The sequence below is a fragment of the Macrobrachium rosenbergii genome, chromosome 16 (genome assembly GCF_040412425.1).
Source record: "Macrobrachium rosenbergii isolate ZJJX-2024 chromosome 16, ASM4041242v1, whole genome shotgun sequence".
NCBI lineage: Eukaryota > Metazoa > Arthropoda > Malacostraca > Decapoda > Palaemonidae > Macrobrachium > Macrobrachium rosenbergii.
Genome location: NC_089756.1, coordinates 1,816,264 through 1,960,442, shown reverse-complemented (window position 1 = coordinate 1,960,442; position 144,179 = coordinate 1,816,264). Strand labels below are relative to the sequence as shown.

The 144,179-nt window shown below is 41.7% G+C and overlaps 1 long non-coding RNA gene across 1 annotated transcript; it reads left to right on the top strand.

Annotated features, from left to right (window-relative positions):
* Positions 1–52,435: 52,435 nt before the first annotated feature.
* LOC136847048 (uncharacterized) lies at positions 52,436–128,157 on the top strand. The gene is made up of 2 exons (XR_010855599.1): positions 52,436–52,761; positions 127,776–128,157. It is a non-coding gene; the product is annotated as an uncharacterized lncRNA (long non-coding RNA).
* Positions 128,158–144,179: the final 16,022 nt, after the last annotated feature.

The window sequence follows — 144,179 nt, the reverse complement described above, 5'->3', positions numbered from 1 at the left end:
TAATAAAATAGGCATAGGTTGAGCACAACACTACGAGAGGCTCGATCCCTTTGATCGCATCCATCCAGGCAAGGCTACTGCAAGTACATACCAGTACTGTACTGTACACTCACCTTATTCATTAATTGGGTATATAGTACATAGGCCTATGCAGCATAGTACAGTATAGGGCCTCCCGTAATCGTTCTGCTTTTAGTATTCTTTCAATAGGGCAGCAGAGTTCCAGCCTTTGTGACAGTACAGTACGTTAGGCTCTGTGTAGGATGCTGAGTGAGGGTTACAAATTCCTTTGGGGGCACCCCCTCCCCGACCAGGTTAGGACATGGCGTCTGAGGTTACGTTAGGTAAAAGTGAGTCTGGTTAGGTCATATTCCCTCTGAAATACCTACTGTAGCAAAATCCACCGAGCTTCCGGCTAAGCCCCGCCCACTGCACGTCAGTGATTGTCTAGGCTATCTCTCGAAGGGGGAATGACGTCACACTAGTTAACAGTCCAAATGGTTACCAGTACGGACATGACTCCGTTCGGTCACGTTGAGTTTCGTGCACAAATTGTGACGCCAGAGATTTGAGTTTCTGAAGTTGTGAAGTTTGCAATTGACATCTGCAGTAAAAGGTGCATCATGAAGGTCTTGGATCATTCTGTGTGTGCATCTTTTGGTATTTGTAAGTATTAGCTCCGCTCGGACTGTATGGAATGGTTCTGCGAATACGAGAGACATAGGGAGCCATATGTTCAAGAAGGGAATGGCTAAGGAAATATAAAAGGAGCCATACTAAACTAATGTTCGCAAAACTAACCTAACCTAACCTAGTAGGCCGTGTTACTTAGCCGGGGGTAGGACCCTGGTGAAGGAAACTCCACTTTTACCAAAAGTTCCCCTATAACACTGCGCTTGTGCAATGGCAAAAATATAATCAGCTCCAAGGTTAATTACAGGTTAATTACAGTTGTGCAATAGAAAATAACAGTAAATTCTTGATAAGCAACCAAAATACTATAGTAAAAGTAAATTTCCAAGGTAATACCCGACACTGAGCTAATACTTAGTTGTTTCGACACGATATACAAACCGTTGGTCCTTTACATTAGGAGTTACTTACAGTGAAGCTGGACGCGGCTGTTAAACTCTTGAACAAGATGTAAACATTCCAGTTTGCTTTCGGCCATCATGCGTTGCAGACGTGTTTTCAGATCTCTTTGCCTGACTGTCGTTAAGGTCTTTATTTATCCCAGTGGGATCTTCCTGTATTTTTTTGTATATATTGTGTGTGTTTGATATTTATTAATACAAACCCACAATTTGTGATAGCCTTACACAAGCTGTTGTTCCCCTGCATCTGGGTCTTGGGTTTGACAGCCAAAGGCGTATTTAGAGGGGTGTAACAGAGTGGTAATGCTGCTCTTCCAGTAGCCTTAAATTTAGATACTAAGGCGTTCCCGTGTACATTTGGAGATAGTAGTTGGGACGTAATATCTTCGCTCCTTGTCATTGATCAGGACGTTAAGAGTTCGCTTCCCTTCTTGGGCTCCTGCCCTCCTTGTACAAGGGCATGACTACTTCCTTCTTACTTGTGCTGAGTGTTGTTTTCGCTGTCTGCACTATAGAGAGTTGCCGGGGGGGGATGTTGCGGGCATCGTCAGTAAGCTCCGCTTCCACGGCGCCCTTGGTGACCTCCCCTCCTTCCATCTCTCTTCCTGTAGGTTCTTCCTTATCTCTCCTTTGGTAGAGATCTCTCTCCTTTGCTCTCTTTGCTCGCTTGTTGGGCGAAGATGGGGGGGGGGCCGCGGTCAGGCGACCTCCTCTAAGGGGCCTCCTCTTGCTACATAGGCAGTTCCCCTCGCAGCAAGAGGAGTCTCCCCTCTACTAATCATCTTTGCTTTTTCTTTCAGGTTGACAGTGAGCATTGCAGGCACAGCAGTATTTGGCTGGATATCTCAGGGGATATCTTGCATGGAGTCTGTACGTTCATTCAGTGTTGCTTCTGGATAGACCACAGTACTTGGTTGGAATGGCATAGTTCAGACTCTGTTCCCGCCGATGTGGATCGATTGCTGTCATTGCTGGCCTTCATGTACTGTATGCTGTGGCACTGCCTCTTGTGTATCTGTGATCCATCTGCTCCTGCTGTTTCCTGTGTTATGCTCCTGTTAACTGAACGACAGTCTCTGGGCTGCTCTTCCTGGTCTCCTGCTGCAGCCGTCCTGATCATTCCTGTTGCTGCTGGTGACTTTCATGTGACGTTCCTGGCCTTTGCTGTAGCTCCTGCCTTCCGAACCACGTCCATAGCTCCTGCATTGGCTGTCCTGATCGTGCCTGCTGCTTCTCCTGGTGGTCGTGTCATGGTCTGCTTTCGTTGTGTTCCTGCATAGCTGCCCTGGAGGTTACGATGTCTGCCATCCTGTAGAAGATGTGGGAGTGAAGATGAAGGAAGTTACCCTGTGGAAGTGACTTTCCTGGCTGTTGTGGCAGCTCCTGCCTTCCAAACCGCTTCTGTAGCTCCTGCATCGGCTGTCCTGATCATGCCTGTTGCTTCTCCTGGTGGTCGTGTCCTGGGCTGCTTCCGTGGTGTTCCTGCCTAGCTGCCCTGGAGGTTACGATGTTTCGTGTCCACTATCCTGTAGAAGATGTCGGAGTGAAAGTTAAGGAAGTCGTTCTGTAGAAGTAGCTACCGTTTTTTTCAACTTATCTTTGATTTCATCTTCTGCTGCCTCTTTCCTTCCTCTCGCGAGGTTCGAGGGGGTCCCGGGAACCGGACAGACCTCTGTCGGCCCAAGGAAAGGAAGGCTGCTTCTTTCCCCTTGATGCCCTTGGATGTCTAGGGACTGCCTCCTTCCGAGGAGGCAGTGGGTCTCTCGTTGGCTCTTCCTGACCTTCGGGTTAGGAAACCGATTCATATACCCCTGGGTTTTGTGTTTCGGGAGCTGCTGGTTTGCAATCCCGTTCCAGTCCTAGAGGTTCCACCTCTAAGATGGGGGCTGCTTCGGGCGCTCGTTCGCGAGCCGTTCTGAGTGCTCGAGATTCAGTGGAATATCGAGTATCCCGATCTGGTCTGGAGAGTGCTCTCCCCTCCCCAGTTTGGAAGCAGTGTGAGAGAAAGGGCTGAGGCACCCAGGTGTCTCGGCTCTTCCTGCCAGCACCACAAGCGCTCCCCGAGTGCTTACCAGTGCTCGGTTGGGTTCCCAGCCTGGTGTCTCGATCCTATCAGTCCGAACACCAGAAGCAGGGAAGAGATTCCCTTTGGGAGTCCTGCAGGACTTCTAAGGGACTGACTCTCCTCTGGGAGACAAGTTTCTCTCATTGGCTCTCCCCGCCCTTGGTCGGGAACCGATTTGCATTCTCCTATGGGGTCTGGCGTTTTGGGGGTTGTGAGAGTGTGGCCTCTTGAGGCTGCGCCCTCTTTGCCAGTCTTAGAAGTCTGTGTCCAAGACTGGTTCTGTGCCTGGCTCTTTTCAGTTTCTTAGGAAACTGAAAGCAGCCGCTCCCTATTTTTGGGAGTCTTGTAGGTCGCTCAAATTCTATGAATGACGAGCTCTCTCCTGATGAGAGAAAGTGCTGAGACACCCAGGTGTCTCGATGCCGGGATACCTAGGTGTCTTGGTGCCGAGATGCTGGTCTTGGTGCCGGGACGCCAGGTGTCTCGATACTGCCCACCAGCTGCTTCAGTTGCTTGGACGGGTTTCATCCTTGTGTCTTGAACCTTAGGGTTCGAGCATGCAGGATAACAGACAGAATTCCTCTTTGAGCCTTCTTCTCGAGGGGCCTCGGCCTCGAAGGAGTCTAGAGTTCGTGAAACTAGTGCTAGTTCATGGCAGACGAGTTCCACCCTGTCCAGTTCCGATTGTGTTTGCGCGATCGGCTTGGCTCAGCTTGCTAGCCCCGCCCAGCCCCTGGTCCTGTTTGCGAGACTGGCTCGGCTCACCTTGCCCCCTTGCCTCTCAGTCCACCGCATACCACTCAGCCTGGATTGCGTTTGTGTAATCGGCTCAGTTTCAGTGCGGCTCTACTCGGCCCAGTTTCGGTGCGGCTCTACTCGGCCCCACTCGGTTTTTCCGAATCGCGTTCTCGGCTCTGTTCGAGTGAACTTTCTGCTCTTCCCAGGAAAGTGCTTTGCACAGCACAAGCGCTCCTCTTCCCCCCATGTGGCAGTAATCTCCATTTGATTATTGCTCACAGTCCGCCTCTCCTGCTGGTCTTACTGGCAGGACAGGTAGGGGTACTCTTTCTCCTTACCTGTTCTCTTCTCCTCTCGGTTGTTCCAAGAGGCATGAGACGGACAGAGAGAGCTCCAACAAATTTGTCTTCAGAGTTCGGCTGCCTGGCGTGCTTTGGGTGTCGGTCCCCCTATTGTCTCATACTACAACCAGGTATCCAAGGAGGGTTTCTTGGGATCTGTCAAGGTCTCCCTCCAAGGAGAGAGGTACAGGAGTTTCATGTTTTGGAAGCAGCGAGGATCTTCCTCCTCAAGTTGCGATCCTCGTTTTTTGGAGAACTTTGCGCCAATTTGTCAGCGCGAAGATCCCTGGGACAGGACCACGGCTCCCCCAATGAATAATCTTCATCACTCACAACCCTTGTATTTCCCAAGGGGCTGAGAGTTTTGGGGTCTGCTGCGGTCCTTGCATGCAACAGCATTCTTGACCAGATGAATTCTTTTCTTCAGACAGAGAGTTCATTCAGGTCAAGACACCAAGCTCCTCCCCTGCCTTGACAGAGTACGAATTCTTCTTGCCTTGGAGGGTCTTGCTGACTGAAGTTCTGTGGGCAATTCTGCTGCTAAGAAGAAGGACTTTGTCCCAATTTGGATCTCTGGTTTCGTAAGTCCCAAGTTGGCTCGACCCTTAGGAACAAACCTTTACTTGGTTCTGCCTTTCTCTTTCAGAGATTTGCCAGATACCGCATTAATCAAGGTTCGTACCAGGGGCACTGCCTTGTCCTTTGGACCTTTGGGTCTTAGGCATCATGGCTCAACCTTGAGTTCAAGCCAGCCCCCCTCAACGACTAAAGTCCCAGGCTTTGGAAGAAGATCGTGGGACACATAGCCCTCTTCTTCCCTTCTAGGAAAGTGCACATAACTGTGTCTCTTTCCACCCTCTTTTCCATAAGGGAGGAGGGAAGAAGGGAAGAGAGAAAGCAGTATCGACCGGGAAGAAGTTCTCCTACTGCAGATGCCTGGATGAAATGGTACTTGTCGAGTCTCTGGAGCTGGCAGCGACATTGCCGAGACCTGGGAATGGATTCGTTCAGGAGAAGTATCTATTTCCCTTGGGTCTTGGCAATTCTTTTCAGCAAACTTCCATCCCGCTTCCTCTTCTGTGCTCCCGATTTGGGAAATGCCAGCCCTGCTAGAGCTAATCGTCTTGGTATCCCGTCATCTTGCAGAAGCTTCTCCATAATGGAGAATGGAGGTCTGCTTCCCTTCCACCGTCCTTCTTTCCTTTGCAAAGCATGAGTAGAATTAGGCTAATGCTTGATTGAAGGAACCTTCGAATATGCTTGCATATTCCCCTCACATCGTGTGTCTTACAGATTCACCGATCAAGGAATAGGTGCACACCTGTAAGACTTTGTCTTGAAGGTGTGTGACCGAGACGATTAGTACCTTCTCATCACCATCCTGGACTAAAGGCAGCCTTTTGGCCTTCAGAGAATTCAGGATGAGTTTTGCGACACTCAGTGGTTTCATTGAACAACAAAACCACAGTAGTGGAATACGATGACAAACAAGAGGAAATCGTTTTTTCCTCCTGTTTCATCTGTCGACATTTGCAGGTACTCGAGTGTTCTGTACCGCACTCGACAGCTCAATTAGCCAGATGCATTCCCAGTGGGGATGTATTGGTAGGTGAACTTGGCCTACGGTTTGAGTGATTGGAACGGAACGTGCTGCTCACTCTTTTCTTCATGAAGATTCACGAAGCGACTGCTTGACTGAGAGACCCCTTCCATCTTTCTGTTTCCTCCTTGCTCAACAAAGCCAACAATTTTTCTTGCTCCTCTGTACCAGACCCATGGGCCGCTACGGTGACGCATACTGTCTTTTTGGGAAAAAATCGATATCTAAGTTTTTCCCTCCGTATTTGTCTGTTTCGCTAGGGATTTACAAGCATTGCTCACCCCAAGTTACAGACAAATGCTGGAAGACTTTGCCTTTCGCCTGACCTGATAGCGGAGCACTTAGAAGAGTTCTGCTTGACCCAACCTCCTGTAGCAGCAACAGGAGAAGCACTTCTTCAGGTAGTACATCCGTGTGTGTTCAGGACTGAGAGACCTTCCAGCTTTCCTTGCAAGCATAGGCTTTCTTGCCGAGTGGCAACGGATATAGCTGGATACCTCTTGAAGTCCTCTGCAACACTGTCCCAGGGACTGGATCCATCTTCGGAATTTCTTCTCGGGTCAGAGTTGCTCTTCAAGTCTGGACTTTCTTGTCTTCTCCGTCGAGGGTTGCTTCTCTCCCTTTCATTTGTGAAGAATGTAGGCCCTTACTACCTAGTCTTCTATCTGAAGTAGCCTTCTCCTCAGTTGAGACTTAGCTATGGATGAGAAGCTTCTTTGGTCTTGCTGTCTCAGGGAACTGTTCCCTGGGTTGCATGTGACTCTCGTTTAGGGTTCCTGTCCCGTGCTCAGCATGCGCCCTTACAAGAGTCGTCGGATAGAGATGTGCCCTCTTAGGACCATCTCTCGTCGTACTCTGGCCTTGGCGTAGAAGATGGAAGAACAGGTGAAGGGGATCAATCCCTCGACTCCTCGGATATCATAGGTGGACTCTGAATCCATCGGCATCTATTGTTGGGTTCGAGTCCTTCTTGTTCCCCTCCTCCTTGGACTTTGTGTCGATGATCCACTCATTCGTTACTCTGTCTTATTAGGGAGCAGTGATACTCTCCAAAAAGGCTCAACATTCCTAACCTGGATGTTGTCGACGTTTTCGCTAGTACACTCTCTCCCAAGGAAGAAGTGTCCAAGGACACATCTTTCTCCTGACTTCCTGAAGTGATCGAAGGAGGTACTCGGCAGCTGGCAATGATGATACAGTACTGGTACTTTAAACCCGAGAGCTCACAAAGTCAATGGCCTGGTCCATCCCCCGCATTTCGGAAGTTGTCCATTGTAATTTGGTCTCTCTCACTGCCTGATTATGCTGCTGCCCGCGCCCGCACGAAATTTAAAAATGTTTTATAAATAATATTGTCGCATTGGTATTAACTGCTTACCCCATTGCAAAATCAAATTATCATAACTTGAGCATTATCTGAGTATATTAATAGTTTTATCACAAAAAGTCCATTTTGTCATGAAAATGAGATGAAAATACAGTATTTAATGAATATTTCTGTGAAAAAACTGTGAATGGGCGAATTTTCCGCAAGTTATGGGTAGACACATTCCAAAGACAAATCCATGAATACGTGAGTCTGCGAATCGTGAGAACGTGAATATGGGGGGTTTACTGTACAACATTATTTTTTTTTCATTATAGCTTTGAATGGCTTCTATTGCGCTTCTGGAGTTGCAATAAATCACAAAATTATTTACATGAGGCTTCTCTAATTATTTTTGTGGCTGATGCTATTGCATATACCTCAGCTGTAAATACTGAGGCATTATCTGGCAGAAAAAACTGATACATTTTGTCTAGGGATACTGCAGTTGACTTCTGAGTCGGCGAGACTCCTTTCGAGGTGAATGAACACCAGAGCTCCCTCTTCTTGAGGATGCCCATAGAAAATAGGGAGGCGAGTTCTATAGAGCCATCTCTAATTGCTCTGTCTGAGCATGAAAGAACTCCCAGCCAATCGGAGGCAAAATCTTCAGCTAGATCAAGACAGTCTTCAACCTTCCTCACTAGTGCCCCAATGGCCCAACTGAGGAAACTAAATATCTCAAATACCTTAAAAATATTCTTGATAAGGTGATCCAATTCAGCTGACAAAACATTATCTTGGCCAAAGAAAAGGCTGTTCTACGAGTTGAATCCACCAGACCAGAGAAGTCCCCTTGAGGGGGAGGCAGAAACTCCCAAGGAAGGAGCTTCCCCGGTGGCATAGTAAGAGTACCTCACCTTCAACAACTTGCTGGGTGGAAAAGCGAATGTCGCTTTGCCCTGTTCTCTCTTAGCGGCCAGCCAGATATGAACTTCTTTGAGAGCCTTCTTCAAGGAGGAGGAAGGAACTAGCTTGGATAACCTGGTACCTTTTGACGAATGCTTTTTCATGAAGGAGGTAGAAGCTGCAGAAGTAGGCGAAGCAGGCACAAAGAAATCGGAAATTATCCAGGAGGAAATGCAGAAGAGATAGGAGACAAAGATTTATCCTTGGACTCTGGAGCAGAAGAGGTTTTCTCCAAAAAAACCTAAAAGCTCAGTCAATTGGTGCTTGAGTGGGCTTGAGTCTGGCGCGAGGCGACGGGAAGACAGCCACCTCCTGGACATTCACAGCACTCTCACTTCTCGCTGCACTGTCAATACTCACATTTTTCTCCATTAGAGATTTAATAGCTGATCCCATTTCCATAATAGTATTGGATAATACACTGAATTTCTGATTGAACCTAGATTCAAGACTGGCAATGGTACTAAGAGCGGAATCATGGGAACCTGGAACAGGAGTAGATGGAAAAATAGGAGGACTTAGGATAAGAGCAGGAGGAGGAGGAATTGGAGGAGTGGTAGTTCTGTCATCCCCCTACATTATCCAAAGGAATGGAATCTGCATTGGCCCTATTTTCAGCCCTAATGGCTGCTTTCCCTCTTCCCATCTCTTTCTAATTTCTCTAGATGAGATTTCAAGGTTTTCCATTTCTTATCCTCCCAACCCTGACACTCTATGCAAATATTATCCTTACTACATTCTTGCCCTCTACATTTAGTGCATTTTGTATGAGAATCGTATGAAAGCTTAGTTAAGCCTAGTTCTACAACCCTTAGAACAAAAGCGAATACTGGATGAACTGGAATCTGACATCGTTAACTAAAGTAAACTCAAACAACAATTCAACAATGATAGCAAGCAACAAAGCAACAAATTCTGAATACTTCACCAAATAAGTGTGAAGAAAAAGCCGAAAAGAGAAGAAGCAGCTGCATGAAAACTTCCAATGTTGACCGGAAGCTGGTAGGAAACGAATTGAGCTCTCCGCTGGGTTGTTTTCTTGAGTCCCGGATGGTGGGAGGGACCTTGTCACCTACACACTAACAACAGTAGTGCCACCACACAAATTTTGAATTTTTAAGGGAAACCAATAGCTTTGTAATTATTTGGTAAGTTACTTATATAAAATTAACCTACACCACCATGAAATTTTAACCAAAACTGTAAAATACAGATTGGTGACACTCATGACTCCAGATTTCCCAAGAAGTGCAACTATCCTTATTCAAGGAGAGTGGATCGAGGAAAAAGAAGGCATTCCTCCTATCCTTCATCCCCCAATACCATGCCAGCTGCGAAAAACGGACCTCAAGTACAGCATTTTTCATACACTGTTTCAATATCCCGTAAGTAAAATATGGCAAACACTGACAGATTATGTCTGAAAGCCAAAGACGTCGCCACGGCTCTTATTTCATGAGCCTTTACTTTACATAAGGGCAGTAAATCATCCTGAACTCCCGAATGTGCTTCCGAAGTCATGGATCTTAAAAAGAATGATAATGCATTCTTGGACAAAGGACGGCTGGGTCTTTCACATAACACCAAAGATTCGAGGCCAAACCTCTAAGGTTTTTGGTTCTTTCAAGGTATATTCTCAAGGCTCTTACAGGACAGAAGACTTTATCTTGATTGGATGGACCGAGTACTTCGGACAGGCTCTTGATAGAAAAAGAGCAAGGCCAAGGGTTTGTTGGGTCCTCATTCTTGGCCAAAATTCCAAAATCAGTGAGTATACAGCATTTCCTTGTGAGAAGCCTACCCTTTAATCAGTGGCATGAAGCTCACTGGCTCTCTTGGCTGTAGCCAGTGCCATCAAGAATAAGGTCTTCTTCATCAGATTCTGAAGTGACAATGAATCCAAAGGTTCAAACGGCGGTCCTGACAGCCATTTAAGGACCACGTCCAAGTTCCAAGTGACTCCTGAGGGTTTTGCTTGCTTACTAGTATTCAAATGTTTTATTATATCACTGATGTCTTGGTTCAAAGACAGGTCTACTCCTCAATGTTTAAATATTGAACTCAACATCGCTCTGTAACCCTTGATGGTAGATGTTGTGAGTCCTCTTTCGAGGTTGTAAGATGTAATAGAAAATCTGCAATTTGGGCTACAGACGTTTGAGAAGAGGAGATATTTCGCTCCCGACACCATGTGAAAAACTGCCCACTTGGATTGGTAGACTGCAGTAGGAGATTGTCACCTACACTTAGCAATGGCCTCTGCAGCCTTCCTTGAAAATCCTTTTGCTGTGACAAGCCCCCTGACAGTCTGAAGCCTGTCAGAGCGAGAGTGGATTAACCTTGATGGAATCGGAGAAAGTGTGGCTGTTTGAGAAGATTTTTCTCTTAAGGAAGTAGCCTTAGGAAGTCCATCAAAAGGCCTAGCAGATCGGGGAACCACTCCATGTGTGGCCAAAAGGGTGCGACTAAGGCTATTGATATGGTGTTTGTACGCTGAATTTTTTCAACACTTCCCGCACCATGCTGAAGGGAGGGAAGGCGTAAAGGTCAAGGTTCGACCAGTCCTGCAGAATGGCATCCATCGCCCATGCTTGCGGATCCGGAGCCAGGGAACAATACAACGAAAGACGATGGTTCCTTGATGCTGCAAACAGGTCTATCAGCAGCTTTCCCCACAGCTTCCACAGGTCGGTGCACACCTGTAGACTGAGTGTCCACTCCACCGGCAGAACCTGTTTGCCACGACTCAATTCGTCCTCAAGGATGTTCATCCTCCCCTGAATAAAGCGGGTCACTAATTGGGTCTCATTGCTCCTTGCCCACTTAAGAAAATCCTTTGTCACTTCGTAGAGCATAAAAGAATGAGTCCCTCCTTGATTCTTGATACAAACCCAAGGCGGTCATGCTGTCCGAATGGACCGCTACTGCCTTGTTGAAGGTTTGCACTAAAAAATGTTGAAATGCAAGATGAATCGCTCTTAATTCCTTTACACTGATGTGGAGGTTTCTTTCGATTATAGACCATGTTCCTGAAACCTCCATATCATTGAGAAGGGCTCTCCAACCCAGATCCGAAGTGTCTGAGTATAACGTTAGGTCGGGGTTCGTTGGAGCCAGAGACCTTCCTGTTGCAAATCTGTCTTTTGCCAGCCACCACTGAAGGTCCTCTTTTATTTGGGGAGTGATGCTGAAAATGAAAGAATCTGGGAACAACTTCCTTTGCCAATTTGCCTTGAGGTGAAATTGCAGTACTCTTGTGTGTAGCCTGCCTAATGGACCAAACTTCTCTACGGAAGAGACGGTTCCCAGAAGACTCACCCATGCGTTGGCTGAGCAGGAGGGGCGAGTTACGAAGTCCTGGACTTTTCGGCAACAATTTAGGATCCTTTGTTGGGATGGAAAAGCGTGAAAACTCAGAGGGTCTATTACTAACCCCAAATATAGAATAGACTGAGTCGGGACTAGCTGCGACTTCTTGAAGTTTATTAAAAGGCCTAAATCTTCAGTGAAACGAAGTGTTTTCTGCAGGTCCTCCATGCAGTAAGATCTCAACGGGGAGTGTAGGAACCAATTGTCCACGTACAGAGAGATGTTTATCCCCATGAGAAGTAGCCATTTCGCTAGGGGAGCGAGTACCCGGGGTAAAAACTTGAGGGGCCGTGGAGAGTCCAAAGCAAAGTGCCTGAAACATGAATACTCTGTCCTGGTACACGAATCTCAGATACTTCCTGGAATCCGGGTGAAATGGAACGTGGAAGCAATCATCTTGCATTTCGATCGTAACCATCCAGTCTTCCTGATGCATGGCCGACAATACTGACTGACTCGTCTCCATTTTGAACTTTGTTGTCTGAATGAAGAGGTTCAGGGCACTGACATCCAGGACAGGTCTCCATCTTCCTGATGACTTCGACTACTTCCACAGCTTTCTTTTCTAGTAAGGCTGACACTTCCCGAGATAAGGCCGAAAACCTCTCTGAGTCTACCGAGTAGGCTGTAAAGCTGATGGGAGAGGTTACTAAGGGAGGTTTCTCCCTGAAAGGGATTGTATAGCCCTCTTTCAATACCTTCAGCACCCACGGCTCCACATTTTTCTTTTTCAATTCTGTCCAGAAATGGGAAAGTCTTGCTCCCACTGGAACATGGAGGATGGACGACTCACTTTCAAGGTGCTGGCTTGTTAACCCTTAAACGCCGACTGGACATATCGTAAGTCGACTAAAATTGTCTGTCGGGTGACGAGCGGACGTACTGTACGTCGACTACAAAAATTTAAACCTTCGGTCAACTTTGACTCGACCGAAATGGTCGAAAAATGCAATTGTAAGCTAAAAATACATTCTAGTAATATTCAATCATTTACCTTCATTTTGCAACAAATTGGAAGTCTTTTGCACAATATTTTGATTTATGGTGAATTTTTGATAAAACTTTTTCCTTACGTCCGCACGTGGTAACTCAGCCGAACATCTCAGAAATTCTTTTGTCACTTTGTTGTAATGTTTGCACCGTTTTATATTATTCGTTACATAAAGTTTAATATATGAAAATGTGTGCAATTTCATGTAGAATATAAAAAAAAATAACTCATGGTTGTAGCTTCTATCAGTTTGGAAATATTTTCATATAAATCACGATAAAAGCCAAAATTTCAATCTTTGGTCAACTTTGACTCGACCGAAATGGTTTAAAAACACAATTGTAAGCTAAAACTCTTACATTCTAGTAATACTCAATCATTTACCTTCATTTTGCAACAAATTGGAAGTCTCTAGCACCATATTTCGATTTATGGTGAATTTAAAAAAAAAAAATTTCCTTACGTCCGCATATGGTAACTCGGCCGAACATCTCAGAAATTCTTTCGTCACTTTGTCGTAATGTTTGCACCATTTTATATTAGTCGTTACATAAAGTTTTATATATGAAAATGTGCGCAATTTCGTGTAGAATACAACAAAAAATAACTCATGGTTGTAGCTTCTATCAGTTTTGAAATATTTTCATATAAATCACGATAAGTGCCAAAATTTCAACCTTCGGTCAACTTTGACTCGACCAAAATGGTCGAAAAACGCAATTGTAAGCTAAAACTCTTACATTCTAGTAATATTCAATCATTTACCTTCATTTTGCAACAAATTTGAAGTCTCTAGTACAATATTTCGATATATGGTGAATTTAAAAAAAAACTTTTTCCTTACGTCCGCGCACGGTAACTCAGCCGAACATCTCAGAAATTCTTTCATCACTTTGTCGTAATGTTTGCACCGTTTTATATTAGTCGTTACATAAAGTTTTATATATGAAAATGTGCGCAATTTCATGTAGAATACAACAAAAAATAACTCATGGTTGTATTTTCTATCAGTTTTGAAATATTTTCATATAAATCACGATAAATAGAAAAAATTCGACCTTCGGTCAACTTTAACTCGACTGAAATGGTCGAAAACTGCAATTGTAAGCTAAAACACTTACAGTCTAGTAATATTCAATCAATTACCTTCATTTTGCAAGAAACGGGAAGTCTAGCACAATATTGCGATTTATGATGAATTTTTGAAAAAAACTTTTTTTTATGTCCACAAGTTACGAATTCATGCATCATTTTGTGATTATATTTTCTCTGTGTTGCTTTGATCGTTTTACAATTTGTTATATACCAAAATCATCACAATTTAGTGTACAATACAAAGAAAAAATAACTCATTAGCTTTAACCGTTTTGCTCACAGCCCGATTTGTATACAATTATATATGAAATTTTTTTTTTGCGCTGTCATATATTTCAATATTTATATATGATAATGATATTTTTTTCCATTTCTGATGGTTGCATACTAAACTTCAGGCAATGTCAAAAAAAGCAGCCAAAAATGAACTCAATCTTAAAAACTAAGCGTGCTGTGATTTTTTGAAAAAAACTTATTTTCCACTTCGGCGCTAACTCCCAAACGTCACCGGCATAAGGCAGACACTTTCTTAAATAGAGGCTCGGCGTTTAAGGGTTAATGGGTTTCTTGGTTGGTCTGTAAGTTCGGAGGTTGGTTCTAGGTCGGGACTGGAAACGACCTCTAGAACTTCAAAAGGGCTGTTGCTGCAAGGGCGACAACGTTCTAGTAGCTGTGGTAGAAGCAGTGGCTCGTGTGGGGAACTTAGTCCTTTTGGTGGATTGAGTGAGGAGTTCCTGAGTTGATTTCTTTTGTAGCTCTGCTGAAACCCGTTCCAGGGTGTCCTGTGGGAACAGACTATTCTTGTCCAGGGGAGGGAAAAAGAAGGGAAGAACATTGCGACGGGGTGACTCCCTTTGCCGTGAATGAGCACCACAAATTTTAATTTTTTAAGGACTCCTGTTGTGAAGATGGTGGCCAGCTCTAATGCTCCATCTCTCACGGCTCTATCAGCGCAAGCCAGCATTCCCAGCCAGTCCGATGAGAAGTTCTCTTTAAGGGACTTACAGTCTTCTATTACAGTCTTCTATTTTCTTGGCTAGAGCTCCCACCATCCAATCCAGAAAACTGAAGACCTCAAAGACTTTAAAGATGTCTTTAAGCAAATGGTCTAATTCCAAGGCGGTGAAGAGAAGTGTGGCCGACGAGAAAGCAGAACGGCAAGAAGCATCTATAATACTGGAGAAGTCCCCTTGAGAGGAGGCAGAAACTCCCAAGGATGGAGCTTCTCCATTTGCATAAGACAGGTACTTCTGCCTTATCAATCGAGAGGGAGGTGAACAGAACACTGCTTTCCTGACATCTTTCCTTTCCGCTAGCCTGGCATCCATGCAAGCGAAAGCTTTCTTCAAAGGGGAAACGAAGGGACAGCTGGAGAGAAGAACGATGGGTAATAAATCAGGAAAAACCTGAACAGTGCCAAGTAATTAGATGTAGACTGCTCCTCTTCTACAGGTTCCCCGATGGAGGAAGCGGGTGATCCTGGGGGGTCCACAGTCTCTTGCATTACCAGAGTTGGCTTTTGAAGACGGCTCAGAACTTTATCAAGCTGGAGTTGAAGCGGCATCAATGAAGGATCTTGAACAACAGATGGAAATTCACCTGAAGAATCAGGTACTGGAATCTCTCCTTGCTGGGTTACGAAGATGCTAGAAGTAGGGTGGACTTCGAGAGAAGTGCCCACAGAAACTGGGTGCATGGACGCTGGGTGCCCACTCGCTGTCGGAACAGACACTGACTCCTTCGAAGCAGCTGCATTCTTCGCAGACACTTGGCGCCCCAAGGATGGGCACTCAGCACCCAGGCGCTCGGTGATTTGACATTCAAACTCTGAGCTGTCATACAAGGGCTCTTCCAACTTGGAATCGGGGCACCCACGAACTGGAAAGGCGGAAACTGCATGCTCATGCGATGGGCACTCGGATGAAATGCGCTCATACGATGGGCGCTCGGACGCGCGATGGGCGCTCAGACATCTATACATATAAGCTGGATTGGCATTTTTGTGGTCAAAACTCACTGAATGGCCATGAGAATCTGGTGACTCAGCTACAAAATGGGAGATTGATTGATTAATTGAGAGTTATCTGGCGTCACAACTACCAGGGTCACCGACGCCGAATACTAAGTGTGATCTTTTCATTTTTATAGTATGTTATAAAAATTAAAATTAAAATTAAAATTCTGCTAAAAAAGAACTACATATAAATTTTATTAAAAGGAAAACAAAAAGAAAACTAGCTAAAATTAAATAAATATATAAAATTCTGCTAAAAAGAACTATTAATAGATTTGATCAGATAAACAATATAACTTCAGAAAAAAAAAATATATATATATAGGGCAGCACAGCTGTCAAATATATTTGAGAAGACCAGCTTCTTTGATAAAAGAGATAACATTATTAATACACATACTTTCTCCCAACAGTTTTTGCCATGTTATAATTACCACCTGCTTCACTGCTATTTGATAAAAATGATTCCTAAGTTCCACCAGACTGGGACACTCAACCAGCAAATGCCTAACAGTCAGTGGAACCAAGCAATCGTCACAGAAGGGGCTCATTCTCCCCATTCATCATAAAGCCAGAGTTAAACGTGTATGGCAATGTATCTACACAATACAACTCATTTCCTTGGCATTAGGTCATATTTCCAAGGGTGTGTCTGACTAGTGATTTCTTTCATTTTATTGGGGCCTACTCTGTCCCACTTGAAGTGCCCATAATTGCTGGATGGATTTCCATAATATGGAATGCATCACGATATGGAACAGGACATTTTCTGGGTGTGGAATTTTGATGCTGATTTGGCTAGCTCGATGCCTTTTCATTTCATATGTTCACATGGGCAGGGACCCAACAAAAAGAAACAATGCTTCACAATGGTGCAAGAATCTCTGCAAGATCTTCAACACTAAGGGATGATCAGTACTTCCTCTAAGGCACTTTTAGAGTCACAAAATATTGTGTAGCCAGACACTGGGAGTATTGCAATATGCTGAAAAGTTTGAAGCAACTGAAGGAAGCGCACCTCTTCGGTTAAAAGATTCACTAAAAACTCCATAACCAACGCCAGCATTGGATTTGGAACCATCAATAAATATAAATCTTGTATTCATATGCTCTGAAGCATGCTCTAAAAATATTGCCCTCATTTCATCAGATTTATCCCTCTTTGCTCCACTGAAGTACCTGCAGAATTTCACAGCAGGTACCTTCCAGACAGGAGTAATGGGATACACACAAGGAAGTATAAATTTTTCCAATATTTGTATCCTCTAAAATCTTTTTAATTCTATAGCTAAAAGGAGTAGGATACCTTGGATGATTTTAAAAATTGTTAAAAATATTTCTGTTTGCCACAGCAAAAGCCAGAGATTTGGGAAGTCTTTGCACTCTAAACCAGTATCGAAGCAATGATGACTGACGAAGAGTTCAAGGGGCATTTCTCCTGCATCGACTAGCAAACTAGATATTGGTGATGAACGAAAAGCTCCTGTGGCTATACTGAATACCTGAATGATGAACAGAATCTAAAATTTTTAAGTTAGATGAAGAGGCTGAAGAATATACTTCACAACGCACACAGCTTTGATAAAATTAAGGTTTTATGAAGCTTTAGTATAAGATTTCTAATAGCTCCCAACTGGTGTGAGACAGCACCTTCAAGATGTGTAGAGCTTCTAGGCACTTTGCTTTGATATGTTTGATATGGGGACCCAAGTCATTCTGCTGTCAAAAACTAGGCCTAAGACTTTGTTCTACACAACCATACAAATAGAGGTCTGGATCAGGATGTACTCCCTAATCCGGCAGAAAGGGCTATGCTCTCTCTCCACAGCTCACTTATGAGACGGGGCAATCTTCTCCAAGGAAGTGCCCAGCCTTTTCAATGGCCTAGAAACTTTCACAAAATGGCCACTGCGCTTCTTGGATGCTGGAGAGTCCGAATCACTTGATGGTAGGGCATGTACGTCCATTCGAATGCCTTTCCAACGGCGTTCTTCCACAGCCTGGGACTGGCAGACAACATAAATAAAGTATCGAGATACATTTATGGTAACTAGAAGCAAGAAAAGCACTCTGAACTGAACTAAACACGGCAAAATAAACACAGCGTAAACATTTCCAAACCAAAATGTTGATTGCTATGATCACAATTTCTAATAAAAAAGCAATATAAGAATATATACAATATTATTGAAATACAGTGAATTAAGGCATAACATTTTAAAAGATCCATGGAAAAGATGCATATTCGTTATGTTGACGTTTGTATAATACGATATGTGAATATAGAGTAGAGTATAATGTAGGCTACGCTACCGTGTATGTAAACAATATACCATAGTGTAGGCTAAGCTAATTCTTGTTTGTTATTCAATTTCTCTTTGTATTGAATTATCATAAGTCACTTTGCATGAACCTCCAGAATTAGCTGATATTAATAATTACTATACCGTGTATGTAGAGTATATTTTATAGTGTAGGGTAGGCTACCATATATGTATACATGGTACTGAATACCCTAGTGTAGGCTAGGCTATATTCGAGATAGGTTTTGGTATTTCTTACGTTTTTCCAACAAGTGATGGTTTTTTTTTTAAACCTAACCCCATCAGAAGTAGGATAATACCTGTATAAGCATTTTTAGTTTGTTTTGTTTGTGTTTGAACTATCAAAATAGGCAGTTCTAAGTGTTTTTAGAAGGGTTCTAAGTATTCGCTGGTTTTAGCTATTCGTGGGGGGCATGTGGTATGCATCCCCCGCGAATACGAGGAGGGTTTACTGTACAACACATAAGTTTTCACTCTATAAATTGTATAATAAGGGAAAAAATATTGAAATATGTTGGATCCCTGCCCATGTGGGGATTAAGGGAAATGAAGAGGCTGATAAAGCAGCTAAAGAAGCAGTCCACATGACAAGAGCAAATGTAGACATCCCTATCTAAGATACTTAAAAACAATCATTGTAAGTAAATGGCAAAATATATGGAATGAAGAACCTGAAAATAATAAATTAAAACATAAAATCCAGAGTTGGAAAATGGAATTTGTCATATCAGAGAGAGAGAGACACACACAAGTAATTCTGATGCGTCTTCAAATAGGCCATACTCGTTTGACACATGGACACTTAATGAACAGTCCATGTAGCTCTCCTCCCAAATGCCCAGATTGCAAAGTGTTGATAACAGTCAAGCATGTACTGTGTGAATGTCCAAAATATAACCTGCAGCGATTATCAAATTTTGGAAATAGATCAATAAAAGAAATTTTATCTGAATCTTCAACATTTTCAGTAATACCCATTCTTATGTTCATGAGAAGCTGTGAGTTAATTGATAAAATATAAAAAATCCATCAGTCAGTCTAATGAATTTTAAAACAAGTAAATTTTAATATTTTACTTAATTTATTTTGAATTTTTAATATACCTTTTTAGTGAGTGTACATGGAAACATAAGTACAAATGTATTTATTGTGTGAATGTGTTCCAGTATGAAAGCTTATGCCTTTTTGTAGCTTTTAATTTCATTCTCATTCATTCATCACTAATGAGTGACCTATTTGGTCCCAGTGCTAGGCTTCTAGTCTAGACCTGTCATTTCATCCAAATCCTTCGAGCCAGCCATAGGGTCTTCTTCAAGTTGCGATCGTCTTGTTTCTCAGACAACTTTGTGCTGATTCGTCAGCACGAGGATCCCCGGGACAGGACCGTGGCTCCCCCAATGAATAATCTTCATCAATTGCAACCCTTGCAGTTCCCGAAGGGGCCAAGAGTTTTGGGGGCTGTCACTCTCCTTGCTTGTTAGAGCATTCTTGACCAGATGAATACTTTTCTTTTCAGACAAGTTCATTCAGGTCGAGACACCAAGCTCCTTCCCTGCCTCAACAGAGTATGAATTCTCTGCTTCATCCAGACTGGGTTCTCTCTCTGCTTCATTTGCCGTGAAGGGTATTCTCTTCTGCAACAAGAGGCGGCGATCTTGGAGGGACACCTCTCGGTTTCCTCCAGACAGTCTCCTGATGGATCCACAGTCCTTCACTTTTAGGCTTTCTCTCCTCGGATACGACCATTCTCGGAGAGAACCCTGCTTTCTAGAGGCTGGTCCTGTCCGGGAGTGGGTCTTCCTACACCAGGTGGCAATCTGTGGGCAATTTTGGTGCTAAGAAGGACTTATGTACTAATTCAGATCTCTGGTCTCGTAAGTCCCGAGTTGGCTTGACCCTTACGAATGAACCTTTACTCAGTTCTGCCTTTCTCTTTCAGAGATTTGCCAGATACCATGGTACCACTGCCTTGTCCTTTGGGCAGTGGCCAAGACCTTTGAGTCTTTGTCATCTCGGCTCGACCTTAAGTTCAAGCCAGCCCTCCTCAACTCCTAAGAAGTCCATGGCTTCGGAAGAAGATCGTGGAAACTCACAGCCCTCTTCTTCCCTGTGGGAAAGTGTGCATAACTGTGACTCTTTCCACCCTCTTTTCCATAAGGAAGGAGGACAGAAGGGAAGAGAGGAAGGAGTATCAATTGGGCAGAAGTCCTCCTACTGCAGATGCCTGGATGAAATGATAATTGTTGAGTCTCTGGAGCTGGCAGTGACTTTGCCGAGACCTGGGAAAGGATTTGTTCAGGAGAAAGTATCTATTTCCCTTGGGTCTTGGCAATTCTTTTCATCAAACTTCCATCCCGCTTCCTCTCCCATGCTCCCGATTCATGAAATGCCAGCCAGCCCGGCTAGAGCTAATCGTCTTGGTATCCTGTCATCTTGCAGAAGCTTCCCCATGGTGGAGAATGAAGGAGGTCTGCTTCCAGTCCCCCATCCTTCTTTCCTCTTCAGAGTATTAGGAAAGAGTTCGGCTAATGCTTGATTGAAGGAACCTTCAAATATGCTTGCATATTCTCCTCATGTCATGTGTCTACTCTTGGATTCCTTGATCGAGGAATAGGTGCACACCTGTAAGACTTTGTCTTGAAGGTGTGTGACCGAGACGATACCATCTCATCAACATCCTGAACTCAAGGCAGCTTTTTGGCCTTCTGAGAGATTCAGGATGAGTTTTGCAACACTCAGTGGTTTCATTGAACAACACCACCACAGTAGTGGCATACATCGACAAACAAGAGGGAATCGTTTTTTCCTCGTATTTCATCTGTTGACATTTGCGGGTACTCAAGTGTTCTATAGCGCACTCGATACCTCAGTTAGCCAGATTCATTCCCGGTGGGGATGTATTGATAGGCGAGCTCAGCCTTGGGTTTGAGTGTTTGGGATAGAGCAAGCTCTTCACTCTTTTCTTCATGAAGATTCACTAAGAGACTGCTGAACTCAGAGAAACCTACCGTCTTCCTGTTTGCCTTCCGGCGCAACAAAGTCGGTAGTTTTCTCGCTCCTTTGTACCCAACCCATGGGACGCTACAGTGAGGTATGCTGTCTTTATGGGAAACATTGATATCTACGTTTTTCCCTCAGTATTTGTTTGTTTCCCTAGGGGTTCAACTAGCATTGCTCATCCGAGTTACAGATAAATGCTGGAAGACTTCGCCTTTCGCCCAACCTGATAGCTCTGCTTTCAAGGCATTGAGAAGAGTTCTGCTTGACACAACCTCCTGTAGCAGCTACACAAGAAGTGGTTTTTGAGGCAGTACATCCGTGTGTTCAGGACTGAGAAACTTTCCAGCTTTCCTTGCAAGCATAGGCTTGCAATCCTCTGCAACACTGTTCCAAGGACTGGATCCGTCTTCACTGGTTGGTCTTCAAGTCTGGACTTCCTCGTGTTCTCCGCCAAGGGTTGCTTCTCTCCATTTCAGTTGTAAAGAACGTTGGCCCTTGCGACCTAGTCTTCTATCTGACGTAGCCTTTTTCTCCTCAGTCGAGATTTAGCTACTGATGAGAAGCTGCTTCTGTCTTGCTGTCCCAGGAAACTGATGCCTGGATGGCATGTGACTCTCATTTAGTGTTCCTGTCCCATGCTCTGCATGCACCCTTACGAGAATCGTTGGACAGAGATGTGTCCTTGTAGGACCATCTCTCATCTCACTCTGGCCTTGGCATAAAAGATGGAAGAACAGGTGAAGGGGATCAATACCTCGACTACTTCTCGCATGTCGTAGTGGACTCCAAATCCATTGGCATCTGTTGTTAGGTTCGAGTCCTTCTTGTTCACTTCCTCCTTGGGCTTTGTATTGATGATCCAGACCAACCATTGCTTTGTCCTATTAGGGAGCTGTAGTGCTTTCTGAAAAGGCTCGACACTCCTAACTTGGATGTCGTCAATGTTTTTGCTAGTCTAAGGACACATCTTTCTCCTGGCTTCTTGAAGTGATCGAAGGAGGTACTCGGCAGCTGGTGACGACGATACCGGTACTTTCCACCTGAGAGCTCATGAAGTCAATGGCTTGGTCCATCCCTCGCATTCTGGAAGTTTCTGTCGGTCTGGAAGCAAGATGTGGTCACACAGGCCACACTCTTGTCTTCTACCTTTGGTCTTGCCCACAGGCCCTTGGAACCTTTTTTCCTTGGTCCTGTAATGGCTGCTCAACAGGTTGTGTTTTCTTACCCGGCTCTTTCCATTGGACAGGTAGCATCTAGCCTAAGGTGCTGGTTTTCGAAGTGAAAAGGATCCCGATAGTGACTGGCCTCTCCTCCTCCTCCTCCTCCTTCCTTACCCTCCTACTTCGCCTCCTTTTGGGGTGAGAATAGGACTTGAACCGACACTTGCTGGATCTGGTGTCTTGATGCGGTAAGACTACACATTAAGTGCCCGTTCTATTTTTCTTCTAGAATCATAGAAGCAATTCCGCTCCTTACTCTAGCAAGGGGAGGAAGGAGACTGGCAATAAGGAAAACCTTATCTTGGGTTTTCCTTACTGCCTCCAGCTCTTAGATTCTTCCCAGCCTATTTCGTATGAGTTATGTTTCCTCACTCATGCAAAAAGGTCCAGTATCTGACATTTGATCTTGCAGTTTCTACACTACGATCAGTGTGTCAGCGGCATGGTACTCCTTGCTCTTTGACCAGGAGTAGCAGCCCAGGTATGCAGAATTCCAGTCAGTTCAAGAGACTCTCTCAGATTCCTCCCTTCAACCAGTGAGTCTTCCTAATGTAAAGGACCAGTGGTTTGTATATCGTGTAGGAACAAATCACAATTTTTAAAAGTAAATTGTATTTTTATTTAGGTAACTTACCCAGGAATTACATCACTGAGTTTTCTACTAGACGGCAGCTTGAATTTTCGAAATTTGCGGCAATACTCTTCTTCTTCCGTCCGAGACAGTGACTATGCCCCGCTCACTCTCTGGGAAGGATAGAAATAACCCTTGAAAGAAGGGTCAATTTGTTTTCTGCCATCCTAGAGCTCTCACAGTTGTAGGAACGCAGCTTGGTTTTTTGGAATTTGTCTTGTTAACTTCCCTTTTCGGTGAAGTATAAAAATTGATTGCCTTTGGCACTAGTTTTTTGTTGTTTATCAACTGATTTTGACTTTTTATCACTGATTTTGACGTCTTCTGTCCGATTTTTATTACTCTTTGTGATTTTTGTGTCGACCTGCTTTTTTCTCCTAGTGAAATTTGCCAATTGGCTCTTGCATAGTTCGGTAGTTGCTTATGAAGATCACAGTTAAGCTAATTGCCTTTCAGGAATGTTTTTTCTCATTGAGTGTTAACTTTTGTAACCTTGTTTAATTTTTTATTATGTCAGACTTTAGCTCATCCAGTTCTCGGTACTGCAGCAAAGGCTGCAATACCAGGTTAACAAAAGCTTCATATGACGCTCATGCCATTTGTTGTTCTTGCAGATCAATCTGACTTGTAACGAGTGTGTAGGTTGGCATGAGAAGACATGGAAAACTTAGCTTCTCATCTTTCTATGCTAGGAAGAGGTAGAAAGAGGAAAGCAGCCACTAGAGCCAATAGTAAAGGTTTAGGTATTAGCTCAGCTCCCAAACCAGTGAGTATGGATGTACCCTCTGTTACCTCTCCTGTTTCTAATGTCTTTTGCTCTGAGCCCTCCTGTTCCTCCCTCGCCTGGTTCCTTGCTCCTGAACTCGTCAAGTTCAACCAAAGTTTGGTCTGATGGTAAGTAAATTGACACAACTCAGTGAATCAGTGCGCTTTTTGATGAATAAATTGTGATAAAAGTGCCATTGAAGTGGTTGAGGAGGAGGTGGCAACCCGTCCCGCCGACGCTCCTAGGCAAAGGTCACTGCCAGACTCCCCTAAACCTGGGACGAAGTATACTGAAGACCCAAGGGAGGTTGGTGGGAGCTATACACGGGTAGTCGCCCCCACAGTCGAGCCTGTTGTTTCCCAGGCTGTGACAGAAGGCCGTTTGAGAGACGTCTCAGATGTCCACCATCTCTCCTTGAGCCCAGGAACTCCTAACCCTGATTTGAGGCACCAGTGGCGTTTCTCAAAGGAGTCTTACCCCTTAAAGAGGTATTCTTCTGCTCGGGAATAATCTCCTATCCCATGCAAAAGTCTGAAAGAACCTCCCCGAAACCCCCAAGCCGCTTGCAGCTTCTGGGATAGCCCCGAGTGGCGTACTCCTGCTCAACTGTCTCCTGACCGTCGGTATCTGGCACCCAGGCACCATTCTTTGTCATTAAAGCCAATGACGCCCAAGTGCCCCTTAGCACCAAGGCATTGTTTGGCTCCTGATTGTCTGCTATTCCACGAGCGCTCTTCAAGTCTTTGTAGGGGCGAAGTTTCCTTGCCTGGTCAGTTGGGGCATTAGCCAAGAAGATCCAGGATTTTTCTCCACTCTCTGAAGATTGTTCCCCAGATTGGCTCAGCGTGATATACTGCATGGACAGAGCTGTTAGAGATGCTTCCCAGGAATTGGCCTCCCTTTTCACTATGGAAGTTTAAAAAAAAAGAGAGTTCTGGTGTTCTTTCACTTCCAAGAGTGTTACTGCCCCTCAGAGGTCAGCCCTTCTTTCTTCCTCCCCCCCCCAACCCTTGATCGCCATCACCTTTTCCCGCAAGCAGTGGTAAATGAAGTTTCTCTTGAACTGCAGAAGAAATCTACTCATGGCCTTGACCCAATCCACTAGCACCCTTAGGATTGGTTCGCTTTTTCTGCTAGATCGTCCTCACCCCTTCAGAGACAACCCTTTCAAGGAGGAAGACAACACTTTCTGTCTAGGCCTAAGGCTAGAGTCTGTTTCTCCTCCTGAGCCATTAAGAAATCATCATCTAAGCTTGTATCGAAGAAGTGAAGATGCAGTCCTACATGCACCCGTGGGTGCCAGGCTCCAACTGTTTAGAGAGAGTTGGAGCACCAAAGGGGCGGAACCATGGTTTGTAGAAGTACTGAGGGAAAGATACTCAGTTCCTTTCAAGAAAAAGCCACCCCTAGTCAACACGCCGATCGCCTTGACCGTGTTAAGGGAGATCTCCTCTTTCTGTTTTGTATGAGTTTTAGTCTTTCTCACTTCTTACCTTGGTTTCTTTAGATGTGTCCCTCAGCATCGCTTCGCTGATGATGTGCTATCTTCTTGATATTAATTAAATTAAATATTGATATCTCTCAGAAAGGTGTATAGAGACGAAATCGGTAATTTCTTCACTTTAATTAGTACTTAGTATTATAAGGATCAGTACAAAATTAACAAGTTACAATGATAGAAACGAAATCACCTTGGAGCAACTAAACTTAGACTCAGTCTCTATGGGGAACACTGAAGCGAGGGGAGACGTACTCTCCCTTGAAGGACACAGTTCTGATCTATCCTCTCCTGGCGTTCTCCAGCCTGTTGAACCCCTAGAATTCTTGTTATCTGTAATCTCCACCTCCTTCTAGCCTTATTGGAAGGATTAATCAGCAAGGCCTCCCCTTCAAGTAGCTGATTGGAAGGACTGTAGTGGGTGTGATTCAAATCTCTCCTTAGAGGACTTGATTGGAGGTTGTAGAAGTACATCACTTTGTCCAGCCCCCAATTTCCTGGAATTTCCATGAAAACGCCTCCCTGAGAAGGTGGGGTTATAGAACCAGCTGCTGTAGGCATTTAGGCTGTGCTGACTCATGAATTGGTTAGCTTAATTGCGAGGCCATTATTTCTCACTTTTACGACTGTTTTTATGGCTTCAACACGATATACTGCGTATGGTTCATGCAAACATCCTGCCTCGATCAGCGTATTGGAATCACGATAACAACAACAGCTTTTGGGCGTTATCACTGTGTTCTTTGCCTCTCTTTATTATTTATTCTCTATTCTCTCTCTCTCTCTCTCTCTCTCTCTCTCTCTCTCTCTCTCTCTCTCTCTCTCTCTCTCTCTAATTTCCCTATATATTCTACACCACAACATCACTCGGTCACGCTACCTCACACTGCCCTCAGTGTGACAAAAAGAATACAGTTCAATGGATGGTTGCAAAATCACACAAATAAAATAAAGTTTTTATATGATTGCCCATCAAGTAAAAAACATTTAAATTGCAAAAAAAAAAAAATGTTTAAATTGCACAAACTGTGTCAATGTACTAATGCAAAAAAATCAATTAATTATGGTTAATTGAATAGAGACACAATTGGTGAAACATTTTCTTTGTAATAGAAAAATTCATATACTAAATTCAACTCATTTATTTGTTTTAACTCTGAGACAGTTTAAATTCTTTAACTTCACTAGAGTAGTTCATGTATGGGGCATTTTTATGGATTGTTATTTCTATGAAGACATGAGGTTCATAATGTAATTTATTAGGAATAACTAACTTGCATGTCTTATCAAAAGCAGGGACATTATTGAAATTAATTTCAGTACTTATATTATGGCAATTAATAGTTGCTGTTACTGAATTCAGTGAAAATACAAAAACTGACTGTTCTACTAGGATGGAAACAAAATCATGTCTGGATAATTGTGTACACAGTACTGTCTCTTGATTTTTGTTTTCAATTATTTCTTGAACACAAGGATAGGCATTAGTAGTTTCGTAAAGGTTGTCAAGGTTGCAAATATACGCCTTATCTTTCAAAAGTATACAATCTCTTAATTGAACATCAGTAATAAATGACATCATTAGCCCATGTTCTTCTAATGCAAAATTGATGTGGTTGACATTTGAGATAATTACGTTTCCTTTATCAACAGGGAAAAGGATGTATGGACATCAGTACATCTGCCTCTTTTGATTAAATGGTAATACTAGAAGAATCTTATTTTTAACTACCTTGGTGGTTATCAAATTATAATAGACCATTATATCCTTTACCACAGGGATATAATGTCCTTCTATCAAAAAATCACTAATTATGCCCTCTAACTCCCTTGGGTTAATTAATGTTGGACTTAATATTCCTTTATAGGCTAACAAAATGGCATTTAACAGATCTTTATGGTCTTGCAATACAGTTCTAACATTGTTCATAAAGGTATTTAAATGTTGTTCATTTGTTATTATCTAATCTCTTTGGTAATATTGCTGTTCACTGCATTAATGAATACTTTTATTTTTTCAATTCCTCACTGTTTAAGTTTTGAGAGCTTATAATCTTATTTAACACAATGCCCCTTGTTGCTGCCCATTTCTCTAGTTTGTCTACACGGACACTTTCTTTTTCTACATAGAGTCTGTAGCTACTCCAAATAATTGATTAAGTGCTGTCCCTATAAAAGGTAAGAGGGATCATTTGGATCTTGTATTTAACACATTTCCTATGTCATTATCTAGTTTTTCCAACAATGGTAAAACACTGTTATTTTCACTTTTCTTAATCAGTGATTTTAATTCCCTTTGAACATCTTTCAACGTCATTTCATTGATAAGCACTCATGTAATGTCAATACTCACAATACCCAAATCCTTTATTAATTTCACAGATCACTTTTCATTATAATGTCTTACCAAAACACTGTAAAAGCTTTAATCTCTTAAATTTCGACACGTCCGAGATATATTTTTTCAAACTTTGTTTGGAACGCTGATATAATTGGCGGGAGACCCAGCGCCACCGGATGCCGGTGGGGGGAAGTGGAAGGAGACTCGCCCAGTAAACAGCTTCAGTTTCAATCTCGGGTGTGTTATGAATGCATCTCACACTTCCGTTCGTTTCGAACTGTTTGGATAACTTCATCTCGATGCGCTTCTTTCTGGCGTCTCTTTTTGGCGAAGTACTCAGCATCTTGTTTCTTAATCTAGCTAACTTATCTCTGTGAAATAGGTAGCTATGCCAGATTCCAGCCTCTCTGGATCTAGAGTTTGCACGGGGAATTGGTGCTCTTCCAAACTTGTTAAACTTAAGTATGACTGTCACTCTTTGTGAACGGCATGTAGGGGTCAGGAGTGTTCCCAGGAGAACACATGCAGAGAGTGTATTGAATGGAGTCAGGAGTTTTGGCATACGTACAATGCCCATCATGTAAAGCTGGTTAAGGATAGGGATAGGAAGGCTTTTTAAGCGTAAGGAAGCTAGGCTGACTTTTTCGCGGGTGGCGTCAGCGTCATCCCCTTTACCGGCTGTTCCTTCCTCCTTCCCTCCTCCCTCCTCTACCACTGCTCTTACCCCTCCTCATGTTCCCCCCTCTTCTTCACCAGCTTCCCAGTATGTTTTTCCTAAAGCCAAGCCCCGCCTTGAAGCTGATAAATCAGAATTTGATCTTTTCAGAACTCAAATGGAAGCGCAAATGAGCGTTTTCATGGATTCTGTCTTAAGTTTAGTGCGTTCGCGCCATAGTCCGGGCGTTAGTGTTTGTGATGATGTAAATGTTGGTGATAACAATGTTGTTGTTCGTGATCGTGTTTCAGGCGAGTCTGCTCGTTTTTCTGACTCTTTTGAGCAAAGGCAGCTGTCCCGCTCGCCTTCTGAGGCTAGAAGACAGTCCGGCGCTGGCAAAAAGGTCAGAAATTCTTGCCCACGAGCAGGCTCATCCTCTAAAGCACCGAAAAGCCTTAGTCCTTATGTTGAAAGGCGTAAGCATGACTCCTCGTCGAAGCGTCGAAAAGCTTCGAAGAGTCGTAAACGCGCAAGTTCGCGTAGTGTTTCTCCATTGACTCGTCGCTCTTCTCACCATCGTCGACATCGCAGGATCGTGTCCCCAGAATCTTCGTCAAGTCGTTCGGCTTCGAAACATCACTCCCTAAGGGTAAATTCTTCAGTTGAGAGTAGCAGCAGTTCATCTTCAGTCTCTTCGTCTTCCAGCTCTTCAGATCCTCCCCCTCCTTGTCATCGCAAGTGGGATCATGCCTCTCGACCCTTAAAGAGGCAATCTTCTGATAATTCCTGCCCTAGGGACCCTAAACTCTGTAAGAAAAGAACAGCTAGCCCTACACCGGGTTACTCAGCATGGGATTTCGTTCAAGAAGATGCATTTCAGATGCTCCCTCCCAAGTCACCTAAGTCAGTCAAGGTGCCTAGCCCTCTCCAGAAGGATCTGCCTCAAGTTCCCGTGCCTCTTCCTCCTCCTCCTACACAGGAAGTGTCTGCTCCTTTGGCTTCATCCTCACCTTCCCAGGAATCTAGTCTGCTGGAAGAGAAGCTAGAAAAGATAGTCTGCAAAGTCCTTTGTATTCCTGGGAACCAAGAAGTTGTTCTTCCTCAACTCCTGGACGATCTTGGCACAGAACCGATTCTTTCTGGTGAAGAGGAAGGTCCCGTTGACTCAGTGCCTTCTTCTCATTACGCATCTCTGCTCAACTTTCTGCTGCAGTCGTACCCTCAACATTTTCAGCCGACAGCCCCCTCTTCCCCGACTTCCACGTTGCTACTGGGAAAGCAGTGTCCTGACACTTCCCTTCCCAAATTAGTACTCTCCACCGCCTCCAAGAAAGCCTTGAAGGAGGTAGAGGCTTGGTTGGAAGCTAAGAGATCCTCTGGTAAAAGCGTTTTTGCACCGTCCTTCAAAGCTGTCGAAAAGGAGGCAAAATTATTACAGCACAGGAACTTCTCCTTCACTAGGCTCTGCAATCTCAGTACAAGGGGACTTTGGCTCCCTGGTGGACCCTTCAAGACGCATTTCCTTTGAAGTTGCCAAGACTTTCTTTTCTGCCCTGGATGTAGAACACCTTTCCAAGAACCTCTACAAGCTCCTAGAGATTGTCAGTTTTCTCGATTGGTCGATGGGAGCTATTTTTAAACAAGTTGAGCAGGCTAATATCGCGGAAGACGTCTTGGAGAGAATCACGGGATTCCTTACCTGCACCGACATTGCTATCCATGATGCGGCAGGCGAACTTTCCTCCCTCTTCGCCATGGCGACACTGAAGAAAAGGGAGACTTGGTGCTCTTTCTTATCTAAGGCTGTGACTTCTTCGCAAAGACAGCCTTATGTTCGCACCTTTTGAAAAGGAAGGCCTTTTCCCAGAAGCGATAGTGAAAGACGTCCTTTCAGCCATGGATAAGAAGACGGCGTCGCACATCCTGTCTATGTCATCCGCCAAACCCAGGCCTGCTCCCTCTCCTTTGACCTAGATGGTATCTCCTCTTAACAGATTGGGAGGAATGGAGAGACAGAGGTGCAGATCAGTGGGTGATTCAAGTGATCCAGCTAGGCTACCGCCTTCCGTTCGTCCAACCTCTTCCTCTCTCCACTTCTCCCATTTCCTTGACAGCATACTCAAGAGGCTCAGTCAAGTTTTTGGCCCTAGAGACAGAAGTCCAGTCTCTCTTAAGGAAAACAGTCATCAAAGAAGTACAGGACGTGTCAACCCCAGGATTCTACAACCGCCTGTTTGTAGTCCCCAAGTCATCAGGGGGGTGGAGGCCATTTCTCAATGTAAGCGCTCTCAATCTGTACTTAGTGAAAACCAGGTTTTCCATGGAAACGAACCGCTCCATTCTTCAGGCTCTAACTCTAGGGGATTGGATGGTGACCCTCGACATGGAAGATGCCGACTTCCACATTCCAGTACATTAAGACTCCAGGAGGTATCTTCGGTTCGTTTTCAAGGACAAAGTTTACCAGTTCCGGGCTCTCTGCTTCAGCCTATCGACAGCCCCGCAGGTATTCACCAGGGTTCTTGCCCTGACAGGTCATTGGCTCCACCTGGAGGGAGTTCGGATCTCATTGTACCTCGACGACTGGCTACTCCGTTCATCATCATGGGACCGCTGCATGGAGGACCTTCACAGAACCCTAAGGTTAGTTCGAGCCTTAGGGATTCTGGTAAACACGGAAAAATCGAGCTTAATTCCTTCACAGAGGATTCTTTATTTGGGGATGACTCTGGACAGTCTAGTTTTTCGGGCTTTTCTGTCCCCTAAAAGGGTTTCCTCCTGCCTTCTTACGGTGGAGAAGTTTCTCCTCCTGGACAGTTGCTCCGCCCGTCAGTGGATGGCTCTCCTGGGAACTCTGTCGTCAGTGGAGCAATTTGTCAAGTTAGGTCGTCTACACATGAGACCCTTGCAGTTTTTCCTGAAGAGTGCTTGGGACAGAAGAATTCAACTGGACTCCACGGTCTTCAACATTCCCCCCGACGTCAAGAGACATCTTCTTTGGTGGAAATCACCGGAAAGACTTTTGGAGGGTCTAGATCTCCTCCCAAGGCAACCATCTCTGCAGATGTTCTCAGACGCGTCCAATCTTGGTTGGGGAGCATATCTAGGCAACTTCTGGACGTCAGGGGTTTGATCGACCGAACAGAAGCAGCTCCACATCAACGCCAAGGAACTGTTGGCCATTCACCTCGCTCTCCAGGATTTTTCGGCCTACGTCTCATGCCAAGCAGTTGCTGTTCACGCTGACAACTCTATTGCTCTAGCTTATGTTCGGAAACAGGGAGGTACCCGTTCCTTCTCCCTGTTCGAAACTGCGAGGGACCTTTTTCTGTGGGCGGACAACAGGGTGGCTCTGTTCCCTCGGTTTGTGCAAGGAAAACTGAACGTTCTTGGGGACCAACTCAGCCGTCGGAACCAGATTCTTCCAGTGGAGTGGACCCTGCACCCACAAGTGTGCCTAGATCTGTGGAAATTGTGAGACACTCCCATGATAGGCCTCTTCGCTACTTCCAAGAACCATCATCTCACTCACTTGGTGGACACCATGCTCCTAGACTGGATGAACCTGTTTGCTTATGCCTTTCCTCCTTTCGGGCTCATCAGGCAAGTGATAAACAAAATGAAATTCCATCAGAACGTCGAACTAATCCTGATTGCCCCGTTCTGGCCAAGGAAGGTGGTTCCCGGACCTGCTAGATCTCCTGATAGACTTCCCAAGGCTTCTTCCTCAAAGGAAGTCTCTTCCCAGACAACCCCACTTGATGAAGTTCACCAGGGATTGTCCACTCTTGCTCTGACAGGCTTCAGACTGTCAGGAAGCTCATCAGAGCGAGAGGTTTTTCAAGCAAGGCTGCAGAGGCTATTGCGAGGTGCAGAAGGGACTCCTCTAGCAAATTATACCAATCCAAGTGGACAGTCTTCAGGAATTGGTGTAGAAAAAATAGCATCTCCTCTTCTTCGACGTCTATAAATCAGCTTGCCGATTTTTTCATTTACTTAAGAGATTCAAGAAGGTTGATGCCATCAACCATCAAAGGTTACAGAGCCATGCTATCCTCCGTCTTCTCCCATAGAGGGTTAGACCTGTCGAATAACTGAGACTCGTCAGATCTCCTCAGGTCTTTAGACACAGCTAAGACCCCAAAACCTTCCCTTGCCTGGAATCTGGATGTAGTTTTGAGAGGGTTGATATCTCCAAGGTACGAACCTTTAGAAGAACTTTCTCTTAGAGACCTCACTAAGAAAGCCCTTTTTCTGGTTACCTTAGCAACGGCAAAGAGAGTTAGTGAAATAAATGCCATTGACAAGAGAGTGGGTTTTTCACAAGGTAATGCTGTTTGTTCTTTCACCTTGAATTTTTTGGCCAAGAATGAGTCTCCTTCCCATCCTTGGCCTCAGTCCTTTACAGTTCAAAACCTCTCTGAAGTGGCTGGCTCTCAAGAATTAGAGGCTTTTTTGTGCCCTGTTAGAGCTATCAAGGCTTACTTAGCCAGAACTGCCAACATCAGAGGAGATTCCTCTAACCTCTGGTGTTCAGTGAAAGACCCAACCAGACCTTTATCCAAAAATGTGCTTGCTTTCTTCGTCAAGGAACTCATTTTAGAGGCGTAGAGGCACATCAATGAAGAGGACGCACGCCTAGTCAAGTCTCACATTCATGAAGTGCGCTCAATAGCAACTTCAGTGGCTTTCCGTCATAATAAGTCACTTTCACAGATCACACAGAGCACCTTCTGGAGATCGAAATCAGTGTTTGTGTCTCACTACCTTAGGGAGGTCGAAGTTGTGTACCAGGACCTGTTTGCGTTAGGTCCCATATCTATAGCTGGCTTGGTTTTAGGGGGAACACACTAGGGGGGTAGGTTCTTTATCTTACCTTCTCCTTGTGATTTTATGGTTGTTGAGTTAAAGGGAAGCTGGGGGTGTTCAGTTCACCTGGAGTACCCTCCGATCTAGTTTTAGCTATAGAGGGTATAGAGAAGTGGGATGTTTTGTTTTTAATTAGCTTTAGGTTAGGCGGTGAGGCCCGTTTTCAGTCTTGTTGCTTTCCAATTGCCCAGGGCAAGAGCAAAGGAAAGTCACCCCTTGTCTTAGCGGTGTACTTCCCTGACTACTAGGGGTGTTATGGAGCAGAGTAGCTAGCAGTGCTTACGCCCAATGCCTCTGCAGGTAGTGGAGCTTCAACCAGCAGCAGTACCTCCCTGCAAAAGCCCATCTACCAGGTAAGGAGACACCTGCCCTTTTGGTTGATGTGTACCCTTTTGATAACTGATACCTCATCCCCTGCCCTTCCACCTTAAATGTGGAATCAGCTTTTACAGTGTTTTGGTAAGGCATTATAATGAAAATGACATTTTTATGATAAAATGAAGTTTCATTATACTTACCAAAACACTGTAACTTAAAGGCCGCCTCCTCCCCGCAGGGGGAGGCGTTATCTCAGGCTGTCACTTATTATGTATGCCGAGATTGAAACTGAAACTGTTTACTGGGCGGGTCTCCTTCCACTTCTCCCCACCGGCATCCGGTGGCGCTGGGTCTCCCGCCAATTATATCAGCATTCCAAACAAAGTTTGAAAAAATATATCTCGGACGTGTTGAAATTTAAAAGATTAAAGCTTTTACAGTGTTTTGGTAAGTATATTGAAACTTCATTTTATCATAAAAATGTGATTTTTCTCTAGTAGTGCACCCTTCCGGATCACCACCTCGGATGACACACAAAGCAGTGTTATGATAACCAAGAAGAACCACATGTTTGTATCTGTAAGAATAAGCCTTATCAGATATTTGGTATACATGAGGTATTTTAATGTCTACATATTGTTTATATATAACAGTTCAACACTTTACATAAATTTATCTTTTTCTTAAGTTGTATTTGTTATTTATTGGTTCCTGTTTATCTTCTTTCAATAATTCAACTATTGTTTTATTGGACCAAGAGTCTGTTTTTATTACCTTTACATGATTGTTAACAACAATTCTTTCTTTTAGATCACTCTCACTTATGATCTCTAGCTTATTTAATTTCAACACTTCTAATACCTTATAAGGACCATTAAACTTTGGGGATACTTTTACATTAGGACCTTCTGGAACATGATTCTGAACATATACCTGAGCACCTACTACAATTTTTGGTTTAGCTGTATTTTTGTCATAGCACTTTGCTTGAACACTCTGAGCTTCCTTAAGTCTAGTGTGTTATCAGAAAGAAGAACTTGTGGACATGCTTCAAATCTAGGTTGGGGAGCTCTTTTAGGGGCAAAAGAAGTGTCAGGTACCTGGTCCCAGGAACAGAAAGACTGGCACATCAATGTGAAGGAATTACAGGCAATATTTGCAGTGCTCTGCCTCAGAAGTGCGCAGAAAGACTAGCAGTGCATTCAGGCAGCACGACTGCACTGGTGTACATCAAGAAACGGAGGGACTCACTCTTTCTCCCAGTGCAAAACAGCCAGAGTTCTTGTTCTGTGGTTAAACTGGAACAACACGCATGTGGTAACATGCTTTATCCAAGGGAAATTCAATGTTGTGGCAGACAGATTGAGCTGCCAGAAACAGATCCTTCCCATGGAATGGACATTGGATCCGTTGGTTTGTTTGGACTTGTGGAAGCTTTGGGGGAAACCCATGATAGATCTATTCGCGTCCTCCAGGAATCATCGACTTCCTCTCTTCTGCTCATTAGTGCCAGGTCCTTTAGCATGGGCGACTGATGCAATGTTGCAGGACTGGTGGGGCAAAGATCTGTATGCCTTTCCCCCATTCAGTTTGGTGAGACAAGTACTTAACAGATTCCGGTCTCATCAAAACCTGTCTATGATTTTGATAGCTCCCTTTTGGCCAGCAAAGGAGTGGTTTCCAGATCTGCTGGAACTTCTTGTGGACTTCCCGAGACTGCTGCCACAGAAGTAACAACTTCTCAGGCAACCACACTTTGATGGTTTCACCAAAATCTGTCTTCAGGATTCAAACTGTTAAGCGACTGCTCCGAAAGAAGGGCTTTTCCAGAGCAGTTGCAGACACAGTTGCTGAATGCAGAAGACAGTCATCAGATAAAGTCTGCCAGGGTAAGTGGTCTATCTTCAGGTCTTGGTATAGACAAAATAATGTGTCCTCTTCTAGTACCTCTGTAACAGAAATAGCGGACTTTCTGCTGTTCTTACGCTCGACTAAAGGTCTCTTCACTTCTACCATTAAGGGCTACAGAACAATGCATAGATCTGTTTTTTGCCACAGAAGAACAGATTTATCTTCTAACCAAGATTTGTCTGATCTTATTAAGTCTTTTGATACCACAAAGATTAAAGAAAAGCCTTTGCTGTCCTGGAATTTAGACATAGTACTTGAGTGGCTAGCCAGTTCACATTTTGAGCCCATGCAGTCCGTCTCTTTACCACTGCCAGAAAGTCCAGCGAGATCCATGCATCGGACAAAAATGTCAGATTTTCCCAGGGGAATGCAGTTCATTCCTCTTCCCCAGGATTTTTAGCCAAGAATGAATCGCCATAGAACCCATGGCCTTGTTCTTTTACGATTAAGAGCTTGACTGAGATAGTAGGCCCATCTGGAGAAGGGAGAACTCTCTGTCTGGTGAGTGCCCCTTAAGTTTTATCTCCACAGAACGAAGGTTGTTTGTGGTACTTCAAGAAATCTTTGGTGTTCTGTGAAATATCCCTCTCAGCCTCTGTCTAAGAATGCCCTGGCATTCTTTCTCAGTGACTCTTTTTCGGAAGCTCATTCCACGGTTAGCGAAGACTCTTTCTCCTCATGTAAGGTAAAGGCCCATGAGATAAGGGCTGTCACTACATCTTTGGCATTTAAGCTCAATTTATTCCTTGAGTCTATTGTACAATCGACATTTTGGAAGTGCAAGTCAGTGTTTGCATGTCATTATTGAAGGGATATTGAAATGATTTATGATCAGTGCCGTACCTTGGGTCCATTTTACGCGGCTGGCGTGGTGTAGGTGGAGGAAATGTAGAAAGCAATGTCCTTTCTTTATTCTCTTTGCCTTGCTTAGGGTGTTGAGTTTTAGAGGAGCCTGGGAGTACTATGTACGTACTAGGATCTACCTCCGCACGCATTTCTTCGGCCACTCAGGTAGAGGGAGCAACCGACAATCGTTCTGTGCGTGTCTTGGCAGCTCAAACTGAGCACTCAGATTTCTTTGGAGATTTGAGACTCGGAAGTTGCTTGGCTCTAGCCTTGTGCTTGGCTTTCTGCTCGAGTTTCCTCAGACTCTTGGGTAGAAGGAGCAACTGACAATCGTCCTGTACGTGACTCGGTGTCTTTCCAAGTACAGTACTCAAATTTCTTTGGAAATCCGAGACTCAAAAGCTGCTCAGTCGGTTCGGGCACTCTAAACTCCAAGACTCAGCAGCAGAATTGAGTACAGTAATCACCCCATATTTACGTTCTCACGATTCGCAGACTCATGTATTCTCGGATTTCTCTGTGGAGTGTATCTACTCATTATTTGTGGAAAGTTCACCCATTTGCGGTATTTTTCACTGAGAAATATTCACTAATTACTGTATTTTCATATCATTTTCATGACTAAATGCACATTTTTTTTTTGTGATACAGCTATTAAAATACTTGGGTATAAGCATTTTTAGAGGGTTTATCTTGTGTTTAATCTATCAAAATAGGCAGTTCGAAGTGTTTTTAGAGGGGTTTTAAGTATTTGCGGATTTTAGCTATTTGCGGGGGGTTGCGTTACGCATCCCCTGCGAATACGGGGGGTTTACTGTACTAATTTTTTCTTCAGAACTCCGAGACTCTGAAGCTCTCAGCTGGGGCCGAGCACTCAGCTCCGGGCCGCTCCTGTTGTGCTTCCTGCCCCAGCTGTCCTGGTTGCTCCTGTTGCCGCTCCTGGTGTTGAGGCTGCTCCTTCTGTTCCTGTTGACCAGGCCACTCCTGCTGTGCCTCCTGCCTCAGCTGTCCTGGTTGCTCCTGTTGCCCAGGCCTCTCCTGCTGTGTCTTCTGCCCCAGCTGCTCTGGTTGCTCCTGTAGCTGGTGTTCCTGCTGCCTGGGCCACTCCTGCTGCTCCTGCTGCCCCAGCTGCTTCTGTGGTTCCTGCTGCTCCCTCCTGGATGGGAGTCCTGACCGCCATCCTGAAGATGATGTCGAAGAAGAAATCGAGGAAGAGGAGTTGGAAGGTGTCAATCATTGTCGTCTTCATCTTCGGCTTCGTCATCTGCTGCCTCCTTCCCTTCTTCTGAGGCTCGCTGGCTGAGGAAGAAGAAGGCTGCCCCTCTCCCCCGAGAAGTCCCGCCATGGGACTTCTAAGGGACTGCCTCCTTCCACAGGGAAGGCAAGTGGGATCTATCGTTGGCTCTTCCCGGCCTTCGGGCTTGGGAACCAATTTGCATTCCCCACTGGGGTTTTGCATCTTGGGAGCCGCAGGCACGTGCACCCTGGTCCGCGCTCCTGTTACCAGTTTGAAGAAGTCTGCTTCTAAGACTGGTACACTGCCTGTCTCTACCCGAGTTTCTTTGGACTCTTGGAAGGAGACTGCTCCCGTTGATCGTTCTTCACGAGATTTGGGAGTATTGGGTGCTTGGCTGAGCCAAATCACACTGAATGCTCGGGATTCCTTGGAGTCTCTGGCACACTGAGCCGGTATCAGCGAGTCCGCTCCCTGGTCTGGCTCAGGAACAGGTCAAGAAAAAGTGCTGAGACATGCAGATGTCTCGGCTCTTCCTGCCAGCACTGCTTCTAGTGCTCGGCCAGGTTCCCAGCTCAGTGTCTGAGACCTGAGGGTCTGAGCACCTGGAGAGGCAGAGAGGAATACCCTTGCTCAGTCTTCTTCCTCCCTGGCAGGGCTTTGGCCTTAAAGAAGACTGGGGCATGTTGTGAGGACGGCACAAGTTGATGACAGCCGATAGCTGAGCACTTGACCCCAGCCAGCCCCCAATGATGTTTGTGTGACTGGCCCTGCTCGGCTCAGCTTGGCTCAACTGAACTTGCTCACCTAGGAACAGTGCTTCGCTCTCCCAGACTGGGGCTGCTGTCACCAACGTACGGCCGGCCTCTCCTGCTAGTGCTTCTGGCAGGACAGGTGGGAATGCTGATCCTCCTCAACCTCCTGGGGTTTTACTGGGAGGTGCAAGTTGGGCAGGAGGGACTCCAAGGAGATTGCCTCTTCTTGGTGTTTGACAACGAGGTCCTGTGTCTGGGCTATGTTCTCGGACCGGCTCGGTCTTACACCTGAGTAGTCGAGGAAGGATCCCAGGGGTCTGCCAAGGTTCTTCCTCCTGCTGGGAGAGTATATGAGTGGGACCATACCCTGGAAGACTTGAGGGTCATCTTCCCAGGGATGCGGACACCCCTGAGATACAGAGGACCTTTGGATAGGTCATTCGCCAATTCGTCAGCACAATGATCTTCAGGGCCCACAGCACAGTGATCTTCAGTAAGGGCCCATGGCCTCGTATGCCGTGCTTCAAATCTTTTTGGGCTGTGAATTAGAAACCAAAGGCCTCAATAGAGTTGCCATGCTCCGCCTTTTCTGAAAGGGTGCTCGATCGAGTAAATTTCCTGGTCTTTGGGCAGAAAAATTCACTCCGATCAAACTTTTCGGAGAAGCTTCTTCCTCCTCCTCTGCCTTGGCAGAAACACTTCTACTCGCCTGCAGCCCCCTTAATGAGAGACTGCAGTGACCTAGTCGCATGGCTCCAGCATAGAATATTCTTTCTCATGCTGTAGATTTGCGACGGGCAAGGGGGCTCTTGAACGAGGGGAAATCATTCCCCCTGTTTGACTCTGTCTCTCTGTCCTCCTTTTCTTCTACTCCTTTTTTACGTCTTCCTCCAGCTTAATTTTTCAGTTCTCTTCCATCTTCCTATCCACCCGCTATGACTACCGCTTCTGTATATATATGTATGTTTGTGTGTATGTATGTATATATATATATATATATATATATATATATATATATATATATATATATATATATATATATATATATATATATATATATATATATATATATATATATATATATATATATATATATATATATATATATATATATATATATATATATATATATATATATATATATATATATATATATATATAATGTATATATATATATATATATATATATATATATATATGTATTTTTCAACTCTTTGGCTTACATAGTGTGGATATTTCCACCTTCATTAAATTTCATGTCTGCTCTTTGGCTTACATAGTGTGGATATTTCCACCTTCATTAAATTTCCTGTCTGTGTGAAAGGAAAGGGCATCATACCTTGGATTGAGGTTCATGTTCGAAGCTAAATGTGGGAACTGTGATTGGGAGCGTCACCCAATCCGATGATGATTGGACCTGAAGGGTGTTAGTATGATGTCATATTGACACCCTGAAGGCGGAACTATCCCTGAGATCAGCCCGTGGATTCCAGGGGTAGGCTGTTATTAGGGGTAGGACTCCTGGCATATTTTCCGGTATGCCCACCAACATAGTCAGAGTGGGGATGATTGTATTCTAGTAATAGTCTCGGTCCCAACAAGCAGGTTAGGCTTACACTTGTGCCTCTCTGGTATGTTGGTGCTATCCCTTTTTTGGGTAGGGTGAGGGGTGGACATCTGGGAGTCATTTCCTACTGGTGTCGTTAGCTAAGAATAGGGCCCCATGAAAAGTCAATGGTGCCTCTTCAGTGTTCACCAGCAGTTATTTTTTTTTTATTTTTTTTTTTTTCATGGAAGGTCCCCATGTTGAAATCAGTACCCCTGGGCCAAATGACAATCGGACACGGTTGACAACCCAATGCCAGGCAAGAAGGAATACAGCCAGGAATCCCCAACAAAAAGCATCTGGTTCCAGTATTGTCACACTGGAACCATTTGCAATAAAGAAAGGCAAGAAGTATGAAATAGTTCCTGGGGTCTTTGTACCCAACTCATATGAAAAATATCTAAATTTGAAGCTTAATGGTGACAATATTGATACTTTTGAGGTAAACAGGGAAATTGTAAAATGCTGTGGCAGACAACTGAAAATATCCCCTCAGAACAGTAATATGCTCCTGGTAGAGAGTGTCTCCCCAGAGGAAAGCATGAAGTTGATGAGTTTGTCAGCACTCCCCACTCCAACTTGAACTCAGCAAGGGTTTGATTTATGCCCCTCAGCTAATGGGTTTCTCTGAGGAGAAACTTGCAAATGAACTGAAAGATCAGGGTGTAATTAAGGTGAACAGGATCACAAAAAAGGTGGATAGAGATCGGATACCTCAACCTACCTTGATATTGACATTCAATACTTTAAGACTCCCAGAGTATGTCTCTGCAGCCTGGCATAGATACAAAATAAAACAGTACATCCCAAGGCCCAGAAGGTGTTTCCACTGCCAACGTTTCGGACACACCCTTCAGAAAAATATAAGAAAATCCTGCGGTTTGTGTCAACTGTGGAGATGATGAGCATGGTATGTGCACAAGGGAACCTAAATGTGTTCACTGTGGTAAAGGACATGCATCATCATCTCAGCAATGTGATATATATTTATTTGAAAAAGAAATTCAGGTGTTAAGAGTGATTGAAAGGATAACATTTAAGGAAGCAAGAGAGAGAGCAAAAGCTAAGATTGTAAGACCTGGTCTAAGTTTTGCCTCAGTAGTAGCAAAACCTAGAAACCAACAGAAAGAGACAAATAAACTAACCAAAATAAGAAGCACAAAGGTAGAGTCAAAAAAAGAATCTCTGAAAAGACGCATAACAGATTCATCAGAATCTATTGATGATGGTAATGCGAAGACAAGGTTCAGTAGAACCAACCAGGAAGACGTCAACATAGAGCTAAGAAAAATTGAAGTGTCAGTTGAGACACACCCTCCACCACCTGCCTCTTTGGAGGCGGGGCCAGCACTCACTGGTCCGGTGCCAGCTTCTGTTGGTGCCAACTCCTCTTTGGAGGACAAACCAGCAGATGCTGGTCCCCCAGTGCCAGTCCTTGCTGGTGCTTCTGCCTCTTCAAAAGGCAGAGCTGGCTACTGCCAGCAATAGCAAGATAGATGAGGAGGTCTCTTTAGAGAACACCTCTGCTCTCTCTGTCTCGGTTGAGACGGAGAGAAAAGAAACTAAAAAACCCCTCAGTGTCAAAGACACTGAAGGAAAGGATGTTGGCTCTTTCAAGGTGGTTATTCCCCCCAAGAAGCCAACAAAACTGCCCCATTAAATTGCCTTCCCCAAGTAGAAAAAAGAACCCTCCCAATCTTGTAAAAAGGAACCATACTGATGGTCCCAGACAGAAATAAATTCACTTCCATAATTCAGTGGAACTGTCAGGGACTCTAAGTATGAGTATTGATTTTAATCTGGAGCATTCTCCTGACTGGGGTATGTTTGCAAGAGACCATGCTAGGTGAATATACCCCTTGTCCTAGGGAATATGTTCACTTCAGAACTGAATTTGGTTTGGAAGTGGGAAATCACGGTGTATCCCTCATCTACATCCGTCGAGATACTCCACACTAAAAAGTAAAACTAAATACTCAACTTCAAGCTGTGGCTGTACAGATTAATTTAAGAAGGCAATATACTATATGTTCCCTTTACATTCCACCCAATAGTCATGTCCCCCGAGAGGACTTAATATCCTTAATGTGGCAACTACCAGAGCCATTTCTTCTTCTTGGTGACTTCAACAGCAGACATCCATTGTGGGGAGATGTAACATCAAACCAGAAAGGGAATATGATGGCATCTATTGTAGAAAATGAAGATATAGGCCTTCTTAATACTGGAGAACCTACCCATTATCACATTCAGACTGGTACTGTCTCCTACATTGACCTTTCAATTTGTAGCTCTAATTGCAGTGTTGATTTTAGTTGGAGAACAAGTGATGACTGGCATACCAGTGACCATTCTCCAATTATAATCAGCACCAATGATGGTCCACCTATCCCAAGATCACCACAATGGTGCTTAGAGAAAGCAAATTGGAAAAAATTCAAAAATTTGAGCGAGTTGGAAGGGGATGCGAAAGATTTCCCAAGTGTAGATGATGCCATCGATCTACTCAATGGAACTTTCCATACTGCAGGCTTATATTCAATTCCTCGAACTAAAGGACTTTTCAGAGACGGCCAGTTCCATGGTGGTCAGAAGGATTTTCTGCTGCATCGAGACAAGGCCTAGGACAATTGCCCATCGGACAACTGCCTGTCGGACAACTTCCAGCCAACTGCCCGATCAGGACAACTGCCCGTTAGGATAACTGCCCGTCAGGACAACTGCCCGTCCGAAATTTTCGCTTGGGATGTAATAAAAAACACAGATGTGCAAGGTCATTTAAAAAATCATAGATTGTTTAATGTTGTTAGAAATCAATTTATAGAAAAATCTTGTCACTATACAAATCTTGTCAACAATCAATTTAAAGTACAAATGGACCATGGTAATAAGAAATATAACAAGATAAAACTATAAAACTGAAATAGTAAGAATAAAATGTATATATTTATTTTAAAAACAATGAAGATTATGGGCAATTGCTTTCAGGTAAGTAATTTTGTCATCATCGATAACTGCCGACTATTCATGGCAATATTCTTATTGATAATTTTGTACCTCCTCGCTGTTTTAACAAACTCCCCACTCTCAATTTGGCCCCTTTAGTTGTGACAAGCATTCTTCTTTTTCAGACAATGTATGAGTTTCCATATGTCAGGATGATTTAGGTTGTTAGACTTCGTAAATGCATTATTAAAAGCTTCTACACTATTATTTGTATGATTCATGTCATTTTGAACTCTGTCGTAAACATTCCATAGTGCACCGAAAATGGAGGTGCACCTCGCCTGCGATTTCTGCCACGCCTCTTACAATGCCCATGTAAGTTAACTCAAAATAATTCAAAAATTCTTCTGGTATATCCCACGCCAATATATCCTCATATCCGGACTCAACATCGTTGGCATAGAAAGGCAAGTGCCGATATGGAACGATTGTGATATTGAAATTATGATCATTAAATATCTCTCACGTAGTCCTAGATCAACAACCTTTCTGTACAGAACTGGCAGAAATGAAAAAGCAACCTGTTTGTGTTGCTGTTGGAAAAACAGTTTGTATGCTATTTATTGCAGCTTTTTCAAAGTCAGACATGACTGTCAAGGAGTTTCTAGTACTAATTTTTTTACTTTTAAGAAAACTTTCGTATAAACTTCTTCGGATTTGTTTGGTAAAGTGCAAAAATGCGGAATGCTTGAGCCACTAAGTTGTATATGGATGGTATAAAGCTGGTAGAAACTTCGAGGTGTAGCTTTAAAAGTTCCATCTGTGGTCCAATTTCTGTATCTTCTCAAGTCTTTTAATTCCTGAACTTGATGCAAATATCAGTACTCTCAAAGGATCTTCAACTCCAGAGTCATATTGTAAAAATTTTTCTCCTGTATCAAGGAGTTTTAAACTTATCTGGAATCACAAAATCATTACGGCCAGTGGATACTGATGGAAATCGTCATCTTTTCCATCTACGAACATTCCGGCTAATAGTTTGTAGGGCAGGCAATTCTGGTTACCTGCTGCATCAGATGTAGTAATTAAATCTCTAGTAGATGATCCGTTAGTTCCAGCTTTGTCTTTCAAATCAGATAGTGCTTTTTCCTTGTCTGTTCTTGCTGAATGATTATGCTCACTAATTTTGATTTCATAATTTTGAACAAATTTGGTAATCAGTCTCTCTCTGCAGCCTTTTGCCTTCCTCTGTGAAACACTCCCAGTATATTAAATTGTTCCTTGTATAATTTTGATGATTTATAGCTCATCAAATGTTGACTTTTTCAAAATAGTATTCATTGTAGTTTCCATAAAGGGCTTCTGAGGGAGAAGAACTACTACTGAGAGAATGATATCCGTTAACCGAGTGAACCAAAAAGAATACTACTGCTTTCTATACCTTGAATTTTTACAGAAAGAGTTTTGACGGGCAGTTGTCCTAACGACAGTTTTCCTAACGGGCAGTTTTCCCACGGGTAGTTGTCCGATGGGGCAGTTGTCCTACGGGCAGTTGTCCTGGGCAGTTTTCCGTACTCGACAAGGCCATCATTGACCAGGTGCCGTGAGACATCGCAGACCGTGCCTGATAATGTCATCACTTATAAAACAGTGTAGGGTACGATTTTGAAAAGCTATGAAAGCTGCCAAAGACAATCCTGAAAAGCTGGGCAATCATGGATATGTATCCTCTATTAACAGCAGAACACTAGTCAGCAGCATTTGGAAGAAAACTAAGAAAAAATCAGGGTAAATTTACACCCAATCCTCCTCCAGTACTTAAAGTAAATAATAATCATGTCACTGATGCCAAGAAGTTAGTAATATATTTTCTGAACACTTTGCTTGATCTCTGAAAAATCAGGTAGTTCCCAGGACATCATTTCAGAATGATGGAAGAACAACAGAAAGTCATCAAACAAAAGTGAATCTTACAATATGCCTTTTTCTGAAAGGGAATTTGACTGCTTTAGCCAGAGCAAGAACACTGCCCTGGCTGAGATGAGATTCCAAATGTTTAAACACATTTCTTTCTATAATCAGCATTATCAATAAAATATGATGAAAGCAGCTACCCTAGCATATGCAATTGGCAACCATGTTACCATTCCTTAAGCCTGAAAAGATCCTCTCTATGCAGCAAGTTACTGCGCCCCATTGCTTAACTTACTGTTTGTGTAAATTAATGGAAAAAATGGTAAATGTAAGGCTGATGTGGCATTTAGAGTACAACAGTATTTTAATACTTTCTCAGTGTGGCTTTCGAAAAATGCACTCCACACTGGATATCTTACTGCAACTTGAAACCTCTGTCTGTGAAGCATTTGCCTCCAAACAACACCACGTGACAGTGTTTTTGATATAGAAAAGGCATATGACACTGCTTGGAGACATGGAATTCTCAAGACAGTGCATAATAGTGGTCTACGAGGAAAATTACCTTTATTTGTCAGATCATTTTTACATCGTAGGTATTTTAAAGTTAAAGTTGGCAGTACTTTATCAGAGAAAAGGTGCCAAGAAGGTGTTCCCCAGGGCAGTGTTCTCGGTGTAACACTTTTTGCTCTGGCCATAAACAGTTTTATATCTGTTAATCCAAAAGAGGTCTTAAAGACGTTATTTGTGGATGACCTGTCAATATCTTTTGCTGCCCCCCGGATGACTGTAGCCGAAAGAAAGTTACAATTAACGATAAATAAAATAGCAAGTTGGGCTGAGAAACAGGGCTTTAAAATCTCTGTAAGCAAGACCACTGCTGTCCACTTCTGCCGGATCAGGGGAGTACATCCTGATCCAGACCTCTATTTGTATGGCCATAGAATCCCATGTGTAGAACAAATTATTCTTAGGCCTGTTTTTGACAGCAGAATGACTTGGGTCCCCATATCAAACATATCAAAGCAAAGTGCCTAGAAGCTGTACACATCTTGGAGGTGCTGTCTCACACCAGTTGGGGAGCTGGTAGAAATCTTATACTAAAGCTTCATAAAACCTTCATCTTATCAAAGCTGTCATACGGTTGTGAAGTATATTCTTCAGCCTCTTCATGTGACTTAAAAATTTTAGATTCTGTTCATCACTCAGGTATTCGTATAGCCACAGGAGCTTTTCGTTCATCACCAATATCTAGTTTGCTAGTTGATGCAGGAGAAATGCCCCTTGAACTCTATCATCAGTCATCATTACTTCGATACTGGTTTAGAGTGCAAAGACTTCCCAAATCTCTGGCATTTGCTATGGCAAACAGAAATATTTTTAACGATTTTTATGAAAATCATCCAAGGTATCCTACTCCTTTTAGCTATTGAATTAAAAAAATTTTAGGATACAAATATTGGAAAAATCTCCGTACTTCCTTTTGTGTATCCCACTACTCCTGTCTGGAAGTTACCTGCTGTGAAATTCTGCAGGTACTTCAGTGGAGCGAAGAGGGATAAATCTGATGAGGAAATGAGGGCAATATTTTTAGAGCATGCTTCAGTGCATATAGATACATGATTTATATTTACCGATGGTTCCAAATCCAATGCTGGCGTTGGTTATGGAGTTTTTAGTGAATCTTTTAACCGAAGAGGTGCGCTTCCTTCAGTTGCTTCAAACTTTACAGCTGAGCTGTATGGCATCTTAGTAGCACTGGAACATATTGCAACACTCCCAGTGTCTAGCTACACAACATTTTGTGACTCCAAAAGTGCCTTAGAGTCCCTGGTAGTCTTAAATACTGATCATCCCTTAGTGTTGAAGATCTTGCAGTGGATCTTCTTGCACCATTACTGTATAGAGGAAGCATTGTTTCTTTTTGTTGGGTTCCTGCCCATGTGAACATATCAGGAAATGAAAAGGCAGACCAGCTAGCCAAATTAGTAGCACAAATTCTGATACCCAGAAAATGTCCTGTTCCATATCGTGATGCATTCCATATTATATGGAAATCCATCCAGCAATTATGGGCACTTCAGTGGGACAGAGTAGGCCCCAATAAAATGAAAGAAATCACTAGTCAGACACCCTTGGAAATATGACCTAGTGCCAAGGAAATGGGAGGTTGTATTGTGTAGATTATGTATTGGCCATACACGTTTAGCTCACGGCTTTGTAATGAATAGGGAGAATGAGCCCGTATGTGACGATTGCTTGGTTCCACTGACTGTTAGGCATTTGCTGGTTGAGTGTCCCAGTCTAGTGGAACTTGGGAATCGTTTTTTATCAAATAGCAGTGAAGCGGTGGTAATTAAAACATGGCAAAACTGTTGGGAGAAAGTATATGTATTAATAATGTTACGTCTTTTATCAAAGAAGCTGGTCTTCTCAAATATATTTGACAGCTGTGCTGTCTTAGTATATATATATATATTTTTTTTTGTTAAGTTTACTGTTTATCGTATCAAATTTATTAATAGTTCTTTTTAGCAGAATTTTATACAGTATATTTATTTATTTTAGTTTTCTTTTTTGTTTTTTCTTTTTAATCAAATTTATATGTAGTTCTGTTTAGCAGGATTTTAATTTTAGTTTTTATAACATACTATAAAAGTGAAAAGATCACATTTAGTATTCGGCGTCAGTGACCGTGGTAGTTGTGACGCCAGATAACCCACAATTAATCAATCAATCAATCTACTCGCCTGCAGGTTGACCTGGACCTGGTTCATCTAGATCCAGGTTTTCGCTGCAGCAGCTTACTGCGGAAGGGATCTCCCTCTTGCAGCAAGAAGCAGTGAATCTGGAGGCCGCCACTATGATGACTCTCCAGACAGTCTCCTGGCTGGATCTGTGGTCCTCACAGTATTCAAGGTTTCCACCTCCTTGGGTTTGATCACCCTTGGAGAGAACTCCGTTGTCGTGAGACTGTGCCAGTCTGGAGGTAAGGCTTTTCCCTACCTGGCCACCAGACAACAACCTGTTGGCCTCTTAGGGAGATCAGCTATTCCCCACCATCTTGAAGATAGCTAGGAAGAGAAGTCGAGGAAGAGAAGTTTTGGTGTCATCATCTTGTCTTCTGCCACGCTTCCTTTTGCTTTGGGTGCTTGCCCAGGGAAGGAAGGGATATCTCATTGGCTCACCCCAGTCTCCGGACTCGGGGGCCTGTAACACAAACCTTGCCGAGGTATTGTGATTCGGGAGCCTGAGTGCATGAGTCTCCAAGACTTGCATACTCAGAACCAGTTCTGGGAAGTTGTCTTCTGAGACTGGTGCTGTGCCTGCCTCTTCCCAGAGTCTCCTTTGGACACTGGGATAGAGGAGGCCCCGTGGATTGTCTTCGATGTGATTCGGAAGCTTTGTCTTAAGGTACTTGGTTTTCGCCAAACCTCGAGTTCCCAAAGCTGTACTGGAGAGTCCACTCCTCAGTCTGGCTCAGGCACAGTACGAGAGAAGGTGTCGAAGCATTCAGGTGCTTCTTCACCTCCTACCAGTACTTCTTCAAAGCACTCGGCCAAGTTCCCGACCAAGCGCTTCCGACTTGAGGGTTTGAGCAATCGGAGATGCTGAGGAGGTCTCCTCCTCAGTCTTCTCTCAAGGAAGCTTCAGCCTCGAAGAAGACTGAGGCTCATTGTAAGGTGCAGACATTGCTGAAGATGGTATCCTCAGTACCCTTTAGGATATGTATTTTCCAATACATATCAGTCTTCTTCGGGGAACAGGAGATGACTTCTCTACTTGCAGGACTTGGTAGTCTAGTTTAAGTTTGAGAAGCTCGACCCCACACTTGAGCAGAACACTTAGTGACCTGTCGCACTGGTGTTTCAGTCTCGGTCCCATATCAGCTTTTTCAGTGAAGAATTAAGTCAACAGTAACAGATGTCCTCACTCACCTATCACTGTTGGAGAACCGGGTCCTCAGGAACGATTTTCCATTGGTTTCCCTTCTGCAGAGAATAGAAGGATTCTTGTCTCCAATAAGGGACCTCTATCCCTTTTCATTCCTTCAGGAAAGAAAAGAATCGAGAACTAGCCTGGCACACTCCCCCTCCTGTCATGCCCCTGTTCGCTGGTAAATCGACCGAGGGAAGAGGTGCACACTTCAAGACTTACTTCCTTCAGGTGAGCGGAATCAGCACAGCAAGCATCTCCACACCAATTTTTGAAACTCAGGACAGCTTTATTGGCTTTTCCAGAGACTCAAAATCTTGGTAAGATGCTCTGCAGTACGGATGGGCATCTGTACCCCCTTCACCACAAGAGTAACTTCTGTCAACAAAAAAGGGGGGAGGGGGAGTAGGTTTTCCTCCAACTCTGCAGGTTGACGATGCAAATATATAAGTGGGCGAATGCACACTCAGCAAGCTGATAGCTGGGCTTCGGAATGTAACGGAAGTCAAGCTCATCACCAGTGTCAGGTGACAGAGATTTGGCCCTCTTCTCCAGACAGTTCACAAGATTCCACAGTCTTTGGAGACTCCCTACAATAATCATCAGAAGCTGTCAATGTACTGTGCTATCATTCCACTTCCGTGGTCGCTGGTAGAACGTCTCCCAACCCACGGAACAATCTTCAGGCCTCGGAAGAGGCAAGGGATCTCTCAGTTGCTTCTCCCTGTAATACAGATTAAACTCTAATGGGAATCATTGGTACTCAATTGAGAGCCCCGTGCCATGAGAGCAACAGAGGCACAGGTCTCCATGGACACCCATGCCTCTGACACCAGTCCCGGGAATTCATCTTCCCTGGCCGTTGAAGAACCTTCCACCAGTGCATGGGAGTCCTTGGATCTCCATGTATTGGTGGCTGCTGTTGTATAGGTTCCACAGAATATTGTGCCAAAGGATTTTCAAGTGCACGGTTCTTCTGGACACCAATTTCACCACATGCACACTGGGTTCTGATAAGACCCGTGTCACCAATCTCGAGTTCGAGTCTCCATCTGGCCAATGAAGAATTAGAGGAGTTTATTTCTGGTGATAGAAATTAATTTCTCGGAATATTTGTGGTAAAAAATCCATAGTAAGGTGTAGGTCCCGTTGCTAGGTAACCAGTTGGTTCTTAGCCTCGTAAAATAAGTCTAATCCTTCAGATCAGGCCTAGGAGATATACTTAACTTTCTCTGCCTCAGGAATCTTTTCCCCGGGCAGGTTAAGGTTCTTCTGCCACTGCACGGGGTCCCACGGACTTCTGTGACACCAGTAAGGCCCCCCGGTCTTCAGACCAGGGCCTGACTTACGAGAGAAGGTCCAGCGCTCAAGCGTGACCTCACCCCTGGCATGTTCTTGTATGGGAATGGTGCCAGGGTCCCAGGCAGGTGATACAACCCACAGGTAGGCTCACCTGGGTGGAGGTCTCCTGGGAGTCTTCCTGTCTGTGGAGGCCTAAGTCTGGCAGCCAGAATAAACCACATGAAAGAGATGTGGTTCTGTCACGTTTTTCAGTTTGTCCTGGAAGTTGTATTTTTTTTTTTTGAGTCATTAGTCCCATTCAGTCCCATCTAATGGTTAGTTGTACTGCAAGATACTACTGTTTCCAGTTAGAGTGATGGTAAATATCTCCAAGAGGACTCGGCATCTCAAGCCTGAGTGTTGATGGCTCTTCCTTAGTAAAATTTCACTCAGTAGTGTTTATACTGGACACCTTTCTTTCAAGCCTGAAAAACAAACAAAAACATTCTCCTTGGCCAGCATGTGGCTGTGAGTTCACTCCAAGTACTCTTTGGGGTAGGGACATTGGTCTGTCCCATGCAAAATGTATGATCATTTGGAAGAACCTGTCGGTTTTTCAGGTATCAAAACAGAAAGTGGTGTAGGCATGTCCACTACTGAAATCTTTCTACAAATCAAAGAACAGATGTGTTGCCACAACAGGTCTTGGGACTCTTACTTTTTTTTTTTTTTTATTTAGCAATGTGGCGGTACTACTAAAAAAGTTGTGTAGCTTTGAAAGATCCCAATTGGGTACAGTTTGTATATTGCCTGAAATGATGAACTGGTAGAAAAAGAAGGATAATGGCTCCTCCCTTCAAAAAAGGTGCAACAATCTCTCAAGAGAGTTTAATTGCCTACCATCACTTGCTGGTTGACGGGTCATGAAAAAGCCTAATAATGAGCACCCTGTGTATAATTTGAAGGCCATGGATTTATAGAAATCCTAAAATCTCTCTAGCAAAGGGAGAGAGGGGCCGACATAAACAAAACCATTGGTTATCCCAGTTTTATTGTCCCTGATGCTGTGGGCTTGTCTGAGCCATTTTGTGAAACAACATGGCTCTGACAAACATACACACACATTATTTCGAAAGGTCCAGAAGTCTGACAATTGAACACAAATTCACACTTCTGTTCAGATCTATCAGAGACTGGTATTATTGCTACAATACATGACCAGGAAGGAGCCCCAGGTGAGGCAAACTCCAGTCAGTTCAGAAAAAACAGGCTTGGAATCCTCCTCCAAGACGTTAAGTCTTCCTAATGTAAAGGACTGATTTTGTATATCATGTAGGAACAAATGACAAATTTTTATAATTTGTATTTTTCCTAACTATACAAACCTGAGGTCCTTTACATTAAATGCCCACCTCAGCCACCCCTTATTCTGTTTCCAGGGCCAAAAGGTAAAGTGAGTTTACCGACTGGGTGGGCGGGACTCCCACCTGTAGTTGGTAGTTAACTACTTACTTCATCACCTTGTTTAAAGTTAAACAGCCATGTTCCGGCTCTCACTGTAAGTAATGCAGAAGACCTCAGGTTTGTATAGTTAGGAAAAATACAAATTACTTAAAAAATTTGTGATTTTTCCTAACATATGAACCTACACCTTCATATAGTTAAAGTTACCCTCCTTGTGCCTCCCCTCTTAGCCCGATCTCTCTTTCCTCCTGCGAAGGTATGACAGTCTTATACTTGGGCTGGCAGTTGGGTGAAGCGAGGTTAGGTCTGACCAGGGCAGGTTGGGTTAACAGGAAGCTAGTGGTTTTCAGTAGAACAAGTCTACAGTCAGCCAAGTCACACACAAAACAATCTCCTATATATAATGAATGTTTCATTTGTATGTTAGGAAAAATACAAATTGTTATTTTAATTTATTTTAAACCATTATTAAATTTTGGACTTGAAAATATCCTTTTCCAATGTTTTATTGTGGACTTTGAACATTCCTGATGATTGTTTCTTTCGCTGTAAAGTTTACTTTAATATCAGCCTCACTCCCATGAGCTCTGTGTTCATTGGAATGAATGGTAAAACATAAACAAAAGACAATGAATATCTCAGTAGCAGTAAATTTCAACAGATTTGAGCATGAGTGTCATATTAATGATGTTAAGGAGACCTAAGATAACAGCATAAAAACCCCAATATCAAATACTAATGGTTTGAAGTAAAATAACACATACTTTTGTTTGTACAAAGTAGTTTACTAAGCCAGTTGGACTCTTCAGAAGTTAACCTTGCATCATAAGTATAAAACACGGTCCTATTTATCAGGTTGCATAGGCTTTTTTGTGTTTTGCATTATTCTTGGTATCTTAAGGATTTTCTCATAAACAATTACAACTTTAAAGAGAATATTTAATAATGTTTGGCCTTGACCAAGAGGGAGGCACTTGTGAAACATAATCATTTTAAATTGTTAGATTTCTAGCAATTTAGAGGTGTTTAATGTGGGACTTTTTATACAAATAAACATAGGACCTGTGTGTGTGTGTGTGTGGGGTAGCATTTATTTAGTTCTTATGTATTAGATTAGGAACTAGTCAGAGCTCTGAAGTATTGTTTTATTTTCAGATTTACAATGAAACCAAGCATGGTCGCTGACGAAATGTTCCCTGAAGGTGCCGGACCATATATGGATCTGGATGAAGCAGGGGGCTCTGGTGGACTTCTGATGGACCTCACTGCCAATGAAAAAGCTGTTCATGCAGACTTCCACAATGACTTTGATGATCTGTTTGATGATGAGGATTTGAGTTAAACGAATAGATCAGTGTTCCTTAGGTGAATTTCATATTTACTAACATTTCATCCTCTTTCATTGTGATTCGAACAGTGACTTACCGTACATGTATTATGTAAAATTATTATCTTGGTTAGCTATTTATACAGAATATTTGTCAATAGTAAAGCTGTATCATGTGAAATACAAAGTTTTTAAGTAGAAATGCTTGAATACCCTTCTGTAGGTGCTGTGTTTAAAAGTTCCTTCATGTTGACAAGTTAGTTCCAAGAAGAATGGTGTCTGATGCTAAGAATTTGTAGCTGAAGGGTGGCCAGCTGAAAGTCAGCCTATGTAGGATGTAAGTAATTTTGAATTTGTAGTTATGAAATGTAGTTTGGAATTTGCCTAATTCATAACAGTATATACAGCTACATGGATCAGCATGGTCTTGCTGTTCCACTGAGTGGAAACATCATACATTTTGGATATTGTTTAAAGGGGCTGGATGGAGGCTGTGAAAGAGGCATTGGCAAGAAGGGGCTTCAATATCAGGAAGTGAGAGTATGTACAGGATAAAGGTAAATGGTTCATATGTGTAGGGGGTGGTTCAGCCCATTGTTTAAGTGTTTGCCTGTATAAGACTAGATGTAAAATAAAATTAAAAAAACATTGTCTTGGAATAATAATGACAACCAACCAGTGAGGGAAGAAATAGTTTTTCTTCTTCCATGGCTTATGACATTTTACTTATGCTCTGTGACCAATGCTCATATGTTTCTGATAATTCATGTAGATTTTGTCTGGTCTATGTGCTCTTGATCTGCCACTTAGCACCTTCGGGAAAGTCATACTTATTAGAGTTTTATAATCATTTATGGCTTCGAAATTTATTTCCAGATGAATGGCGTAAAGCTATAATAATTCCTATCCACAAACCTGGAAAGGATCCTAGTAATGTAATTAATTACAGACCAATTTCCTTACCAAGCTGCTTATGCAAATTGTTAGAGAAGATGGTAAATGCTCGACTAACATGGCACATTCGAGAAAATAAAATTTTAACTCTCACTCAGTTTGGGTCACAGTGTAACAGATCTACATTAGATTCTCTCTAACTTAGAAGACCATATACAGTACGTAGAGGTTTTGACCGAAAACAAATTACTGTAGCTATATTTTTTGACATTGAAAAAGCATACAATACTACATGGAGGTATGTTATATTAAAAACTTTACAAAACAACATCATCCGTGGACATTTACCTAGGTTTATACAGAATTTTTTGACAAATCGCAATTTTCAGGTGAATATTGATGATGATCTGTCTAGAACATTTCCACTTGAAAATGGTGTTCCACAGGGAAGTGTCCTTAGAGGCACACTGTTTACTTTAGCAACTAATGATATCAGTAAAAGTCTACCTATTGGCATTAAAAGTAACCTGTATATGGATGATTTTGCTATATATTATTCAGCATCCTGCATAAAACATGCAGAACGAATCATTAATAAAAGGCATAGTGAAAGTAGATGAATGGGCCTCATCTGTAGGCTTTAAATTTTCCATAGATAAAACTCAAGCAATCATGTTTTATAAAAATAAAAAGTGGAAAAAAGGTGAAGAAATAGATTTAAAAATCAGAAACCATAGTATACCAGTTGGCCAAACAGCAAAATTTTTGGGATTAGTTTTTGATACTCACTTGAACTGGAGAGCCCACATTACATATGTAAAATCTAAAAGTAAAAGAGCATCAACTCTAATTAGAAAACTATCGAACACTACTTGGGGAGCTGATAGACTTACCCCTACTGTACTGTATAAAGCAACAGTTCTGTCCACCATTGATTATGGAAGCGAAGTATATGGCTCAGCATCTGATGCAGTGCTGAAAATGTTAGACCTTGTTCACAATGAAGGTCTTAGAATATGCTCAGGAGCCTTTAGATCATCACCAAAATCATTGTTACATGTTGAATGTGGTGAACTGCCTTTGTCTCTCCATAGAGAGTTAGTAACAATGAAAAGTGCTTTAAGAATTCAATCTAGTGATTCTCCAACATAAAAATTATTTGAATTAAGAGATGTATTTATAAATAACAATCCACCACCTTTCCCAGTTAGAGCTAGAAGATTGTTTGAGTTGCTGGATATAAATATACAAGTGCATTTAATAGTAAAATCACCTCCTCCCTGGACAATGAATAAAATGAGAATTTGCACATACCTCAAGTATTTATCAAAAAGTAACTCATATACACCAGAACACCATAGACAACATACAATAGAGAATATAAACCGAAAAGGTCCACATTACGCAATATATACAGATGGATCTAAATCAGAACACGGAGTAGGATATGCTGCAGTGTCCCAAGACAAAACTTATCAGTTCTCTAAATAATGTTTCCATATTTACAGCAGAATTGTATGGAATTGCATCATCTATAAAAATAATTAAAGAATCATCGTTCAATAATTTTGTGATTTTTAGTGACTCGAGAAGCGCTATAGAAGCTATTCAAAGTTACAAATCAAAAAATAATATAGTACAACAAATTAAATTATATCTCCATAACTTATATAATAATGGAAAAAATGTAGAAATATGTTGGAAGTAGGGATCAAAGGAAATGAAGATGCAGACAAAGCAGCTAAAGAACCAACTCGCATGACAAGCTCAAATGTGAATATCAGTGTTACTGATTATGTAACACACATAAAAATGGATATCATAAATACCCATTTTTATATGTTACATAATCAGTAACAGGGATATTCACATATGATCATAAATAAATGGCAATATATATGGGATGAAGAACCTGAAAGCAATAAATTGAAACAAAACCTAATGTTAAAAAATGGAGTTCATCATATGAGAGAGAGAGAGAGAGAGAGAGACACACACACAAGTAATTTTAACACGTCTCAGAATAGGCCATACTCGTCTGACACATGGGTACTTAATGAGCAGCCCACATGGCCCGGCTCCTGAGTGCTCAGAGTGCAGGGTAATAATAACAGTCAGACATGTGTTATGTGAGTGTCCAAAGTATGATCAACAGCAAATGTCAACTTCTGGAAATAGATCAATGAAAGAAATTTTGTCAATCTTTTACATTTTCAGTCGTTCCAATTTTGATGTTCTTGAGGAACTGTAGTTTAATTAATAAAATATAAAAAAAGTAAATAATAAAAGCACGAAAACCATTTTAACATTGTTGAATTTAAAAAATAGGGCAAAATTTAAAAATGTTGCTTTATTTATATTACGAATTTTAATATACATTTTTAGTATGTATGTAAGGAAGTCTGAGTAAATGTGTTTATTGTATGTATGTGTTTCAGTATGAGAGGATGTTCCTATGTGCAGTTTTTAATTTCATTTTAATTCATTCATCATTGTACTGAATGATCTATTGGGTCCTCGCGCTTGGCCTCAGCCCTGGACGTAGTATTTTAATCTAATCCTTCAGGGCAGCCCAATGAGAGCTGAAAGTCAGCTCAGTGGTCTGGTTAAACTACTTTAATAATAATAATTATAAGCTATGTCCCCTGTAATAATAATAATCTATGTGCTCTGCTGTTGGCAGAGGGATTTAATGTAGACTACTAATTTGTGTGCTAGGAAACTTTAAGATGTTTTAAGACTTCTAGAACATTATATTTTAATTGTACTGTAGTCACAATTTACATTTAAATTAGGAGTTTGATTACATCCAGTGAAGCAAGGCAGTATCTACATGTGTCTAATGCCTCTGCATAATACTGTATTGTACAAAAGCATAGGGATTGCTAGAAGTTCAGATGCCCTTACTGAATGCAGATTTAGGTAGAGGCTGTATTGGTAAATTGCAATATAGAGCACACCAGTTGGTTAGCAGCATATTAACCCTTAAATGCCGACTGGACGTATCGTAAGTCGACTAAAATTGTCTGTCGGGTGACGAGCGGACGTGCTGTACGTCGACTACAAAAAATTTCAACCTTCAGTCAACTTTGACTCGACCGAAATGGTTGAAAAACGCAATTGTAAGATAAAATTCTTACATTCTAGTAATATTCAATTATTTATCTTCATTTTGCAAGAAATTGGAAGTCTCTAGCACAATATTTTGATTTATGCTGAAATTTTGAAAAAAACATTTTCCTTACGTCTGCGCGGTAACTCTGCCGAAAATTTCAGAAATTCTTTCGTCATTTTGTCGTAATGTTTGCACCATTTTATATTAGTTGTTACATAAAGTTTTATATATAAAAATGTGCGCAATTTCATGTAGAATACAACAAAAAATAACTCATGGTTGTAGCTTCTATCAGTTTTGAAATATTTTCTTATAAATCATGATGTGCCAAAATTTCAACCTTTGGTCAACTTTGACTCGACTGAAATGGTCGAAAAACGCAATTGTAAGCTAAAACTCTTACATTCTAGTAATATTCAATCATTTACCTTCATTTTTCAACAAATTTGAAGTCTCTAGCACAATATTTCGATTTATGGTGAATTTTTGAAAAAACTTTTCCTTACATCTGCGACTAACTCGCCAAACATCTCAAAGTTCTTTCGTCACTTTGTCGTAATGTTTGCACCGTTTTATATTAGTCGTTACATAAAGTTTTTATATGAAAATGTGTGCAATTTCATGTAGAATACAACAAAAAATAACTCATGGTTGTAGCTTCTATCAGTTTGGAAATATTTTCATATAAATCACGATAGAAAAGATTCGACCTTTGGTCAACTTTAACTCGACCGAAATGGTCGAAAACCGCAATTGTAAGCTAAAACACTTACAGTCTAGTAATATTCAATCAATTACCTTAATTTTTCAACAAACAGGAAGTCTCTAGCACAATATTTCGATTTATGGTGAATTTTTGAAAAAAACTTTTTTTTACGTCTGTGCGTTACGAATTCATGCATCATTGTGTGATAATATTTTCTCTGTGTTGCTTTGATTGTTTTACAGTTTGTTATATACCAAAATCATTGCAATTTAGGGTACAATACAAAGAAAAAAAAAACTCGTTAGCTTTAACCGTTTTGCTCACAGCGCGATTGTATACAATATATGAAATTTTTTTTGCGCTGTCATATATTTCAATATTTATATATGATAATAATATTTTTTTTCATTTCTGATGGTTGCATACTAAACTTCAGGCAGTGTCAAAAAAATGAGCCAAAAATGAACTCTTAATCTTAAAAACTAAGCGTGCTGTGATTTTTTGAAAAAAACTTTTTTTTCCACTTCGGCGTTAACTCCCAAATGCCTCCGGCATACGGTAGACACTTTCGTAAATAGAGGCTAGGTGTTTAAGGGTTAACAGATCACTCTTGAGCAGTTGACGATCTTCCTAATGTTTTGGTGCTGTTTTCCTTGTTAATTTGTGTTCTTTGGATGGAAGATGATTTGGCTAATTTGTTAATGTCAGGATGGAAATGTTTCTCTATTAAGGAAATTAGCTGGAACAACTGGGATATATCCGACATAGAATAAGGTATCTGATTTGTGGGTTTCACTGAAAAACCTGTGTTTGTTCATGAAAACATTTACCAGGTTATAGCTCAAAGGTGGAACTAGACTCTCGGCATTCTATCCGGTTTGCCCATGATATGATTAGGATGGGGACGATTGCATTCTTGAAATACTATCAGTCCTAGCAAGCGGGTTTGACTTACACTTGGGCCACCCTAATCATGTTGTGCTATCCCCTGTGGGGTAGGGTAGGGGCTGGACATTTGGGAGTCGGTTCTCACTTGTGCCATTGGTGAAAGAATAAACTCCATGAAAGGCTGATGATATCTTTTTAAGGTTTTCAATTTTACTTATTTCTGTAAAAATTTTTTTTCTTATACTTAAATCTTTATGAATAGCAGGTGTAAGGACCCAAAGAACCCCTGGGCCCTTTGATGACACTGACTCGGTACAGTTAACGACCTCTGAAACCGCCTTTGACATACTTTGTCTAGAAAAATCCAAAAAAAATCTTAATGAAATTACACTGGAACCATATATGCTCCAGTACAGAGCAAACCAAAAAAAAGCAAATACCATCTTGACCCAACCTTGACTCCCCCTCGAGTAGGATGCCTTGATGAGGTGAGGGGCTAAGGGACAATCATCCTACATAGTTTTTGGTTTAAATGGCGTGGACATTTCCACATTCGCAAAATTTTACTGCTTAGGTGAGTCTGAGAAGGGGTCGTTTTTTGGAAGGGGTTCGCATTCGAAGCTAATTGTGGGAGTTGTGGTGGTTGAGTCGCCACCCGAGATAGTTTGGACCTAAGAGATGGTGATGGGATTTTTCCCATTGCTATCTTGAGGGCGGAACCATTTCTGGGGATCAGCTCATCGGAATCCAGGGGGGGGCTGGTTTTTTGGAGGTGGGACTCCTGGCTTTTGTCTGGAAGCCCACCAGTACGGTTGGAGTGAGAAGTCAGTCCCCATTAGTGGGTTCAGAACTCCCAGCAGGCGGATTGGCTTATACCTGGGCTACTGCAAGCGTATTGGTGCTATCCTAAAAGGGTAGGGTATGGGGTGGACTGTTGGGAGTCAACTCTCACTTGTGCCATTGGAAGTAGCACATTTTACCACCTTAGCATTCATGCTCGATATCCTTCAGTGGAACTGTAAAGGTCTCGGAGCCTGTACAGAAGACCTTAAAGTTTTAATGCATGAATTCAATCCAGGGATTATATGCCTACAGGAAACAATGTTAGGCAACTCTGCTTATAATCCTGGACTAAATTATTCAATATTTAAATCATATCCCCCAACTGGTGATCGTGCCCATGGAGGTGCTGCAATTATTATTAATAAATCTCTACAGCACTCCACAATACAATTAAATACAACACTACAAGCTGTCGCTATTTCAGTCATTTTGGAAAAGAGGATAACAATCTGCTCCTTATACCTTCCACCAGACCTTGCTTTTAACATTGGAGATATTCAGTCGTTAATTGACCAACTTCCAGCTCCTTTATTTCTGCTAGGTGATTTTAATGCCCACAACCCCCTTTGGGGAAGTCGGTTTTTAGATAGTAAAGGGAAATTAATCGAAGACCTTATTGACAGGAATCATGTTACCCTATATAATAATGGGTCAGTGACTTTCCACAACATTCACGATAATCAAACAAAAACTTCTTTCAGTTTTCTTCTGAAGATGGAAAGAGAAACCCACAAGATTCCTGTGTATAACTTGTTTACTTGTAAATATTTACATGTTACTTTTAAATTTGAGTACTTTCAGGTCCTAACTGTGACCCCTTGAAAAAGGGTCACAGTTAGGACCTGAAAGTACTCGAGTTTAAAAGTAACATGTAAATATTTACAAGTAAACAAGTTATACAGAGGAATCTTGTGGTTTTCTCTTTCCACATTCACAATAATAATTTCTCTGCACTGGACCTTAGTATTTCTTCAACTAGTATCCACCTTGATTTTAATTGGTCTGTTAATGAAGATTTAAATGGAAGTGACCACTACCCGAGCCATTTGAAATATGCTCTGAATGCTCCATATGAAGTTTTACCTAAGTGGAGGGTTGAGGACGCAGACTGGGATAAATTCAGTAAGGGTGTCAATCTAGATAGGGAGTTTGAGTCCTTTCATTCTCATCTAGATGCCTATGATTACTTTATTGAATCTACTTTGAAGAGTGCTGAAGGCTTGATTCCAAAAACAAAAGTCAAACCTCGTAGACCTGCAGTTCCCTGGTGGAATAAGACATGGTATTCTGAGAAAAGTGACTAGGAAGTGCTACAGACGTTACAAAACTAGTGGCTCCCGTCAGTCTAAGTTAATCTACAAACGTGTTTTAGCCAAGCAGCGGCGCTTTTATAAGAAAGCCAAAAGAGAATGTTGGCTTTACCATATTAATGGAATAAACTCCAAGACCCCACTAAGAGTGGTGTGGCACAAAATAAGGAAACAGTGGAAAATTTGTTGTGTCACCATTACCTTCATTAAAAATAAGTGACACTCTAATCACAGAGCCCACTGAAGTTGCCAATGAGCTAGGAAAACACTTTTCTAAAGTTTCCAGCCCTAACAATTATTCTCCAGAATTTCAAAGAATTAGGAATTCTGAAATGTGTCTGAAGTTTGATTCGGGAAAATCTGAACCATACAACTACAAATTTTCCTAAGAGAACTTCGTGAGGCGCTCTCTCAAGTGAATCCACAGCTCCAGGTGAGGATACAATCATATATGAAATGCTGAAACACCTCCCAGATGATGCCAAAAAATATTTACTGAAGATTATAAACAAAATATGGGAAACTGTAATTTTACTGAAGGACTGGAAAATATCCATAATTGTCCCTATTAAAAAGCTAATAAAGATGCTTCCCAAGCCACCAGCTATAGACCAATAGCTCTTACCAGCTGTGTATGTAAGCTGATGGAGAAAATGATAAATACTAGACTAGTTTGGCACCTGGAGACCAAAGGATTACTATTGCCATTTCAATTTGGTTTCAGAAAAAACCGCTCCACCCTTGATCCCCTGCTGAGGCTGACCAACCAAATCCAGCAAGGATTCGCCAAACAGTGTCAGACCATTGGCATACTTTTTGACTTGGAGAAAGCATATGACACTACCTGGAGAATTGGCATCATGAAACAATTGCACAAGATGGGCTTATGTGGAAGAATGATCAGGTTTATATATTCCTTTGTAACAGACAGACTTTTTAAGGTAAGAGTGGGAAACTCCTTCTCCCAACCTTTTATGCTGGAGGAAGGAGTTCCCCAAGGAAGCGTTTTAAGTGTAACACTTTTTTCAGTGGCAATAAATAGTGTGGTTGAAAAAATCTCACCCCCTGTTAAGTGCTCGCTTTTTGTCGATGACCTTGCAATATACTGCACAGGATATGATTCCTTGTCTGTATGTAAACATTTGCAAAGGTCTATTAATGCCATTACTAAGTGGGCTGATGAGAATGGTTTCAAATTCTCCTCTTCCAAAATAGTTGCAGTAAGATTCACCAGGTGCCGGCGTGTGGAAGAGGTTCCCACACTTAGTTTAAAAGGGTCCATCCTTCCTTACAAGAGTGAAGTTAAATTTCTGGGGATGACTATTGACCATAAATTAACATGGGCTAGCCACATAAATGCCCTAAAGTTTAATGTTAAACAATCTATGAATATTTTAAAGGTTGTTTCTGGATTTAGTTGGGGGGCTGATAAGAAATCCATTCTGAGGCTATATGACTCTCTGTGTCAATCTAAGCTAGACTATGGCTGTCAAATTTATTCCTCAGCCTGTAAAACCAAGCTAAAGGAACTGGATGTTGTGCACAACATGGGGCTGAGAATATGCTCAGGGGCTTTTAGAACTTCGCCTGTTGAAAGCATATATGTCGACACAGATCATTTTCCCCTTGATCTGAAAAGGCAAGAGCTAGGGTTGCGATACATGGCTAGAATGAAAAGTGCTCCCAAAAATCCCTCCTTTCAAGCACTAAAGGAAACAGACTCTCAAAGTTTTTCTGGTATAAGAGCTTCTAAACCATTCCAAATTCGACTGAATGAGGATGTTAGGAATAATCATCTTAAATCCCAGAAAGTCCTGGAAGTAGAATATCCTGTAAATCCTCCATGGCTTATCCCAGAAGCATCAGTATGTAAGAAACTGTTTAACAAAAAGGACTGCACTGAAGAAGAGATTAGGGGAAAATTCTTAGAGCACGATGTTACCCATACTAATTTTACAAAAATCTATACAGATGGATCAAAGTCAGATATTGGTGTTGGTTGCGCTGTTATCCTTGGTGATACAGCGTACACAGCTAAATTGCCTGTCTCTGCATCCAATATTTACTGCCGAATTAACAGCTGTAGTGTCTGCCCTATATTTAGTTTTTCAAAGTAGTGACTCTAATTTTGTCATATACTCAGACTCTAGAAGCACCTTAGAAGCTATTAAAAAATTTAATAGCTTTCATCCATTAATTCAAAAAGTTCAGGAGTGGCTTTTTCATATATATATATTGTCGGCGTAAATCAGACTCTTTCTGTTCTGTTGGGTCCCTTCTCACGTGGGGATTCGTGGAAACGAGATGGCAGACAGGGAAGCGAAAACTGCTAGTATTTTATCAGAAACCTCTTTCAGAAAAGTGCCTCATACAGACCTAAAAGGTCCCATTAGATCTTATGTTTTAAGTAAATGGCAAGAAAGGTGGACTTCTTGCCAATAATAAGAAATATAGAAATATTAGGGATAATATACTACCGTGGTCTTCGTCATTCCAGCTTGACAGATGAACAGGGATTATTTTAACCAGATTAAGGATTGGACACACTCGTCAAACCCATCAATTTATTTTAGAAGGAAGCAGCCCTCCAGAGTGTGCTTACTGTGACGAGACACTAACAGTGGAGCACATTCTGGTGGTCTGCCCCAGATATTTTAACCAAAGAGAAAGATATTTTGAGGGTAAATCCCTGTCTGATATTTCTGCTATCATCTCTTTTTTTAAAGTGTGTTCAAATTTTTTACTATATTTAATTTATTTCTTATTATATTTATTACATCACGTAGAATTTTAATGACATGAAATTTTTTATGTATATATCACATCATTAAACTTCATACCTTTATTTATTGGTCACATCACTTCATTTTATTTATTAATCGTTTCCTTCATGAATTCATAACTTTAACATAATTTATTTTCTCTCCATTATGGCGCTGAATGGCCTTCTTGGCCCCAGTGCCTGGGCTTTTGCCCTAAATATCATACATCCATCCATCCAACCTTGCCTCCCTCTTTGGGGGTGGTAGTTGGTCAAGGTTTCTAACTTAGAAACTGACCAAAAAATATCAGCACTCAAGATGGAAAATTATTTATTGAGCAGACACTCTATGACTGAAATTTCGTTTAGACAAATAAAAGAAAAGACATGGCTTATAGAAGCCACAACAAAAAGTCAGTCTGAAAATTATTTAACAATAAAAAATATAGATAACATAAATATAAAAATAAAAAGAAACATGATACTATGAACAGTATTCAGGGTACCATTGTACTTCCTGAGAATAATAACAAAGCTAGTTGAAAAGAAAATACTGTTAGACTCACTTAAAAAGAGATACTCCAAAGTACAGGATTGTAAACTATATGATCTGCCAAGTAAACAGATGAATAAAAAACCTTAAAAATCACAAAAATAAAATTTGAAGGTTAAGATCTACCTCAGAAAATAAAAATTTTAGGCCAAACCAGAGAAGTAAGACCATACACCCCAAAGCCTCTATAGTGTAAAAATTATAGTAAATATGGACACGCAAAAAAGAATTGTCGAAATGAACCTGTCTGCATGTATTGTGGATCTCAAGAATTTGCCACACAATGGAAATGTAGTGAACCTAAGTGTATAAACTGTGGGCAAGACCATCATGCAAGATCCAAAGAATGTATGTAGTATATACTGTATACAATACAGTTACAAATATTACAAGAAAGAACTGGAATGTCTGTAAAAGAAGCTAAATTAGAATTTAAAGTAAGAGGAATTCAAGATCCGTCTAAAAAACGTACATATTCTTCAATAACAAAACCAATAATGAAACAAAAATGCATACAAATAGAAATAATGGAGCACAGAAATGTGAGCCTCAAGAAAAAATCCCCCTTAATGAGAGACTGCCGTGGTGCAGTCACATGGCTCCAGCATAGAATAATCTTTCTCATGCTGTAGATTTGCGACGGGCAAGGGGGCTCTCGAACTAGTGGAAATCATTCCCCCCGTTTCACTCTAAATGTGTCTCTGTCCTCTTTTTCTTCTTCTACTCCTTTATTACTTCTTCCTCCAGCTTGTTTTTCAGTTCTCTTCCATCTTCCTATCCACCCGCTATGACTATATACTGTATATATATATATATATATATATATATATATATATATATATATATATATATATATATATATATATATATATATATATATATATATAATATATATATATATATATATATATATATATATATATATATATATATATATATATATATATATATATATATATATATATATATATATATATATATATATATATATATATATATATATATATATATATATATATTAAATATATGTATATATATATGTATATATGTATAGATGTATATACAGTAGAACCCTGGTCCTCGACTGTACTAGAACTCAAAACAATTGGATTTCAACACGAAATGTTGAGTAAATTTTATGTCGGAGCTCAAACAACAAACCGAATCCAACCCGATGAATCATATGATGTTTGTAGAAAAAGAGTTTTGATTGCTGCCGCTAGTTGGCGTTATTGGTGGCGTTCTTCCCATGCTTATTTAAAAGCATTTAAAGCCCACACATGCTGCTGCTGCTGCTGTTGAAAAACAAGCCATATTATCACATGAAATTAATAATACAGTATTTATAAACCGAATTACTGTATGTCTGCTATCATAAAATTAAGAAAAATTTCCGAAATTACGTCGGAGTTCCGACGTAATTTCGGAAATTTTTCTTAATTTTATGATAACAGACATACAGTAATTCGGTTTATAAATAATGTATTATTAATTTCATGTGATAATATGGCTTGTTTTTCAGTGTTATCATTATTAACAACAGTTTTCATGTGTACCTGTTACAGTACATTCTGGTAGTGCCTATAAGGCTACTTAGCCTAGCCTATGGCTCTCGGTATATCATCGTAATCGGCGCATTGGTCATAGGCCAACTTTTTGATACAGTATGCATTTAAAAATGTAAAAAGTGCCAACTTTTTTCAACTAACCTATTTAATTGTAATTTGCAAGGTTTAAAAATGGTGGTCAGGAATGGAAATCCATTTACAGTTATTTCTTATGGGAGAAATTAACTCAGTCATTCAACTTAGCTGAACCTTCTATTTAATTGTAATTTGTGTAAAGTTTATGTATAAAATATATAAGGTTATATATAATGACTGGTGGTCAGGAATGGATTAATCCATTTATTTGTATATATATGTTATTTCTATATGGGAGAACATTAATATGTATAATCAAGAATGTCCTTATGCATTTTATTAAAATATGCCGACGTTTCAAACTCCTCATAGTTGCATTTTCCAGGCTGCAAACCTCATGGCAATCAGTAAATTAAAATTAAAATCACAAGTCAGAATTACAATTACAATAAAACGTTCACAATAAAATGACTTCTATCCTAAAAGAACAAGTAAAAGGCTGTATATTAAAAACAAACTATGCACTCAAATTGATATTACAAAGAGAGAGAAAATAAATAAATAAATAAACATATAACAAGACCATCAGGCAATAAACAGTTGTGTAGAGGATGTGTGGGATATTTAATGGTATACAGTTAATTTAATAATATTCAAGTATTGTTAAATCATTTGCTTTTTGTACTTGTCCTATTACTGAAAAATCTTTATTTTCTATGAATGTTTTATATATCTTCGATGATTCCTGATATTATTCAGGGCTGGACAATCTGCTCCCTTGTTCTAAATGATATAGCATATGCGAACCCGCAACATAGTACATATAGATCCCCTGATACATCTGGGGCACTTGTATATATATACAAGCAAGGGACTGAGCTGGTCTTTAAACTTGAAGAGAGCGCCAACTGTTCGGGGTTCCTCGGGATGAGCTTGAGGTTATGGCCGGTAATTCCTTTCGAAAGATATTGAGAATTTTCTTCCTGAAAGAATCATCTTGCATATAAATAGGAATAACCGCCTTGGATTGTTCTTGATGTTGCTCCGGAAGTTAGTATATATATGTATATATACAGGCAGTCCCGGTTCTGTTCCGATATTCGAGGTTACGGCGCTTTTCAAATATATATCATCAGAAATTATTTCCTGTATATGTTCAGTATATATACAGAAGAAATATGGCCCCAAAATGGCAGAATAATCATAATTTGAAGGTTTTTGATTAAAACTCATATAATGTATATATATTAAAAGTATTTTCTTATGATTTTTGACGATTTTCGACGATGTTCCGTATTTTCGGTTATATGTATATATATATATATACATATATATATGTATATATGTATGTATATATATGTATATATGTATATATACATATATATATATATATATATATATATTATATATATATATATATATATATATATATATATATATATATATATATATATATATATATATATATATATATATATATATATATATATATATATATATATATATATATATATATATATATATATATATATATATATATATATATATATATATATATATATATATATATATATATATATATATATATATATATATATATATATATATATATATATATATATATATATATATATATATATATATATATATATATATATATATATATATATATATATATATATATATATATTATATATATATTTTTTCCAACTCTTTCGTTTACATAATTTGGATATTTCCATTTTCATTAAATTTCCTGTCTGTGTGAAAGGAAAAGGCGTAATACCTTGGATTGGGGTTCATGTTCGAAGCTAAATGTGGGAACTGTGATTGGGAGTGTCACCCAATCCAATGATGTTTGGACCTGAAGGGTGTTAGTATGATGTCATATTGACACCCTGAAGCGGAACTATCCCTGAGATCAGCCCGTGGATTCCAGGGGTGGGCTCTTATTAGGGGTAGGACTCCCGGCATATTTTCCGGCATGCCCACCAACATAGTCAGATTGGGGATGATTGTACTCTAGTAATAGTCTCGGTCCCAACAAGCGGGTTAGGCTTACACTTGTGCATCTCTGGTATGTTGGTGCTATCCCTTTTTGGGTAGGGTAAGGGGTGGACATCTGGGAGTCAGTTCCTACTGGTGTCGTTAGCTGAGAATAGGGCCCCATGAAAAGTCAATGGTGCCTCTTCAGTGTTCACCAGCAGTGTTTTTTTTTTTTACCAGTTTTTTCATGGAAGGTTCCCATGTTGAAATTAGTACCCCTGGGCCAAATGACAGTCAGACACGGTTGACGACCCAATGCCAGGCAAGAAGGAATACAGCTAGGAATCCCCAACAAAAAGCATCTGGTTCCAGTATTGTCACACTGGAACCATTTGCAATAAAGAAAAGCAAGAAGTATGAAATAGTTCCTGGGGTCTTTGTAACCAACTCATATGGAAAATGTCTAAATTTGAAGCTTAATGGTGACAATATTGATATTTTTGAGGTAAACAGGGAAATTGTAAAATGCTGTGGCAGACAACCGAAAATATCCCCTCAGAACAGTAATATGCTCCTGGTAGAGAGTGTCTCCCCAGAGGAAAGCATGAAGTTGATGATTTCACACATGAAACTTACCGAACAATTACATAGCTATACGCTTCTTACCTTAACGGCAGTCGAAATCCCAAATTTCTCGGCGCTAACGGCGCTGCTGACGTGTAGGTGACACGACCCCGCCCACTTTCGGGGATCCCCGGTACTACTGTGCTTTACATGACAATTCGTTTCCTGCCGCCCACGGTGAAACACCTGTGGATTTTCGCTGCAGTCAACTGTTCGTCATTTTGTTTGACATCCGATTTGGTGAAGTACAATTTTCTTGGTTGTTGTTTGTGTCTGACGGCATAGCTGTTTTCTTTATCTGATTAGCTGTAAGTTATGTCAGATTCAGGTTCATCTGTTAGGTTTTGCAGCGAAGGCTGCAAAACTAGATTAGCCAAATTATGTTATGATCCACACTCAAAGTGCGTAAAATGTAGGGGGCAAGAGTGTACTAAAGAGCGTACATGTAGTGAATGTAAAGATCTGGATGATCAAGGATGGAAGAGTTTTTTATCTTGCCTTGATAAAATGGAGAAAGATAGGAAAAGAAAGGCAGCCATTAGGGCAGATAGTAGGGCTAGATTAGAGTCTACTCCTTTGCCGTTAGAGGCAAAGAAGCCCGCTTTGTCTTCTCCTATTTTGTCTAACGTCTCTCCTATTGATAGTCCTCCTACTTCATTACATCTTACTCCGGCTCAGGTTCCCCATGCTTCTGATTCTGACACCTTTGCCTAATTAGAAAATAAGATGGATAGGAAATTTGAGCTGCTTGCTAAGTCTGTCATGGATTTAGGTACATCGTTTTGTGAATTTGTAAAGTCTAGTGAGGTGAAAAGTGTTAGTGTCGTATCCGAGGAGGTGGCTGTCCGTCCCTCCATGTCTCCTAGACCGAGGTCACTGTCCCGCTCCCCAGCACCTGGGAGAAGACATACCGTGCGTCGAAGGGAGACTGGAGGGGTTTGCCCATGGGCGGCTGTTGATTCAGTCATGAATTTCGACTCGATTATGGTGAATAGACACCATTGGAAAGATGTAGATGTGTCTGGTGTAGGTTTGTCGTCGGACTCGGAAGTGTGTTCGCCTGATCCCAGGCGAAAGAAGTGGAGTGAAGTGTCACGCCCGTTGAAAAGGAGCGCAGTGCCATTGGATAGCTCGTCATCACCTGTGAAGAGAGGGAGGGAAAAGTCTCCTCAACCCTCGTGTAGCTTTTGGAAGAACCCGGTGTATCTTTCGCCTAGTAGAGGTTCGGGCACTGTCCGCAAGCGATCTCGCGAGGTATCAGTGTCGGACTCGCATAGTTACGCCTCACCGACTGGAACAAGGAGATTTTCGACTCGTTCGCCAGCTGACGAGAGAGAGAATTTGACTCGCAAGTTATCATCAAGAAGGTTGTCTCCTTCGCTCGCACCATCAGGAGATGATGCGAACAACAAAGATGAAGCTTTTCTGGAACCGTTAAGGCAGCTTCAGGACTTAATTAAGTCGTTGAAGAAAGTTAAGGCTTGTACTGAGGAAGAAGCCAAGCAGTCGACAATGTCGGATGGAGAGGATCAGTCAGAACAAGAATCGAAAGCGGCTTCGGCTTACTCCAGCTTGATGAAGTTTTTATTGGCTTCTTATCCGGAATTCGAACCAGCACCTCCGTCTTCTCCTCCTTCCACCTTTGTTAAGGATAGGAAAGTACTTTTGGCGAGTCTACCTAAACTAGTGCTTTGCGGTCGGCTAAAAGAGCCTTTAAAGAAGTGGAGAAGTGGCTGGAGAAGAAGAGGGAATTTGGTAAAGCCGCCTTCGATGTTCCACCGTCCAAGTTACAGAAGACATATAAATTTTACGCTACGGGAGAATTACCCTCTTTGGGAGTCGCTGCCTCCTCCCAAGGGGATTTCTCAGGTCTGGTGGACGCTAACAGAAGGACAGCGTTTTCGTCTGCGAAAATTTTCTTCGCTTCCCCCGATTTCGACCACCTGATTAAGAATCTTTTTAAGGTAATAGAAGTTTTCAGCTTCTTAGATTGGACTATTGCTGCATTAGCGAGGAAAATAGAGGATTGTCAATCACTGGAGGATAGCTTAGCGACAGACTGGCTTGATGTATTATCATGTACCGACAAGGCAGTCAGGGATGGCTCAGGGGAACTTGCATCTCTTTTTACTCTGGGCGTCCTTAAGAAGAGAGAACTTTGGTGCTCTTTCGCCTCCAAGGGAGTCACTTCTAACCAGAAGTCTGCTCTCATGTTTGCGCCTTTATGTAAGTCGCATTTATTCCCGGAACAGGTTATTCAGCAGGTTCTCTCTGATTTGGAGAAAAAATCTACCAACGACTTGTTGATTCGTTCGTCGACGCGATGCACCAAGGAGACACCGCCTACAGGAGCTAAAGGATCGCCTCTTCAGAAGCAACCTTTTCGTGGGGGAAAGACTAGATGGCAACCCAGACCAAGGACTAATTTGCATCCACAAGTCACAGCCAGTAAGAAACCACCCTCTAGACAGTCGGAAAAGTAGAGAATTTCACCCTCACACACCTGTAGGAGCAAGACTCCACCTATTTTGGCAAGAATGGAGTCGAAGAGGGGCAGAACAGTGGGTGATCACAGTATTAAGGGAAGGTTATATGATCCCGTTTGTGCAAGATCCACCGCTGTAGAGTATTCCCATCGCCTTGACAGCATACTCGCAGGGATCAGAAAGAGCTTTGGCTCTTGCCAAGGAAGTAGAAGCCCTGATTTCCAAGAACGCCATAGAAATAGTGGAAGACATCTCACCGGGCTTTTACAACAGGCTGTTCGTAGTTCCCAAGTTATCGGGGGCCTGTGAGTGCACTCAATATCTTTGTTCTGAAGACGAAGTTTCGTATGGAAACCAACCGGTCGGTCATGTCAGCTCTTCGACCAGGAGACTGGATGGTGTCACTGGACATGAAAGATGCATATTTCCATGTACCTATTCATTGGATCTCCAGGAAATATCTACGGTTCGTTTTCAACGGCAGAGTTTATCAGTTCAGAGCGCTCTGTTTCGGACTTTCGACAGCCCCACAAGTATTTACTCGAGTCCTGGCCCCGGTAAGTCGATGGTTACATTTGATGGGAATCAATATTGCCTTTTATCTGGACGACTGGCTTCTAAGGTCCGACTCCAGTCTCCAGTGTGTGAGGGATTTAAATCGGACACTAATATTAACACAACAGCTGGGATTATTAATGAATTTAGACAAGTCACAGTTAGTACCGAGTCAGAGGATTCCCTATTTGGGGATGATTCTGGACTCACAAGCTTTTCGGGTTTTTCTGTCCACGAGGAGAATAGAGTCTCTCCTTGCGACTGTACGGAAGCTGTTAAACTGCACGTCCTGCACGGCTCTGGAGTGGATGAGCCTGCTGGGGACTCTTGCTTTGGTGGAGACATTTATTACTCTTGGTCGTCTTCACATGAGGACGCTGCAATTCTACCTAAAGGCCAGTTGGGATCGGAAGATTCAACCGGATTCGACTGTTATTCCAATCTCCGAGGAAATCAAGGAAGATCTTCGTTGGTGGTTGTCGGAGGAAAGAGCTCAGGAGGGTTTGTCCCTCGAAACAGCGAACCCAGAGCTAGAAATGTATGCCGACGCATCGGACTCAGGATGGGGAGCCCTGTTGGGGAAAGAGAGGACATCAGGCATCTGGACGGATCAGGAGAGAGGTCTTCATATCAACATAAAGGAGCTGAAAGCAATTTTTCTTGGGCTTCAAAGTTTCACCCCTCTAGTCGAAGGGAAGAAGGTTGCGGTGTTTTCGGACAACACCACAGCGCTGTCATACATAAGGAATCGGGAGGGACACATTCGTTCTCCCTGTACAGAATGACGGAGCATCTTCTTCTGTGGGCGAATTCGCACAAAGTGACCCTCTTCCCCAGGTACGTGCAAGGGAAGCTCAACGTGCTAGCAGACGAACTCAGTCGTTCGCATCAAGTTCTACAGATGGAGTGGACACTGGATATCAGAGTTTGTCAGGATCTATGGCGGTTGTGAGGACAACCAGCAATAGACCTCTTTGCAACGTCCAGGGACAACAGACTTCCTCTTTTCTGTTCTCCGGTTCCGGAAAACGGATGCAATGCTTCTCGACTGGTCAGGACTAAATGTTTATGCATTTCCACCATTTACAATGATCAGAGAGGTATTAAACAAGTTCCAGAGTCACCAGAATGTTACGATGACTCTAATAGCTCCTTTTTGGCCCAGAAAGGAGTGGTTCCCGGATCTCCTGAGGATGTTAGTAGACTTCCCCAGGCTTCTGCCTCAAATTCCATCGCTACTCAAACACCCCCATTTCGACAGAAATCACCAAGGGTTGTCGTATCTCGCTCTGACAGGATTCAGACTGTCTGGGACCTGGTTAGAGCGAAAGGTTTTTCAAGAAGAGCGGCAGAGGCTATTGCTAACTGTAGAAGAGTCTCCTCGGCCAAACTCTATCAGTCAAAATGGGGAGTTTTTAGAAACTGGTGCAGAGAAAGTCACACAACTTCTTCTAAAACCTCTATACAAGAGATAGCAAACTTCCTAATATATCTGAGAGACGTTAGGAAGTTATCAACTTCAACAATAAAAGGATATAGATCCATGTTAGCGTCAGTTTTTAAACATAGAAGCTTAGATATATCCAATAACTCGGACATCAGTGACTTGATTAAATCTTTTGAGTCCTCTAGGACAAGGAGGCCAGGTTTAGTGGACTGGAATTTAGACGTAGTATTGTCCTGGCTCTCTAAGCCAAATTTTGAACCTCCTAATTCGGCTTCTTTGAAGGATCTTACTAAGAAGACGTTATTCTTAGTCGCCTTAGCCTCAGCTGGTAGAATCAGCGAGCTGCAGGCAATGAGTAAAGAGATAGGATTCACACAAGACGAAGCTGTGTGTGCCTATACTCAGGATTTTTTAGCGAAGAATGAAGATCCTTCGAGACCATGGCCTCGTTTCTTCTCCATTCAAAGCCTGTCAGGAGTAATAGGAGAAGAGGACGAAGAACGCTCTTTGTGTCCGGTGAGAGCACTTAAATTTTATCTTCATAGAACAGAGGCTTTGAGAGGAAGTTCGAACCGATTGTGGTGTTCGGTTAAAGATCCGAACTGTCCTATGTCTAAGAACGCAATTTCGTTCTTTTTAAGGAGCCTGATTCAGGAAGCACACACGTCAGTAAGAGATCAGACTCTACAGGTGTGTAAAGTTAAAGCCCACGAAGTTAGAGCGGTAGCGACTTCCATGGCTTTTAGACATAATACGTCACTAGCATCTATTCTGCAAGCTACGTTCTGGAGGTCGAGATCGGTTTTTGCTCTCCATTACCTGAAGGATGTGGAAGCAACGTTTGATAAGTGTTGTCGTTTAGGACCTTTGTCGGTGATGGGCATGGTGTTGAGAAAGGAAGCATAGGGGGATTTGGTCCAATTCCCTTTCCTTTTGACTATCTCTTCGTCTTGATTAGAAGGTGGTCGAGATTTGGGGAAGCCTGGGGGTACACGGTACCAGGAGTACCCTCCTGTTTTTATGGTAGGGTTTGGTTTATTTTTTATGGTTATGTGTAGGTGATGGTCTTTGATTGCTTTTTAATCTGGTCATAGCCTAGGGCAAGGGCGAATATTATTTCATTCTGATCAATCATCAGTGAACCTCCATGGTTGCAGAATACCCACTATTAGTAGGAACGATCCTGACCACTACTGTCACGTTCCCTACAAGTGATGAGAGCGCCGACCAGAGGCAGCATTCTCCTGCAGCTGCTCTCTCACGAGGTAAGGTACTACAACATTATTGCAATGTGAGCTTTTTCTTATTTGTATTAAAAGTCCATATACCCACCATCCGCGTAATGTGGATTCAGCTATGTAATTGTTCGGTAAGTTTCATGTGTGAAAATGGTATTTTTATAATAAAATAAGGTTTCACACATACTTACCGAACAATTACATGATTAAAGCCCTCCCTCCTCCCCACAGATGGATGGGGCAGCTCAACGAATTGTCATGTAAAGCACAGTAGTACCGGGGATCCCCGAAAGTGGGCGGGGTCGTGTCACCTACATGTCAGCAGCGCCGTTAGCGCTGAGAAATTTGGGATTTCGACTGCCGTTAAGGTAAGGTATAGCTATGTAATTGTTCGGTAAGTATGTGTGAAACCTTATTTTATTATAAAAATACCATGTTTGTTGGCCCTTGCGGGAGTTACAGTGGAGTGCACTCCCCACTCCAGCTTGAACTCAGCAAGGGTTTGATTTATGCCCCTCAGCTAATGGGTTTCTCTGAGGAGAAACTTGCAAATGAACTGAAAGATCAGGGTGTAATTAAGGTGAACAGGATCATAAAGAAGGTGGATAGAGATCGGATACTTCAACCTACCTTAATATTGACATTCAGTACTTTAAGACTCCCAGAGTATGTCTCTGCAGCCTGGCATAGATACAAAATAAAACAGTACATCCGAGGCCCAGATGTTTCCACTGCCAATGTTTCGGACACACCCTTCAGATGTGCCGGTCCAAAATACAAGAAAATCCAGGAGTTTGTGTCAACTGTGGAGATGATGAGCATGGTATGTGCACAAGGGAACCTAAATGTGTTCACTGTGGTGAGGGACATGCATCATCATCTCAGCAGTGTGATATATATTTATTTGAAAAAGAAATTCAGGCGTTAAGAGAGATTGAAAGGATAACATTTAAGGAAGCAAGAGAGAAAGCAAAAGCTAAGATTGTAAGACCAGGTCCAAGTTTTGCCTCAGCAGTAGCAAAACTCAGAAACCAACAGAAAGAGACAAATAAACTAACCAAAATAAGAAGCACAAAGGTAGAGTCAAAAAAAGAATCACTGAAAAGACGCCTAACAGATTCATCAGAATCTATTGATGATGGTAATGTGAAGACAAGGTTCAGTAGAACCAACCAGGAAGACGTCAACATAGAGCTAAGAAAAATTAAAGTGTCAGTTGAGACACACCCTCCACCACCTGCCTCTTTGGAGGCGGGGCCAGCACTCGCTGGCCCGGTGCCAGTTTCTGTTGGTGCCAACTCCTCTTTGGAGGACAGACCAGTAGATGCTGGTCCCCCAGTGCCAGTCCTTGCTGGTGCTTCTGCCTCTTTAAAGGCAGAGCTGGCTACTGCCAGCAATAGCAGAATAGATGAGGAGGTCTCTTCTGCTCTCTTCGTCTCGATTGAGACGGAGAGAAAAGAAACTAAAAAACCCCTCAGTGTCAAAGACACTGAAGGAAAGGATGTTGGCTCTTTCAAGGTGGTTATTCCCCCCAAGAAGCCAACAGAACTGCCCATTAAATTGCCTTCCCCAAGTAGAAAAAAGAACCCTCCCAATCTTGTAAAAAGGAACCATACTGATGGTCCCAGACAGAAATAAATTCACTTCCATAATTCAGTGGAACTGTCAGGGACTCTGAGCAAAGTATGAGGAAGTGAAGCTTTTGCTCTATGAGCATTCTCCTGTTGGGGTATGTTTGCAAGAGACCATGCTAGGTGAATATACCCCTTGTCCTAGGGAATATGTTCACTTCAGAACTGAATTTGATTTGGAAGTGGGAAATCACGGTCGATCCCTCATCTACATCCGTCGAGATACTCCACACTACAAAGTAAAACTAAATACTCCACTTCAAGCTGTGGCTGTACAGATTAATTTAAGAAGGCAATATACTATATGTTCCCTTTACATTCCACCCAATAGTCATGTCTCCTGAGAGGACTTAATATCCTTAATGTGGCAACTACCAGAGCCATTTCTTCTTCTTGGTGACTTCAACAGCAGACATCCATTGTGGGAAGATGTAACATCAAACCAAAAAGGGAATATGATGGCATCTATTGTAGAAAATGAAGATATAGGCCTTCTTAATACTGGAGAACCTACCCATTATCACATTCAGACTGGTACTGTCTCCTACATTGACCTTTGAATTTGTAGCTCTAATTGCAGTGTTGATTTTAGTTGGAGAACAAGTGATAACTGGCATACCAGTGACCATTCTCCAATTATAATCAGCACCAATGATGGTCCACCTATCCCAAGATCACCACAATGGTGCTTAGAGAAAGCAAATTGGAAAAAATTCAAAAATTTGAGCGAGTTGGAAGGGGATGCTAAAGACTTCCTAAGTGTAGATGATGCCATCGATCTACTCAATGGAACTTTCCATACTGCAGGCTTGTATTCAATTCCTCGAACTAAAGGACTTTTCAGGAGACGGCCAGTTCCATGGTGGTCAGAAGGATTAAGGCTGCCGCATGGAGCTACAAGGCCATCATTGACCAGGTGCCGTAGACATCGCACCGTAGATAATGTCATCACTTATAAACAGTGTAGGGCACGATTTTGAAAAGCTATGAAAGCTGCCAGAAGACAATCATGGGCAGGATATGTATTCTCTATTAACAGCAGAACACCAGTCAGCAGCATTTGGAAGAAAACAAGAAAAATTCAGGGTAAATTTACACCCAATCCTCCTCCAGTACTTAAAGTAAATAATAATCATGTCACTGATGCCACAGAAGTTAGTAATATATTTTCTGAACACTTTGCTCGAGTCTCTGAAAAATCAGATAGTTGCCCAGGACATCATTTCAGAATGATGGAAGAACAACAGGTACTTGATTTGTCATCAAACAAAAGTGAATCTTACAATATGCCTTTTTCTGAAAGGGAATTTGATTCTGCTTTAGCCAGGAGCAAGAACACTGCACCTGGCCGAGATGAGATTCCTTATGAAATGTTTAAACACATTTCAAGGAACACAAAACTTTTTATAATCAGCATTATCAATAGAATATGGGATGAAAGCAGCTACCCTAGCATATGGGAATTGGCAAACATGTTACCATTCCTTAAGCCTGGAAAAGATCCTCTCTATGCAGCAAGTTACCGCCCCATTGCGTTAACTTACTGTTTGTGTAAATTAATGGAAAAAATGGTAAATGTAAGGCTGATGTGGTATTTAGAGCACAACAGTATTTTAATGGTATTTAGAGCACAACAGTATTTTAACACCTTCTCAGTGTGGCTTTCGAAAAATGCACTCCACACTGGATATCTTACTGCAACTTGAAACCTCTGTCTGTGAAGCATTTGCCTCCAAACAACACCACGTGACAGTGTTTTTTGATATAGAAAAGGCATATGCCACTGCTTGGAGACATGGAATTCTCAAGACAATGCATAATAGTGGTCTACGAGGAAAATTACCTCTATTTGTCAGATAATTTTTACATTGTAGGTATTTTAAAGTTAAAGTTGGCAGTACTTTATCAGAGAAAAGGTGCCAAGAAGAAGGTGTTCCCCAGGGCAGTGTTCTCAGTGGAACACTTTTTGCTCTGGCCATAAACAGTGTTACATCTGTTATTCCAAAAGAGGTCTCAAAGACGTTATTTGTGGATGACCTGTCAATATCTTTTGCTGCCACCCGGATGACTGTAGCCGAAAGAAAGTTACAATTAACGATAAATAAAATAGCAAGTTGAGCTGAGAAACAGGGCTTTAAAATCTCTGTAAGCAAGACCACTGCTGTCCACTTCTGCCAGATCAGGGGAGTACATCCTGAGCCAGACCTCTATTTGTATGGCCATAGAATCCCATGTGTAGAACAAGCGCGCTTCTTAAGCCTAGTTTTTGACAGCAGAATGACTTGGGTTCCCCATATCAAACATCAAAGCAAAGTGCCTAGAAGCTGTACACATCTTGAAGGTGCTGTCTCACACCAGTTGGGGAGCTGGTAGAAATCTTATACTAAAGCTTCGTAAAACCTTAATCTTATCGAAGCTGTCATACGGTTGTGAAGTATATTCTTCAGCCTCTTCATCTAACTTAGAAATTTTAGATTCTGTTCATCACTTAGGTATTCGTATAGCCACAGGAGCTTTTCGTTCATCACCAATATCTAGTTCACTAGTTGATGCAGGAGAAATGCCCCTTGAACTCTATCATCATTCATCATTACTCCGATACTGGTTTAGAGTGCAAAGACTTCCCAAATCTCTGGCATTTGCTGTGGCGAACAGAAATATTTTTAACTGTTTTTGTGAAAATCATCCAAGGTATCCTGCTCCTTTTAGCTATAGAATTAAAAAAATTTTAGAGGATACAAATATTGGAAAAATCCCTGTACTTCCTTTTGTGTATCCCACTACTCCTGTCTGGAAGTTACCTGCTGTGAAATTCTGCAGGTACTTCAATGGAGCAAAGAGGGATAAATCTGATGAGGAAATGAGGGCAATATTTTTAGAGCATGCTTCAGAGCATATAGATACAAGATTTATATTTACCGATGGTTCCAAATCCAATGCTGGCGTTGGTTATGGAGTTTTTAGTGAATCTTTTAACCGAAGAGGTGCGCTTCCTTCAGTTGCTTCAAACTTTACAGCTGAGCTGTATTTCATCTTGTAGCACTGGAACATATTGCAACACTCCCAGTGTCTAGCTACACAATATTTTGTGACTAAAAAGTGCCTTAGAGTCCCTGGAAGTCTTAAATGCTGATCATCCCTTAGTGTTGAAGATCTTGCAGTGGATCTTCTTGCACCATTATAGAGGAAGCATTGTTTCTTTTTGTTGGGTTCCTGCCCATGTGAACATATCAGGAAATGAAAAGGCAGACCAGCTAGCCAAATTAGTAGCACAAATTCTGATACCCAGAAAATGTCCTGTTCCATATCGTGATGCATTCCATATTATATGGAAATCCATCCAGCAATTATGGGCACTTCAGTGGGACAGAGTAGGCCCCAATAAAATGAAAGAAATCACTAGTCAGACACACCCTTGGAAATATGACCTAATGCCAAGGAAATGGGAGGTTGTATTGTGTAGATTATGTATTGGCCATACACGTTTAACTCACGGCTTTGTAATGAATAGGGAGAATGAGCCCTTCTGTGACGATTGCTTGGTTCCACTGACTGTTAGGCATTTGCTGGTTGAGTGTCCCAGTCTAGTGGAACTTAGGAATCGTTTTTTATCATATAGCAGTGAAGCAGGTGGTAATTATAGCATGGCAAAATTGTTGGGAGAAAGTATATGTATTAATAATGTTACGTCTTTTATCAAAGAAGCTGGTCTTCTCAAATATATTTGACAGCTGTGCTGTCTTAGTATATATATATATTTTTTTGTTAAGTTTACTGTTTATCGTATCAAATTTATTAATAGTTCTTTTTAGCAGAATTTTATATATTTATTTATTTATTTTAGTTAGTTTTCTTTTTGTTTTTTCTTTTTAATCAAATTTATATGTAGTTCTGTTTAGCAGAATTTTAATTTTAATTTTTATAACATACTAGAAAAGTGAAAAGATCACATTTAGTATTCGGCATTGGTGACCGTGGTAGTTGTGATGCCAGATAACCCACAATTAATCAATCAAGAAGAAATTAATGCTTTAGAAATAGTAAAACCTATGGATACAGATATCCAAAACACTGAAGTTAAAGATAACAATGACTATGTCAAGAGAGAAGAGATTACTCCATCACCAGTAATTGGTACAAGAGCAGATGAAACAAGGCATGTACATGAAGACACATGTGGATGTATTGATGGTTTTGTAGAATTGTGCAATAACAAAAGCATAAGAAAAGATGGTTTAACAAACATTATATGAAATTTTATGAAATATAGAAAAAAAGGAATCACAGATTTGAGTACCCATGAAAAAGGTTGCATGTGCATTGAGTGCTTAGTATATTACAAAGAAAAACAAATGAATGTCATAAGTAAATTATTAGAAAAAATCCAAGTTGATAATATAAAAAAAGAGAGAAAAACTCGACCCCTATAATAAAATATTTTCAATAACTATATTATACAACGTAAATGGTCTGCAGACTGATTACACCTAGGAGACATACAACAATTATTAAAAGTGTACGAACCAATGATATTATGTTTACAACATGTCAACAAAACAATATCTACAGTAGGTAAATATACCTTAGCATCTACATCTAGAGAGGAAGAAAGAAATTTAGGTACTATTATATATGTACATAACAAAGTATGTTATGACATAGTACCTGTAAGCTTTACTGATCTGCAAATATTGAGTATTAGAATACAAATAAAAAATGATAATTATGTAATTTGTAATTTATACAACCAACCTAATAAAAATTACAACATTGACAAACTTAAAGAATTACTTAAAAACGCCAAGGAACCTACATTAATAGTAGGTGATTTTAATGCCCACAATCCGATGTGGAACTGTAATTGTACAGACTCAAATAGAGCAGGAAGTAAAATAGAAGAATTTATAGATTTGTGAGAGGGTGCGAAAGAAAGAGCAGGAAGACAGGTACTGCTGGTTTATTGAGGAAGCGACCCGCTTATAAAGCTGCGTGCGGACGTCGGCGTATATGCAGACATCAGTACAAAATTTACAAGTGACCCGAGGTCAAAACTATTTCTCTACACAAGACAGGACAGGTACACATAGATAACAGGATGATTAACTGTTAGGAAATTAGATAGGGACACTAGAAAGAGAGAGAGAGAGAGAGAGAGAGAGAGAGAGAGAAACATAGAAAGTAGAGAGAGAGAGAGCAACATAAAGAATAAAGGAGAGGCAGAGAGAACAATAATAACGCCTAGGTTGTTGTTGCTGAGAACTAAGAAGTGCTGACTGAAATAAAACTTTTTCCACAAACTCAAAACAGTGAGCGAGTATATCGAGCCTAGGGCCATAAAACTGATCGTAAAATTTGGAAACTGTGGCCTCGCGATTTAGCTTACTCAAGTCATGATTCAGCACCGCCAGAAAGCAAATGCCAGCCATCTCTATAACCCTGCCTTCAATAGGCGGCATTTTCATGGAAATTCCAAGAAATTGGGGGCTGGACAAAGTGATGTACTTCAACACCCTCCAATCAAACATTCTAGGGGGGGTCTTTTACACCCTCTCCTAAGATCATTTCTAATCAAGTCCTCTAAGGAGAGATTTGAACCACACCCACTAAAGTCCTTCCCAATCAACTGTTTGAGGGGAGGCCTTGCAGATAAATTCTTCCAATAGGACACTAGAAGGAGGTGGCGATTGCTGATAATAAGAAATCCAGGGGTTCGAGAGGCAGTAGAGCAGCAGAAGAGGGCAGATTTGAGTTAACATCCACCAGGGAGAGTTATGTCTCCCCTTGCTTTCTTGCTCCCCAAATAGACTGAGTTGAACTGCTTTAATAAGAGTGATTTCGTTTACCTCGCTATAACTAAAAATTGTACTTAAACTGTAATCCACTTTCATCATTAAATCAAGAAAACTAAAAATGCTTGTCTCTATAACGTCTTTCTGAGAGATATTAGTACATCGAGAATAAATTCCCCTACAATAACAGGTACAAGAAAGCATTAAGGTGGAGTCTACACTTGGAAGGGTTTGCAGGTGAGAATAAACATACTTTCAATCGGACGCATTACATTTATGGTGGCAGTGTTTACCGGATCCAGAAGGCGAGACGAAACAAAAGAACATTAACGAAATTATCAGTGCAATTACTTAAAGTTACAGTGAAACAAAAATCTACAAAACAAACTTAGATTTTACAACGGCAAGCAAAACTTATATGAAGAAATAAAATCCTGCAATAGAGCTTCGAATGAAAGTTAACACAAAAACAGTATTAGTGTGTCCCGAAGAAGCAAAAACACTTAGAACAGTTAACGTCAACAAATTGAGCCAGACCCCAACAACCATAACAAGAAGAGTGTTTGTTAAACTATCATTACGAGTGTGACCGAAAAACAACGCAGAGAATTTTCAACAATACTCTGAAGGCGAAAACCCACAGCGAAAAACAACAGATTGGCAGCTTCGTAATAGCAACAACCTGTGAGTTATCGAGAAATGAAAACTGCTGTTCTCTCTCTCTTTAAATGTGTGAATAAGTGAAGTTTTATTTTTTTTACATCTTTCTATAAGATTGAAAATTAAGAAAACTCTCTAGTGAATAAAATTTTTGTTTGCATAATTACCATTATTACTCTCTCTATGATAATTAACTATTTAGTAAATAATTTAGATAGGGAATTAGTTTTTTTTTTTCACTCAGTTGGTGATGAATGTTTGAGAAGTTATATACAAATTTGTGAACTCATTGTGATGAAATTTTGTTTGTTTTTGATGATATGATGCCCAGTTTCACATAAGGATTTTTTGTGTGTATTGAATGATATTTTGAAGGATTTAATTTACTTGTGCACTTGAACTCAGTTGAGAATTTAATTTTTTTACTGCTATAATTTGACAATTTCTTTTATTTTTGGTACAGTATAACATTTTTTTATAAAATATATAAAACAGTTGATTAGACACAAAAAATACTCTGACACATGTACTATGTATAAGGACAAATGAACAGGTAATACATGTACAAATTACAATAATGATAATAAGGCTGAGTACTGCGACCTCGGGTCAGCTGTGAAGGCACCGTAGAAAATGGGAGGTTCATCATAGAGAACCCGTTGAGTGGGGGCTGTACAATACTCCTCCCACCCCAAGACGTAGGTAATGTCTGATCAAAGCAGGTATCTGCTGGGGCGGCGGAGAGGGCCGCGCCTTCTCAATGTCAGCTGGGGGGTTCGTTCGACTTACCTGGTGCCCTGCGGATGGGAGGTTTGGGTTGCTCCCCTGCCCGGACCCGGGGCCTTCCGGGGGCGCCCACAAGTTTTCTTGTGGGCGGGGTGGGCTGAGGGGGCGCCGCTTCCTGCGGGGGCTTTGGGAAGTACCCCCGACTTCTTCCTCCAGGAATGCAGGCTTGAGGTGGTCTACCAACACCCAGTCGTCCTTCCCGTGAACGGCCACCCGGAATGCCTTCTTGTTTCTCTCCAGTACGAGGAAAGGCCCCCTGTAGGGCCTGGTTAAGGGTGGACATACGGCATCGTTCCTGATGAAGACGTGGGTGGCGGAGGAAATACCGGGAGGCATGAAGGGGGATGTCCTGTTGGTATATGTCCGCCAGCAGGGGGCGAACTTCCCAACCCTGTCGCGGAGCCTCTGTGTTGTTAGGTCGTCCCGGTCCTCAATGATGAGTTTGCCTGGGACTACGAGGGACTCCCCATAAGCCTTTTCTGCGGCGGATGGGTCGCCGTTGGCTCTGGGGGGTGGTCCTCAGCCCGAGGAGGACCCAGGACAGCTGGTACTTCCAGTTGTCGGCGGTGCAATGAGCCATGAGGGACGCCTTCAGGGACCTGTGGAACCTCTCTACCATTCCATTGGCTGTGGGGTTGTAGGTGGTGGTGCTGCGGTGAGTGGTCCCCAGCAGGCATGCCAGGGCAGTCCACAGCTCGGACAGGAAGGCTGGGCCTCTGTCCATGGTTATATGGTTTGGGACACCGAACCGGCTGATCCAGCTGGAGAGGAGGGCCTCAGTGCATGCACTGGGGGTGGCTTCTTCCATGGGCGTCGCTTCGGGCCACCTGGTGGAGCGGTCGACGACTGTCAGAAGGTATCTGGCTCCTCCTGATGGGGGAAGAGGACCCGCTACATTGACGTGGATGTGCCCGAAACGTCTCCCTGGCTGGGGGAAGTCGCCCACCCCCAATTCGGTGTGCCGCCCTACTCTGCTGGCCTGGCAAAGGATGCACTGCCTTGCCCAGGCCGTTGTGTCCTTTTTGTATGCCGTGCCAGATGGACTTCTCCGCCAGTAGCCTGGCCGTTGTCCTGCCGGAGGGGTGGGACAGTCCGTGGATGACGTCGAAGACCAGCCGACGACGGGAGGCGGGCACCAGTGGGCGGGGGTGGCCAGTGCTTACGTCGCTCAACAGTTTTGTTCCCCCAGGGGCGAGGGGCACGTCCTTCCACTTCAGTGACGTGATGGTGGTGCGTTAAGCTGGAATCTCTGGGTCGGCGGCCTGTTCCTGGGCGAGGTCCTCTTAGTCGATCCCGAGCTGCACTGCGTTGATTTCGATCCTCGAGAGGGCGTCAGCTACTGGGTTCTTCCGGGGAGGTACTTGACGGTGCAGGTGAACTCTGCGATGGCCGGGAGGTGCCGCTGCTGCCTAGAGGACCATGCATCCCCAACTTTGTGAAGGCATGGACCAGCGGCTGGTGGTCTGTCCAAATTGTGAAGGGCATACCCTCCAGGAGGAATTTGAAGTGGCGAACTGCCTGGTACACCGCGAAGAGTTCCCTGTCGAAGGTGCTGTAGTGGGACTCGGTGGGGCTGAGCTTCCTGCTGAAGAAGGCAATGGGCTGAGGGGCTCCGTTGACGAACTGTTTCAGGACGGCCCCACAGGTGACATTGCTGGCGTCCGTTGTTAGCTGGAGGGGGCCGCTGGGGTCCTGGTGAGCCAAGGCTGTTGCCTTGGCGAGGGCGGCCTTCGTGAGGGAGAAAGCCCATTTATGGTCGGGGCCCCACACTAAGGTCTTCGGATGGCCCTTGAGGATCTCCGTCAGGGGGTCCATGGTGTGTGTGACCCCGGGGATGAACCTCCTGTAGTAGTTGATCATCCCGGGGAATTCTTGTACGCCCTTGATGGAGGTAGGGGTGGGGAACCTGACAACGGCCTCGACTTTCGATGCAACTGGGCGGATGCCTCCCGGGATATCTTGTGGCCCAGGAATTCAGCCCTATTGACGCCAAAGGTGCACTTGTTGAACCTGACGACGAGGCCATTCTCCTGCAGGTGCTGCAGGACCTTCCGGATGTGTCGAAGGTGTTCCTTGTGGGGCCTGGAAAAAATTAGGATATCATCAACATAGCAGACACAGAAGTTCAGGTCCCCCAGGATGCTGTCCATCAGTCTCTGAAAGGTCGCCCCTGCGTTCCTCAGGCCGAAGGTGGAGAAGGCGAAGATGTAGGACCCGAAGGGTGTGATGATGGCAGTTTTGGGGATATCTTCTGGAGCTACTGGTACCTGGAAATATGATTTTAAATGATCGACCTTTGAAAATATTTTGGCCCCGTGGAAGGAGGTCGTCAGGTCTTGCATGTTTGGTAGAGGGTAGTGGTCGGGTTCTGTAGCGAGGTTGAGCCACCTGCAGTCGCCGCAGGGTCTCCAGGAGCCGTCCGTTTTCTGCACCATGTGAAGGGGGAAGGTCCACGGGCTGGGGACCTTCCTGCATATGCCCATATGCTCCATCTCGGCGAAGGCCTTCTTGGCCTCCTGAAGGTGCTGTGGGGAAGCCTCCGGAACTTTGCGTGCATCGGAGGACCCCTTGTCTTGATGTGATGATATATCCTGTGTTTGGTGGGGGCCCCAGGCACCTGATGAAGCTCGGGTGTGAATACCTCCGGGAATTCCTTCAGGAGGGAAGCATATTGGTGGGTAGCGACGGAACAGACTGTGGGCACCCTTGGGCCCGGCGACAGGGGCAGGGACTGGCAGGACTCTGTGTCCAGCAGGCGTTTGTGGCTGAGGTCGACTGCCAGTCCGAAGTGGGCGAGGAAGTCCGCACCTATGAGTGGAGTCCTAACGTCCATGACGATGAAGTTCCGCTTGTATCTCCAGCCCAGGATGGAGACTGACAGGAGCCTGGTGCCATAGGAGAGGATGGGGAACCCATTGGCGGCCGTCAGGGAGGCAGCCAGGTCCGGCGGGCATCTGCGGTCCTCTCTGGAAGGTGGGAACACTGACCGCATTGCCCTAGTGTCGATCAGCATCATCCTGCCGGAGACAGTGTCACGGACGTAGAAGCCTACTGGTGCGGGGCTCCTGGGTGTTTTGGGTGCTGCTGCCATGGCGGCCTGTAAGGTTGGCTGCTGCCTCCCCCATTTTTTGGATGGGCAAAAAGGCAGGGGGCTTCACAATTCCGGGCCTCTTTACCAAACCTCTGGTGGTAGTAGCAAAGCCCCGGCCTTTCCTTCTTCTGGTGGTGGAGTGGCCGCCTCCTGGCGACGACGTTGATGCACTCTGTGGTGGGGTCCTCCGGCTGGAGACGGTTGATGGGGTGTGTGGGTGTGGATGCCCGCTTTGCAGCTGCTGCGCCGTCCTTATCAGGTCCTCGACCGGCAGGGTGTAGGGCTCCGTGATCTGTCCACGAACCTCCGGGAGTAGCTGCCGCAGGAGGATCTCCCTCAACAGGCTAATCTCTTTGTGCCTGCTGCTGCTGTCTGTCTCGGGGAGGAGGAGGAGGTCCTGGAGGGCATGTCACATCTCCAGGAGGTTCGTGTCCTGCGGGGGGTTGATGGCGAGGTCGAGGGTACAGGTGGCCCTCTCGGAGACCGGTAGGGAGCAGGTCTTGACGAGAGTGGCCTTTGATTTTTGGAAGGTGGCAGGGCTTGTGATTGACGTCACCCACGGGGCGACCTTTCTGTATATCTCCTCCAGTAGGGCGTTGATAGCGATGTCCGCCTTCAACACCTCGTCGGTCAGGCCTGCCACCCTGAATTGCCCCTCGACCCTGTAGAGCCAAGACTCTGGGTTCTGATGGGTGAATGGTGGCAAGTTTATGCTGAGGGCAGCCCTCGGTTGGTCCGTCAGGAGGGGCATCACGCGGGGAGTGGGTACCGGCGTGGAGGAGCGAGCAGGTTTCGGCGTGGAGGAGGGTTCGAGAGGGGGATGCGCGAGGGAGACATCTGCCTCCGAGAAGTTTGTGGGTATTTGTATGTAGGAGGGAATGTCTGCATCCATGCTCATTCCGCACTCTCACTTGGAGTGTGTGGGAACGCTCTCGTCAATACACGCTTGGGAGCATGCCATGTGGGTCCGCTAATGATGCCAGTGATTTGCCGACGAGGGTCGGTAACGTCCCGAATGCTTTGTTAAAGCGCCGTAGTTAGTCCGTTAGGGGCATGGGGTGGTTCACTGGGCCAAGACTAAGTCGCTGTTTAGGTCCGTTAATGGCTCTGGGAGTCACCACTGTGAGAGGGTTTGAAAGAAAGAGCAGGAAGACAAGTACTACTAGTTTATTGAGGAAGCGACCCGCTTATAAAGCGGCATGCGGATGTTAGCGTATACGTGGACGTCAGTACAAAATTTACAAGTGACCCGAGGTCAAAACTATTTCTCTACACAAAACAGGACAGGTACACATAGATAACAGGATGATTAACAACAGTTGATTAGACAAGAAATAATCTGACACATATACTATGTATAAGGGCAAATGAGCAGGTAATAAATGTACAAATCACAATAATGATGATAAGGCTGAGTACTGCGACCTCGGGTCAGCTGTGAAGGCACCGTAGAAAATGGGAGGTTCACCATAGAGAACCTGTTGAGCGGGGACTTTACAGATTCATACGACATGTGCTGTATAAATAATAACGAAATCAGCACATATTTTTCTAAAACACATGGAACATTTTCCTTAATCGACTTAACTCTATGTACAGCAAACATAGTAGACAGATTGGATTGGAATACAGTTGACGACTTGCACAAGTGTTCATTTCCCAATATTAATTTCATTATTACAGAATCATCCCACCAAGCATGTCCCTCAATATAACACTTATAAAGCAGACTGGGTGCAATATGAATTCCACACTAGAAATATCCCACCATTTGAATATTTAAAAGACCATAATGAAACTAATAAATTTCTTGTTGGTTTCTTTAAAAATGCTGCTGATAAAGCAATACCAAAATCAAAAGCTCATCCAACAATACACAGAGTCCCATAGTGGTCTGAAAAACTAACAGAATTAATAAAAATAAAACACCAAATTGGAAGATGATTAGATAATTTGAATAGAAAGTTCAGTAAAATAAATAAAACATTACTGATATTAGAAGAAAATTTACAAAAAATGACCATATTATTATTAGAAATTGATACATTAAAATCTCTATATAACAAAATATCTGCAAAATTTAAAAGAGAAGTAATTCAAGGAAGAATCATTTCATGGGGGAAATATGTATCAGATCTCTCTAATAATGCTCCCTTGTGAAAAATATGGGAAAAATTCAGGAAAATAAATGGTACCCATGCTAAACCAACTAGACATGCCATAATAAAAGATGGGAAAAGAATACTTGATTGTAAAGAAATAAGTAATGTAATAGGAGAAAATTTAGGAAAAGTAAAAGTGACAAAAATTTAGAATACCATTTCTGCACAAAGAAAAATAGTATAGAATTAATAACAATAAATTTTTAAACAAAAGATATATATCATAATAGAAAATTTAATATGGAAGAGTTGGAATTTGCTCTGTTGAACAGCAATAAATCTGCCCCTGGAGGTGACAGTATATGTTTTGAAATGATCTGCCATTTAGCACCTTTGGCAAAGACACTTATTAGAGTTTTATAAGCACTTATGGCTTCAAAATTTATTTCTTGATGAATGGTGTAAAGCTATAATTATTCCTATCCCCAAACCTGGAAAAGATTCCAGTAATGTAAACAATTACAAACCAATTTCATTAACAAGTTGTTTATGCAGTTTACTAGAAAAAATGGTAAATGCTCAACTAACATGGCACATGTTAGTTGAGTCACAATGTAACAGATCTACACTGGATTCTCTGTCTAACTTGGAAAACCACATATGAAGAGGATTTGAACGAAAACAAATTACCATAGCCATCTTTTTTGACACTGAAAAGGCATATGATACTACATGGAGATATGCAATATTAAAAACGTTACATAAAAACAGCATCTGTGGACATCAACATAGGTTTATCCAAAACTTTCTGACAAACCGCTCTTTTCAAGTGAGAACTGATGATGTATTGTCAAGTACATTTCCACTTGAAAATGGTGTTCCACAAGGAAACGTCCTTAGTGGCACACTGTTTACTTTAGCAATAATGATAGTAATAATCTACCTTTCAGAATTAAAATTTACTTTATGTGGATGATTTTGCCATATATTATTCAGCACCTCGCATAAAACATGCAGAATGAATCATTAATAAAACTATGATAAAAATAGATGAATGGGCCCCATCTGTAGGCTTTTTTTTCATACAAAAGACTCAAGCAGTAATGTTTTATAAAAATAAAAAGTGGAAAAAAGGTGAAGAAATAGATTTAAAAATCAGAAATCATTCCACACCAATTAGCCAAACAGCAAAATTTTTGGGATTAGTATTTGATACTCACTTGAACTGGAAAGCCCACATAACATACATGAAATCAAAATGTAAAAGAGCATTAAACCTAATTAAAAAACTATCGAACATTCTTGGGGAGCTGATAGACATACCCTTACTGTGCTGTATAAAGCAACAGTGCTGTCCATCAGTGATTATGGAAGCGAAATATATGGCTCGGCATCAGATGCAATGCTGAAAACATTAGACCCAGTTCATAATGAAGGCCTTAGAATATGTTCAGTAGCTTTTCGATCATCACCAACGTCTTCTTTACAAGTTGAATGAGGTGAACCTCTCTCTCTCTCTCTCTCTCTCTCTCTCTCTCTCTCTCTCTCTCTCTCTCTCTCTCTCTCTCTCTCTCTCTCTCTCTCTCTCTCTCTCCATAGAGAAGAGTGCTCTGAGAATTCAGACAAATGATTCTCCAGCCAAAAAATTATTTGGATTAACAGATGTGTTTATGAACAATCATCCACCTCCTTTCCCAATTAGAGCTAGAATATTGTTTGAGTCGCTAAATATAAATATACAATTACATTTAATATTAAAACTACCTCCTCCTTGGACAATGAATAAAATGAGAATTTGTACACACCTAAAATATTTATCAAAAAGTTATTCATATACCCTAGAACACCAGACAACATACATTAGAACATATAATCCAACAAGGTCCACATTACACAATATGCACTGACAGATCTAAGTCACAATACGGAGTGGGATATGCTGCAGTATCCCAAGACAAAACGTATCAGTTCTCTCTACCAGACAGTGCCTCAGTATTTACAGCTGAGTTATGTGCAATAGCATTAGCCATAAAGATAATTAGAGAAGCTTCATGTAATAATTTTGTGATTTATAGCATCTCCAGAAGCGCTATAGGAGTCATTCAAAGCTATTGTAATGTTATGCTTATGTCACCTTTTTATGTGATGTTTCTTTACCACCTTCAACTTATGATTTATTTTATTTGTTGCCCATGTAAAGAAGTTTATTATTTTCTTTTATAGATGCTTTATCGTTTCTGGCTTTGTTGTTATAGTAGCGTTTTGAGTCCCAGGAGGCTTTAAGAAGACACAGTGCAGCTTTCTTACTTCATTAACACACTAATTAAAAATAATACTGTACATAGACAAGTGAGATACACATACAAGTTAATTAGTATGAATACAGATCGAAGTGTGAGCCTTGCTTCTTCTCAACCCACAACTGGTGAGGCTACGACCTCACTCCACTAAGGCTCTTCAATCTTCTTTCTGCCTCTCTTTGTTCATCTCTGTTCTCTGCTTCTCTTCCCTCTCTTTTGAAGGTTTTTCAAACGAAATGCCCATCCCACAATAGGCGGGCAGTAGCTTCTGTCCTGCCTTTATTAGATGTCATAATTGGTTGGGGCTTATCTAACAATGTCCTTTTAGTTGGCTTAGTTGAATCAATCCCTCCTACGAAGGAGGGTACTTATGACATCACCAGAAGTCTTGGTTTCTGGCACGAGAGGACAGGTAAGCACATAGGTGAGCTGTTTAACAATTCCTTTAATGATTTCAGTAGATTAAACTCATGCCCATGTTTTGGCTACACGAGCATAACACATCCTGTTTCACTATTCTCTTCTCTCTCTCTCTCTCTCTCTCTCTCTCTCTCTCTCTCTCTCTCTCTCTCTCTGTTCGTTTCATTATTATTCCATTCTCTCTCTCTCTCTCTCTCTCTCTCTCTCTCTCTCTCTCTCTCTCTCTCTCTCTCTCTCTCTCTCTCTCTATATATCTCTATATATATATATATATATATATATATATATATATATATATATATATATATATATATATATATATATATATATATATCACTGGTTCTCTTTTCATTTCTTTTTCTCTCTCTTATTTTTACGCTACTCATTACATCACCAAACATTGTCCTCAATGTTTAATTAAACATAATAAAATGGGTACAACAGTAATAATCAAATTGGCAATAAAACATAATAATGGATATAATAAAAATTGTTTCTCCCATTGTGGAGAAAAAGACAAGTTCATGAAAACATTCTCAAAAAAATTAATCATATTAAATATCAAATACTATTAAAATATCAAATACTAAGTGAACATATGGACAATACACATATGAACAATAAACATCAGTTTTTAACTATTGTTATTATTGAGTTCTGTCAATATCCCTTGTATTTTTCTGATAAGATTTCTCACTATTATGGTAAACAAAATAACAGTAATCACTATTACCATTAGATTTACTAATGATAAAATTGGGGAGACAGTTTCTTTATAGTAGAAATATTCATCAACAGTTCAAATTTTCAAGCGTCTTTAATTCTAACTGAGAACTTAAATTCATTTATTTTATATGAGTAATTCTTATATGGCACGTGTTTGTTGAAAGTTATATGTGAAAAGATGAGGTTCATAATATAATTGGTTTGCTATCACTAACTGACATGATGTAAAAGATTTAACATTGTTAAACCTTATTTCTGTGCTAATTTTGTGATATTTAATTTTGGCTACAACAATATTTAGTGAAAATATAAAGATTTTTTGATCAATTATAAATGCTTCAAATGTTTTATCATAATTTGTGGTACATACATCTTTTTTTCTGGTTTTGGTTTAACACAATTTCTTGAATACAGGGATAAGCATTAGTATTCTTATACAGGTTATCAAAATTACATACATATTCTTGTTCTTTTAACAGAATACATTCATTAAATTGTTTATCAGTGAAGAATGACAGTAGTAGAGCGTGTTCTTCTAATGCAAAATGCCTGATTGTTCCCTTTTGAATGATTACTTGATCATTAATTAACAGGAAATGGGTACACAGTGATTAATGTGTTTGTGATCCTAGTATTGAAAGGTACAATTCAAATAATTTTATCATAAAGCACTTTGGCAGTTATTAAATTGTAGTACATGAATACATCTTCCACAAGTGGCTGAAAGTGTTTTTCCATGATGCAAAACCTAATAATTTCTTCTAATTCTTAGGAGTGATTAGTGTTGGGCTCAAAATACCTTTATAAGCAAGCAAAATGGCATTTGATGTGATTTTATGTTCCTGTAATATCACTTCACTTTCTAGAGCAAATGTATTTAAAAATTGTATGTTTTCCAACTTATTCAGTTCTTTTGTTACATTCTGACTGACTTGATTTATAAAATTTTTAAGTTTTTTTTTTATTTGTTCTGCATTTTGATTTTGTGATTTTATCACTTTATTTATCACTGTCCCTCTTGCTGCTGCCCATTTTTCCAGTCTGTCTATTCTTCCTTTTTCCTGTTCTACATTTGCTTCTTCTGTAGCAACTCCAAACAATGTGTTCAAAGCAGTTCCAATGAAGGGTAAGAGGGATTTCTTTGATCTTGTTTTCACTCTATTTTCTATTTCTGTGTTCAATTTTTCTAACAAGTGAATAACACTGTTATTATCACCCTTCTATAGGACTGATGTAATGTCCCTTTGAATTGCATTTAATGTTTTCTCACTGTTTAACACTGTTGATATGTGTATACTAATGATTCCTAAGTCTTTAATCATTTTGACATTTCCATGTCTTTTCAACAATGATCTCTTGTATCTCCACCTCTGAAGAGATGAGTCCAATTATGACTAGTTTTATGATGAGCCGCATTTTTGCATCTGTAAGAATAGACTTTTATCAGACTTTCTTTATATATATATATATAGGTTTCACTACATACATTACATTTATGATATTTTCACTACATACATTATTTTTATGATAATTTCACTACATACATTATATTTATGACATTTTCAGTCCAACGCCAATATGCATATACATACACATATTTACATATTTAACTGTCTGTGTCGTAGATTATATCTTTTGTTTACATCATTATCTACAGCATTTTCATGTCTTATGTTATCTATAACTTCACTGGACCATGGATCTGTTTTTACTACTTTTATATGATTCCAGTGAACTATTTTTTCCTTTAGATCACTTTCATTAATTACTCTATATTTGTTTAATTTTAACACTTCTACAACTCTATATGGTCCAGTGAACTTGGGAGAAACCTTTACATTTGGCCCTTCTAGAACATGATTTTGTACATAAATTTGAGTACCTACTGTAATGTCTGGTTTAATTGTATTTTTATTATAATATTTGGCATGAGTGTTATGAACTTCTTTTAATTTTTCCATTGTTTTCATGATTGTCTCGTAAGTACGTCTGGTCTTCCATGCAACATAGTCATCATAGTTATAAGTATGTCTGGGTGGTGTTGCATCGTCCAATAATATGTTAGGCATTCTTTTCTGATAACCATATAGCAAATAATGTGGGGATTCTCCTAGTGTCTCATTTACAGTATTATTCAATGTGAACTGTAGGCCTGCGTCTTCTGTTGCTAAGTCCCAATCTTCTGTCCGTGGGATCACTAAAGTTTTCAGGATATCCTTCGTTCTACTGCTCCATTAGAACTTGGTTTATAAGCTGTTATTTGACACTTATTTATTTAATAAAATTCACACATTTTCTCTAAAAGGTCACTAGTAAATTGAGCAGCATTATCAGAAAGAAGAACTTGTGGACATGAATGCCTTGTGATAATTCTAGATTTAATAGCTTCTGTTACTGTGGCTGCATCTCTGTTTCTTACTGGTACGATTTGTGCATATCTAGTTAGATAGTCTGAGAAGACTAATATTTGTTTATTTCCTCTAATAGTCCTTGGAAATGGATCTAAAAATTGATTTAATTCTGATGGATATTTTTCAAGTGGAGCTCTAAGATTTACGTTACCTTTGTGTTGATTACAAACTATACAGTTTTGTACAAAGTTATTGGCATCTTCACTACAATTTGGCCAAAAATAATTTCTGGTTATGATTCTGCTTGTCTTTTTAATTCTTGGATGTCTTGCTAACTTATAGGAGTGTGTTATCGGGATGTATAGTCGAGAACAGCCATTCTTCTCTGTTGGCCTTTGACACAACAATCCTTTATTAATTGAAAATCAGGTTTTAAGGATTCATCTAGTATTAGCTGTCCTACTATTTGTCTGATTTCTGCATCATTTTCTTGTTGTATTTTTACTCTTTCTGCATCTAAATCTACTACTTGACAACTAAAAAAAAAGGTATTAATGGTAGTACATTTTTCTGTTTCTTCTTGAGATCTTGATAATGCATCTGCCAAGGTGTTAAATTTCCCTGGAATATATCTGAATTCTGGGGCAAATTCTAATACACTAATGAACCATCTACTGAATTTCATGTTATTGGTAAAGACTCTCATTTTAAATAAGTCACATGGGTTTGTGATCAGTAGGCACATTAACCTTATGTGTCTAAATTTCTTTAGACCCCAATATAAAGCTAAACACTCTCTTTCTGTGGTACTATAGTTTCTTTCTGCTGGATTTAAAACTCTGCTAGCATAATATACTGCCTTCATTCTAGTTTTGGCCTTTTGCAACAATACAGTTCCTAGCCCTGTACTTGAGGCATCACAAGTCTTTGGAAAAATCTGGGTAGACTAAAACAGGGTTCCTGGTCATTTTGCTCTTTAGTGCTTGAAAGGCTGTTTCTTGTTCATCCTTCCATTCAGAATCAATATCCTTCTTTGCTAGTTCTGTCAAAGGTTTGGCTATAGTAGCAAAACCCTTTATAAAAGGTCTATAATAACCTACCATACCTAGGAACCTTCTTAATACTTTCAAATTAGTGGGAGCTTGGTAATCAGTTATTGCCTTTATTTTACCTGCCTGCATGCACAGTCCATCTTCACTAATTACTTGACCTAAGTATTCTAAGGATTTCATCAGGAATTGACATTTCTTTAATTTTATTTTTAGTCCTGCAATTCTTAATCTCTCTAGGACCATTTCTGATGTTCTGAGGTGACTTTCTAAGTCTTTGCTAAAAATGATTACACCGTCCAAGTATACTACAACATTTCCTATATCTCCTAGACGAATGTTAATGGGGCTGATGTGAGTCCAAATGGCATTACTTCAAACTGTAAATGTTCTTCATGTGTGCTGAAGGCTGTGAATTGTTTTGATTCTTCATCTAGAGGTACTTGCCAGTATCCACTAAGCAAATCTAAGGATGAAAATACTTTGGCCCCTCCTAATTGAGCCAACATATCTTGAATTACCGGCATCGGCATTCTGTCTGGAACTGTATTGGAATTTAACTTCCTGTAATCTATTACAAGTCTCCAACTACCCTCCCTCTTTGGAACAAGCAACAATGGGGAGTTATGTGGAGATTTAGAGGGAATTACTACTCCATCTCTTTTCATTTCCTCTATCAAATTATCAACTATGGGTCTCTGGCATATTGGTAACCTGTAATCAGGAATAAAAAATGGCTTGCCTCCATCATCTAACAAAATTCTATGTTGTAGAACATTTGTTTTGACTAGTTTATCTCCTATAGCTATTACATTTCTGTATTTCTCTAACACTTGAATTATCATGTGTCTATTTTCTGGAAAATCTGTTTTATTTACTTCTGGAATTATTTGAGCGTTTTGGCCATTTATAGAGAAAAATGCTTTTTCTTCTACTGTTAGTAAAGGATTGTTAATAGAAATTCCTATGCAAAAGACAATGCCTGCGTACAGTGTTAGTCTGTTATCTGAATAGTTTTGGACATAAACTTCGCAGTTATCACTGTTCATGTGGACGAGAGAATTATCCATTCTGACAAAATCTGGCAATTCTTCATTCAATAATAGAACATCCTTATCCTTTACATCCTCTTTTGATCTCAAATACATTTTTGTTAAACATTTTGGATACAAAGTTACTGCTCTGTTAAGTATAAATTGTACTTTATTATCATCAGCTGTGCTAATACAACATATTTCTTCTTCTTCTATGTCCGAAAAATAGCAAAGTTCTGCATCTCCAGTGGTTTCTTTTGTTACTTCTATTATACTGTTTATATCTGATTTATTTATTATATCTAAGAGCAATACTTCATTTAGTATTTTCCCTTAACTTTTACAACTCATTAATATATTGTTATAGTTATAAGTATAGGCGCCTTGATTTTCGTTAGATTCAGTGTTTTGGTCATCACAATTATTTATATCTGAGTATATATCATGTGTATGTGCACATCTCAACAATTCTGTGTTCTGAATTTGTGGGAATTCCTCTTTTTTATCTGTTTTTATTTTACCTTGCTTGTTCTGGTTACTTATCTGCTTTTCCTGTACGTCTGTCTCGCTTGTCGAAACTGTCTCAGACAAATTGATCAGATTTGGGTGAAGCTTTTCTTTGTCAAGCGTAAAACATACGCTCTTCTGATTATCTTGTTTCGGGCTAATCTTTCCTTCACCACTATCTAATATTATTCCACATCTCCTCATTAAATTAAATGAGAACAATACTTGTGTGGGAAAAAATCTGTGTTCTAAAACTAGAAAACTTTCAATAAATTTATGTGACAAGATCTCTATTTCTAAGTTCACATTCCCTAGACTTTTAATCTGTTGTCAGAGTAAAAAGAGGGAATTGCTAGTCTCCCAAAATCACGGTAGTTAGAAGACCGGTGACCAAACAGCGATGTTGCTGTCGTCTGGAAGTTCCAGAACCGAGTTTTTGTTTTTCCTTCGAGTTCAGAAGTCTGGAGTTCATCCACATCTACCTTAAGGATACACTCCTCACCCATTGGAGCTTCTGGAGATATTTTTCCATGTTCTGTATTTGTTGTTAATATCATCGCCGTTTGGTCATCGGCCCGAACATAAATAAACCGAAAACTGTAAATTGTGTTTGACAATTCAAGACCTGACACATGCTGTTCCTTTTATTGCTCTACTTTGACCCTTAATCTGAGTTTCTGCAATGCCTAAATATCTGGTTAAAGTTATTTTATCAATTATATTTACAGTACTATCTGTATCAGTGAGTACAGTACATGTTTTTCCATGTGTTGGAATCTTTACAATAGTCAGATCCTTTCTGCTTACTTCTCTTTCAAGGAAAATACTGCTTCTTTGCTTTGTAAAAAGGAAAATGCGGATGAACCTTCATTTCCCATTGTAACTGTGTGAGGCTCAAGAAATGTCAGAAGTGAAAGACTGTTTCTTTATTGTGTTGTTGTTTCAGATTTAGCTGCCTTGTGCCAGCACGGGCTCTTGCTCCCAGCGCAGCCCGTAACTCTCTCCCATGTAGATGTTCGGGGCTCGTCTTGTGTGCGAGCGTCATTGTAGTTCTGGGGATGAATGGGAGAATTTCGATCCTCAGCTGCCGAATTTTGATTCGCTCGTTCGCTATGGGGGTTGCTCGGTGCAGGTCTCCTGGCGGCCGTAGGGAGGAGAAAGGTTTCCTGCGTAATGTTGAGGGTTGGTTTCTCCTTCCCAATGTGCAACACTTCCAAGAGGCGCAGGCGGCAGTGGTCGGTAGTTCGGTCAATTATTTCCATTTTCGTGATTATGTCTTTTCTTGTTATTCTCTGGTTATGGGCAGTTCTGGCATGGTTAAAGATGGCTCCCTCTTGGGCGTGGCAGGAAATCCTCTTGGAGAACGCATGGTAGTCATACCGATGTAAGAACCGAGGCATTCTCGGACAGGGCATGAGTACCGGTATACCACATTGGTTTTCTTCAAGGGGTCCTGTCGAGGGGGGGCTGGATTGTTACGCATTACCAGGCTGCTCGTCTTTTTGCTCTTGCAATAAATAACCAGATGAATATTCTTGTTGGGGTCAACGGGGCTGACATTGTTCTTTATTATTCCCGACAGGTGTTTATAATGCAGAAAGCGGACGGAAAGGTAGCAGGCGACCTGAGGCCCCCCGCTGCGTCCACACAGAAATTGTGTTTGTTAACAGGCATAAGGAGACATATATAATGTGTTACAGAACATGTAAAAGGCAGATATATATATTGGCGTAAAGGCCGTACAATGATGCATACAATGAGATATGCAAAGAATCTGAAATAATAACAAGTAACATATATGACGTGATTAATGTACACATGAGGAGCAAAACACAAGAATGGAGAGATGATTTGATGCCCTTACAAATAGTCCCCCCAAAGACAACATTAATCATGCAATCACTGAGGTAGTTGGAGTGGGCCCCTACTCCTGAAGAATTGTGGGCGTGGGGTGGAACCGACATTTGGGGTTGGCTTGATGTGTCCCCTGGGCTGCCCCAGACCCCGCTTTGGTGGGGCCCAGGTGTGTCTGCGGGGAGGTACTGAGGGGGAATTCTGGGGCGCCTGCCTGCCTCCTCGCTTACTTCGCTGTCCAACAGGAATGCTGGCTTCAGTCTGTCGATGGTGACCCAGTCTTCACGCCCGTGGATGTCAAGGAGGTATGCCTTGGCGGCCCGCCTGATGACTCGGTGGGGCCCCCTGTAGGGCCTGGTTAAGGGTGGTCGACAGGCGTCCACCCTGACGAAGACGTAGGCGCAGGAGTCTAAGGCGGGTGGGCTGTAGGTGGTGGTTCGGTTGGTGAAGGTCTTATGGCAGGTCGCAAACTTCTGTGCAAGTTCCCTTAACCTCGGGAGGGGGGTTGTCGGCGCTGTCGGCCGACAGTGGGAAGAATACTACGGGAACGGCCAGTGTCTCCCTGTAGACTTTCTCAGCAGGGGAGGCGTCGCCATTTGCTTTCGGTGCAGTGCAGAGACCCAGCAGGACCCAGGGGAGTTGCTCCTTCCACCTCTCGTCAGTGCAACGTGACATGAGAGCTGCCTTAAGAGAGCGGTGCGCCCTCTCGACCATGCCGTTTGCTGCGGGGTTGTAGGCCATTGTGTTGTGTAGTGTTGTACCCATCAGGCATGCCAAGGAGACCCAGAGCTCTGACAGGAAGGCTGGACCCCTGTCTGTAGTGATGCTGTCTGGCACTCTGAAACGGTTGATCCAACTGGAGAGGAGGGCCTCTGTGCATGACGCTGTTGATGCCTCCTCCGTGGGGGTTGCCTCGGGCTAGCGGGTGGGGCGATCTATGATCATCAGGAGGTATCTGGCTCCTCCCGACTGCGGAAGAGGCCCAACGATGTGGATGTGGATGTGGCCGAAGGGCCGACGGGGCTTGGGGAAGTCGCCGACCCCAGATTCTGTGTGCCGGGATGGTTTGCTCGCCTGGCATTGGATGCAGCTCCTTGCCCACTGTTGGACGTCTTTGTTGATGCCATGCCAGACGAACTTGTCAGTCATGAGACGCACCGTTGTGCGCCCTGATGGATGGGAGAGACCGTGGATTATGTTGAACGCCTGTTTCCCCCTTGAGGTGGGTACTAGGGGGCGGGAGCGGCCTGCACTGGTGTCGCAGAGGAGGGTTGTGTTTGCGTTTCCTAAGGGCATGTCTACCCACTTAAGAACCATCACTGCCGTTCTGTAGTCTGCTGTCTCTGGGTCTGCTGCTTGTTCTTTTGCCAGGTCTTTGTAGTCGATGTCGAGGTGAAGGGAGTTGATTTCTACCCTTGACAGGGCATTGGCTACTGGGTTCTTCCTGCCAGGGACGTAGTTGATGGTGCACCCGAATTCAGAGATGGCAGTCAGGTGTCACTGTTGCCTTGCAGACCATGTATCTCCTGGCTTTGCAAATGTGTGCACTAAGGGTTTGTGATCTGTTAGGATCGTGAATTCAGTCCCCTCCAGCAGGTACTTGAAGTGTCTCACAGCCTGGTAGATAGCCAGCAGCTCCCTGTCAAAGGCTCTGTAGCGGGTCTCTGCTGGCGAAAACTTGTGGCTGAAGAAGGCCAAGGGTTGGGGGCGCCGTTCACTAGTTGCTCGAGTACTGCGCCGCAGGCGATGTTGCTGGCGTCCGTTGTCAGTCTGAGGGCGGCTGCAGGGTTGTGGTGAGTCAAGGTAGTGGCATTGGCAAGGACTGTCTTTGTTTCTATGAATGCCTGCTGCTGCGGAGCCTCCCAGGTCAGTGTTTTTGGCTTGCCCTTCAGGATTGATGTCAGGGGTACAAAGTGCAGGCAACGTCTGGGATGAAACGTTGGTAGTAATTTATCATCCCGAGAAACTCCTGAAGGTCCTTGATGGTTTGTAGTTTCGGGGAATTCTCTATAGTTTTTACTTTAGAGGCCGTGGGGCGCACTTCTGCTGGGGAAATCTCATGCCTGAGGAAGTCTACTTTTTCTGTTCTGAAAATGCATTTGTTGAACCTGATTACTAGTCTGCTGTCCTGCAGACGTTTCAGGACAGCGCGGACGTGGCGAAGGTGTTCCAATGGGGACCTGGAGAAGATGAGAATGTCGTCAATGTAGCAGATGCAGAAAGGCAGGTCCCCCAAGATGGTGTCCATCAGGCGCTGGAATGTGGCACCTGCGTTCCTAAGACCGAAGATGGAATAGGAGAATGTATAAGTCCTGAAGGGCATGATGATGGCTGTCTTTGGGACGTCATCGGGATGCACAGGGACTTGTAAGTATGGCTTCAGCAGGTCCATCTTGGAGAAAATCTTCGCATCATGGAGGGTGCCTGGCAGGTCTTGCATGTTAGGGAGTGGGCAGTGGTCTAGTGTTGTCAGTAAATTCAAGTGCTGATAGTCCCCACAGGGCCTCCGTGAACCATCAGACTTCTTTACCATATGGAGGGGAGACGCCCACGGGCTTGATGCTTTTTTACAGATGCCCACCCGTTCCATCTCTGCGAAGGCCCGTTTGGAATCTTGTAACTTTTGGGGGGACAGTCATCGGAACTTGGCATAGGTCGGTGGGCCTGTCATGGTGATAAGATGGAAGATGCTGTGCTTTGCTGAAGCCCCAGGTGACTGGCGTAGCTCTGGTTTGAATACATCTGGGAACTCCTGTAGGAGGGACGTGTAGCTGTTGATGGCTGTGGAGCAGATGGCGGGCATTCCAGGTCCGGTGGAGAGCTGACGGGAGTGGCAGGTTTCTGTGTCGAGGAGGCGTTGTCTTCCGACGTTGACCAGAAGTCCGTGGTGCCTTAGGAAGCCTGCGCGCAGCAGGGGGAACTTGCCATCCACAATGACGAAGGGCCAGTGGTATCTGCAGCCCCAAATTGAGATAGTCCAGGTCATCGTGCCATATGTGCGGATGGGAATTCTGTTTGCTGCTATGAGGGCTTGTGTTGAGTCAGGTATCTTTTCTAAATCTTCCACGGATGGCAGGAAGGCTGACTGCATTGCTCCTGTATCTACCAGCAGGCGCTGTTTCGAAATTTCGTCTCTGATGAAGAAGCCTGCTGGTTGGTGGAGTTGGATTTCGTGGCCACTGCTGTTACTTGTGGCTGCTTTTGTCGTTTTTTTGTAAAGGAACAGGGAGGTCTGCAGTTCCTGGCATTGGTGCCAAATTTTCTTTGGAAGAAGCACCATGCCAGGTTTGACCATGTCCTGTGTTTCCTGAATGGTGTCTTCTTCCTGTAAACAGCGTTGATGTCTCCGTCGTCGTTGTCCTCTGTCAGGCTGCAGGCTCCCAGGGCGGCAGCTGCGAGGGCGGCGGCTGCGAGGGCGGCGGCGTGTTTCGAGGCCTTGGTGGCCTTGTGTATTTTTCATGGGCAACGTCGACTAAGACGTCCATGTCGAGGGCGTCTGCGTCTTTTATTTGGCCCCGAACTTCCTGCATGAGGCGTCGAAGGAAACTCGCTTTTGTTAAGTCTACCTTCCTCATCCTCCTGTTTTCGTCTTGGCCTGGCAGTGTTACCAACCCCCGCAGTTCATCCCAGGCTTCCCTGAGTGATGCTCCTCCGAGGTGCTGGGATAATAGGTCAAGTGCACGCTGCGCTGTCTTGGTCACGGGCATGGAGTCGAGCCAGGGGGAGATTCTGTTGAACACCTCTTCTGGGAGTGCTGTCATGGTGACGTCGGATTTGGTAGCATCGTTTGAGATGTGTGTCACGTGAAAGTGCGAGTCTGCGTGCAGGAACCATGATGCTGTGTTGTGCCGCGAAAACGGAGGAAGTTTGACCGCATCTGGCTTTGTTGGCGAGAGGGACCTACAGACAATGCTCACGGGTTTGTACTGAAGTTCAGCTTCCGACATGTTTACTACTCACACGCCAAAATGCGGGAAAATGTGCCGTATTGAGTCTGTTAATGGTGCTGATTGTTCGAGTGGTCAAACAAAGTGCCAAAATGTGCCCTTTTTGGATACGCTGTATTTAGTCCGTTAATGACACGTTTTCCACCAGGGAGGGAGCTATCAGAGGCCTAAACTTTGATGCCGTAATTAGTCCGCTAAAGGCTCTCTGATGGTAGGCTGCAGACGTTTTTAGTCTGTTAATGGCTGGGCCAAAACTGCGCTACCTGTTACTCCGGGGTCACCAGTGTGAGGTTCAAGAAATATCAGAAGTGAAAGACTGATTCTTTATTATTCTCGACAGGTGTTTATAATGCGGAAAGCTGACAGAAAGGTAGCATGACCTGAGGCCCCCCGCTGCGTCCATACAGAAATTGTTTTTGTTAACAGGCATAAGAAGACATATAATGCGTTACAGAACATGTAAAAGGCAGATATATATATATATATATATATATATATATATATATATATATATATATATATATATATATATATATATATATATATATCAGCAGAAATATATATATATATCAGTCATACAGTGATGCATACAATGAGATAAATAGAATCTGAAATAATAACAAGTAACATGTATGACGTGATTAATGTACATATGAGGAGTGAAACACAAGAATGGAGAGGCGATTTGACGCCCTTACAACTGTTTCTCCTTTTTCTCTTTCATCACCTTGAAGGGATTTACTTTCTTTTCTCTGTAAAGGGGTTAATTGTCACTAATTGGATGATTTATTTATGTTTGAGTGTCTGTTACTTATCTCTGTAAACTCTCTATTGGCTTCCTTATTATTGAATCAACAGTTTTTAGTTAAATACCCGATCTTTTTGCAAACTGCACAGATTCTAGGCTTTCTGCATTCATTAGTGGAATGATTGGTATCCCCCCAGTTTTCACATGTTATTTTTGATCTAGCTTCTTGAGCTGAATTATTCTCTGGTTTTGAATTATTTGTGTTTGAATATTGACCATCATGATATCTTATGGGTGGACCGAGGAATGGTCCATTCCTCTGTTGATTCTGTCTTCCATTCTGGTTTGGATTCCACTTTTTCCTAGTACTTTGTGCGTATTTCCTTTGAAAGGAATTTTGTCTATTCTCTACTTGTCTGGAATTATCATTATACTTGTTATTTCTTTTACATGAATCATGGGTAGTTCTGCCTTTCCCTTCATTTTGTGTTTCTGTTACCCCTACAAATTCCTTAGAAAAATCTATCTCTTTTTTCTGGATTTCTTTCCTCATTGATATTAAAGCTGTAAGGCTATCACTTTTAGGATCAATTTTAACTTTCTTAAAAACCTTCTTTTCTTTTTTCTCCAAGTGCATTGTACATCGTTCCAAATGACAAGTAATTCTCTGTTCTCTGCTTCTCTTCCTTCTCTTTTGAAGGTTTTCAAACGAAATGCCCATCCCACAATAGGCGGGCAATAGCTTCTGTCCTGCCCTTATTAGATGTCATAATTGGTTGGGGCTTATCTAACGACGTCCTTTTTGGGGGGATTAGTTGAATTAATCCCTCCTACGAAGGAGGGTACTTTTTATGTCACCGGAAGTCTTGGTTTCCGGTGCAAGAGAGGACAGGTAAGCACATAAATGAGGTGTTTAAAAATTCCTTTAATGATTTCAGCAGATTAAACTCACGCCCGTGATTTGGCTACACGAGCATAACACATCCAGTTTTGCTATTCGCTCTCTCTCTCTGTTTGTTTCATTATTATTCCTCTCTCTCTCTCTCTCTCTCTCTCTCTCTCTCTCTCTCTCTCTCTCTCTCTCTCTCTCTCTCTCTTTCCATATCACTGGTTCTCTTCTCATTTCTTTTTCTCTCTCATATTTTTATGCTAATCATTACACTATAATGAAAAAATAATATTGTGATGTTGTGGTGTAGAATAGATAGGGAAATTAGATAGAAAAGAGAGAGAGAGAGAGAGAGAGAGAGAGAGAGAGAGAGAGAGAGAGAGAGAGAGAGAGAGAGAGAGAGAGAAAGTTAGGAGAGAGAAGGAGAGAGAAATAAGAATAAAGAGAGAGGCAAAGAACACAGTGATAACGCCCAAAAGCTCTTGTTGTATCGTGTTATCAATACGCTGATCGAGGCAGAAACCATAAGCAGTATATCGTGTTGAAGCCATAAAAACAATCGTAAAAGTGAGAAATAATGGCCTATTGATTAAGCTAACCAATTCATGAATCAGCACAGCCTAAATGCTTATAGCAGCTGGTTCTATAGCCCCGCCTCCTCAGGGAGGCGTTTTCGTGGAAGTTCCAGGAATTTGGGGGTTGGCCCAAGTGATGTACTTCTTCAACCTCCAATCAATTATGTTTGGGAGGGGTCTTTCACACACCCTCCTAAGATCACCTCCAATCAAGTCCTCTAAGGAGAGATTGGAATCACACCCACTACAGTCCTTCCAATCAGCTACTTGAAGGGGAGGCCTTGCTGATTAATCCTTCCAATAAGGCTAGAAGGAGGTGGAGATTGCAGATAAGTTTTCTAGGGGTTCAACGAGTTAGAGACCGACGAGGAGAGGAGAGTTGAGAACTGTGTCCTTCAAGGGAGAGTACATCTCCCCTCGCTTCAGTGTTCCCCATATAGACTAAGTCAAGAGTGATTCGTTTTCTATCATTGTAACTGGTTAAATTTTGTACTGATCCTTATAATACTATATACTAATTAAAGTGAAGAAATTACTGATCTTGTCTCTATACGCCTTTCTGAGAGATATCAATACTTAAAAATAATAAATATAAAAAGAAGATAGCACATCATCCGCGAAGCGATCTGAAGGACACCTTGAAAGAAACCAAGGTAAGAAGAGAAAGACTAAAATCCATACAAACATACAACAAAGAACATAAAAAGGAGAGATAATCACAACAAATAGTGGCAGCTTATTTGGATCCAGAAGGCGAGACGAAACAAAAGAACATTAATGAAATTATCAGTGCAATTATTTAAGTTACAGTGAAATGAAATTCTACAAAACGAACTTAGATTTTTTACGACGACGACCAAAATATATCTGAAGAAATAAAAACACTCCAGCGAACAAAAAGTTGTGTACAGCTTACAAGAGAACGTCGAGTGTGAATAAAAAGTTTTAGTGCGTCCCGAAGCAAAAACATTTTGAACTGTTACCGTCAACAAATTGAGCAAGACGCCGACAGCGATAATAAGCCCAGTGTTTGCGACATTTTGACAGAGTGATTAAAGAAAAACAGCGCACAGGACTTTCAACAAGATTCCGAAGGCGGAAAACCACAGCAAAAAACAACGCAGACGTAGTGAGATTTTTTTTTACGGAATACGACGGCGAAGCACTCACCGCGGAAGGCACAACAATTGGTGATATCACGATATCAGCAGAACAACACAGTAAGTTGGCGATAAATGAAATTACTGTCCGCTCTCTCTCTTAATAAATAAGTGAAGATATATTTTTTTTTCGCATCTTGCTATAAGATTGAAAATTAAGAAAACTCTTTCTAGTGAATAAAATTCTTTTTGCATAAATACCAGGGATAAATATAGGGAATTAGTTATTTTTTTCTCACTCGGTTGGTGATGATTATTTGAGAAGTTATATATATAATTTTGTGTACTTATTATGATGAAATTTGATGATATGATGCCCAATTTCATATAAGAATTTATTTTGTGTACTGAAAACGGTTTTAATTGTGCACTTGAACTCAATAGAGAATTTAATTTTTTTTGTGACAATTTGACAAATTGTTTTTAATTTTGGTACAATATAACAATTATTTTTTTTTATGATTGATGTACTCTGAGTGAATAATTTTTTTTGTGTGGACATGCAACGAGTGTTTGATGAATTACTGAACACTGTTAGACATTCACATTATGATTTAAGACCGTCGACAATTAGACGAAGTCGAATTTCAAGACTAAATTCCCACTCCGCTGTAGTGCAAGGAAATACTAACAATAATAACACAAATAACCAGAACCAAAATAGTGTTAGTCATTCTAATACTAATAACAATGATAATAATAGTAACAATACTAATAACAATAATAATAATAGTAACAATACTAATAATACTAATAATACTCGCACCTTACAAATTTATAACATGAACTAGGCGGCCGTCATAACAACCTCCACACGCTTCTGTGGACAGGTGGATGATTCCAATCCTGACAAAAGCAGACTCGAATCCTATACTGTAAATCATTGGCTAGCAGATGCAGATAGTCGTATAATTTCAGGGGGAATAACAGATGAAAGAGCTAAAATAAATGAAGCCTTGTTGCTCGTCAGCTCAGAACTTGGAGACGCACATAAAACTTTGAATTCCACAAGTTTTAGCAAACTTAATAACTATGTAGAATTTAAAGAAATTTGTTTATCACTCTGAGAACCAGTAAATAAGACTGACAGTTTATATAACCTAACTAGATTTCTTAACCCACAATATAAAACAATTGCTAATTTGTGCACAAGCGTGGAGAATGCAATAGAGAAAATAACCGAAGACTTAATGAAGACAGGTATTACTATAGGAGACAAGGATCAGTTTGGGGCTAGTGCCCATAACTTAGTTGAGCTACGACATGTATTAAATTACGTGTCATTTGGAACCATATATAATATTCTTGGAGAAGAGGAAAAGAAGGCTTTCAGAAAAATAAAACTTGATCCCAAGAAAACAAGCCTTCAAACATTGAAGACAATGAGAGAAGAAATCCAAAGGAAAGAGATAAATCTATCTAAGGAATTCGTGGGGACAATAGAAGCACAAAATGAAAGGAAAGTCAGAAATAATAATCCTAATTTTAAAATGAATAATAAATTTTATGATAATTCCAGACAAGTAGGAAATAGACCCAATACCTTCCAAGGGAAATATGCCCAAAATACTAAAAGAAAATGGAATCCAGATCAAAGGGGAAGAAACAATCTAACAAAGAGTGGACCACACAAACCTTATAGATATGGTCAAAACTCAAACACATACACTTCAACCCAAGTGAACTATTCTGCTCAAGGGGCGAGACCAAAGACAGCCTGTGAAAACTGCAGGTATACAAATCATTTTACAAATGAGTGTAGAAAACCTAGAATCTGCACGGTTTGTAAGAAAGTAGGACATTTAACAAAGAATTGCTGGTTTAAAACACAAGAAGGAAATAAAGAAATAGTTGAATTAAGTAGTAACCGCTCAACATCAAATAAGTCTTCAAATCAATGACAATTTATCCCTACACAGAATACCACAAGAAAGTCCCTTCAAGAAGATAAATTAAGAGTAGAAGAATTAGCAAAAAGAAGTGAAGGTTCATCCGCACTATCCATATTGCAGAGTAAAGAAGTTGTATTTTCCATGGATGAGGAAGAAATAATCAGAAAGGATTTACCTATCATTAAAATTCCAATACAGAATAAATTATGCACTATCCTTATGGAATCAGGTAGTACTGTAAGCATAATTGATAAACACACATTAACAAATTACTTAGGCGTTAAAGAAACGCTAATTCAGGGTCAAAGCAAAATAATAAAAGGAGTAGCGGGTAAACAGATTAAAAGTTTAGGAAATGTGAACTTAGAAATAGACCTTTCGTCACAAAACTGTTGAAAGTTTTATAGTTCTAGAAGACAGATTCTTTCCCGCACAGGTGTTCTCATATAAATTAATGAAGAAATGTGGAATTATACTGAATTGCAGAGAAGGAAGAATTAACCTTACACAAGATAATAAAAAGAGCGTATGCTTTACGCTTGAAGAAGAAAAGTTTCACCCAGATCTGATGATTTTGTCTGAGACGACTTCAACAAGCGAGAAAGACATACAGAAAATAACTTATCATCAAGAGAACAATCAAATTAAATTGAATGGTAATGGAAAGGAGGAATTTCCACAATTAGAGACTAAAAATTTAAGATGTGCACATCCAGAAATTATACCCTTCAACAAAAGAAGTGACCCAGAAATAAATGTTCTGAATATGACGAGAAACAAGACATTTATGATGATAAATATGCAGAGATAAATACAGAACATTATAGCAATGTAGTAATCAGTTGTGATAATGAAGGGAAATTAGTAAATGAGGTACTGTTGTTAAACAAAATAAATAAAGTAGATATAAGTGATATAATAGCAGTAACTGAAGACACTAGTATAGATGCAGAACATTGTTACTTTGCAGAGACAAAAGATGAGGAAGTATGTTGTGTAAGCACTGCTGATGATAAAGTACAATTTATACTAAACAGACAAGTAATTTTGCATCCAAAGTGTTTAACAAAAATACATCTAAGGGGAAAAGAAGAGATAGGAGTTAAAGACGTTCTTTTACTAAATGAAGAGTTACCAGAATTTGTCAGGATGGATAATTCTTTAGTCCACATGAAGGGTGATACTTGTGAAGTTTATGTCCAGAACTACTCAGATAACAAACTAACACTATATGCAGGCATTGTCTTTTGTAAAGGAATACCTATTAACAATCCATTACTAACATTAGAAGAAGAAGCATTTTTCTCTGTAACTGGTCAAACATCAGAATTAAGTAAAGAAGTGAATAACACAGATTTTCCAGAAAACAAAGATAGATTAATTCAAGTATTAGAAAAATACAGAGATGTAATAGCAATAGAAGGAGATAAATTAGGTAGAACAAATGTCCTAAGACATAGAATTGTATTAGATGATGGAACAAAACCATTCTTTATTCCTAATTACAGATTACCAATAAGCCAAAGACCCATAGTTGATAATTTGATAGAAGAAATGAAGAAAGATGGGGTAGTCATTCCTTCTAAATCTCCATATAATTCTCCATTACTACTTGTTCCAAAGAAAGATGGAAATTGGAGACTTGTGATAGATTATAGAAAGTTAAATTCCAACACCATCCCCGATACAATGCCAATGCCAGTGATTCAAGATATGTTAGCTCAATTAGGAGGTGCAAGGATATTTTCATCTTTAGATTTACTTAGTGGATACTGGCAAGTACCTTTAGACGAAGAGTCGAAACCATTCATAGCCTTCAGCACACAAACAGAACACTTGCAATTTGAAGTCATGCCATTTGGACTCACTTCGGCTCCTTTAACGTTTGTTAGTTAATGATTAATGATATTAGGGATATAAAAAATGTTGCAGTTTACTTAGATGATGTTATCATTTTTAGCAAAGATTTAGAAAGTCACCTCAAAACTTTAGAAATAGTCCTGGAAAGATTAAGAAGAGCAGGATTAAAAATCAAATTAAAGAAATGTCAATTCTTAATGAAATCTTTGGAATACTTAGGACATGTCGTTAGTGAAGATGGTCTGCGAATGCAAGCAGGCAAGATAAAGGCAATAGTTGAATATCCAGCTCCTACCTATTTGAAAGCATTGAGACGATTTCTAGGAATGGCAGGCTACTATAGACCTTTCATTAAAGGCTTTGCTACAATAGCCAAACCATTAACAGAATTAACAAAGAAAAATGTCAAATATGAATGGAATAAAGGACAAGAGACAGCCTTCCAAACACTAAAGAGTAAAATGACCAGAAATCCCGTACAAGTCTACCCAGATTTCTTCAAAGACTTCTACTTGGCCTGTGATGCCTCAAGTACCGGGCTAGGGGCTGTATTATTACAAAAGGACAAAACAAGAATGAGAGCAGTATATTATGTCAGTAGACTTTTGAATGCTGCAGAGAGAAATTATAGCACAATAGAAAGAGAGTGTTTAGCATTATACTGGGATCTAAGGAAATTTAGACATAATTTTAGGACATAAAGTCAATGTTCTTACTGATCACAAACCAATTTGTGATTTGTTTAAGAAGAGAACTTTTACAAATAACATGAAGTTCAACAGATGGTTCATTAGTGTGCTAGAATTTGCCCCAGAATTCAGATATATCCCAGGAAAATTTAATACACTAGCATGCATTATCCAGATCCCAAGAGGAAACAGAGAAATGTATTACCACTAATACTTTTTGTTTTAGCTGTCAAGTGGTAGATTTAAATTTAGAAAAAGTACAGATACAACAAGGAATGGATACAGAAATCAGGCATATAATAGGACAACTAATGACAGATGAATCTTTAAAACCTGATTTTGTTTTAATCAATGGATTATTGTATAAAATACCAACAGAGAAGAATGGTTATTCTCGTCTATACATCCCAAAAACACTATTCAGAGAAGTTTTAGAACTAACACTCTCATACAAGTTAGCAGGACATCCTGGAATCAAAAAGACAACTAGAATCCTAACCAGAAACTATTTTTGGCCCTATTGCAGTGAGGATGCCAAGAACTTTGTACAAAATTGTGTAGTTTGTAATAGAAATAAAGGTAACGTAAATCCAAAAGCTCCACTTGAAAAATACCGGTCGGAGTTGAATCCATTTCAGGTCGTATCTATGGACTTTTTAGGTCCATTTCCTACTACTGTTAGAGGGAATAAACAAATATTAGTCTTTTTAGACTATCTAACAAGATATGTAGAGATTGTACCAGTAAGAAATAGAGATGCAATTACAGTAGCAGAAGCTCTTAAGTCTAGAAATATTACGAGACATTCATGTCCACAAGTTCTTCTTTCTGATAACGCAGCAGAATTTACTAGTGAACTTTTAAGAAAATTATGTGAATTTTATGAGATAAATAAATGTCAAATCACAGCATATAAACCAAGTTCAAATGGAGCAGTCGAAAGAACAATTCGTAAGATAAAGGACATCCTGAAAACTTTAGTTAAACCTAATACAGAAGACTGGGATTTATCTTTGGAAGACGTACAGTTTACTATAAACAATACTGTAAATGAGACAGTAGGAGAATCACCACACTACTTGTTATACGGATACGAGAAGAGACTACCAAATACGTTACTAGATGATGCCACACCACCCCGACATACTTATAACTACGATGACTATATTGCCTGGAAAACTAGACGTACGTATGAAACGATCAAACAGACGAGGACTAGACTTAAGAAAGCTCAGAATGTCCAAGCAAAGTACTATGACAAAAATACAGCTAAACCAAAAATTGTAGTAGGTGCTCAGGTATATGTTCAGAATCATGTTCCAGAAGGTTTAATGGTCCTTATAGGGTATTAGAAGTGTTGAAGTTAAATAAGCTAAAGATCATAAGTGAGAGTGATCTAAAAGAAAGAATTGTTCATACCAATCATGTAAAGGTAATAAAAACAGACTCTTGGTCCAATAAGAGAATAATTGAATTATTGAAAGAAGATAAACAGGAACCAATACGAGTATAATAACAAATACAACTTAAGAAAAAGATAAATTTATGTAAAGTGTTGAACTATTAGATATAAACAATGTGTAGGCATTAAAATACCTCATGTATACAGAATATCTGATAAGGCTTATTCTTACAGATACAAACATGCAGTTCTTCTTGGTTATCATAACACTGCTTTATGTGTCATCCGAGGTGGTGATCCGGAAGAGTGCACTACTAGAGAAAACGGGATCTGTGAAATTAATCAAAGACTTGGGAATTGTGAGTATTGACATTACATCAGTGCTTGTGAATGAACTGACATTGAAAGGGAATTAAAATCATTAATTAGGAAAAGTGAAAATAACAGTGTTTTACCATTGTTGGAAAAACTAGATAATGACATAGGAAGTGTGTTAAATACCAGATCCAAACGATCCCTCTTACCTTTTATAGGAACAGCATTTAATCAACTATTTGGAGTCGCCACCGACTCTAATGTAGAAAAAGAAAGTGCCCGTATAGACAAACTGGAGAAATGGGCAGCAACAAGGGGCATTGTGTTAAATAAGATTATAAGCTCTCAAAACTTAAACAGTGAAGAATTGAAAAAAATAAAAGATTTTATTAATGATGTGAATACCAATATTACAAATTAGATTAAGGTAATTACAGATTAACAACATTTAATTACGTTTATGAACAATGTTAGAATCGTATTGCAAGACCATAAAGATCTGTTAAATGCCATTTTGTTAGCCTATAAAGGAATATTAAGTCAACATTAATTAACCTAGGGAGTTAGAGGCATAATTAGTGATTTTTGATAGAAGGACATTATACCCCTAAGGTAAAAGATATAATGGTCTATTATAATTTGATAACCACCAAGGTAGTTAAAAATAAGATTCTTCTAGTATTACCATTTAATCAAAAAGAGGCAGATGTACTGATGTCCATACATCCTTTTCCCATGTTGATAAAGGAAAACGTAATTATCTCAAATGTCAACCACATCAATTTTGCATTAGAAGAACATGGGCTAATGATGTCATTTATTACTGATGTTCAGTTAAGAGATTGTATACTTTTGAAGGATAAAGAGTATATTTGCAACCTTGACAACCTGTATGAAACTACTAATGCCTATCCTTGTGTTCAAGAAATAATTGAAAACAAAAATCAAGAGACAGTACTGTGTACACAATTATCCAAACATGATTTTGTTTCCATCCTAGTAGAACAGTCAGTTTTTGTGTTTTCACTGAATTCAGTAACAGCAACTATTAATTGCCATAATATAAGTACTGAAATTAATTTCAATAATGTCCATGCTTTTGATAAGACATGCAAGTTAGTTATTCCTAATAAATTATATTATGAACCTCATGTCTTCACAGAAATCACAATCCATAAAAATACCCCATACATGAACTACTCTAGTGAAGTTAAAGAATTTAAACTGTCTCAGTTAGAGTTAAAACAAATAAATGAGTTGGATTTAGTAGATGAATCTTTCTATTACAAAGAAAATGTTTCATCAATTTTGTCTGTATTCAATTTAGTCATAATCATTATTGTAATAATAGTGTTTGCAATTTTGGTCAAACGTGTGGTAATTTCAAATATTGAGAGGATTATAACAGAAATAAAAAGGGCCAATGAAGAGTAAAGTGATCTTACAGACATAATTTACTACTGAATTCTTTATGTATTATTATTTACATTATGTGTTAAAACAATTAACCATTTTTACAGTATAATAATTCAGTATATATGTGTATGTATGTATGTGTATCTCTTTTAATTCATGATATAATATGTGTATTTTCTACCATATATTCTTAATTTATTTTTTTTTGCATTAGTGCATTGACACAGTTTGTGCATTTTAAATATTTTTTTGAGAATTTACTTGATGGGCAATCATATAAATACGTTATTTTATTTGTGTAATTTTGCAATCATCCATTGAACTGTATTCTTTTTGTCACACTGAGGGGAGTGTGAGGTAGTGTGACCGAGTGATGTTGTGGTGTAGAATAGATAGGGAAATTAGATAGAAAAGAGAGAGAGAGAGAGAGAGAGAGAGAGAGAGAGAGAGAGAGAGAGAGAGAGAAAAGAGAAAAAGTTAGGAGAGAGAAATAAGAATAAAGAGAGAGGCAAAGAACACAGTGATAACGCCCAAAAGCTGTTGTTGTATCGTGTTATCAATACGCTGATCGAGGCAGAAACCATAAGCAGTATATGTGTTGAAACCATAAAAACAGTCGTAAAAGTGAGAAATAATGGCCTCGTGATTAAGCTAACCAATTCATGAATCAGCACAGCCTATATGCTTACAGCAGCTGGTTCTATAACCCCACCTTCTCAGGGAGGCATTTTCGTGGAAGTTCCAGGAATTTGGGGATTGGCCCAAGTGATGTACTTCTTCAACCTCCAATCAATTGTGTTTGGGAGGGGTCTTTCACACACCCTCCTAAGATCACCTCCAATCAAGTCCTCTAAGGAGAGATTTGAATCACACCCACTACAGTCCTTCCAATCAGCTACTTGAAGGGGAGGCCTTGCTGATTAATCCTTCCAATAAGGCTAGAAGGAGGTGGAGATTGCAGATAATAAGTTTTCTAGGGTTCTAGGGGTTCAACAGGCTGGAGAACGCCAGGAGAGAGGAGATCAGAACTATGTCCTTCAAGGGAGAGTATGTCTCCCCTCGCTTCAGTGTTCTCCATATAGACTGAGTCAAGAGTGATTCGTTTTCTATCACTGTAACTGGTTAAATTTTGTACTGATCCTTATAATACTATATACTAATTAAAGTGAAGAAATTACCGATCTCTTCTCTATACGCCTTTCTGAGAGATATCAATACTTAAAAATAATAAATATAAAAAGAAGATAGCACATCATCCGCGAAGCGATCTGAAGGACACCTTGAAAGAAACCAAGGTAAGAAGAGAAAGACTAAAATCCATACAAACATATAACTTCTTCTTCTTTTTTTAACGTGCTTTTTTCCCATTTTTGTATGGGGTAAGCACGATGCCTTCTTTTTGAGGGACTTTTGATTTGGCTTTGGGGTAGACCGTAGTCTCGATCGGCTGCCCTGCCTGACATTGCTTAGACCCCGGTAGCGTATGTTACATGTATCATACCAGACCCAACGCCCTTTCTCCCAGCAGTGTGAAGTTGTTGCGCGGGTAGGTCGAGAGTTCGAGACTTGTGAGATGTTTGTTATGTTTTTAGATGATGTTGTAGTGGCTTTGTTTTGTGTGTGTATTTAGTCTGTAACACCCATTTGCTTTTTTTAAGCAAACCTATCCGTTGATTACATACATAATCCCGGGGTGTCTACATGGATAGCAAAGTGTCCGCCTCTCTGATCAGTCGGCTGCGGATTTGAACCTGCGCCACAGACCTCTACGAAGTCCGAAGCTGCTGCTGTAACCGACTGTGCCATCGAGGCTCTCATACAAACATACAACAAAGAACATAAAAAGGAGAGATAATCTCAACAGTACAACAGATTAAGTTTTCACTCCATAAATTGTATAATAATGGAAAAAAATATTGAAATATGTTGGATCCCTGCCCATGTAGGGATTAAAGGAAATGAAGAGGCTGATAAAGCAGCCAAAGAAGCAGTCCACATGACAAGAGCAAATGTAGACATCCCTATTAGTGACTATATAAAATATAAAAACAATCATTGTAAGTAAATGGCAAAATATATGGAATGAAGAACCTGAAAATAATAAATTAAAACAGATAAAATCCGTTGTTGGAAAATGGAGTTTGTCATATCAAAGAGATAGACACACACAAGTTATTCTGATGTCTTCAAATAGGCCATGCTCATTTGACACATGGACACTTAATGAACAGTACATGTGGTCCTCCTCCCAAATGCCCAGATTGCAAAGTATTGATAACTGTGAAACATGTAATGTGTGAATGTTCAAAATACAACCTGCAGCGATTATCAAATTTTGGAAATAGATCAGTGAAGGAAATTTTGTCAGAATCTATTACATTTTCAGTAATACCAGTCTTAATGTTCATGAGGAGCTGTGATTTAATTGATAAAATATAAAAAGCAAATAATAGAAATACGAAAACCCTTAGGGGTCTAATGAATTTTAAAACAACTAAATTTTAAAATTTTAATAAATTTATTTTAAATATTAATATATCTTTTTAGTGTGTATATACTGAAACTTGAGTATGTATGTATTTATTGTGTGAGTGTGTTTCAGTATGAAAGCGTGTGCCTCTGTGCAGTTTTTAATTTCATTCTCATTCATTCATCACTATATCGAGTGACCAATTTGGTCCCAGTGCTAGGCTCCTAGCCTAGACCTGTCATTTCATCCAAATCCTTCGGGCCAGCCCTGTGAGAGCTGATAGTCAGCTCAGTGGTCTGGTTAAACTTTTTTAAAATAATATGAAAACATTGATTTTCTCTCATGAAAGTCAAAGTTTTCATCACATTTAGACTTACCAGTTTTAGTCAACAGTATCCTGAGTGTGGCTTGGATTCTGTGAGGTTAAAACATCTTTACAAGGGGATGTGACGTATTTCCCTGTAGCTTTAATGTTAAGAAGTTGTTTCGCATGTTAATTTCTGGAGTAGTATTGTTATGAGGGTAGCAAAGGCATCTTAATCAAAGTGGTAAGTCACACACAGTTCATGACATCTCCGTTCTGATGCCAAGGTGATCATTGTGATGAGTGCTTACAGTGGAAATAAAATGGAGGAGCATGATTATATTTGATTCTCTTCAGGAATCATTTGTTAAAGAGCTCATTTCTCAGTTGCATTTGCCTCTGTTTATTTATTGTATGAGTGTGTACCAGTATGAGAGCATGTGCCTTTGTGCAACTTTTAATTTCATTTTCATTCATTCATCACCATATCAAGTGACCTATTTGGTCCCAGTGCTAGGCTTCTAGCCTAGACCTGTCATTTCATCCAAATCCTTCGGGCCAGCCCTATGAGAGCTGATAGTTAGCTCAGTGGTCTGGTTAAACTTTTTTAATAATAATAATAATAATGTTGTTTTCTTCAGTTGTTGACGTGCCTTTCTTCTCAGTATAGTCACCTCTATGGTTTGTGCATCTGAAAGAACATCAGGTAGGAGTACCAATGCAAAAGGAAACTTGAAATATGCTGGGTGCAGGTGATACTCCTTTGGTGACTGTACATCATCATATTCAAGTATCTTTTGCAGTTTCTGCTCCAGTATACATTGTGATAGGTGAGGTCTGTCATTTCTTAGTACCATCGACAGGGGACAAGAGCACCAGACTAACAAGACTCTCCAGCATATTGAACAGTGACATTCAGAATAACCTCATTATATCACAAAACAACATCAGAAAACTCCAACAATTTTAGGTTATGATGGACTTCTAAGATTGCATTTCATTAATATGCCTAGTGTAGTCTTCTGATCTCCAGATATTTAAACGAGGAGCAAACTCACACCTGCTTTCGGAGATTTCAGGTGTATCAGGTTTATTTTCTGTTCTCTCACACTGAATTATTTATCACCTTTTCCTTCAACTTGTCTCTCTTTGTAGGCTGATTTCCCTTTGGATCCCTCTTGGGTTTATACTGTGGTCTGTTGGCTGTCCATAAGGGTTTTCTGCTTAAGATTTAGAGAAAAAGATAGACGGGATGGATGGAACCACAGTCAAGGCAGTCATCGTTTGGACCATGCCATGGGGAAGCATAAAATGTATTGACTTTACAAAGTCCAGGGTATATCTTTATCATCATCAAGACTGCAAAAAAAGTTAGAGGAAGGCTGTGACTCATGAGTCTTGATTTAAGAGGCAGTGATTGACTTTTACTGCCTCATCAAAGGATGAAAAATGAGTTATGTATCTTGTTTTAATTCTTTAGAAACTTTACCAAGGACATCAAGTTAACATCAGCTGTAAAATTTACTCATCAAGAATGGCTGTCACCAACTGTCACTTTGGGGATCAAAGCTCTTTTTAGAATGATATAGACACATGAACATCAATTTTTGTAACTATGAATGAGAATGCAGCATTATAGGGAACAGCTGGTTTCTCTCCCAGACTTGCTTAACATGTTATGTTTAGGAGGGAATGTGCATACTGTACTTTACTTTCAAGGAGAGTGAACTAGTTACACAGAAAGAGAATGCCAGGTTTGATGACAGATACAAAGCTCATGGCCAACAATGTTTTACACCATTTATTCCTTACTAGTAGGGAAAATAATGTCAGTATTAATTCAGTTTACTTTTTCATTTTACTGGTAGGGTATGAGTTTGCTAAATGATGTCTAATACCATGAGCACACCACAGAAATAATGTTTGGAACAGGGGCTCTGGTTAAGTGAGAAAACTGTCTGTGAGTTGAAGGCCTCATCAGATGACTACCACATCGTACTTGGATCTTCTAGAGAGATTGTTAAAGTTTTGTAGGATGCTTTGGTCACCTTGGTCAAACATCTGGTTATGGAATGTTTTTCTAGGAGGCTCATTAGTACTGCAGCAAAATTTGAATACTGCCATTAGGTAGTGCAGTGCTCACATCCCTGATGCCAGTTATAATGTGGGGCTACTGTATATTGATCTTTCAATTGTCTTGATTTACATTCGGAGGCTACCATGTATTTTAGGACAAGTAATCGAGACTATATATAACAGTTCAAGCCCTGGCTTAAGCTAATAAAAGTGTACCACATAATAATCTTAGGCCTATTCTTAGCTGAAAATGGTACTTGACGTCAAAGACGGACGAATCTTTATCTTGGGGTTAAGGAATGGAAAGTCGGACTCCCTCAGTTTCTTTAATGTTTCTTGGTCTTTAACAGTAGGTGGATACGTTGTGAAGGCAACTTATTCCTAGTTGTATTTCTTCAATAATTTTTCCTTCTAGAACTGGTTCTTATACTGGTTCCCTGTACAGTAATACAAAAGTTCATATAGGACAGCAATCTGTGCCAAACAGCTTGCAGTCCTTAGCCTAGGCTATACTGTACTCATGCCTAACTTAGCTGTTACACAGTACAGTTAACCTGGCTTTACAGTCATAATATAAGTGTCATTATTATGATCTCGCTTTTCGAGATCAACAGGTTCTTCAAAATAAACAAGCAATTGGGCTGTAATGACTGACGAGAGGTGACAAACAAAGGAGGGAGGAGCAGAACAAAACGAAAAAGTTACCTTAAAATTAATTTATTTACAGTAAGCTATGTACATATTTACAGTCGAGTCAGGTTCAGTTAAATTTAAAATAAAACAATGAAATGAACATTACCACAAATGAATTAAACTCTTAACAGCAGCAATAATCAAAATAAAAAAGTAAAAAAAAAGGCAGTGAACATAAAAAAAATGGCAATCATAAAGATGAGCAGCTCAACAAACATTATAAACAGACAAGCAGACAGAATTAGTAAAATATGTCTTAAATATCATTAGAGCAAAATAATAAACCCAAAATTTATATAAAATATCTTTCAGTCAGTAAATTACTTCAAAACAGAGAGCATAAATAACAGCAACACAAACATCGTGTTAAACACCCATTACTACCGCAAAACACGTACTGAAATACTCAATAACATTAAACACACAAAAATGAGCTCTTTGATTCAAAAAACATGTTACCTCAATGAAAAATAAATGCGATAACAAAGTTACTCAAAATCATTTCAAGATACACTATGATGAAGTTACATCACCAGACGAACTCAATAGAGCCGTCGAAACAGCCCCAGGCTGCTTTACAGGAACACTGTAGGACAACTCCGACAGAGTTGAAACGACAACCATCTCGTCCTCAAGCACAGTGCTGACGTCCTCCTCTAGTACTGACGACCACGACAGAGCTGACACGGCAACCATCTCGTCCTCCATGAAACGTACTGACATCCTCCTCCATTTACGATGACCATGACAGAGCCGACACGGCAACCATCTCATCATCCAAGAAATGTACTGACGTCCTCCTCCAGTTACGACGACCATGACAGAGCCGACACGGCAACCATCTCGTCATCCAAGAAACGTACTGACGTCCTCCTCCAGTTACGACGACCATGACAGAGCTGACACGGCAACCATCTCGTCTTCAAGAAACTCTCCGCTGCTCTGCTGCCAGGACCTGACTCGCAGGTATGGATACCTGCTGCTGCTACTCCAGCTGGCTTGCTGCTACCCTCAACCTGACTCGTTGCTGCCTACAACCTGACTTGTTGCTGTTACGAACCTGACTGACACTGACGCCATCCACGACAGACGTCAACTCACCAGCAATTAAAAAAAAAAAAACAAAGGAGGCAACAATCCACTAAGGGAACAATCGACAAACGATTGTTCCTAACACCTCCCCACCTAACAGAAAAAAAAAAATTTACAATAAAAATTTTTTTTTTACAAACAAAAACTCTCCCCCGATGCTGCCACACCCCCGCCAGCCAAAACAGAACCAATCCTGGCAAGGTCGCCAATATTATGATCTCGCTTTTCGAGATCAACAGGTTCTTCAAAATAAACAAGCAATTGGGCTGTAATGACTGACGAGAGGTGACAAACAAAGGAGGAGGAGCAGAACAAAACAAAAAAGTTACCTTAAAATTAATTTATTTACAAATAAGCTATGTACATATTTACAGTCGAGTCAGGTTCAGTTAAATTTAAAATAAAACAATGAAATGAACATTACCACAAATGAATTAAACTCTTAACAGCAGCAATAATCAAAATAAAAAGTAAAAAAAAGGCAGTGAACATAAAAAAATGGCAATCATAAAGATGAGCAGCTCAACAAACATTATAAACAGACAAGCAGACAGAATTAGTAAAATATGTCTTAAACATCATTAGAGCAAAATAATAACCCAAAATTTATATAAAATATCTTTCAGTCAGTAAATTACTTCAAAACAGAGAGCATAAATAAAACACAAACATCGTGTTAAACACCCATTACTCCCAGCAAACACGTATGAAATACTCAATAACATTAAACACACAAAAATGAGCTCTTAACTCAATAAACATGTTACCTCAATGAACAATAAATGCGATAACAAGGTTACTCAAAATCATTTCAAGATACACTATGATGAAGTTACATCATCAGACGAACTCAATAGAGCCGTCGAAACAGCCCCAAGCTGCTTTACAGGAACACTGCAGGACAACTCCGACAGAGTTGAAACGACAACCATCTCGTCCTCAAGCACAGTGCTGACTTCCTCCTCCAGTACTGACGACCATGACAGAGCCGACACGGCAACCATCTCGCCCTCCATGAAACGTACTGACGTCTTCCTCCATTTACGATGACCATGACAGAGCCGACACGGCAACCATCTCGTCATCCAAGAAACGTACTGACGTCCTCCTCCAGTTACGACGACCATGACAGAGCCGACACGGCAACCATCTCGTCTTCAAGAAACTCTCCGCTGCTCTGCTGCCAGGACCTGACTCGCAGGTACGGATACCTGCTGCTGCTACTCCAGCTGGCTTGCTGCTACCCTCAACCTGACTCGTTGCTGCTACGAACCTGACTTGTTGCTGTTACGAACCTGACTGACGCTGTCAAGCACTCCACGACAGACGTCAACTCACCAGCACGAAAAAAACACAAATAAAGGAGGCAACAATCCACTAAGGGAACAATCGACAAACGATTGTTCCTAACACCTCCCCACCTAACAGAAAAAAAAATTTACAATAAAATTTTTTTTTTTACAAACAAAAAAAACTCTCCCCAATGCTGCCACAACCCCGCCAGCCAAAACAGAACCGATCCTGGCAAGGTCGCCAATATTATGATCTCGCTTTTCGAGATCAACAGGTTCTTCAAAATAAACAAGCAATTGGGCTGTAATGACTGACGAGAGGTGACAAACAAAGGAGGGAGGAGCAGAACAAAACAAAAAAGTTACCTTAAAATTAATTTATTTACAGTAAGCTATGTACATATTTACAGTCGAGTCAGGTTCAGTTAAATTTAAAATAATACAATGAAATGAACATTACCACAAATGAATTAAACTCTTAGCAGCAGCAATAATCAAAATAAAAAAGTCAAAAAAAGGCAGTGAACATAAAAAAAAATGGCAATCATAAAGATGAGCAGCTCAACAAACATTATAAACAGACAAGCAGACAGAATTAGTAAAATATGTCTTAAACATCATTAGAGCAAAATAATAAACCCAAAATTTATATAAAATATCTTTCAGTCAGTAAATTACTTCAAAACAGAGAGCATAAATAACAGCAACACAAACATCGTGTTAAACACCCATTACTCCCGCAAAACACGTACTGAAATACTCAATAACATTAAACACACAAAAATGAGCTCTTTGACTCAATAAACATGTTACCTCCAATGAACAATAAATGCGATAACAAGGTTACTCAAAATCATTTCAAGATACACTATGATGAAGTTACATCATCAGACGAACTCAATAGAGCCGTCGAAACAGCCCCAGGCTGCTTTACAGGAACACCGCAGGACAACTCTGACAGAGTCGAAACGACAACCATCTCGTCCTCAAGCACAGTGCTGATGTCCTCCTCCAGTACTGACGACCATGACAGAGCCGACACGGCAACCATCTCGTCCTCCATGAAACGTACTGACGTCCTCCTCCATTTACGATGACCATGACAGAGCCGACACGGCAACCATCTTGTCATCCAAGAAACGTACTGACGTCCTCCTCCAGTTACGACGACCATGACAGAGCCGACATGGCAACCATCTCGTCTTCAAGAAACTCTCCGCTGCTCTGCTGCCAGGACCTGACTCGCAGGTATGGATACCTGCTGCTGCTACTCCAGCTGGCTTGCTGCTACTACTCCAGCTGGCTTGCTGCTACCCTCAACCTGACTCGTTGCTGCTACGAACCTGACTTGTTGCTGTTACGAACCTGACTGACGCTGTCAAGCACTCCACGACAGACGTCAACTCACCAGCATGAAAAAAACACAAATAAAGGAGGCAACAATCCACTAAGGGAACAATCGACAAACGATTGTTCCTAACAGTCATTTGACTCAAGAATTGACATTTTCATAATCTTATGGAAGAATATCGCACATCTTAGCCTACGGTTGGTGGTACAATTGCAACCATGTACAAGCTCAACATGGTGCAACTTATGTAACATTACCATAATTCTTGGTAATTTGCCATTACATCAAGGTAAAATTACAAAAGAACACTAGCAAGTGTTATGGCAACATGTACATTATAAACTAAGACAAGTGCATACCTTTTACAAGGGAGAAATATGGCATTTCAAATCAAAAACAAGGGGAGCTACATTCCTTGTTGTGCACGTCTGGAACAGTGTGGTTTGGGCTTACGCAACTATGCACTTAGTTACATTTACGCACTTTCGTACACGCTCTCGATCATAGACAACCTCAACTTTGAGTGGTTAACTCAATGTCTTGATAAGATGAAAACCAATTCGTTTTTCCAGTCCACCAGTTATGAAGGGTGTTGCCATTAATTTGAATGAAGGATTTCCATCATTACACTGTATCGCTGATTGGAGGCAGATGTCTTGTCAATAAGGATGTGATCCTTTGTGCAGGATTCACTTTTTGAGAGGACTCTTGCGCAGTCTATGGATTTTCACTTTGTCACTAAGAAAAGAACAGTAGCCACTAATACATGCATCTTTAATTCCAGTGTACACAGTGAAAATGTTTATAACTGATGGTAGATATGTAACTGCCAAGAAGTCTGACAGCAGTAGACTTTGTTTTTTGGCCATTAATTTTTCTGATTCCTTGTTAAACATCCAGTTGCTATTAGAGATGAAGAAGCATGGAATTGGCGGCACAAATTACTGCATAACGTAAATTCTCTTTGACAGCTATAACATCACCCTTACAGCAAACTTTGTCTGATGTCAGTACATCCAGATCACTTTGGTTAGGGAAGTAATTATCCTCGTAAAAAAGCACACTGCTTTGGTGGTCACTCTGTTGTTCCAAAAGTGACAAAGATGGAGGCTTATCATAAATTATAGTCCCTTCAGCAAGCTCACACACAGTTGATGATGATTAGTTTGGAGTCTGTGGATTCCATTCTCAGTGCAGCCAGGTAAGGGGACTTCTTGTCTTCCATTAACACTGTCATCATGGAATCATCTCCTGGGACTTGTCATGAGAAGTGTGCTGATATATTTTAGATATATTTTGGGTCACTAACTGGCCTCTTTCTTGCACCGCAGACATATACCCAAGTAATAGCACCACAGGCCTGTTCTTAAGTCAAAGTACATGTGAAGATAAGATCCCATTCCTAAGTAGATGGATGACTTGTTACTGGTGACTCCTTTCACAGTTTGTAAGATTAAGTACAGATTTCATGTGCAAAGAATGTACACACTACTACTTCAGTACTGGGTAGTGCAAGGTACCCAATATTTCTAAAGGAGCCAAAAATTCAGGGAGTTACACAGAACAACCAAAGCGGTAGAAAGTACATCGTAGGGGTTTTTCTTGGACACAATTGGTGCAGTATGATGGGACAGATTTGGAGGTTATTAAATAAAACTCTGACTTTCCCTAACCTAATTTATTCCCTTAACCTACAGAATTGTAACTTAGCCTGATTTATCACTCTTAACACTACAACGACCATCAAAAAAGAACCTGCCTGAAATTCATCAACCTTAATCTGCCACGACCACCTAAAAGAACCAAGCCTACTTCATAAATCTTAATCTACAACGACCACTAAACATCACTATAGTTCATCAAAACTTATCCTAACTTCAGTCTTAATACCATAGTTTTCTTCCCCAACTATCAAAAAACCTTAACCTATTAAGTCTTGCTGTTGGTAAACCAGGAAAGCCAATGTTGTATTCTTTACTACATAGTTCTGTCAACATCAACTTCTTCAGTAACCTTTTTCACTTCCTTGATTCACCTCAAACTTCTCACTCTACTCTTTTTCTGTCTCCCTCTTTGAGGTGATTTCTCCTTTTCCACACACTATACTGTACTTAAGGCTTCCAACTGAGCCGAGAGCCCATAAACTTTTTATGAACAACTCAACAGTGGCCTGACCAAGTGCTTTTGTCTTTGCAATCTGGCATAGTTTTCTGTTTCTTCTGTCCAAGCATAACACTTCCTCGCAGAAACTGAATCTGAGTATAAAAGCTGATTTGAACCACAGGTGAGCCATCGGAAAATTATTATCTCATCCTCTTACTCCTTCAGTGCTTTTCGATTACAATGGCTAAAGAAGTGACGTTCCATAGACATAATCAGTTGGTTTCGGCCTCTCCAGCTGTTAGTCAGATTTGGTAATTTCAAAATGAAGCCTATAACAGCTTCAAGCTCACATGGATAAGGTGAAGGGGAGTGGGGTCTGTCTTACACTATCTCGCTCAAGCAAACTGCAAGTAAAAAAAAAAAAAAAAAAATTTACATTAAACATTCACAACAAAACACACAAAAAAATCACAGCAGCAAAAATAGAAAATTCGATCACACAAATCACAATTTTTGAAATTAAATTGTATTTTTCCTAACTATTCAAACCCGAGGTCCTTTAAATTAGGAATTGCTTACGGTTAAGCTGGACACGGCTGTTAAACTCTTGAACAAGGTGGTTAGGCAGTAACTACCACCAGGTAGGCGGGAATACCAGCCTGCCTGGATGGAAACACTCCAGTTTGCCTTTCGGTCCAGGTTCAGATTGAGGGGTGACATGAGGCGGGCATAAAATGTAATGTAAAGGACCTCAGGTTTGTATAGTTAGGAAAAATACAATTTCCTTTCAAAAAAGGTGATTTGTTCCTACACGATATACAAACCACAGTCCTTTACATTAGGGAGACTCACTGGTTGGAGGGAGGAATCTGAGTGAATCTCTTGAACTGACTGGAGTTCTGTGTACCTGGGCTATATTCCTTCTGGATGAAAGAGCGAGGAGGAGCACCATGCCTCTGACATATTGATCGGAGTGTAGGAACTGCAGGATCAAATGTCAGATGCTGGACCTTTTCTCATGAGTGAGGAAACGTAACTCATACTAAATAGGCTGGAAGAATTTTAGAGTCGGAGGCAGTAAGGAAAACCCGAGATAGGGTTTCCCTTATTGCCAGTCTCTCCTTCCTCCCCTTGGTAGAGGAAGGAGCGGAATTGCTTCTATGATTCTAGAAGAAAAATAGAACGGGTGCTCGATGTGTAGTCTTACCGCATCAGACACCAGATCCAGCAAGTATTGGTTCAAGTCTAATTATTCTCATCCCGAAGGAGGAGAAGTAGGAGGACGGGGAAGGAGGAGGAAGAGAGGCCAGTCACTCTCGGTATCCTTCTCATTTCCAAAACCAACACCTTAGGCGAGATGCTACCATAGTACATTCACATCAGCCGTGCATTTGGTGCCTAGTGCCGTCCCTTATGACGCTCCTGATTGGCTAGTGGTCAGCCAGTCACAGCACTGGAAAATGGCCAGTGTGCAGTCTCTCTCAAAACTCCGGAGTGTGAACTCTCCGCTCCGAGACCTGAGGAACATGTCTTGAAAGAGTTATAACTTTCATTACACCTCAGTTTTACCCAAAGAATAGTAGTGTTTCCCAATTTCATCACTAAACACGTCAAGCCAATGGTTGAAGGATTATAATGATATATGAATTATTTACTTCAATAAACTTAATGGTAAGATATTTGGTAGTGAAATAAACAAGAAATTTTTAAAGATAAAATGTATTCTTTCATTCCTTACATGGCATCGCAGTGCAATTATCATATATCATCTTGTGTCTCATAAAATTTCGTAGCTTAAATGTCATGGATGGCAATGCTACCTAAAAAGTATAGGTAGGGCTATCAATCAATATGAAAATAACAAGCAAGCGATTAAGAATATTGAAATGTGCGGGGATGCACGCAGACTATAGCCTATCCCAGGCAACCAGCCAGCTCCTTGCACATTCCTTACTTCTAGTGGAATCTCTTGCTTTCGCTTGTTGTTATTTGGGGCCATGCTTGAATGACGCTTGTAAGTCAGATCTTGCATTCTAGTTCAATAAACGAGCCTAGGATTATATAATGACTCGTCTATGGCCGTCTTCAATCAGCTACACTACTAATATTGTGAGCCTCCTCGCCCCCCTAAAAAAAAGTTACATACACATACCATACTTTTCTATGTATTTATGTAGTGTATAATTACTAATTTTAATTGTTTTCCGTATCGCGGCCCCTGATAGGGCGCTACCATAGGCCTACTGTCAAGTGCAGCTGGTCGCACCCGTGTAGAGAAGTTACCTCTTTATTCGGACGGCCATAGACGAGTCATTACATAATCCTAGGCTTGTTTATTGAACTAGAATGCAAGATCTGACATACAAACGTCATTCAAGCATGGCCCCAAATAACAACAAGCGAAAGCAAGAGATTACTCTAGAAGTAAGGAATGTGTAAGGAGCCGGCTGGTTGCCCAGGATAGGCTATAGTCTGCGTGCATCCCTGCACATTTCAATATTCTTAATCGCTTGCTTGTTATTTTCATATTGATTGATAGCCCTACCTATACTTTTTAGGTAGCATTGCCATCCATGACATTTAAGCTACGAAATTTTATGAGACACAAGATGATAAATGATAATTGCACTGCGATGCCATGTAAGGAATGAAAGTATGCATTTTATCTTTAAAAATTTCTTGTTTATTTCACTACCAAATATTTTACCATTAAGTTTATTGAAGTAAATAATTCATATATTATTATAATCCTTCAACCATTGACTTGACGTGTTTATTGATGAAATTGGGAAACACTACTATTCTTTGGGTAAAACTGAGGTGTAATGAAAGTTATAACTTTTGAAAGAGATTCCTCAAGTCTCGGAGCGGAGATGTTCACACTCCGGAGCTTTGAGAGAGACTGCACACGGGCCATTTTCCAGTGCTGTGATTGGCTGACCACTAGACAATCAGGAGCGTCGTAAGGGATGGCGCTAGGCATCAAATGCACGGCTGATGTGAGTGTACTATAGTCCTCTTGAAGGAGCCAGGTAAGAAAACACAACTTGTTGAGTAGCCACCACAGGGCCAAGGAAAAAAGGAAGACAAGAGTGTGGTCTATGAGACCACATCTTGCTTCCAGACCAACAGAAACTTCCAGAATGTGAGGGATGGACCAAGCCATTGACTTCGTGAGCTCTTGGGTGGAAAGTACCGGTATCGTTGTCGCCAGCTGTCGAGTACCTCCTTCAATCGCTTCACGAAGCCAGGAGAAAGATGTGTCCTTAGGCACTTCTTCCTTGGGAGAGATAGTACTAGCGAAAACGTCGACGACATCCAGGTTAGGAATGTCGAGCCTTTTCAGAAAGTACCACACCTCCCTAATAGGAGAAAGTAACGACTGATCTGGATCATCGATACAAAGTCCAAGGAGGAGGGGAACAAGAAGAACTCAACCTGACAATAGATGTAGTCAAGGCATTGATCCCCTTCACCTGTTCTTCCATCTTCTATGCCGAGGCCGGAGCGGGATGAGAGATGGTCCTAAGAGGGCACATCTCTATCCGACGACTCTCGTAAGGGTGCATGCAGAGCATGGGACAGGAACCCTAAACGAGAGTCACATTGTAGTGACTCAAATTTTTGTAAAGAATTTTCAGGAATTTTTTTGTGTGATTTTTTATTTTTGTTGCTAATGTGTTAATATTTCCTTCCACTACTAACTGTTATTTGTTTCTTCCCCACAGATGTAGAAGCTTGCCATTCAGGTAAGCTTCTTGAAGGCGAGCTTTGTAAGTGATTTTCCTAATTAATTGCTTGACTGAGAGCTTCCCAAGAGTAACCAATAATCTTTAAACATAGGGCATATGAGAACAAATTAATGGTGCCCGAAACATTGTTCCATAATAAAGTGAATGAACCTTTAGACAAACTTTAGAAATGTTTGTCTTACAGTGAGATGCTTGTGAATAGACATTTTAGTGAAGATTGTAGCAGTGATTGAATTAATTCTCATTGTTATATTTTGTACCCCATTGTTTATTTTGATTGAGTATATCAAATGTTCTAGATAAATGCTCATTAACTTTTGTCTTTTGTAGAATAAAGAACTTCCTTTTTACCGAAGGATTTCACTGGTATAATAATCTGCCCCTATATTAAAATAAGTTTTTGTAGAGAAAATACATTTCTTTTCCACTTTAATATTCATGGCATAACTACCACAATAGCAAACCACATTTTACCTGAGATTAAGGCAATTCTCTCCACCAAGACCAAACAAACCTTGTTTGTGAGCATACTCAAAGAATTCTAGAGGATTCTTGGACCGGCTTAATCCAGAATATTGGGGCTTTCCAAGCTGGTGCCCAGCATGCTGAAAAAGTGATGGGATGCAGTGACCAAAAGAACCTGTAGGGTCTAGGCAACAGCACCCCCGTTACAACATGCCACCCAGGAAACAGTTCCCTGGGACAGCAAGACCGAAGCAGCTTCTCATCCGTAGCTAAATCTCAACTGAGGAGAAGAAGGCTACTTCACATAGAAGACTAGGTCGCAAGGGCCTACGTTCTTCACATATGAAAGGGAGAGAAGCAACCCTCGGCGGAGGTCCAGACTTGGAGAGCAACTCTGACCCAAGAAGAAGTTCCGTCAACGGCACCCACCAACGAAGATGGATCCAGTCCCTGGGACAGTGTTGCAGAGGACTTCAAGAGATATCCAGCTATATCCATTGCTGCTCGGCGAGAAAGCCTATGCTTGCAAGGAAAGCTGGAAAGTCTCCCAGTCCTGAACACACAGGGATGTACTGCCTGAAGAACCGCTTATTTTGTAGCTGCTACAGGAGGTTGGGTCAGGCAGAACTCTTCTCGATGCCTCGGAAGCAGAGCTATCAGGTCGGGTGAAAGGCGAAGTTTTCCTGCATTTGTCCGTAACTCTGCGTGAGCAATGCTTGTGAACCCCTAGCAAAACAGACAAATACAGAGGGAAAAACTTAGATGTTGATTTTTCCCAAAAAGACAGCATGCCTCACCGTAGCGGCCCCTGGGTCTGGTTAAAGTTAAGTATACCTTAGTTTTACCAGACCACTGAGCTGATTAACAGCTCTCCTAGGGCTGGCCTGAAGGATTAGACTTATTTTACGGGGCTAAGAACCAATTGGTTACTTAGCAACAGGACCTACAGCTTATTGTGGAATCCGAACCACATTATAGCGAGAAATGAATTTCTATCACCAGAAATAAATTCTTCTAACTCATCAGCCGGCTGGGGAATCGAACTCCGGCCTAGCGAGTTCCAGTCCACAGCTGTGCCGACTCACCCAACGAAGAGCTCCCTGGGTCTGGTACGAAGTAGCAAGAAAACTACTGACTTTGTTGTGCAGGGAGGCAACAGAAAGATGGTAGGGATCTCTCAGTCTAGCAGTCTCTTGGTGAATCTTCGTGAGGAAAAGAGTGAAGAGCATGTTCCGTCCCAATCATTCAAACCCGAGGCCGAGCTCGCCTACCAATACATCCCCACCGGGAATGCATCTGGCTAATTGAGCTATTGAGTGCGCTATAGAACACTCGAGTACCTGCAAATGTCGACAGATGAAACAGGAGGAAAAAACGATTTCCTCTTGTTTGTCGACGAATGCCACTACTGTGGTTTTGTTGTTCAACGAAACCACTGAGTGTCACAAAACTCATCCTGAATTCTCGGAAGGCCAAGAGGCTGCCTTGAGTTCGGGATGGTGATGAGAAGGTACTAATCATCTCAGTCGCACACCCTCAAGACAAAGCCTTACAGTTGTGCACCTATTCCTCGATCAGTGAATCCGGAAGTAGACACACGATGTGAGGGGACTATGCAAGCATATTTGAAGGTTCCTTCAACCAAGCATTACCCTAACTCTTTCCTCATACTACGAAGAGGAAAGAAGGATGGAGAAATGGAAGCAGACCTCCATTCTCCACCATGGGGAAGCTTCTGCAAGATGACAGGATACCGAGATGATGAGCTCTAGCCGGGTTGGCACTTCCTAAACTGGAAGCACGGGAGAGGAAGCAGGATGGAAGTTTGATGAAAAGAATTGCCGAGACCCAAGGGAAATAGATACTTCTCCTGAAGGAATCCATTCCCAGGTCTTGGCAGTGTCGCTGCCAGCTCCAGAAACTCGGTAAGCATAATTTAATACAGGCATCTGCAGTAGGAGAACTTCCTGGTTGATACTTCTTTCTCTCTTCCCTCTTCCTTTATGGAAAAGAGGATGGAAAGAGACACGGTTATGCCCACCTCTCCAGAAGAAAAGAAGAGGACTGTGTTCTGCAATCTTCTTCCAAAGCCTGGGACTTCTTAGGAGTTGAGGGGGCTGGCTTGAACTCAAGGTCGAGACGAGATGACTAAGACCCAAGGTCTTGGCCATTGTCCAAAGGACAAGGCAGTGCCCTGGTACAAACCTTGATTACCGCAGTATCTGGCAAATCTCTGAAAGAGAAAGGCAGAACCAAGTAAAGGTTCGTTCCTAAGGGTCAAGCCAACTCAGGACTTACGAAACCGGAGATCCGAATTAGGACAAAGTCCTTCTTCTTAGCACCAGAATTGCCCACAGATTGCCGTCTGGTATAGGAAGACCCACCCCTGGACAGGACCAGTCTCCAGAAGGCAGGGTTCTTTCCAGGAATGGTCGTATCTGAGGAGAGAAAGCCTAAAAGTGAAGGATCATGGATCCATCAGGAGACTGCCTGGAGGAAACCAGCAGGTGCCTTCTAAGATTTCTGCCTCTCGTTGCCGAAGAAAATACCCTTCACAGCAAGGAGAAACAGAAAGAGAACCCAGTCCTGGTGAGGCAGAGTCAGAACAACCTGCAGTTGGCAAGACCTTCCAAGGCAAGGAGAATTCTTACTCTGTTGAGGCAGGGGATGAGCTTGGTGTCTCGACCTGAATGAACTCCTTGTCTGAAGAAAAGTATTCATCTGGTCGAGAATGCTCTCGCAAGCAAGGACTGTGGTGGCCCACAAAACTCTCAGCTGCTCGGAACTGCAAGGATTGCGAGTGATGATTATTCATTGGGGGATCCTCGCGCTGATGAATAGGTGCGAAGTTCAACGGAAAATGAGGGCGATTGCAACTTGTAGAGGAAGACCCTCACTGCTTCCGAAGTGCGAAACTCCTGTACCTCTCTCTTTGGAGGGAGACCTTGATAAATCCCAAGAAACTCTCCTCGGCTACCTGGTTGTACTACGAGACAGTCAGGGGACCGACACACAAAGCATGCCAGGCAGCCGAACTCTGAAAGACAAATTTGTCGGAGCTCTCTCTGTCCGTCTTGTGCCTCTTGGAAAAACTGAGAGGAAAAGAGAACAGGTGAGGAGAAAGAGTACCCCTACCCATCATGCTAGTAAGACCAGCAGGAGAGGTGGATCGTGAGTGATAATCAACCGAAGGAGATTATTGCCACATGGGGGAAGAAGAGCGCTTGTGCTGTGGCAAAGCGCTTTCCTGGGAAGAGCAGAAAGTTCACTCGAACAGAGCCGAGAACCCGATTCAGAAAAACTGAGCTGGGCCGAGCTGAGCTGCACAGAACCGAGCTGATCATGCGAACACGACCTAGACTGGGTGGTATGCGGTGGACTGGGAGGCAGGCAGGGCTAGCTGAGCCAGTCTCTTAAACGTGACCAGGGGCTGGGTGGGGTGGGCAAGCCGAGCTGAGTCGATTGCACGAACGCAATCGGAACTGGACAGGGCGGAACTCGTCTGCTGTGAACCAGCGCTGGTGTTCCGAACTCTAAACTCCTTCAAGGCCAAGGCCCTTTGAGAAGAGGGTTTAAAGGGGAATTCTGTGTCTTGCTATCCTGCATGCTCGAACCCTAAAGTTCAAGACACAAAGATGAAACTGGGCCAAGCAACTGAAGAAGGTGATGGGCAGTATCGAGACACATGGGTGTCTTGGCACTTTCTCTTGTCCTGTGCCTCTCATCAGGAGAGCGCTCATGATTCATAGAATTCGAGCAACCTACGAGACTCCCAAAAATCGGGAGCGGCTGCTTTCGGTTTCTTAAGAAATTGAAAAGAGCCAGGCACAGAACCAGTCTTAGATGCACACTTGTAAGACTGACAATGAGGGCATGGCCTCGAGAGGCTGTGCCCTCGCAGCCCCGAAATGCGAAACCCCAGAGGGGAATACGAATTGGTTCCTGCCCAAGGGTGGGAAGAGCCAACGAGAGAAACTTGTCTCCCAGAAGAGAGTCTGTCCCTTAGAAGTCCCGCAGGACTCCCGAAGGGAATCTCTTCCCTGCTTCTTCTGGCATTTGAATCGATAGGATCGAGACACCAGGCTGGGAGCCTGACCAAGCACTGGTAAGCACTTGGGGAGCACTTGTAGTGCTGGCGGGAAGAGCTGAGAAACCTGGGTGCCTTGGCCCTTTCTCCCGCACTGCCCCCTAACTGGGCTGGGGAGAGTACTCTCCAGACCAGATCGGGATACAGTACTCGATATTCCACAGAATCTTGAGCACTCGAAGCGGCTCATGAACGAGCGCCCGAAGCAGCCCCCATCTTAGAGGTGGAACCTCTAGGACTGGGAACACAAAACCCAAGAGTATGCAAATCGGTTCCTTAACCCAAAGGTCGGGAAGAGCTGAGAGACCCACTGCCTCCTCGGAAGAAGGCAGTCCCTTGACATCCAAGGGTATCAAGGGGAAAGAAGCAGCCTTCCTCTCTGTCCGCCATCGGAGGTCTATCCGGTTCCCAGGACCCCCTCGAACCTCGGGAGAGGAAGGGAAGAGGCAGCAGAAGACGAAATCGAAGGTAAGTTGAAGAAGATGGCAGCTACTTCCACAGGGCGACTTCCTTCACTGTCACTCTGACATCTTCAATGGGATGGTGGACACAAAACATCATAACCTCCAGGGCAGCTAGGTAGGATCGCAACAGAAGTGTCCCAGGACACGACCACCAGGAGAAGCAGCAGGCACAATCAGGACAGCCGATGTAGGAGCTATGGAAGCGGTTCGGAAGGCAGGAACTAGAGCAACGGCCAGAAACTTCAATGAAAGTCACCAGCAGCGACAGGAATGATCAGGATGGCTGTGGCAGGAGACCAGGAAGAGTCAACAGGAGCATAAACAGGAAACAGCAGGAGCAGATGGACTACAGATACTCCAGAGGCAGTGCCACAGCATTCATGAATGCCAGCAATGACAGCGATCGATCCACGTTGGCGGGAACAAAGTCGGAACGATTCCAACGTGGAACTATGCCATTCCAACCAGGTACTGTGGTCGATTCCAAGCAACACTGAAGGAACGTCAGGACTCCTTCATGCAAAGATATCCCAACTGAGATATCCAGCCAACTACTGCTGTGTCTACGATGCTCATTGTCAATCTGAAAGAAAAGCAAAGATGATTAGTAGAGGGAGACTCCTCTTGCTCCTAGGGGAACTGCCGTACTCAGCGAGAGGAGGCCCCTTTAGAAGAGGTCCCCCCCCGCGGTCTTCGCCCGCGAAGGGCAAAGGAGAGATATCTCTACCGAAGGAGGGATAAGGAGGAACCGACAGGGAGAGAGAAGGAAAGAGGGGAGGCCACCAAGGGTGCTGTGGAAGCGAAACTTGCCGGCAACGCCCGCAACCTCACCCCCCGCAACTCTCTATAGCGCAGGAGGCGAAAACAACACTCAGCACAAGTAGAAGGAAGTATTCATGCCCTTGTACACGGAGGGCGGGAGCCCAAGAAGGGGAGCGATCTCTTACATCCCGATCAATGTAGGGGAGCGAATATATTACATCCCAATCTACAGTAATATCTCCTAACGTAAAGGGGAACGTCTTCAGTATCTAAATAAAGGGCTACTGGAAGAGAAGCATTACCTGTCGGTTACGTCCCTCTAATACGCCCTTGGCCGCCAAACCCAAGACCCAGACACGGGAACGACGGCTTATGCAAGGCTATCACAAATCGTGGGTTTGTATTAATAAATATCAAACTCACCCAGTGTATACACAAGAATACAGAAATATCCCACCAGGATGATAAAGAGCTTAACGACAGTCAGGCAAAGAGATCCGAAAACATGTCTGCAATGCATGACTGCCGAAAGCAAACTGGAATGTTTACATCTGGGCAGGCGGGTATTCCCGCCTACCTGGCGGTAGTTACTGCCTAACCACCTTGTTCAAGAGTTTAACGGCCGTGTCCAGCTTCGCCGTAAGTAATTCCTAATGTAAAGGACCAATGGTTTGTATATCGTGTCGGAACAAACCCATTTTCCATACTACCACCGCAACATAATGACAAAGGTTTCACATATACAAAAGGAAGCCAATGACAAGAGAGATTATGCAAGTTATCCTTTCGCGAAGAGAAAGCTGAAAGTAATTTGAAAATGATAAGACTAAAAAAGCCGCTTGAATGCATAATTGAAATGAAAAAATTGTTTATCAAACATTATGTATGCTGCTAGCTTTAACATGCTGTTTCATTGAGTACAGTATAATTAATATCATGAAAACATGATGTAATTATGAGAAGGGTGTGGTTCTGTCACTACAACCTTGAGAACACTTATGGGAACTACGTGGGAATTCAAATGGTCAAGTCTCTCTTTCATCTTGAAAATCAGTTGCTGTTGTAAGTAAACTTCTGTTGCTTCAGGGAACTTTTGTACTCGTGAAGTGTAGCTTAAATATGCTAAAAGAATCTAGTTAGTGATTTACTTTAAGGATTCACTTAAAAAGGGAACACTTTAAGTTGTCATTGCAAATTGCAATTTGGAATATTACTCAGGTAACACATTATGAATTAGCTCTTTACTTGGAATTAAGATTATCCTCAACTGAAAACAGTAAGTGATTATGAATTAGAGCAGAATAGGTCCATACAAATTACAGAGACAATGAATGCCATATTCCCATGTTTCAAAAGATTTGCACATGAAATGCAATATGCAGCATTTGGGGAAACTTTAATACTGTGTAAGGATTTGGCATACCTGTCTTGGCTGTTTTGTTGTTGTCCAAAAACCAGTGACAATGTCAAATGTCTAGTTTTCTGAAATGATCTGTGATAGCTTCGAGTTGTCCTAGGGTAAGTTGTCTTTTGGTGGTGTCATACAATTTTTTTTCTGAGGAATAGGGATTGTCTTTTAACATATCCTAGCCTCCTGTTGGGGGCTAGTGCCATCAGTGCACCTCACACGGTGCACTGTAGGCATTACTTAAGGTTCTTTGCAGCTTCCCTTCGGCTCCTAGCTGCAACCCCTTTCATTCTTTGACTGTACCTCCGTTCATGTTATCAATCTTCCATCTTCCTTTCCTTAACCCTCTCCTAAAAGTTGTTTCATATTGCAACTGTGAGATTTTCCTCCTGTTGCACCTGTAAAAACTTCTTTGCTCTCAGTTTTCCTTTCAGCGCTGAATAACCTCTTAGGTCCCAGCGCTTGGCATTTGGCCTAAATTTTATATTCCAATGCCATATTTTAACTAGGTTATAGACTGTGTAACTGGTATTGATAGTGAAGTCAATCATGTTTGTTTTACTGCACTGAGCACTGAATCCAGTTTTGCACCAAAAAAAGTAGGTAAAAAAATTACGTAATGGCAACTAGGTATAAAGATGAGAAGGAAAATGTCAAAATACTGCATATAATAAGACGCACACTCATTTATATAGTTCGAGACATTTTTGATTGGTTTAATGTCTATTTTTAATCTCATTATAGACAATATTGCATAATCAGGTTTCTCCTGGTTACATGAATGAAATGTCTCTCTCTCTCTCTCTCACATACATACACTGTAAATCTCTCTCACATACATATACTATATATATATATATATATATATTGTCAAGAGGTAAACCTCGCCACCTCATCCTCCACGCCCGAATGTAACATAATTTGTTGATGAGAATAACTTCTCTCTTGAAATCAGACTCATTCATTGCTTTTATGTCAAAGTTAGCTGTGGGTTAAATTCGCCCCTAATTTATCTCCTTAGCACTGTCCAGTGTGAGAAGTCCTTTTACTTCTTCATTATGCTAGTGAACTGCTGAAAGTCCTTGATTTCAGGTGCTGAGTCATCCGAAGAATGATAATCCCATATGAGGCAGGTAAAGCTGGTAGAGGAAGAAGGCCAAAGAGAAAGCAGTGCCATGCCCAGCAACGAACCATGTGGTTAGTGCCATCTTGAGCACCTGGCTGAATGACTGCATGCTCTGCATTCGGATCGTATAGAAAACGGGATACCAGACGAACGATAGCAGCGCTGCCTGGAGTAAACAGCGACGTAATCCTTATGAGGACTTAAAAGGATGAGCGAAGGCCTGATCCCATCAGAAGATATCTGAACTATCCCAGGACACTTGGTCCTCCACTCTGCTCCTTGAGCTGCCCCTTGCAATCCCGTCTGGCTGTTCTTGAGCCTACAATGTCCTTTTGTGGTGAAGCCCTTTTAACGTTACTCCACTCCCGTCAGCTCCGAAGATGGGGAAGCCATCTCCTGACGAAGGTAGTGTACCGAGATCAAGGTTCTTAAGTCAGTCACGTGTCTGTCAGCCTTCTGCTATATTTTTCTGTTTCCTTACTAAGGCGATTTACCCACAGTGAGACCTGAAATGCTTTAAATTGTGTTAAAGTAACAATAACCTACAGTGAAATGAATTACTTGTCATTCCTACATGATATACAGACCATCAATCCTTTACACTGGGAATTACTTACAGCGAAGCTGGAAGCGGCCTTTAAAACTCTTGACAAGGTGGTTAGGCAGTAACTACCGTCCGGTATGCGGGAGTCCCACCTGCCTGGATGTAAGCATTCCAATTTGCTTTCGGCTGTTACGCTGTGCAGACGTGTTTCAGAGCTCTCTGCCTGATTGTTGTTTAGCTCTTTTTTTTCCTGGTGGGATCTTTTGTGTTGTTTTTGTGTATATATTGTGTGTTTGATATTTACTAATATATAAACCCAGGATTTTGATATCCTCGTGATAAGGCTGTCTTTCCCGAGTGTTTCTTAAGGTCGGTGGCCAGAGGTGTAAATTTTTGCTCCCCTATCATTTGGGCCTCACGCCCCCCACTCCTTGTTCTGGAGTGTGACTGTAAATTTCTGTCTTATGCAAGTGTTGCCTTTCTTCACCTGCACTGTGGGTGGCTTTGCTGCTGGGAACTTTATTGGGAGGGAGTTGCCGGGCGTCGTCAGGAGGATTATTAACCTCTGACAGTGCCCTTCTCCTGTCTTTTTGCTTCTGTTGCCCTGGCAGCCAGTCACCAGGCCACTCCTTCTTTGCCTCTTGCCCCAGCAGCCTGGTTGCCCCTGTTGCCACTGCTGACATTCCTGAAGCTCCTGCTGGCTGGGCTGCTCCTGTCGTGCCTCCTGCCTCAGCTTCCCTGGTCACTCCTGTTGCTTCTCCTGGTGTTCCTGTCGCCTGGGCCGCTCCCGTTGTGCTTCCTGATTTAGCTGCCCTGGCAGTTCCTTTCTTTTCTGAATACCATCCTGTAGAAGATGTCAGAGAAGAGATTGAGGAAGAAGTCTTGTGAGATGTAGTCATCTTCTTCAACTTTATCTTCGACTTCGTCTTGTGCTGCCTTCTCCCCTCCTTCTTCTGAGGCTTGTTGGCCGAAGAAGAGGAAGGCTGCCTCTCCCTTGCCTAATAAGTCCCACCATGGGGCTTCTAAGGGGCTGCCTCCCTTCTTGGGGAAGCAGTGGGATCTCTTGTTGGCTCTTCCCTGCCTTTGGGCTTGGGAACCGAATCGCTTACCCCAGGGTCTTGCGTTTCAGAAGTTGCGGGCGCGCAGACTTCGGTTTGCACTCCCGTCGCCATTCTAGGGTTCTACTTCTAGACTGGTGCTGTCAGGTGCTTGAGAATTTTCCGAGTCTCTTGCATCCTGAACCGGTGTTGGAGAGACAGGGCACAGGGTGAGAGAATGAACCAAGACATGCAAGTATCTCAGTTCTTCCTGCCAGTACTGTTTTGAGTGCTTGATCAGTTCTGAAACAGTGCTCGGTCAGGTTCCCAGCCTGGTGTCTTGGTCCTGAGGGTTTGAGCTCCTGGAGAGGCAAGGAGGAGGTTTTGCGATTCCAGTTCTTAGAAGTCTGCGTCTAAGACTGATTCTGTGCCTGTCCCTCATTGGTTTTCTTCAGAAGCTGAAAGGAGCTTACTTCCGATGATTGTTATTACAAGATTTGGGAGTCTCCCCGAGCGCTCGGACTTCTTGGAATCTTGAGTGCTCAGCGAGCGCCCGGATTCCTTGGGATCACATGTGCTTGACTAGCGAGTCATCAAGTGTCCGGGATTCTGCGGAATCTTGGGCACTCCCCAAACCAGTACATTACTAGGGGGTTCACTCTCTGGTCTGGTTTAGGCACAGGATGAGAGAAGGTGTCAAAATATTTGGATGTTTTGACACTTCCTGCCTGCTTTGTGTTGAGTGCTTGGTCAGTTCCAAAACTCGTGCCTTGGACCCTTGGGTTCGAGCGCTGGGGTTAGCAGACAATAATCCCCTTGAAACCTTCTTCTCAAGGGGCTTCAGCCTCAGAGTAGATTAAAGCATGTCTTGAGGACAGCGCTAGTTCATGGCCGACTTTCCTGGCTCGGCTCAGCTCAGCCTTGCTTGCTTGCCCAGCCACCGATCGCATTTACATGAGCAGCCCGGATTGGCTAGGCTCGGCTCACTCAGCTCGCTTGGCTTGGCTTGCTTGCCTGGCCCCTGATCGCATTCACTTGGTTGGCTTGGCTTACACAGTTTGGCTTGCGTGCCCAGCCCCCAATCGCATTTACATGATTGGCTCAGCTCACTCGGCTCAGCGAACCGAATGCTGTCGAGGTTCTCCTTTCAGGATACTCGGCTCAAGTGAACTTCCGCTCCTTTTAGGGCTCCGATGGCATTTTGTTTGTTACTGGAGTTCTCCGTGGCCGTCATCACCTCTTGGTTGATTCATCTGATCGGCCTCACTGTACATCTGCAGGACATGAAAATGGTTTTCTCCTCTCCTCTTCCCTCAACCCTTTCAGTTGCTGCTGGGATGTGACATGTCAGATAGACTAGGAGTCATCAAGTTTGTTTGTTACTGGATTCTCGCTACAAGCCTCTATCTTTATTGCACTCCCAAATCAGCTCACTTACATCTGAGTTCACTCTGGTCTGGTTTTGGTTCAGGGCGAGGTTATCCTTTAAGAGGTGCAAAAAAACCAGCAGGTAAAAAGTGAATTGCTGCTTTATTCACAATCCAGGCGGTTTATATAGCGGCAGACTGGTGTCGCGCCGCGGAAAACAATGGAAGCAAGGGTGACCTGAGGTCGATAACAATTAACAATAAAATACAGTGAATGAGTACAATTTACAATGTGAAAACAGACAGAATTAAAGTTGAATACAATCTTGATGCCTGCGAAAGAAGAAATGCACGGTACATACATTGAGGACAGATAAAGAATTACATACACAGTTTAAATGGTTGAATTTACATGACCTGGCCCGTCAGGTGTGACGGATTGCAGATACAAAGAAAATGGACTGTCACCAAAGAAAACTCCTTCAGCAGGGACTTTACAAATAGCATGATCAGCAGAGACTGTACAAATGACTTTACAATCCCTCCAAGGAGAAGAGATCAGAAGTGTCGCGCCCCAGGAGGACTTAAGGGTCTTCTTCTTCAGAATGTGGACACCCTCGATTTTCTTTTTTGCAGAGATCTTCACGCTGATTCGTCAGCACAATGATCTCAGGGAGAGGACCACTGCATCCCCTCTGAATACTCTCCACTACTCCTTGCAGAGGTTTTGTTGGGGCTGCCACAGTCCTTGCTTGCTATAAGGGCTTTTTCAACCAGATGAATGCCTTTTCCCTGGAAAGTTCATTTTGGTCGAGTCACCCAATCAAGCTCCTTCCCCTTCCTCTTCCTCAACAGAAACGATTCTTCTTACCTCAGAGGGGTCTAATGCCGACTAGCAGATTGTCCTGACTTTGGCTCGTCTGGACTCAGATCTCTTGCTGTTTCTCTTTGCCGTGAAGGGTTGTTCCCTCTTACAACAAGAGACGGCGAACCTAGAGGACACCGCTATGGTGTCCCTCCAGGTAGTCTCTTGATAAATCTGTGATCCTTCACATTTTCAAGGCTTTGCCTCCTCGGATGCAATCATTCCTGAAGAGGTCTCTGCCCTCTAGAGACTAGGCCTATGCTAGTCTTGTGGGGGGGTTGTTCGCCTACCCAGCACCAGACAGCAACCTGTGGGCAATGCTGGTGCTAAGAAGAGGGACACTGTCCTGATTCTGATCTCCAGTCTAGTAAGTCCTGAGTCATCACATTCCCTCAGGAATGGACCTTTACTCTGTTCTGCCTCCCTCTTTTGCAGAGAGTAGGTAGATACCGCAGTAGTCAAGGAGCGTGCTGGGGCAACTGCCTTGTCCTCCGGACAATGGCAGGCTAGCCCTTCCTCAGCCTGTAAGAATTCGCAGGCTCCAAGGATGCTCACAGAACACCCAGCCTTCCTCATTCTCTTCTTAGAAAGTGTGCATATGTGTCTCTTTCAACCCTCTTTCCATCAGGAAGAGGGCATAGGGAGGAGAAGAAGGGAGAACGCTTGGAACAGTGGTCTTGTCCTGCTGGTGCCTTGATGAAGGAATGTCTGTCAATTCATTGCACTATATGACAGCAACATAGCTGAGACCTGCCAGTGGATATCCTTCAGGAGAAGTATCTGTTTTCCTCTGGGTCTTGGCCACCTTTCATCAAACTTCTGTTCCACCACCTCTCCTGTGTTCTCGACTTTGGGAGCAGCCAGTCCAGCTAGAGCTAGGTGTCTTCAGTGTCCTGTCATCGCTGCAGAAGCTGTCCCCTCAGGGACAGCTTCGCCTTCAATTCTCTTCGTGGAGAGAGAAGGAGATATGCCTCCAGTTCTTAAACCTTTCCTCTATCAAAGGATGTGGGAGGATTTAGGCTGGTGCTTGATTGACAGGAACCTCTGAATACGTCTGCATATTCTCCTTGTGACATGCTTCTGTTCTCGGATGCACCGACTGGGGAATAGGCGCACACCTGTAAGACCTTTATCTTCGAGGTGTGCCACCGAGACAATAAGTACCTCCTCATCAACATACTGGAACTCAAGGTAGTTTCCTGGCCCTCAGAGAGTTTCAGGATCAATTTTTTGAGATACTCTGTGGTGTTCCTAGGAAACAACACCACAGTAGTGGTATATGTCAACAAACAAGAGGGTCTCATTTCCCTCCTGTTCCTTCGGTTGACTTTGCAGGTGCTCGAATGAACTGTGGTGCATTCTATAGAGCTATCAGCCAGATACATTCCAGGCAGTGTGATGTATTGGCAGGCAAGCTCAGCCTCTGGCATTGAGTGATGGGGACAGAGAGCTACCTTCACTTAATTTTTCATGGAGAGGTTGCTCAACTTGAGGGTTCCCTATCATCTCTCTGCTCGCCTTCTGGCTGAACAGAAGTCTGCAGGTCTTCTGCCTCATTGTACTAGACCCACAGACCGCTACGGTAATGTATGCTCACATTGTGGGACAACCTCTATGTCTTTATCTTCCCTTCGTATTTGTCTAATTCGCAAGGTGTTCAGCAAAGTGGTGTTCGCCCCAAATTTAGGTGAATGCTGGAAGACTTCACCTTTTGCCTGACCTGCAAGCTCTACTTCTGAGTCACAGAGAAGAGTTCCTCTCTGATCCGACCTTCTGTGTCAGTGACACGTAAAGCGGTTCCTCAGGCAGTATAGTCCCTGTTCCTTCATGACTAGAAACTATCCGGCTTCCCTTGCAAGCATAGGCTTCTCACCGAGCGGCAATGGAGATAACTGGGTATTTCTATCAATCATTTGCAGCAGTACCCAGGGATTGGAGCTGTCTTCGTTGGTTGATGTCGTTGACGGGACTTTTTTCTCTGGTCAGATCCGCTCTTTAGCAGGTGGTGGACTTCCTCGTCTTCTACGCCGAGAGTTGCTTCTCTCCGGTTCAGTTGTGAAGACTTAGGTCCACATTCAGCGTAGTCTTTCACCTGAAAGTAGCCTTTTTCTCCTCAGTTGAGATTCAGCCACTGATGGGAAGCTTTGATCGGTCGTCTCTTCCAGGTACCTCAGGCCCCTTGGTGACGTGCAACTCTCGTTTAGGGTTCCTGTGTCATGCTCTGCATGTGCCCTTGCAATAGCCGTCAGACAGAGTTCCGGCTCTCAAGACCATCTCTCATCTTGCTCTGGCATTGGAGAAGAGGATACGATCTTCATGGACCTTCTTTGTTGTGAGCGTTCAAGGGATGGGGATCAGTAGCTTGACTCCATCTCGAATGTCGTAGCGAACTCTGTACCTGTCGGCACGTGTTGCCAGGTTCGAGTTCTTCATGATTCCCTCCTCCTTGGACTTCGTAGTCGATGATCCAGATCAGTCACTGCTTTGTCCTGTTAGGGTGCTGCGGTACTTTCCGAAGAAGTCTCAACATCTCTAATGGATGTCGATGACTTTGCGCTAGTACTAACTCACCTAAGAAAGAAGTGTCCAAGGACACTTCTTTCTTTCTGGCCTCATGAGACGATCGGAAGGTTGTACTCTGCAGCTGACGTTTATGACACCTGTACATTCCACCTGAGAGCTCACAAAGTCAATGGCTTAGTCCATCTCTCGCATTCCGGAAGTTTCTGTTGGTCTGAAAGCAGAAATATGGTCTCATCAGGCCACATTTATATCTTTCTGCCTTGGGATTTTTGACCACGAGTCCTTGGAACCCCCTTTCCTTGGACTTGTGGTGGCTGCTCAACATAAGAGGACAGGTAAGTACTTACCTAAGGTGTACAGTTCTGGAAGTGAGAGGGGTTACAAGAGTGACTGGTCTCTCCTACTCCTCCTTCCTCATCCCCCTGCTTCTCTACCTTTGGGCAGAGAATGGGACTTGAACCGACACTTGGTGGAATTGGCGTCTGATGTGGTAAGCTTACACATCGAGCACCCGTTCTATTTTTCTTTCCTAGAATCATAGAAGCAATCCCGCTCCTTCCTCTTGCAAGGGGAGGAAGGAGACCCTGGCAATAAGACAAACCTTTTTCTGGTTTTTGCCTTACTGCCTCCAACTCTTAGATTCATCCTAGCCTATTTTCGTATGAGTTACGATTCCTCACTCATTCAAAAAGGTCCAGAAGTCTGACAAGTGATCTCATAGTTCATATACTCCGATCAGTATGTCAAAGGCAAGGTACTCCTCACTCTTTCGACCATGAGGATAGCCCAGGTGTGGCGAACTCCAGTCAGTTCAGAGACTCACTCAGATTCCTCCGTCAACATGTGAGTATTCCTAATGTAAAGGACTGATGGTTTGTATATCGCGTGTGTAGGAACAAATCATAATTTTTTAAAGTTAATTGCTTTTTTCCTAACTATACAAACCTCATGTCCTTTACATTACAATTATGCCTGCCTCATGCCACCCCCTCAATCTGAAACCTGGGCCGAAAGGCAAATTGGAATGTTTACATCCGGGCAGGTGGGACTCCCACCTACTGGATGGTAGTTACTGCCTAACCACCTTGTTCAAGAGTTTTATGGTCCTTTCCAGCTTCATTGTAATTAATTCCTAATGTCAAGGACCTCAGTTTTGTATAGCTAGGAAAAATACAATTTACCTTAAAAAATTGTGATTTTATTGTTTGGAATTAGAGTCTCTAGAATCGAAGCCCTTTTTGGCACCTTCTGTGCATGCCCTCGATTCCTTGATCATGCTCTCAATACTTCTATGTAACCACATGTATTCCAATTACAGATAGGAGCTGTCTGCTGTGGATCTGAGCATCATCTTGTGTGCACAGTGCTATACCCCTTGCTTTCTCCCCCTCTGCGGTGCCCCTTTGAAGCCAGCTGTTGAGTTATGTCAGGGAAAATCCCCAGTTGTTTGTTACCCCCCCTGTTTACCTGTCCAGTTCATGCTCCATTTTCTTCTGATATGGAATTAGTGTAAATATATTCATGAAAGTGAAAACTTAAGTTTTTACCTGAAACTTCCCCCTTCTGAAGCAGGCCTTGAGCCTACATTCTTTTGCATTTGCTCACTGGACTCGGCTAAGAGTCAGACATAATCAATTTTCAAGGAAAGTTCCCATTGTACTCAACCATAAACATATCAGTGGCGACTTGCTTAGAATCTTGCAGATTGCCCCCCCCCTTCTTTCAACTGCAA